The sequence below is a fragment of the Salvelinus alpinus genome, chromosome 38 (assembly GCF_045679555.1).
Source record: "Salvelinus alpinus chromosome 38, SLU_Salpinus.1, whole genome shotgun sequence".
Taxonomy (NCBI): Eukaryota; Metazoa; Chordata; class Actinopteri; order Salmoniformes; family Salmonidae; genus Salvelinus; species Salvelinus alpinus.
This window is the reverse complement of record NC_092123.1, coordinates 6350033-6483543: the sequence shown is the minus strand read 5'-3', so window position 1 is coordinate 6483543 and position 133511 is coordinate 6350033. Positions and strand designations below refer to the sequence as shown.

The 133511-nt window shown below is 43.9% G+C and overlaps 6 protein-coding genes across 7 annotated transcripts; 4 read left to right on the top strand and 2 right to left on the bottom strand.

Annotated features, from left to right (window-relative positions):
* Positions 1-28227: 28227 nt before the first annotated feature.
* On the top strand, positions 28228-31557 carry LOC139566309 (frizzled-7-A-like). Its single transcript, XM_071387419.1, has 2 exons — positions 28228-28612; positions 28937-31557. Exon 2 carries the CDS (start codon positions 28948-28950, stop codon positions 30625-30627), a length of 1680 nt encoding a protein of 559 aa, XP_071243520.1. The 5' UTR covers positions 28228-28612; positions 28937-28947; the 3' UTR covers positions 30628-31557.
* A 1977-nt stretch (positions 31558-33534) lies between these two features.
* On the bottom strand, positions 33535-36709 carry LOC139566217 (small ubiquitin-related modifier 1). Its single transcript, XM_071387259.1, has 5 exons — positions 36556-36709; positions 36055-36129; positions 35147-35224; positions 34955-35026; positions 33535-34680 (listed from the first exon to the last, which is right to left on the bottom strand). The coding sequence occupies exons 1-5, from the start codon at positions 36565-36567 to the stop codon at positions 34621-34623; spliced, it is 297 nt and encodes a 98-aa protein (XP_071243360.1). The 5' UTR covers positions 36568-36709; the 3' UTR covers positions 33535-34620.
* Positions 36710-39759: 3050 nt separating this feature from the next.
* LOC139566147 (mitogen-activated protein kinase kinase kinase 2-like) lies at positions 39760-56879 on the top strand. Its single transcript, XM_071387087.1, has 15 exons — positions 39760-40139; positions 44145-44223; positions 44409-44527; positions 44642-44782; positions 47766-47879; positions 48280-48376; positions 49027-49157; positions 49775-49854; positions 49976-50136; positions 50293-50499; positions 50670-50818; positions 50893-51024; positions 51210-51339; positions 51596-51773; positions 52662-56879. The coding sequence occupies exons 2-15, from the start codon at positions 44172-44174 to the stop codon at positions 52879-52881; spliced, it is 1911 nt and encodes a 636-aa protein (XP_071243188.1). The 5' UTR covers positions 39760-40139; positions 44145-44171; the 3' UTR covers positions 52882-56879.
* Positions 56880-59973: 3094 nt separating this feature from the next.
* Positions 59974-77685, top strand: LOC139566148 (sterol 26-hydroxylase, mitochondrial-like). Its single transcript, XM_071387088.1, has 9 exons — positions 59974-60273; positions 64898-65088; positions 70812-71011; positions 71233-71430; positions 71791-71954; positions 74045-74211; positions 76169-76250; positions 76419-76625; positions 76999-77685. The coding sequence occupies exons 1-9, from the start codon at positions 60007-60009 to the stop codon at positions 77113-77115; spliced, it is 1593 nt and encodes a 530-aa protein (XP_071243189.1). The 5' UTR covers positions 59974-60006; the 3' UTR covers positions 77116-77685.
* A 595-nt stretch (positions 77686-78280) lies between these two features.
* Positions 78281-103134, top strand: LOC139566248 (transmembrane protein 198-like). 2 transcript variants are annotated; one of them, XM_071387288.1, is made up of 5 exons: positions 78281-78710; positions 97904-98194; positions 98661-99245; positions 99973-100178; positions 100457-103134. In XM_071387288.1, the coding sequence occupies exons 2-5, from the start codon at positions 98029-98031 to the stop codon at positions 100619-100621; spliced, it is 1122 nt and encodes a 373-aa protein (XP_071243389.1). In that variant the 5' UTR covers positions 78281-78710; positions 97904-98028; the 3' UTR covers positions 100622-103134. The 2 variants fall into 2 exon arrangements, with proteins under 2 accessions (XP_071243389.1, XP_071243390.1); XM_071387289.1 differs by lacking the exon at positions 78281-78710 and adding an exon at positions 97299-97509.
* Positions 103135-103631: 497 nt separating this feature from the next.
* LOC139566249 (desmin-like) lies at positions 103632-109661 on the bottom strand. The gene is made up of 9 exons (XM_071387291.1): positions 108890-109661; positions 107583-107643; positions 107083-107178; positions 105998-106159; positions 105430-105555; positions 104972-105192; positions 104555-104598; positions 104112-104200; positions 103632-103750 (listed from the first exon to the last, which is right to left on the bottom strand). The coding sequence occupies exons 1-9, from the start codon at positions 109495-109497 to the stop codon at positions 103709-103711; spliced, it is 1449 nt and encodes a 482-aa protein (XP_071243392.1). The 5' UTR covers positions 109498-109661; the 3' UTR covers positions 103632-103708.
* Between the last annotated feature and the right edge of the window lie 23850 nt (positions 109662-133511).

Genomic DNA, 133511 nt, shown 5'->3' with positions numbered 1-133511 from the left:
ACATGCCTATCTTCCATCCCTGCCAGATGTCCATAAAATCACACAGAGTGTTACACAACTGGAGGCAGAGTGGTGGGAAGGGATTGGGGTGGGGTGGGGTGGGGTGGGGTGGGGTGGGGGGGAAGAGAGCAGAAATGTTTTTAGGAATTCCAGGAGGCGTAAAAATGTGAGATCAGATCTGCAGAGAGACAGAGAGCGCAGTATGAGGGAGGTAGAGAAGCAGAGTGCGGTATGAGATATCCAGGGAGGACAGGAAAGACAGGAAAGGAAGGCGCTGGAGAAGACAAGCGTTTTTACAGACACAGACAAAGGAGATAGAGGAGATAGAGCGTTTCCTTACAAACGCTGTCAGAGAATGGAAGGAAACTCAAGGCAGGAGTCGCTCTTCCATTTTGCACTCTGTTTCCCTGATGGAAAAAGACCATGGTTGCGTCTGAAATTGCACCCTGTTCCCTATGTAGTGCACACATTTTGACCAGAGCCCATAGCGTCAAAAGAAGTGGACAATAGGGTGCCTTTTAGAAAGCACACTAAAGTCTTACAATGATAACGTCAGGTATGCTCATTGCAATATAATAAACCCATTACAAAGCTTACCTTATTGTAAAGTGTTGCCTAACTGAGTTCTGTGTGATAATAATTAGGATCCTTTACAATAATTCATCCTATCATCTTTAAATGGGAGACATTTGTGGGGGGGGGGGGGGGGGGGGGGGGTGGGCTGGTCCAACTCAAGGTGTCCTAAAAGAAATCCCTCCCCAGCCCCAACATTAAAAATATTTTCACATGACCCTCCTCTTGTACTGTAAAATAAACTGAACCCCCCCCCCCCTCATAGAATTAACTCCAAATAATGTTTACAAAAATAACACTAATTGTAGCGACTCTGTGTTTATAAATGTGGATTTCGACTTTGCCACTTCAGCATGCTTTGTGGCACAAGAAGATTGAGTGTTCGCCGACCACCACAGACGAGCGCAATCTCTCTACCTGTTTCATTACACTACGATCAGAGCAATGATCAGCTAGGGGGAAATCCGATTTTCAACATTTTGATACCATATTTATAAATCTATAAAATATATCAAACTCATTTTCAACCAATAGGTTTCTGTGCCAATACACCACGAGACCAATACACAAAACATATCGACTTCAGGCACTTCAATATCATGGTTTGCGTTTTCAACACCACAATGAAAAGACTATGTCAATCTTGACAAAGAGAAAATACATCCCTCCCTACGTTGTAGACCTGCCCAGAATCAAAGGCTTGGCTTGACAATCTCCAAATGTCATTCAACTTTTTGGTGTTTTGTAACAGATGTCTCTTTCCATTCATCAATTGGCCGCTGCACAGTTTGTATTGATTGATTGATTTGATTTCTCAGTAAAAAAAATACATATGTACACAAAGATTTTTAAAAGTGACCAGAATTGCACAATAAAGTCGGGGACTTATTTCCATTGTGGTCCCTATTTTTTTTTAACATCAATACACATACATTACAGAGATAGAGACAAAAACATTCTCAACCTCCAGATGAGTATGAAAGGGGAGTTTAAGTACATTTCTTACAAGCTTGTTTGGCTGGAAGCTTATTCTTTAGATGTTTGGGGCTGCTAGCGAACCATGACGTGCAGGCAAAAATCAAAGTGACACTGGCCTAGCGCACTTGCCAGTCTTTAAGGGGTCTATAGCTAGGTTTCCATCCAACTGGCGACAGATTTTCATGTGAATATTCAAAAATCAAAATAATAATATGCCATTTCAGAGTTTCCTTTAGAAAAAGTCGGCGCTGGACAACGCGACAGGGAAGATTTTAATTTAGCGGACATTTGAGAAATTTTACGGGTATCCATATGCATTCAGATCCGACCTGGCGCAGCACGCTCCACTAATAAACGAGGGATATTGGCCAAATGAGCCACATTTACGTGTCTTTAAAAGATAAGCATTATATTGTTAGATTATAGGAGTAAGTCTGGTAGGCCTGAAACAGACTTCCTCACCTCAGGTTCAAATGTTGAGTCAGTTGGAGCGCCGGGGCGCACTGCCTTCATATCATAGACCTGCAGCAGCTAAAGCTTCATAATAGCCACACCATACCAAACCTTCACAAACGTTTCTAAACTTTATTAGGGTAATGTCAAAAGTAAGTCAAATCATTGTTTATAAGGAAAGTACGAGCAGAAGAACGAATGTAAAACATTCTGTGCCCAGTAAAAAAAACACCCAACCCTTCCCAAAGCAAAAATAAAAAGTTTGACAACCCTCCCTTTTTAAACTTTTTTTTAACCTTTATTTAACTAGGCAAACCAGATCATTCAGAACATATCAGAAAAAAATCTTATTTACAATGACGGCCTACCCCGGCCAAACCCGACCGGTGCTGGGCCAATTGTCCGCAGCCCTATGGGACTCCCAATCACGGCCGGTTGTGATACAGCCTGGAATCGATCCAGTGTCTGTAGTGACGCCTCTAGCACTGAGACGCAGTGCCTTAGACCGCTGCGCCACTCTTGAGCCCCCTTTTGGACCAACCCTCCCCCTGAGTAAATTTCGATCTGTCCCTAAGGAGGATCCAATGACAGCAGGTGTCAAATTGAGCCATTGAAAGCACAATGCATACCTCATTATTTTAATCCTATTCAAAACATTATCTCAGAGGAAACAGGCTATTATACGAACAGGAGGCCTCAGTGTTTTGTGATGCACACCTGCAGGGACTGGAGCTCTGGGGCTCTACATTACATTAGCATGTAAACAGTGCTCTCTTTGGCATAGAGATCCCATGGCCTGATAAGGGCTTAATTCAATTGTCTAGGGAAATGTCTATTGTTTTCTCTCTATCCATTTAAGAGATAGTGAGGGGGCAGGGAATGGTGCCAGGCACAACACCAAGTACCTGATTCAAATTTGAGCCAGGGTAAGATTTTATTTTGTAAAATCTTTAAAATTATTCCCTGTTTATTGCACATTTACTGGGCTTTCTGGAGACGGATAGAGGAGAGGTGGCATGGGGGGATGGTGTCACTCATTCACTCTCTCGTTCTCTCTCACAGAGCTAGAATGAACGGCCGGGTGGCTGTGGATGTTTGGCTGTGTTTGTCATTCACACTCAACGTCTACCTCTGTCACAGCAGATGGGAGCCGAAGGGGGAGGAGTACTTTGAGAAGGGGGACCAAAGGAATCTCATTCCCCACCAGTGTGTGTGTGTGTGTGTGTGTGTGTGTGTGTGTGTGTGTGTGTGTGTGTGTGTGTGTGTGTGTGTGTGTGTGTGTGTGTGTGTGTGTGTGTGTGTGTGTGTGTGTGTGTGTGTGTGTGTGTGTGTGTGTGTGTGTGTGTGTGTGACCACCCCCACGCACCACCACCCTTCCCCGCAGCTTCTCACCCCCCCTCCACCATTAGCATAACACCTCCAGAGAAGAACAAAACTCTAGCCTAGGCCTGGTGTTGGTCCTCCCCCCATGCGAGAACACACAGACACACACACACACACAACACACTAGCCACGAGGAGCCCCCACAGCAACAGATGTCAGTATCATCTGACTGAGAGACAGTAAATAAACACAACTAGATAAACAGGACTCTGTGGAGACGCCAGAGAAAGAGACAGAGAGAGATATAGACGAAAGAGAGCGGGCTAGACCACACAGACATGTTATAAATAAGAAGGCTACTCATTTTCCAACGCGGAGTTGAATGAGTTTTTGAAGACTGATTTCGATAAAACTGTAAGAAAACCTGCTGGCCTCGTCAGTCCAAGTGGAGCAGCAGCGTTCTCATTAGAATGCCAGGGATATTAGCTGATCATTTAGAGAGATTCACGGTTTCCCTGTCTCCTCTTTGGGACTGGTTATGATTGTTCTCAGCAGACAGAAAGTGAGTGAGTCCCAAATTGCTCTCTATATCCTTTTTAGTGCACTACTTTGCCATTTGGGACATTGCTAGTGCTATCCTTAGCCTATGGGGCTGAAAGCAACTGAGGCAGGGCAATATGGTCCATCCATATAGTGTCAGACCTCAGGCCACGGAAGGCTACTGTGCCAGCTGGGTTTTATATCAGCACAGGTGTCTGAGCCAGGCGTGAGATCATTGATATCAATGTTGCTTTCTCTTTCTTTCGTTCTCTCAATTCAATTCAAGGGCTTTATTGGCATGGGTAACATATGTTTACATTCACAAAGCAAGTGAAATAAATAATAAACAGAAGTGAAATAAACATTACACTCACAAAAGTTCCAAAGGATTAGAGACATTTCAAATGTCATATTATGGCTATGTACAGTGTTACAACAACGTGCAAATAGATGAAGTACAAAAGGGATAATAGATAAACATACATATGGGTTGTATTTACAATGGTATTTGTTCCTCATTGGTTGCCCTTTTCTTGTGGCAACAAATCTTGCTGCGCATTGTGGCATTTCACTCAATAGATATGGGAGTTTATCAAAAAGGGATTTGTTTAACAATTCCCCAACAACTACCTAAAACACACAAATCTAAATGGATGGAATAAGAATATGTATATATAAATATATGGATGAGTGATGGCTGAGCAGCATAGGCAAGGTGCAATATACAGTATATACATATGAGATGAGTAATGTTTGATATGTAAACATTATTAAAGTGGCATTGTTTAAAGTGACTAGTGATCCATTTATTAAAGTGGCCAATGATTTGAGTCTCTATGTAGGCAGCAGCCTCTCTGAGTTAGTGATTGCTGTTTAGCCCTTGTGGGGCCCCAGTGTTGAGGGTCAGCGAAGTGGAGATGTTGTTTCTTACCTTCACCATCTGAGGGCGGACCGCCAGAAATGCCACGACCAAATTGCACAGGGCGGTGTTGAGACCCATGGTCTCCAGCTTAATGATGAGCTTGGAGGGTACTATGGTGTTGAATGCTGAACTGTAGTCGATGAACAGCATTCTTACATAGGTATTCCTCTTGTCCAGATGGGATAGGGTTGTGTGCAGTGTGATGGCGATTGCATCGTCTGTGGACCTGTTGGGCGGTATGCAAACTGAAGTGGGTCTAGGGTGACAGGTAAGGTGGAGGTGATATGATCCTTGACTAGTCTCTCAAAGCACTTCATGATGACAAAAGTGAGTGCTACGGGGCGATAGTCATTTAGTTCAGTTATCATTGCCTTCTTTGGTACAGGAACAATGGTGGCCATCCTGAAGCATGTGGGAACAGCAGACTGGGATAGGGAGTGATTGAATATGTCCGTAAACACACCAGCCAGCTGGTCTGCGCATGCTCTGAGGACGCGGCTACGGATGCCGTCTGGGCCAGCAGCCTTATTAGGATTAACACGTTTAAATGTCTTACTCACACTGGCCACGGAGAAGGAGAGGGGGGAGCACAGTCCTTGGTAGCGGGCCGCGTCGGTGACACTGTATTATCCTCAAAGCGGGCGAAGAAGGTGTTTAGTTTGTCTGGAAGCAAGACGTCAGTGTCCGTGACGTGGCTGGTTTTCTTTTTGTAGTTCGGAATTGCCTGTAGACCCTGCCACATATGTCTTGTGTCTGAGCCGTTGAATTCCGACTCCACTTTGTCCATGTACCGGCATTTCGCTTGTTTGATTGCCTTGCGGAGGGAATAACTACACTGTTTATATTCGGCCATATTCCCAGTCCTCTTTCCATAGTTAAATGCGGTGGTTTGCGCTTTCAGTTTTGCGCGAATGCCGCCATCCATCCATGGTTTTTGGTTAGGGTATGTTTTGATAGTCACAGTGAGTACAACATCTCCAATGCACTTCCTTATAAACTCACTCACAGTCAGCATATAGATTGATGTTATTCTCTGAGGCTGCCTGGAACATTTCCCAGTCCGCGTGATCAAAACAATCTTGAAGCGATGATTCCGATTGGTCAGACCAGCATTGAATGGTTCTAGTCATGGGTACATCCTGTTTGAGTTTCTGCCTATAAGACGGTAGAAGCAAGATGGAGTCATGGTCGGATTTGCTGAAGGGAGGGCCTTGTATGCATCGCGGAAGTTAGAGTAGCAATGGTACAGTGTATTGCCCGCGCTGGTGCTGCAATCAATATGCTGCTAGAATTTAAAACCTTCTCGCTTCCTTTTATGTGCTTGTAATTTAACGTCTCTTTTCTGGATTTTGATAATTAGCGGGTGTCGGCCTAATTCTGCTCTGCAAGCATTATTTGGTGTTTTACGTTGTACAGTGAGGATATTTTTGCAGAATTCTGCTGCAGAGTCTCAATTTGGTGGTTGTCCCATTTTGTGAATTATTGATTTGTGAGCGGACCCCAGACCTCACAATCATAAAGGGCAATGGGTTCTACAACTGATTCAAATATTTTTAGCCAGATCCTAATTGGTATGTCAAATGTATGTTCCTTTTGATGGCATAGAAGGCCATACTTGCCTTTTCTCTCAACTCGTTCACAGCTTAGTGGAAGTTACCTGTGGCGCTGATGTTTAGGCCGAGGTATGTATAGTTATTTGTGTGCTCTAGGGCAACTGTGTCTAGATGTAATTTGTATTTGTGGTCCTGGCAGCTGGACCTTTTTTGGAACACCATTATTTTGGTCTTACTGAGATTACTGTCAGGGCCCAGGTCTGGCAGAATCTGTGCAGAAGATCTAGGTGCTGCTGTAGGCCCTCCTTGGTCAGGGACAGAAGCACCAGATCATCAACAAACAGTGGACATTTGACTTCAGATTCTAGTATGGTGAAGCCGGGTGCTGCAGACTGTTCGAGTGCCCTCACCAATTCGTTGATATGTATGTTGAAGAGGGTGGGGCTTAAGCTGCATCCCTGTCTCACCCCACTGCCCTGTGGAAAGAAATGTGTTTGTTTTTTGCCAATTTTACCCGCACACTTTTTGTTTGTGTACATGGATTTTATAATGGTGTTTGTTTTTCCCCCAACACCACTTTCCATCCCTTTGTATAGCAGACCCTCATGCCAAATTGAGTCAAAAGCTTTTTTGAAATCAACAAAGCATGAGAAGACTTTGCCTTTGTTTTGGTTTGTTTGTCCAATTAGGGTGTGCAGGGTGAATACGTAGTCTGTCGTAAGGTAATTTGGTAAAAAGGCAATTTGACAGTTGCTCTGTACATTGTTTTCACTGAGGAAATATACGAGTCTGCTGTTAATGATAATGCAGAGGATTTTACCATGGTTGCTGTTGACGCATATCCCACGGTATTGTACATTCAAGTAAATACAGTTGAAGTCAGAAGTTTACATACGTACACTTAGGTTGGAGTCATTAAAAGTCATTTTTCAACCACTCCACAAATTTCTTGTTAACAAACTATAGTTTTGGCAAGTCGGTTAGGATATCTACTTTGTGCATGACACAAGTAATTTTTCCAACAAATGTTTACAGACAGATTCCAGATTCCACAATTCCGGTGGAATTACATACACTAAGTAGACTGTGCCTTTAAACAGCTTGGAAAATTCCAGAAAATGTCATGGCTTTAGAAGCTTCTGGTAGGCTAATTGACATCATTTGAGTCAATTGGAGGTGTACCTGTGGATGATTTTCAAGGTCTATCATCAAGCTCAGTGCCTCTTTGATTAACATCATGGGAAAATCAAAAGAAATCAGCCAAGACTTCAGAAAAAAATTGTAGACCTCCACAGGTCTGGTTCATCCTTGGGATCATTTTCCAAATGCCTGAAGATACCACGTTCATCTGTACAAACAATAGTACGCAAGTATAAACACCATGGGACCACGTAGCCCACACCGCTCAGGAAGGAGACACGTTCTGTCTCCTAGAGATGAACGTACTTTGGTGCGAAAAGTGCAAATCAATCCCAGAACAACAGCAAAGGACCTTGTGAAGATGCTGGAGGCAACAGGTACAAAAGTATCTATATCCACAGTAAAATGAGTCCTATATCAACATAACCTGAAAGGCCGCTCAGCAAGGAAGAGGCCACTGCTCCAAAACCACCATATAAAAAGCCAGACTGCACATACGGACATAGATCGTACTTTTTGGAGATGTCCTCTGGTCTGATGAAACAAAAATAGAACTGTTTGGCCATAATGACCATCATTATGTTTGGAGGAAAAAGGGGGAGTCTTGCAAGCCGAAGAACACCATCCCAACGTGAAGCCCGGGTGTGGCTGCATCATGTTGTGGGGGTGTTTTGCTGCAAGAGGGACTGGTGCACTTCACAAAATATATGGCATCATGAGGAAGGAAAATGTGGATATATTGATGTGGATATATTGAAGCAACATCCCAAGACATCAGTCAAGAAGTTAAAGCTTGGTCGCAAATGGGTCTGACACCAAGCATACTTCCAAAGTTGTGGCAAAATGTCTTAAGGACAACAAAGTCAAGGTTTTGGAGAGGCCATCACACAGCCCTGACCTCAATCCTATAGAAAATGTGTGCCAGAACTGAAAAAGCATGTGCGAGCAAGGAGGTCTACAAACCTGATATCAGCTTTGTCAGGAGGAATGGGCCAAAATTCACCCAACTTATTGTGTGAAGCCTGTGTAAGGCTACCTGAAACATTTGACCCAAGTTAAACAATTTAAAGGCAATGCTACCAAATACTAATTGAGTGTATGCAAACTTCTGACCCACTGGGAATGTGATGAAAGAAATAAAAGCTGAAATAAGTCATTCTCTCTACTATTATTCTGACATGTCACATTCTTAAAATAAAGTTGTGACCTTTACTGACCTAAAACAGGGAATTTTTACTAGGATTAAATGTCAGGAAATGTGAAAAACTGAGTTTAAATGTATTTGGCAAAGGTGTATGTAAACTTCCGACTTCAACTGTATATGTGTAGGCTCTGGGCGTGATGTCCCATCCCGAGTGGCGCAGCGGTCTAAGGCACTGCATCTCAGTGCTAGAGGCGTCACTACAGACCCAGGTTTGATTCCATTCTGTATCACAACCGGCCGTGATTGGGAGTCCCATAGGGCGGCACACAGTTGGCCAGGTTAGGGTTTGGCCGGGGTAGGCCGTCATTGTAAATAATAATTGGTTCTTAACTGACTTTCCGTAGTTAAGTAAAGGTTAAATTCAAAAAAATAACTGAACACACACTAGGCTGATGCTGACACAGTCGAGGTATTTATGACCCCAGGGCTGTAAACGCCATGGCATCCCGTTCCAGCAGACTACTCTTCTCTCTTAGTGGAGCAGGAAGAACCTCCCATTGTCCTGGGGATCCACAATAGCTCCCTGGGAGAGAGGGCTAGAGGGAGGGATGGAAGGAGGGGGGAGGGAGACAGGGATGGAGGAAGGGAGAGAGGGATGTAGAGAGGAAGGATTGTAGAGAGGAAGGGGGAAGCCACACACTCCCTCCCTCTCTCTCTCTCTCTCACACACACATCTCGCTCTCTCTCACACACCTCTATCTCTCTCTCTATCTCCCTCTCTCCCTCTCCCGCTCTCCCTCTCCTGTGACCGGCAGTTGAACCTACTGTTTCTATACCCAGCACGTGTTGCCATAACACAGGAGCAAAGCCTTGATCTGCCTGTCAAGCTGACTAAATAAGAAGGTCTGGAGTCAAAGCTTTGCCGTTTAAAGGGTTTAATTCCATTAGGCCTTTCTTGTGTGAACTGTTGAATTCCAGGGTTTGTTGAGTATTAATTTAGAGCTCTATTCAATTCGAAATTCAGCGTTCCAGCTTGATTGAAATTTGAAGGCAACCTTCCCGTGTTAGTGGAGACTGCATTCACGGTAAACGCTGCAGATGTCGGCTCAATAGGAAATGACCCTTACATTTCTAGTGTATTTCTCACGCCTCAGCAATACAGATTGAATAGAGCCCTTACTGCTCCAGAGATCAAGCTGTTCAAAGCCTTTCACAGCCACAGTGAGGTGCCTCGAGTGAGTCTCTGAAATCACTCTGCTCAAACACGCTGACATGGAGCACACCGTTTAGAATGCAACCTCTGGTAAGAACAGGGGAGGTTATGTGTGTCTGCCTGACTGCCTGTCAGAAAAAAAGAGAGAGCGAGATCAACCAAAGATGCCATGCACAGATGATATCTTTATTGAAGCCTGCCTGGCAGTATCTCTGTGTGTCTTCTGCCCTAATCTCTAATCCCATCTCTAATCCCATCTCTGTCTTCTCTGAGTCTTGCTGGGGAATCCCAACCCCTGCAGCTCAGACGCCCAACACCCTGCAATCGGCCCTGTCTCATCCTCCAGACATCTTTCTCCACCTCCACCATGAAGGTAGTGATGGAGGGTATGGTAATCTCATTAGTAAAGGAATGAGCCAGTCATATTTCTTCTCTCAAGGGAATCACATCCCTGTATGACTTTCACACCAAATAAATGTCACTGCAGTATGTTTTATATAAGCGTATTGTGTGTCTGTGTGCAGACTAGTGATTTGGGAACAGTTGTTAGCCACATCCTATGCCAATAGGATGGCATTGTTAGCTGCTGTCATGTGCTCTTCTCTCTCTATTTCTAACCCCAACTAAAGACGAGTACTCATCGCCACAGATGTGTGCACTCATCATCACCGTGACAGTGCAGTGCAGAGATTTACAGCAGTGTTTAAGTTAGTTGACTCCGACCGGACACGTCCTCTACACCCACTGAGCTTTATCATGCCACTAATGACCATGTGGTCAAGTTGCTTGTATAGAAACAATTGGCCGTTTGAACTTCCTCCACACCCCCACACCCCTCTCTCCTCCCCCCAGCCAGAGGTCTATGTTTAGGTTGTTCTACCCCTTTGAGCCCCAAGCCTCTACCCCTCTGTGCCTGTGGGAGGGAGAGGGGAGAGGGGGAGAGGGGAGCGGGGGAAGAGGGGAGTGGGGAAGAGGGGAAGAGGGGGCAGCTAGTAATGAACCCAGGGCTATTCCTGGGAGGACAGCTCATGTGTTTTGCCTAATGGCGCGTTGCGTCTCCTTAGACTGTGATTGGCTGCACTCAGGGCTCCCTGGCACATTCCTCTGTCCATCCACCAGACAGACAGACAGGGAGAGGTTTAGGAGGGTCCTGAAACTGCCCCATAGCAATATGGGTTACAGTTAAACATAGAGCGAGACACAGATTATTTTGCAATGGCTTCTGAAACGTTAAAATGGATTCTCAATTCTTCCCTCCCTCTCTAAAACTCTAACCACTTATCTAATTCCTGCCCCCTCCTCCCCCTCTCCTCCTCTGGCATCTCTCTCTCTCTCTTGGTGTGCTGAGTGTGTTGCTCTGCTCTCTGCCTTCTCACACAGGGGCGTCTCAGTGCCATGATTAGACTCACACTGCGAGTGATCAGGCGTCAGGAAGCCTCTTCGTGTTCCCTCTCTACTCAGAGCTTAACCCAGTCACTCACACAGGAGGAGACTGTGCCTCCGGGAGTCGTAGAAACATACACGGCAGCCACACACTGATAAGCCGTCTAGGCACACATTTGTTTCAGATAGAAATGATTTGAATGTGTTACCTCCCAAGGACTAACTCCCTCCCAATAGAAAATACATACCGGTACACCAAGGCACCAAATTGAAAAAGAATAGGGATGGAAGAAGTAAAAACCAAGGCCTGAATTCAGTTGGAACATGAACCCTGTTCAACTGAGGAAGTGACAAAGATTTATTAAGAAGGGAGGACACATCTCCGATTTCAGAAGACGGAGGAGAACAGAGAAGAAAGAGAGAAGAAAGAGAAAAGGTCTGCTCTGCTCTCCCCCCAAAATGGCCACTGCACAATTCAGTCAAAGCCTCTACCCATGACCCTTTGACCCCCAGTGACCTCTGCGGGTCAGCAAATGATGCAAAAATCTAGAAGTGTTTTGTCGTGTATGAACTGTGGCCAAGGCCTCGGGGCAAACATCAACAAAGAAAACAGAGGGGGGAACGAGAGAGGAGGCGGAGAGAGAGAGCGAGTGAGAGAGGACGGGGGTTGGCTACAAAATTTGCCCGAATCTAAACTTCAGTAGGAGAGGGTGTTGACGGATAAATATTGATGAATTTGGGAACACTTGTGGTGTTGTGCAAGACTGAGGTTTGTTTGTGTAAGATGAGTCAGTAGGATAAGTGGAAGACTGAACAGAGGAAAAATACAATTAAAATCTCCATCATTTACATGAAACACTTTCCGGTGTCCTTATTACTATTACTAATTCATTACATACATTTCATTCAAGAGATATTAGCAATACTAGTTGTATTAGCAACTCTTGAAATCAAGTAAAGATTGTCTGTCATTTGAGGTTGTGTGTAAACAGTACACGTGAATGCATCCACAGTTTGACCAGTTGGCAACTTTCTCCATAGAACCGTAGTTTATATAACACAATCTCAGGGTCCTATAGCTCTAGATGCCTTTCAGACCACTTTTCAGTCTGCGTCTCTCCCTCAAGTTAGTCCGCCCACTCAAACTCCTCTTTTTTGTATCCCCTGCCTATTCTACACTTTCGCTTTGTCCTGCTCTACCCTTTTCCCTTACACCAGCCCTACTTCTTTCTCCCTCTTTCTCTCTTCTCTCTCTCTTCTTTTTTTTCTTCTCCTCTCTTCTTTTCTCTCCTCCTCCCTGTGACTGACCTGTGGGAGGAGCTCTATTGTCCGGGGTATCCCAGGGTGCACTGGGCCCCCCTTCAGGCAGCTTGTCATGTTAATGTGTGTGAATGGGATGGTAATGGGATGTTAATATCATGTGCTCTTTAACATACCATCAACAGTGCAGGAATCCCCAGTACCCTTCCTGCCCTTTTTACACAATATCTTTTATTTTATTTCAAAGACTTCATGGAATAAAAGGTGCTCTCTGAGAAAGTCTAGAGAGGGTGTTGGGTGGATGTTTGTAGCTGGGGGTGTTGTCACTCTTGTCACCCACGAGGCACTCTGTTTAATTCCTCAATATGTAAAGGTTAATGGAGCCAATGTGTGGATTGAAAGCAGAACTTTCTCCATATTCGTTGATCTTATAAAATCAGAGATCAATGATGAAAAAAGCCAGAAGAAAAAAGTCCCCTCTGTGATCGTATAAGTCATTATGAGATTGACTGATCTGTGATCGTGTCGCAGGGTCTTGTCTTTGATAATATTATCTTTGGTAATTGAACTCCTGTGATGTCATGTCAGTGTCACAATCTACTGGCTGTATTTCAGCTAGTTGCATCAGCTTCTCAGATAGGGCCAAGTGCCTCACACATTGTCTGTGACAGCAGTTGATTCTGTAAACACTACATTCCATATCCACTACACCATGGTCTGTATTACAACAGTCCAGTCAGATGACATCAGAGGGCCACAATCAGATACACCCTTTCCACCCTAATGACAACTGGATGTATAATTACCAGCAAGCAAGTAACTCCTTATTAGGGTGATTATCGGAATACGACCATGTCACTGCTACAGCCTTGTAGCAATGGTGGGGGTGAATAAAGTGGGTAAATGTATCAGAAAATAGAGATCTAGATTCTAGGGGATCATCCAAATCACACGTGACACTGATCATTCAGAAGCCTTGTTTAAGCCAGTTATAATATGGTTCATATCAGTGGATAAACCCATTTTTTAAAGACAAAGCTCTGACTTTAAGTGGTTGTTTGAAGTGGTGGTTATCAGATTTGAGACTTACTGCTGTTTCCTCCGAAGAGCAACTCTCCCATATCTAACCTCTCCTCCCGAAACGGTCTCCTGGGAACCTTCACAGAGCGGGCATCAAGGGGACGAGGGAAAGGGCTAAAGAGGAGATAAAGGTTGACTCGTTCTTTCACTTCATCCATCTGTCTGAGGCGGTCAACGGTATCAAGTGACAAAGCAAGACCTGTGGAACAGCAGGAAAACACATTATCAGCTCAGCCACACCGACACAGCCGGACGATAGAGCTGCTGTGCTGGGAAACCAGTCCATGGGTATATATCCACTTCTGCCATAGGTAAATCCTTCTCTGGTTATAGGAGACCTCTGGATCACTGCATTGCACTAGCAAATCCAAAGAGACGCTTGGTGACTTTTCCAGGATCTCTACCAAAAGCTAAGGTAGCTAAGTGGTCACTGAGTTTCTGATTTCACATAGGATGCTGTATCAGTCCTGAGTTACACAAGTCTTCTGGATGTGTATTTAATATCCTGACATTTCTGAAAGCTATAATCTATCTGGGATCTTTATGTTGGTTTATCTCTGGGATCTTTATGTCGGCTCATCTCTGGCTATCATTATGGGAATATTAGCTATGAAAGACCTTTGTGGCTCAGGGGCCCTTCGCTCTCACATCTGGCAAATGAATCAGAGAGACAATGGATAGCATACATCCCAGTCTGATATGTGATCCAGCAAAGGGAGCCTACAACTCCCATTAAATATATATATACTATAATATACTATTATAAACCGGGTAGTTTCGGTCCTGGGTTCTGAAACAGCATTCCAGCCGTGTGTATATCAGACAATATACCACGGGTATGACACAACTTGTTTACTGTTATATTCGATATATAATAGCAATAAGGCACCTAGTGGGTTTGTGATATATGGCCAACAAACCACTGCTAAGTGCTGTATCGAGGCACTCCGCTTCCGCTTTGCGTCATGCAAATAAACCACCCTTAGGTGTGGTATATTTAAGCAATAAGGCATGAGGGGGTGTTGTATATGGCCAATATACCACGGTTAACGACTGTTCTTATGCACGACGCAACAAGGAGTGCCTGGATACAGCCCTTAGCCGTGGTAAGTTAGTAATATATGACAGACCCCTGAGGTGCCTTATTGCTATTATAAACTGGTTACCAAGTTAATTAGAGAAGTAAAAATAAATGTTGTGTCATACGTGTGGTATATGGTCTGATATACCCCGGCTGTCAGCCAATCAGCATTCAGGGCTCAAACCCCCCAGTTTATAAATAAGTGATAACGCCCGAGAAGCCGGTGTTTGGAATATATATTGGCATGGTGTTGTTATATTGGCAAACTGTGACAATATATCCTCTAAACACCGGCTTCGAGGGCATTATCACTTTTATATTTAACGGGTTGCCAACATATTCAAATAATGATTTACATATTTTAATTAAAACAATGTAATTATTAATTTATTCATACTATTTCATCCTTCCACAAGATATAGTCTGGGCACAAATCTAGGGTTGCTACCCTAGCCGGCTGGTCGTTCGTTCTATCAGTTTAGTTGACAGAGACGCGACCCAGTTGTTAAGTCTTTTTGTTCTGTATCTATGGACGCGAACCAGTTGTTGGTTCTAAATGTTCCATTGCCATACTGGCTGGCAACGTTCTTATCCCTTCCTTGCTAGCTAGCCAACTACGGCTAACTTACAGTCACGTCAAACAGTGCATCCAGAATAACAGCGTAGTAGTTGCATTTGCGTTTGTTTAAGCTGTTTTCTAGTGACACTTATTTGGGTACATCCATAACAATGATCTAATGATGCACAATTTCGCCTGGCATAGAAAATGTGCTCTCTCGTCAGGCCACTTGTTCAGAGAAGCTAGCCAACAACACAGCAAACACAATCGCTTCAAACTTGTAATGGATACTCAGGAAGAAAAAACGTGTAGATTCCAGCGCGGAGCGCGGCAGTTGTTTATTAAGCCTTCACAGAAGGCAGGAATCGTGGTCGCAGGCAATGGTCAAACATAGGTAGGCAGTCAAAAACAAACAATACCTCACAACCATACAAACAGAAAGAACTGAACTAAAAAGGGAGCTGATGAGACCAGGTGAGAAACGAACGCAGATGAAATCAATGAACAAAAATGAAAGACAGGGCTACGTTCCAGAACACAAAGAAACAGGGCTACGTTCCAGAACACAAAGAAAAAGAACACAAGGTTGACTAAGAAAAGAAAAGCAGAACCTTACAAAACTGAAGCTGTAAAGACTGCAAACTAGCTGCATTTCGTTTAGTTTTACCTGTTTTCTATTGATAGTTATTTGTATATATCCATAAAAATGATGCTGATTCATGATTTCGACTGGCTGTCTGTCTGTCTCATCCTGATTCGCGACACGTTCATTACTATACGACAGCTGGAGACCGAATTTGAATATTGAAACAATGTTGCAAATGTCAGAGAGACAGAAAGCAAGGAAAACAATCTCCAATGTTGAAAATGAAATGTTAGTCTAAAAGAAATGTGAGATAATGTGTAGATGCTTTTTATAGTGCAGATTAAGTTTATAAATTGCCTGGCTGGGCTGATGACACAGTGGATTGCGCAGTAAAATGAAACAGAGTAAATAGGTATTTTAATGCATAGATTTAACCGGGGGTAACTTGCGGAATAGACACAGGCTGGAATGCGGTTTTAACCAATCAGCATTCAAGATTGTACCCACCCGTTGTATAATGGCCATTATAAACTGGGTGGTTCGAGCCCTGAATGCTGATTGGCTGACAGCCGTGGTATATCAGACTGTATATAATTACTTTGGTAACCAGTTTATAATAGCAATAAGGCACCTCAGGGGTTTGTGGTATATGACCAATATACCACGGCTAAGGGCTGTGTCCAGCCAGTCCACGTTGCGTCGTGCCTAACAGCCCTTAGCCGTGGTATATTGGCCATATACCATACCACCTCTGGCCTTATTGCTTAAATATAGCATCTATACAGATCCTATGTAATCTGTGAGGTTATGGTATCTCCGAGGTGGGCAATAGCATAGGCCCGATGCCCTCCAGTGTGTGTGTATGTGTATCAGAGGGAGGAGAAGGGGAGATGGATACACTGAGAGAGAAAGACGGCGAAAGAGAGAGAAAGTGAGGGAGAGGTAGAGAGAGGGATAGGGAGATAGAGAGATAGAGAAAGATCTGTTGGAGAGGAGAGGCCTGGTTTTTCTCAACACCACTTTCTCTGGAATTCGGATGATGGGAGGATAATGGAGTGGGGAGATGAAAAGATGGAAGGGAGAGAGAGAGAGTGAAAGAGTGAATGAGAAGGAGAGATATGCTTACTGGCAGGAGGATCGCAGGTTACAGGGGTCCAGTTTGTGGGAGTAAGAGAAGCACTAATTTGTTTAGTTGAAATAGTATCTGTCACTATGGCTGACTAGTAACAGGCTGATCCTACATGGCCATGGATTTGTGAATAAAACAAAAATGTAAATGGTGAATGTTATCAATGTGTGTGTGCATACGTATAAATACATGTGTGTGTGTGTGCCCGTAGGTGTGTGTGTGTTCATTTGTGCCTGTCAGTGTGTGTGTGTTAGGGAGGGAAGGGAGCTGGATAAATGAAACATGAGCCATGTGTGGGTGCTGGTGCTGCCTCGGAATATACATGTTTTTTCATTCGCTTTTATCTTCCACACTGAGAGTGGCGAGTAAGTAATCGCAAGACTCCTCTCTGGAGACTGACCCCCCTTAGCCCCCTCCCTCCACCTCCTCTTCCTCCCCCCGCCCATCGCCCATTCAGTCATTTAATCCCTGTTCTTTATCCTTGTCACTCCATCGCCCTTATAACATGTTTTAGCGCTCTCTTGCGGTTTCTTCTACTAGTATGTTTCACACGTACGTACACATACTGTACACGTGTGCATGGACACACACACACACACCACCTTGTTGCTAAACCCGAGGGGTGCGCTGAATTGATGTTCACAGGCGTTATCCCACAGACATACTGTACAGTACATCACAGTATGAGCTGGACAACACACATTTAACACAGACACACAATCTATCATCCCAGGTTAATGTAAGCTTAAATCCTCAGCTGTCTCAAGCGACCCTATGTTTATAAAATCCTCCATCCAGACCTGAGGCACAGCTAGTTTTAACAGAGCCAAGCTCAAGAACCTTAGTGGGGGTTTCTCTCTTCATTTTGTTGTGATGAGTCCAAGATGGCTGCCTAACATACCACTTAGTTTACACAAGGATTGTAAGACATCCAGTCATACCCACCCTCTCCCCGCACTCTGCACCTCACACCCACTTACATTTCCAGGGGGAAATATCACTCATTCTTTCAGCGTTTTTTGAAATTTATTTCATAAATGGGGATAGTGCATGGAGCATTGTGTGTGTAAATGGGGTTCGTGCATGGAGCATTGTGTGAATGTGGTGTGTGTGTGTAAATGGGGTTCGTGCATGGAGCATTGTGTGAATGTGGTGTGTGTGTGTAAATGGGGTTCGTGCATGGAGCATTGTGTGAATGTGGTGTGTGTGTGTAAATGGGGTTCGTGCATGGAGCATTGTGTGAATGTGGTGTGTGTGTGTAAATGGGGTTTGTGCATGGAGCAGCCATGCTTCATATCTGTAAGTAATACATCATTCTGTCATCACCACTTTTTCCCGGGCCCCTGGTTGTTCCCGAGTGGGTCCCAAATGCCACCCAATTCCTTATTTAGTCTACTACATTTGAGCAGGACCCATAGTGCTCTGGTCAAAAGTAGTGCACAATATAGGGAATAGGGTGCTATTTGGGATGCAACCCTGTGTTTTGGGAAGGAGATGTATACCCTTGCCCCTGTACTGCAGGGGCCCTGTACACTGTAGAGGGATTTGAGCCAGCTACACTGAACCCACCACTCTCTTCTACATTCTCAACTCAATCAATTCATCACTACCAATACTCTACTAACCAGTCCGATGAAGCATGTAGGTAGGTGTTTATGGTTTTGTCACTGTATATGTTTGAATGTATGTGTGTATGCTTGTATTGTATGCTGACATGTGTAAACTAGAGAAAAAGAGAGAGAGAAATTGAGAGAGAAACAGAAGGAGAGAGGGAGGGAAAGCTAGAGATAATAATTGAGGGAGAGATTGAGAGAGAGAGAGAGAGAGAGGTCGACAGATCCACACCAGCCTGCTGCCTCCATGCACTTGATGCTGCAGAGCCTTCCACAATGTTTTGCCTAAAAAGGTCCTTTGCAGTGTGGTGTGTTTGGGTTAGTGGCATGGTATGTTTACGTTCCCCGCACATCTCCAGCGGTGAAACAACGGCAGGGTTGTGAGATATCCAGGGTCAGACGTGTCCTGCCGACAGCTGGCCTCTTGAGTTAAGAAAACAACTGGAGAGAAAGAGAAAGAGCGAGAGGATAAAGAGAACTAGAGAGAGAGAGGGTGGGATAGAGAGAGAGAGAGGGTGAGGGAGAGAGAGAGAGAGAGGGAGAGGGAGAGAGCCTGGAGAGAGAGAGAGAGGGTGAGAGAGAGAGAGAGAGAGAGAGAGAGAGAGAGAGAGAGAGAGAGAGAGAGAGAGAGAGAGAGAGAGAGAGAGAGAGAGAGAGAGAGAGAGAGAGAGAGAGAGAGAGAGAGAGAGAGAGAGTGAGAGAGAGAGAGAGAGAGAGATAGAGAGAGAGAGAGGGAAAACCCCAATACAGCAACACAATTAAACAGAAACAAATTATGAGAAAGCTCAAATATAATAATTTGACACACTGAAAATAATTAACAAAAAAACAGAGCAAATTTGAACGCTATCTGTCCCCAAACAGAGAATACACAGTGGCAGAATACCTGACCACTATGACTGACCCAAAATCCTTGACTATGTACAGAGCATAGCTTTGCTATTAAGGGAGGCTGCCAATGGCAGACCTGGCTAATGAGAGAAGACAGGCTATGTGCACACTGCCCACAAAATTATGTGGAAACTGAGCTGCACTTCCTAACCTCCTGACAAATGTATGACCACATTAAAGACACATATTTCCCACAGATCACACAGACCCACAAATAATTTGAAAACAAATCAGACATTGATAAACTCCCATATCTGTTAGGCGAAATACCGCAGTGTGCCATCACAGCAGCAAGATTTGTGGCCCCGTTGCCATGAGAAAAGGATAACCAGTGGAGCACGAACAACAATGTAAATACCACCAATATTTTGTCTGTTTATTTTTCTTCCCCTACTATTCATAACACAACACAATGTCTTTATCTTTTTGAAACCTCCCCAATCCAATAAAACCCTGATGAATTTAATTGAGAGAGAGAGAGCAAGAGAGAGAGAGAGAGAGGAGTGCTATAAGTGAATCACAATATAAAGACTGATGGCATGACACCCCATGAAAAAATGTCCCATCCCATGTGGGATTTTTTCAGCTGCATACAAAGCAGTATTTGTGGACGTGTCATGAGTTAGATAAATAAAGCAGGAGGAGGAGGCAACATTTGTTCAAAACATTCCAGATGTCCATTCAAGAGCCCTGACCAGGTTATCAGTAGAGTGAGGGAAAAGTGTGACCCCTTGAACCTTCCATGAACTTACATACCCCAGATTCCCCCTGGCCACAGGTTGGATCTGAGAAGAGCCCTGCCACCGGTGAAATAAGAGTGGGAAGAGAGGGAGGATAGGGTGTTGTCTTAATTCACTAATTAAAGCCAGAGTTGAGTCCCTAACCCCCATCCTCCCACAAGGAGAAGCAGAGATACTCTCCCCCCACAGCGGACCCTCGGTAGCATTTGCATAGGGAAGTCTAATAGAGGAATATAATATTTAGGCCAGAGCGTCAATGATTGTGCTATGACACAGGCGGGAAGTGAATTATCAGTCAAAGAGCAATGGAATTTGTGAGCAAATCAAGGTCAAATGTTCTCTAGTATGCCTCAGTGTGATAACAATGTAACATACTGTGCCATGAAGACCATCAAATTGAATAGGAAGGGACTGTTTCACAGATCTCTTTCAGTGGGTCAGAGTCAGACACATAGCTGTCTTATGTATGAGACATTAGGGAGTCATCCTCCTCCTGAACAACTGCCAACTCCAAGCTCCAAGCTGCTCCTTCAGTTGAACCCTTGGTGACCCAACTCCGTGCAGTACTCTGTATGCAGTTCAGATACATCTATCAGGACCACTGGACACTAGTCAGTGTCTTATACCGTACATAGCTGCCCCACTGAAGCTTTGATCTCAGGAGGTATGCTATGCTTAACCTATTTGAACAATTACTGACAATTTTGACTTAAGCGCCACTCAAGGGCTGAGAGAAAACTGAGAGAAGCAAAGGCAAGAAAATGTAACTGGTAGAGAGAAAGAGAAATAGAGGCAAAAAGAAAGAGTCAGAGAGATGAGAGAGAAAGGGGGTGGGGGGAGGGAGAGAGAGAGAGAGAGAGAGAGAGAGAGAGAGAGAGAGAGAGAGAGGGAGAGATAGAGAGAGGACAGCGACACAATTAGACCCAAATTATGAGAAAGCAAAAAGATAACTATTTGACACACTGAAAAGAATCAACCAAAAAAACAGAGCAAAATGGAATGACTTCAAATGGCCATTCCCTGTTTGACCCTCTAGGCTCTGTATGATTGATGTTGGGAGCTCAGCGTGGAGTATACTCACCTCTCTCCGTCTCCAAATTTACACGGAGAACGCGAGCGTGCTGCTGCTATACTCTAACTATGATCTATTTTTTAAAACACACTCTAGAGGTAGGCCGGGAAAGGTTTTTAATTCATGAAATACTGTAAATTAATCAATAACCGAACAGCATCAGTCATTGATGATGAGCTCTAAGACATGATTAATTGATTGATGGGTTAGATTTGCGCAGATATCTTGCTGTGATGGAACCCTGCATGGTTTGAAGTGCAGATAGTGTTGCATACTTCCTTAACGAAGTCTCATCTCTGTGAAACTTCAGTTAGTGTCATCAGTTCTTCAGTTCAGCTAAACTTAATCTCTCCATTTCATCAGATCTCTTTTTCAGTTGACTTTTTTCATAACTAGACTACCGGTCAAAAGTTTTAGAACACCTACACATTCAAGGGTTTTCATTTCTATTTACTTTTTTCTACATTGTAGAATAATAGTGAAGATGTCAAAACTATGAAATAACACATATGGAATCATGTATTAACCAAAAAAATGTTAAACAAATCCAAATATATTTTATATTTGAGATTCTTCAAATAGCCAACCTTTGCCTCGATGACAGCTTTGCACACTCTTGGCATTCTCTCAACCAGCTTCACCTGGAATGCTTTTCCAACAGTCTTGAAGGAGTTCCCACATATGTTGAGCACTTGTTGGCTGCTTTTCCTTCACTCTACGGTCCGACTCATTCCAAACTATCTCATTTTGGTTGAGGTCGGGGGATTGTGGAGGCCAGGTCCTCTGATGCAGTACTCCATCACTCTCCTTCTTGGTAAAATATTCATTGCACAGCCTAGAGGTGTGTTGGCTCATTGTCCTGTTGAAAAACAAATGATAGTCCCACTAAGCGCAAACCAGATGGGATGGCGTATCGCTGTGGTTACCATGCTGGGTAAGTGTGCCTTGAATTCTAAATAAATCACAGACAGTGTCACCAGCAAGCACCCCCACACCATAACACCTCCTCATCCTCCATGCTTTACAGTGGGAAATACACATGCAGAGATCATCTGTTCACCAACACGCATCTCACGAAGACACAGTGGTTGGAACCAAAAATCTCCAATTTGGACTCAGACAAAAGGACAGATTTCCACCAGTCTAAAGTCCATTGCTTGTGTTTCTTGGCCCAAGCAAGTTTCTTCTTATTATTGGTGTCCTTTAGTAGTGGTTTCTTTGCATTAATTCGACCATGAAGGCCTGATTCACGCAGTCTCCTCTGAACAGTTGATGTTGAGATGTGTCTGTTACTTGAACTCTGTGAAGCATTTATTTGGGCTGCAATTTCTGAGGCTGGTAACTAATGAACTTATCCCCTGCAGCAGAGGTAACTCTGGGTCTTCAATTGCTGTGGCGGTCCTCATGAGAGCCAGTTTCATCATAGCGTTTGATGGCTTTTGCGACTGCATTTGAAGAAACGTTCAAAGTTCTTGAAATGTTCCATTTTGACTGAACTTCATGTCTGTTATTTCTCTTTGCTTATTTGAGGTGTTCTTGCCATAATACGGACTTGGTCTTTTACCAAATAGGGCTGTATACCACCCCTACCTTGCCACAACACAACTAATTGGCTCAAACGCATTAAGAAGGAAAGAAATTCCACAAATTCGATTTTAAGAAGGCACACCTGTTAATTGAAATGCATTCCAGGTGACTACCTCATGAAGTGTCGTCAAGGCAAAGTGTGGCTATTTGAAGAATCTCAAATATATATTTTGATTTGTTTAACACTTTTTTTGGTTACTACATGATTCCCTATGTGTTATTTCATAGTTTTGATGTCTTCACTATTATTCTACAATGTAGAAAATAGTAAAAAATAAAGAAAAACCCTTGAATGTGTAGGTGTTCTAAAACGTTTGACCAGTAGTGTACGTATTGTTGTGGTTGAATGAGCCGGTTGGAATTAAAATATACTGCTTGAACAGTGCACAAGAGAAACTATTGGCAAGCTCTGGCATACTCTACATTGTTCAATAGATGGAGAATAAGAGCACCTCTTCCTAGCTGCCCACTGCACTGAGGCTAGGAAACACTGTCACCACTGATAAATCTTCGATAATCGAGAATTTCAATAAGCATTTTTCTACGTCTGGCCATGCTTTCCACCTGGCTACCCCTACCCCGGTCAACAGCTCTGCACCCCCCACAGCAATTTGCCCAAGCCTCCCCCATTTCTCCTTCACCCAAATCCAGATAGCTGATGTTCTGAAAGAGCTGAAAAATCTGGACCCCTAGCTGGGCTAGACAATCTGGAACCTCTCTTTCTAAAAAGTATCTGTCGCAATTGTTGCAACCCCTATTACTAGCCTGTTCAACCTCTCTTTCGTATCATCTGAGATCCCTAAAGATTGGAAAGCTGCTGCGGTCATCCTCCTCTTCAAAGAGGGAGACACTCTAGACCCAAACTGTTACAGAACTATATCCATCCTACCCTGCCTTTCTAAAGTCTTTGAAAGCCAAGTTAACAAACTGATCACAGACCATTTCGAATCCCACCGTACCTTCTCCGCTATGCAATCTGGTTTCCGAACGGGTCATGGGTGCACCTCAGCCACGCTCAAGGTCCTAAACGATGTCATAACTGCCACCGATAAAAGACAATACTGTGCCACTGTCTTCGTCGACCTGGCCAAGGCTTTCGACTCTGTCAATCACTGCATTCTAATCGGCAGACTCAACAGCCTTCGTTTCTCAAATGACTGCCTCGCCTGGTTCACCAACTACTTCTCAGATAGAGTTCTGTGTGTCAAATTTGAGGGCCTGTTGTCCTGGACCTCTGGCAGTCTATATGGGGGTGCCACAGGGTTCAATTCAAGGGCTGACTCTTTTCTCTGTATACATCAATGATGTCGCTCTTGCTGCTGGTGATTCTCTAGTCCACCTCTACGCAGACGACACCATTCTGTATACTTCTGTCCCTTCTTTGGACACTGTGTTAACAAACCTCCAGACAAGCTTCAATGCAATACAACACTCCTTCCGTGGCCTCCAACTGCTCTTAAATGCAAGTAAAACTAAATGCATGCTCTTCAACCGATCGCTGCCCGCACCCGCCTACCTGACTAGCATCACTACTCTCGACGGTTCTGACTTAGAATATGTGGACAACTACAAATACCTAGGTGTCTGGCTAGACTGTAAACTCTCCTTCCAGACTCATATTAAGCATCTCTAATCCAAAATTAAATCTAGAATCTGCTTCCTATTTCGCAACAAAGCATCCTTCACTCATGCTGCCAAATATACCCTCGTAAAACTGACTATCCTACCAATCCTCGACTTTGGCGATGTCATTTACAAAATATCCTCCAACACTCTACTCAGCAAATTGGATGCAGTCTATCACAGTGCCATCCATTTTGTCACCAAAGCCTCATATACTACCCACCGCTGCGACCTGTATGCTCTCGTTGGTTGGCCCTTGCTACATATTCGTCGCCAGACCCACTGGCTCCAGGTCGTCTATAAGTCTTTGCTGGATAAAGCTCCGCCTTATCTCAGCTCACTGGTCACCATAACAACACCCACCCGTAGCACGCGCTCCAGCAGGTATATTTCACTGGTCATCCTCAAAGCCAACTCCTCCTTTGGCCGCCTTTCCTTCCAGTTCTCTGCTGCCAATGACTGGAACGAATTGCAAAAATCACTGAAGCTGGAGTCCTATATCTCCCTCACTAACTTTAAGCATCAGCTGTCAGAGCAGCTTACCGATCATTGCACCTGTACACAGCCCATCTGTAAATAGCCCACCCAACTGCCTAATCCCCATACTGTATTTATTATTATTTGTTGCTCCTTTGCACCCCGGTATCTCTACTTGTACATTCACCTTCTGCACATCTATCACTCCAGTGTTAAATTGCTAAATTGTAATTATTTCGCCACTATGGCTTATTTATTGCGTTACTTCCCTAATCTTACTACATTTGCACACACTGTATCTAGATTTTTCTATTGTGTTATTGACTGTACGTTTGTTTATCCCATGTGTAACTCTATGTTGTTTCTGTCGCACTGCTTTGCTTTATCTTGGCCAGGTCGCAGTGGTAAATGAGAACTTTTTCTCAACTGGCCTACCTGGTTAAATAAAGGTGAAATATATATATATATATATATTTATCTTTATTTAACTAGGCAAGTCAGTTAAGAACAAATTCTTATTTTCAATGATGGCCTAGGAACAGTGGGTTAACTGCCTTGTTCAGGGGCAGAACGACAGATTTTTACCTTGTCAGCTCAGGGATTTTATCTTGCAACCTTTCAGTTACTTGTCCAACGCTCTAACCACTAGGCTACCTGCCGCCCCAGCATAGAGACAAAGGCACTCTCACCAACATTTCCCATCAATGTTTGAAGATTTAACAGCGAGATATTCATTCTCACTCCCTGGTAATAATCAACAGACAGAGGATGGCAAAAAGGAGAGGCCACCTACTTAGGTTCTGTAGCAGCCACAGCATAGTGTTAAGTATAACACAATGTTGCCAGTAAAGCAGAGCAAAAATAGAGCTTTCTGAAGACACCCATCACCCAGACCTGGAGTCTGCATCACAAATATGCCCTGGTCAAAAGTAGTGCACTATATAGGGAATAGTGGTGTAGCAGTTAGATATCATTATAAGGACACACAGCATTAGATTATCTGGTGAATAAAACCCAATTAGATTGACCTTCCACTGCGTGAATCAGCATGCGTGTGTCCCTAGATACGGTGTTTTATGCAGGTCCCAAAGACTGTATCTGTATAGTCATTCACAACAGATTACAAAGACTGTATCTGTATAGTCATTCATAACAGATGGAGATTGGGGTTAAGGTCTATAATGTGTTCATATAGGAGAGGGAACAGTGGTAGTCTTCAGGCTAGTAGGGCCCATTGAGAAACTGCAGTGACAGTTGAGGTATAAACACACACACATGTCCGCCCACACACACACACACACACACACACACACACACACACACACACACACACACACACACACACACACACACACACACACACACACACACACACACACACACACACACACACACACACACACACACACACACACACAGAGCTCTCTCTTTTTCAACGCAGCTTGCTTTCAGCCCTGAGTCAAAAACATTCCCATATGGTTTGCTGCATAGATTCAGCGGGATGGTATAAATACATAGCTGTACTTGCGGACCCCGGGGGTTATGTTCTGCTGGTCTCTCTGAGGGGAATGGAGGGAGGAGGGGAGGGGTAGTACGGTATGGCTTTCTCTGCTCTGGGAGCCTTGATTGAAAAACAGAATGTATAGGAGAAAGAAAGAGAGAGAGAGAGAGCAACAGCAAATCCATATGCTGGATGGGAAACATCAAGGCATTTCCTCCCTATAAGCTCTCCCAACTCTGTGGACCACCATCTCTACAGAAAACAAACAGTCATTATATTACACACACATTACAAAAGAGCAAGCTTCATGAAAACCATGTAGGAAAGTAGGAAAAATCAATACCCACACTCTTAGATTTTTTTTTTGCTATCTAGAACTTAAACTGGTTCTTTGGATGTCCCCATCAGAGAACCCTTTGAAGAACCCTTTTTAGTTCCAGGTAGAACCCTTTCGGTTCCAGGTGGAAACCTTTAGGGTTATAGGGAACCCAAAGAGTTCTAGCTGGAAACAAAAAGGGTTCTCCTATGGGGACAGCTGAAGAACCCTTTTGAAACCCTTTTTTCTAAGAGTATAGACTACTACTATGTAACTACATAAATTATACATCATATAGGCTATGTGCTGCCATCTCATGATAATCACTATTGTGGGTGTGAAGATATCCAATCAATAGGAAAAGATGAAGAATGTTTAGGAATAAGGAGAGGCAAAAAATGGTATAAACATTAATACATTACCATACAATAGGGTACAATTGTCACGCCTGCTCCCGCTCCCCCTCCCTGGCGCTCGAAGGCGCCAGGCTCCCCAGCATTACGCACTCCTGCCACCATCATTACACACACCTGCCTTCCCCCCGTCACGCGCATCAGCGATCATTGGACTCAAGTGGATTCATTCACCTCTGTCATTGCCTCCCATATATCTGTCTGGTTCCCCGCTCTGTTCCCGGCTTCTGCATTAATTGTCATTTGTCGTTGTTTACCCGTGTGCTGACGCTGTTCCTGTTTTGTTACCTGTCTGTTCCTGAATAAATGTTGACTCCCCGTACCTGCTTCTCATCTCCAGCGTCGGTCATTACAACAATAGCAGCCCATTAGTTTGACTCTATCAGTGGCATGCAAGGCCATCTCTAACACCCTCCAAAAAAACGACCTGACATCCACCAAGAATGACATTATAAGGACATGTTTGTTTTGAAAAACTCAACAAACAAACAACTTAAAATTATATTTGATGAATGAGCCATGGGCAAAATTCTAAAACATACATAATGGAGATTCAAGTCATGAGTAAAATGTTCTTGGCTGCCTAACAGTTTTCGCAGTCCACATACCAAGATGATTTACCAGAAACTTTGGGCTCCACTCTGAAATAAACAATACCATAAATATTACAATTATTGCTCTACTTTGTCAGAGGCCTGGCTTACGAGTTTAACCCTGGACACTTTCCTGACAAACAGAACGAGATATAGGGCATGCAAAAGAACATAAATTACTTCATGTAGGTCTAAGAAGCTGTAAAGAGTAGGATAGGTGGTCTAATGTTATTTTTCAACTTGTAATGTTTGAATGTCTCCTAAATTATCTATAGCCCGCTCCCAACATAGAATATAAAAAATGTATATTCTAAAACATTTTTATATTTTAATTGAGAAACAAATCAGGTTTAAAAAAAAGCTCATCCACTGTATCGCTGAAGATAGCATAAAACTCCACCCTTTTCACTTCTCTCCAATCAATGACGAGATGGGAGAGAAAACAAATCGTTCAATTGGTGGAGAAAGTGTGGTTTCAAGGCGCCCCTGAAAATACGCATGTGTGGGCACCAAGAAACCGATCAAACTCTGTAGTGTGTGGGGAATCAATCGTGCAAGTTTCTCTAGAAGGCAGATCACGGTCTTAGCGTTGTGGGAAGAAATAGTTTGACGAGTAGTATACTTTTTGAAGAGATTTGTCTTTTACTACAGACTTTGAGCCGGGTTAATCGTAGAGCATAGCCTACCAATGCGCCTCGAGTTGAACATTGGCTGAGTTGTAAGGCGAGATGGAAAACCATGAGGTTTTGCAGACTTCAATGTTGCTTCAACCTATAATGTGATGTAAAGAAGATTGTGGGAATCTGGAAGAAATTAGTCAACGCATTCCATTTTCAAGTCATACGTTTGTTTTCAATACGAAGAACCAGGTCAGTAAGGAAACGAACTGCAAAAAAAACCTACTCTATTGTAATTTCACAGGTTTTCAGTGGTTTGATTGGAATAAATAAATCCCTCACCAGCAATCCTCCATTTTCTTGGAGAGTTCTGTGAACACTGGAATAAGGAATGTGGGGAGAGCGACCGAGGGCATTTTTCAAGCATTTAACTTTGTTTTAACTTTAGGCTCCTCTCCTTTTTTATATAGACGGGAGAAGAGAGGACATTTCAACCTTTTGTGGACTGAAATTGATTTGTGTTTTTTGCAGCTCCGGGGTAATATTCTTAGACACTTTTTTTTGTTCTGAACACAGGGGCTGCTATCATGGCGGTAAGGAGAACCTGTGAGTGGATTTGGATAACGGGGTGCGCGCTGGTGATTGTTTGCCTAATGCTGGAGCCGTGTACCGGTCAGTATCATGGCGAGAAAGGAATTTCTATACCAGAACACGGTTTTTGTCAGCAAATTTCCATCCCTCTCTGCACGGACATTGCCTATAATCAAACCATCATGCCGAATCTTTTGGGACACACAAGCCAGGAGGATGCTGGGCTGGAGGTCCATCAGTTTTACCCGCTCGTGAAGGTCCAGTGTTCCATGGACCTTAAGTTTTTCTTGTGTTCCATGTACGCACCGGTGTGCACAGTTCTAGAACAGGCCATCCCCCCATGCCGATCACTGTGCGAGCGCGCACGCCAGGGCTGCGAGGCGCTCATGAACAAGTTCGGGTTTCAATGGCCAGAGAGACTCCGTTGTGAGAACTTCCCCGTCCACGGCGCTGGGGAGATCTGTGTGGGTCAAAACACTTCAGACACGGATATCCCTACCTCGGACCCCACTCCCAACCTGCCTGAGCTCATGACCCTACCCCCAAACATCGGTCGCCCTGCTGCCCAGCCCTTCTCCTGTCCCCTACAACTTCAGGTCCCAACCTACCTCAACTACAAATTCCTGGGGGTGAAAGATTGTGGTGCCCCATGCGAGTCCACCAAGCCCAACGGACTAATGTATTTCCGCGAGGAGGAACTGAAATTCGGCAAACTCTGGGTGGGTATCTGGTCTATCTTGTGTTGTGTGAGTACACTGTTCACTGTGCTCACATACTTGGTAGACATGAGGAGGTTTCGCTACCCGGAGAGGCCCATCATCTTCCTCTCAGGCTGCTACTTCATGGTGGCGGTGGCCTATACAGCAGGCTTCTTCCTGGAGGATAAAGTGGTCTGCATAGACAAGTTTAAAGAGGACGGTTACAAGACAGTGGCCCAGGGCACCAAGAAAGAGGGCTGCACCATCCTGTTCATGATCCTCTACTTTTTTGGCATGGCTAGCTCCATATGGTGGGTCATCCTGTCCCTCACCTGGTTCCTGTCTGCTGGTATGAAGTGGGGTCACGAGGCCATTGAAGCCAACTCTCAATACTTCCACCTAGCGGCTTGGGCGGTACCGGCTGTCAAAACCATCACTATCCTGGCCATGGGGCAAGTGGATGGGGACCTTCTCACAGGGGTGTGCTACGTTGGCATCTACAGCGTGGATTCGTTACGAGGGTTCGTCCTGGCCCCTCTGTTCGTCTACCTCTTCATCGGAACCTCGTTCCTCCTGGCCGGGTTCGTGTCTCTGTTCCGCATCAGAACCATCATGAAGCACGACGGCACCAAGACGGAGAAACTAGAGAAGCTGATGGTGAGAATCGGCGTGTTCAGCGTCCTGTACACCGTCCCCGCCACCATCGTCATCGCCTGTTACTTCTACGAGCAGGCCTTCCGCGACCAATGGGAGAAGACCTGGCACATGCAAACGTGTAAGCGCTTCGCGGTGCCGTGCCCGGCCAACAACTTTGCCCCGATGACCCCGGACTTCACGGTGTTCATGATCAAGTACCTGATGACTATGATAGTGGGCATCACGTCCGGGTTCTGGATCTGGTCGGGGAAAACATTGCAGAGTTGGTGCAGGTTTTACAAACGGCTCAGTAAGCGCAACCAAGGAGAGACGACCGTATGAACTTTATAGAAGGTTAATGTGGAGGAGTTATGTGTTTAAAAAAAATATTTTTGATGAAACCGACTGAGCGTATCCCTTCCCATCTCCTATTGGACATTTGAACTCTGAAAAAAGTACTTTACTTTGAGAATGTCCCTCCTGACAACCTTATGAGCCATTGACTGAACATTTGTTCATTATTTGAGGGGTTTGAACTTTTCAGTAACCCCCATAACATTTTAAAACATTCTATAATCTCATTTAAACATGACTTTTAAACCAGAATGTGCCACCCAGTGACGTAACAGCAGCAACAAAGAACGTCTGTTTTGCCATGGCATTTCAATGTGTTTTCAACTGTTTTGTATTATGTAGTGAGTTTCTCATCCAAGGAGAAATGAGGGATACAGGGCTAATGTCTGACAAGACCAATGTCTGTTAAGTTTTGCAAGGAATTACAAAGGTTTTTGGAGTATGTGCATTTCGTTCCTTGCTTCTGTACTTTTAAATTGATGTACCTGTTTTTGTTCCGTGTGGCTGATGTTACTTTTACACTAACTTGCAGACATCTGAGAACATTCATCTTGGCACAGAGAGAAATGTCTAACACACAGTTTTTTTGTTGTTGTATTATGCTTGTGTGTAGTGTTTATGTCCCAAATGGCACCCTATTCCCTATATAGTGCACTGCTTTTGACCAGAGCCCTAGGGGACCTGGTCAAAAGTATTGAACTACATAGGGAATAGGGTGTCATTTGGGATGTAGTCTAGCTGTAAGTTGTCGCTATTAAATTGCCACGTTACAGGCCACATTTTGTAAATATTCACTCTTTTTCAAAAGAACATATGTATTTATACGAATTATAATCTTGCTGTTTCTACTTGATGTTTCTTAATGCAATATGGCTTGTATCTGTACAGTTTCACAGAATAAAATGACGACGTTTTTAACCTGCGGTCACTTGAACGTCATTGGTGTTCGTTTTGGATGTTTTTAAGCATACGTTTTGAGTCTAAAACAGATCCTTGAACGAGGCAATGTAAAACCAGCGAGATTGTGACGACTTCCTAAAATGAAGGTTATACTCTAAATGAAGGCCTAGAGATAGAGATTCTGTTTTAACATTGTTTGGAATATCAACAATTCCACACCTAACGTCCTCAATTACTTTTAACATCTGCTTGCACAATCCTCCCTATAAGACCGTCTGTAGTGTGGACACATTACCCTGTTACACAGCATGTTGCTATTTAGTTTCTCTGGTTGTCTCCTGTTCTATCCTCCAGGTCTAACTTCTACACACTCTGCTTGGCTGTGGAATAGTATCTCTCCAATGGTGTCAGGTCAATATATCAGAGCCATTGATAAAGATGGTATTTCTGTAGAAAAAGAACTAGCATGATGAGTTCAAGGGGGATTTGCCCCTAAAGCTTACGAACAGGAAATCAACACACAGCCTTAAGCGGATCTCCTCCTTTCCTGCTGAAATGTGAGATCTCCCTTTTTGTCTTCTCTTGTTTTGAGTTCCCCTCTCCCCCTTTTGTTTTGGTTGTGTGTCCTAGACAGGGCGGAGTGTAACAGAATATAATTTTTTAGACAACATTTTGTGTTATCTGTTCTGTATCTATTACGTGTAGTGTTCAACTGGAGTGTCAGTAGGCCTACGGTAATGACCTGAACGTGTATTGCACCGTATTACTGTTACACTTGTGCAACGGAAACAAGAGTACTTAATTCAACAAGCAGACATGATTTTGTTGAACAATATAAATATTTGGGGGAAAGATCTTATTTGCTCTAAAACTGTTGCAAAGACCAAAATGATATTGCAGTCCAATCAAGGACAGATGCCTGCAGTCAACGTAGTCTGATTGAAAGAGTATGGACTTTTTGCACGTTAACCTGACAAAACATCGAGCTAATTATAGGCCATCATCTCTTGCTGTGTTTCACATTTCTATAAGGTGATGTAACTGGTCAGGGTTGGGTGGGTCAGGATCCACACATATGAGCAACTTTCAGTGTTCTGCGAGCACAATGGCCAAAGCAAAAGGCTGTATGTGTAACTGAGTTGATATATAGCATTGAGACATGTTCTCTCTTCATATCGTGAGTTCACACACACCATCCCCTCCCCCTGTCTCCTGGCTGGCCCACATCTGGTAGTGTTTTGCCACTGTGAGGTATCCCAGGCTTAGAAACCAGATCTCCTCTAGGCAGTCTTAACCCAGGGCCTGATATATACACACACAGTTTACTGACCTGACCCTAAGTCGCTCTCTTTCTCCACTCTCTCTGCTGTTTCTCTTACCCTGTCACTGGTCAATGACTCTACTCCCCCTCCCTCAACCTCCACTCTTCCCCCACCTCTTCCTTTCCCCCCTTCAAACTCCACGCCATCCTCCCTTCCCTGGGCCTCCATGAAATCGGACGCTTTACAAATAAATATTCGCTCCGTCTGCAGCGCGGTGATGTACTCATGAGGAACCTCCCTCTCTACAGTTCCACACTTGCCTTTTCCCAGGTAAGATAATTGTGAGTAAACATATTAAAAATCGCATTGAGAAGCATCACTGCTACATATTGGAGTAAAAGTGACATTTCCAACCAACATTAAAAAAACTTTTATCACAGCCAACCCCACACTGGACAGTTATTTGAAGACTATCATTTTGCTTTTATATTGTCCAAGGCCTTGAATGGAGGATAGGAAGCAGGGTAAAAACCCTCTGCATGTGACTATGTACATGGCCAAAGTTGTTTTCATAATGTATCATGGAATGTGAGATGTCAAATAAATACTCAGTCATAAACATGACGAGAGCGCCCTCTGGTGGACAGGAATCCAACCTGCAGTCCTAATTCAGTACATCCTTGTTTGGTCTGCAATGGTATACACGTGTCAAAGTTGGAATCTATTAGTCCTGTTTTTGTTAAACATTTTATTCAAAAAAAGAAAAGATCTGCTTCAAACCATCCGGATCAAAGCCTCCATAAGGAGTCATTTGTTGCATTGACATTACTATGTGTGGCTACTGTTGTGGTTCAATACAGCAAGATTACCTTGATTTAAAAAAAGGAGACAAACAAGAAAAACATTTAAATCCAAGAAAAACATTTAAATCCAAGAAGAGGCCAGAGATTAAACAGAAACTTTAACCCCTTGAAATGATCTGAACATAATTCAAATAGAAATAAAAAGAACACCTAGGAAAGGCATCAACTAGATTCAGCCACGGGCTGATTTTATTTCTTGAAAGGGTGGTCAGGGTGCCAGAACATAATTACGAATAATTTGGAGACTGCAAATTGACCCCAAGAAGCCCAAACAGATATATTTGACTAAAACATAATTTCAAGCCTTGCTTACATGTGTATATGATCACATCTCTCTCTTTGAAACAGATATCCAAAATTAAAATCACTTGTAGCAGGTTCGCTGGTGTTTTTACAGTCTTATGTCCAACAATTAAAAATATTGTTTTTGGCCCGTGGGCCAAATTCGGCCTGCCAGTTGGGGAACCCTGACCACGGACAGACAATTATTACACACAAATACTGGATGCAAAAATATACATCATGATCATAAAAACATTTTAAATATCATTAGACCATATCAATCAGTGGTAGGAAACTGGGATTGTTAAACAGATTCAAAACAATGCTTTAGCATTCAGAGGTGGCATATTCCAACTTTAGGTGCGAAAGAGGCATGTGTAGCAGAGTCTAGAGAAAACCAGTCATTGTATGCGTGCCATCTCTCAATAGGGGACATTCAGCTATGACGCTGTCTGCACTACAATGTTACCTGCATTGTAAAGGAGGGAGAAGAAATGATTGTGCGAGGCGTTTTAAAAGGAGAAAGAACAGATCGTCTACCCATTCTAACAGTCGTTCTTTGTGCCCTCGCACATGGAAGCCCCAATAGAGTGTGTGATCCAGATGGCGCGAAGCACAAAAGCAAAATACATACAAAATTCAAAATGAGAAAAAATATAGCAAGTCTAATCATTCTAAAGTCCACCGGTCTGTTCCTGATACACTTCAATGACATCTTCATCTTCCATTCCAAGCTGGGGAGGGGGAGAAAACCAGACAAAGATGCAGGGGAAAGTTTATCTGCAAGCATGTTCAAGGTTCACAGAAAACAAAATTGAAATGTCACCTAAAAAAATGTAATAAATAAGAAAAATGTTATTTTAAGAGACAGTGGTGGTTGTATAACCTGGGTGCCAGTCTGCTCATGTTTGGAATGGTAATTCCATAAGGGTTTGCAAAGAGAAACAGCCTGGCACCCAGGCTAGTGGCTGTATGGATGATACAAGGGAAGAGGGATGAGTTGGGTACCTCTTTGGGGGTTTGGTTGTCTGAGATTCTCTGTCCTTCAAAAAGAAACCTTAGGGTGTTCATTGGTACACCCTGCAGGAAGGAATCACACATGGTTGCATCAGATACTGGGAACATGATGACATTCATTCTGAAGTTATGACCCACATTGTCAAAATGAGATGGGCCAATCGTTTGGCTTCATAACTCTACCTGTCTTTGACTGTAAGATTCCTTTAGCTTCTTTAGATGTGTTGTCATCTTCACTTTGAAGTGAATTTCGCTGTTGTCCTGAAAGTAAAGATAGAATTAGGCTTTTTTTTTGTTGCCTAACTGGTGAACAGAACTTAGTCGTGTGCCAGGCTTCTAGGGGTGCTTTCCCAGACTAGTCTAGGACTAAATAGCAAGATCAATGGAGAATTCCCATTTAAAAATGCTTTTTAGTCCAGGATATGGCCTTTTCTCAATTGGTTTTACTCAACTGCTGCATCCTCTCTCCTCCGTCCTCCTTTTGAAAAAGGTCAAAGGTAACCGAGGAGATGGAAAGTGGACGGAAATGCACTAGTATGAAATGAGACTCCTCCAATGGTGTGTCATCAGGCAAATGATGTTTACAGGGTGGCATCCCAAAATAAATGTATAAAGTGATAAAAACGAATTTAGCTAGTTGTGATATACATTTTATAGATAAAAGGATGAGTAGCATATGGTTTAAATGTTTGCATGCTTTTCTCCTTCGAGAAAACAGCTGATTCAAAGGGGGTGTGGCAGATTTCAAAACTTGTCCTAAGGACTCAGGTAGGATACACTTGTGCCACAGAAAGAACAATGAGCTAGTTATAAAAATATTTGCTTGCGCGTACTTACCAAAAGGAGGTTATCAAGGAAGGGGGAGGGAGGGAGGACCCTCTTCTATTTGCCTACAAACGAATTGACACTCTCCTCGACCACTTATCGGTTTCCAAGAGAGGGCGGAGGAGAGAGGGACAGACTTTTTCCCAAATGAGAAAAGGCCTATGGCTCCCCCAGTGTCCTTTCATATTAGCACGTATAGGAAAGGAAAAGAGGCAAGGAAGCGAACTCTCCTGTCTGAGATGCATCCACACTTCATATTATCTTACCTGACCGATCACCTTCAGTTTAATGTACTCTCCATCCTTCTTCTCACCTCCATCTCCACTTGAGGGTTTTGTCTCCTGGAATATACAGAAATTAACAACTTTTGACTCCTGTAATAAGTGTCCCATTGACATGTACATACAACATTCCATCAACATGGTCAGCCAGCCTATTGCACTGTCAACATGTCACGAATCACTCCATGGTTGCCAAACAGAATAAGTTGAATCGGTACGTAGTAGATCCAAAATGGAGAACCAGGTGACATAACTAGTTACAATCTTGTAAAAGTAAAACCTAATGTTATACCGTTCGTGCACAGTCAGTGGCACTATTTTCGATCTAGCTAACGTTACCTACAGTAGATTGCTTGTGTTAGCAAACACTACTCTTCTCGGCCCACATAGCGGATAACGTAGCTTGCTAGTTAGCATTGCTCAACCATTATTCTGTCTCTTCAACCAATTCAGACAAGCAAGACGTTAGTTAAACCGTACCCCTACCGTGTCTGACATGGTATTTTTCTTGTGATGTTTATTTTATTTCACAAAACGTTTAGTTCAAATTTTAAACACTGCCTCGGGATTCTTGCTGTTTTGAGAAGCAGGTACCATTAATAAACTGACCCGGAAAGTGAATAGTTCTGGTTCGTCTTCCGTCTGTGGTTTTTATATGGCGGCTGGGAACCAACTCTAAGGTGCATTACCGCCCCCAACTGGACTGGATTACTGGAGCAGAGATAAGGAAAGGGCTCAATCTTACCCATTATTCATCGTCTCCTTAATTAAGGGAACTAAGTACATAATTAAACACTACATCCTCTGAAGATTTTCTTAACAGCTCATTTAAGCTTGGCTCTTCAACACCATTACCCCTTAAATCTAAATACTCCCTTTCCCTCCCATGTTGCTGGCACTGAAATAGCATGTGTTCCACTGTCTCCATGTTTTCCTGACTGTGTTTACATCTCCCAGTTTGATGTTTTCCTACCAGTTTCAATGTTCAAGCCTTGTGTGTTCCAGTCTCAGCTTTGTGATTACACTTCCCCCCCCCCTCTTCTCAACCTGAGAACATCTCTGCCCCCACCATTTTCCTGGATCTTATACAGGTTTCTTCATTTTCCCTCCCTGTTCCACATTGCTTTCCATTTGTTTTTAACCACTGTTCTTATTAACCCCTTGGCTTCTGCTTTACTGATTGACATGTCCGTATCAACATTAGGATGTTTAAGAGCCTGCTTGGTGAGAACATCCACCTCCTCATTCCCCTCTACTCCCACATGAGCTGGTACCCAGAGGAACCTCACAAATACCCCCATCTGTCTCACCCTCAACAGGCACTGCACAATCTCATACAATACATCTTGTCTGCTTTGTGACAGAAATGAAGCTCATCAGTGCTGCACGAGTCAGAGCAGTTGACTATCCTATCTGGCCTCACCTCCTCCACCGACTCTGCAGCCAAGAGCATAGCCAGCGACTCCATTGCGTATACGGATAAATGGCCCGTTGCTCTTTTTGTCACTGCCACCTGAAACTCAGGAACACTAAAAGCTGCACCTGTCCTCCCTGTTTTAGGGTCCTTAGATCCATCAGTGAATACAGTATATTAAAGACAGCATACAAACAGTCCCACCTCTCTCACCATGCCCTTACCTAACCACCAAAAACTTGCATTCAGATCTCGTTTATGCTCCCAGGACTCGCGGGCCACCTTTTCTTCCAGGATGTGTGACTTTATGTCCTTGAAGATTTACCCAATATGCCATGGGTAGTTATTATCTTCTCAACTTTAATGGCATCTCTCAAATCAAATCAAATCAAATGTTATTGGTCACATACACATATTTAGCAGATGTTATTGCGTGTGTAGCGAAATGCGAGCAACGAGCAACGTGGCTGCCACCGGGAGAGGTCCTCACTGCTCCACAACATATTCTTAGAGCTTGAGCCTGGATTACGCCTAGCTTTTTTAAAGATGTCAGAGCTGCTGATCCATATGCTACACTACCATAGTCCAGTGATGACCTTGATAGTGCTATATATAACGTTTTTAACACCATTCTATCTGACCCCCCCCACTCCATTCCTGACACGCATCACATTCAGTATTTTATTTCCTTTGATAACTACTGTGTTAATATGTTCCGCCCATGTCATTCGAGTGTCAAATCAGACCTTCAGGAACCTAAACACTTCCACCGTCTCCACCTTCCTCCTGTAGAGCTTCAGGTATATTTCCTCCCGAACATTCCTTCTAGTAGGAAACCCAGTCTGTGTTTTCTCAACTGAGAACTTGAAGCCCCACCCGAGGGACCACTGCTCAACTTCTCTGATTGCTTCTTGAACTCTCTCGGCTGTATGGGGAATTTTTCTTCCTCTCTTCCACAGCGCCTGGTCATCCGCAAACAATCACCTCCCAATATCTGATCTCACCTGGAGAATAATTCAGCAATCATAATGGAGAACAACAAAAGACTAATCACACTTCCCTGGGTGGTACCATTATCTACCTCATAGCTTTCTGACATACAGCTCCCCACTCTCACTTGTATTGATCGTCCAAAAAGGAAGTCCTTTATCCAGTTAAAAACCCTTCCTCCAACCCCCATGCTATCCAGTTTGATACGCAGGCCCCCCTTCCCCATCATATCATAGGCCTTCTCTGAATCAAAGAAAATGGCTACCACCACCTCCTTATTTGACTGTGCCTTCCATATGACTGACTAGACCCAGTACAGGATGCATCGTTCCCCTGCCTTTCCTGAATCTGATGACATTAGGCCTCTGCTCTCCAGGAAGTACGTCAGCCTTTCTGTTATCCTCCTTTCCGTAAGTTTACAGACATGAGATGTCAACGCTATCGGTCTATAACTTGATGGATTAATAGGGTCTTTCCCTAGTTTCCGTATTCCGTCCTGCCACACCTTATTGTAAAGGTCCAATTATTTTCCCATGATGTAACACATCTCATCCTTCTCTCCTCTGACCCTCTCTTTCCAACGCAGTCCCTCTTCCGTTAGATTATTTGAGCTGTGCACCTTCACAAATGTCTGAGCTAACATCTCTGCCTTCTCCATGTCTCTCATTGCAACAGTCTACCCACTTTTCAGCACAGGGCGTCCCCGATCTCGTATGACCCCACTCATCCTCTTAATCATACCTCTCCCACAGAAGTAGTCCTGCCTATGTTTCCACAGAAAGTGAATAGTTTGTTTTTCTAAATAAGAGTCCTTTTAATTTTGTGCTTTGGCCATTGCATCACTAACTATTCGCCAGCAGGAGACTTAGTGGCACTAAAGAAGCAACCTGGAATTTGAAATGTTGGATTAAAAACAATTACATACAAAATCATACACATTTCACATGATTTATGTACTGTAGCTAAATTGTATTGCCCAAGTGTGAATACCAGGGTTAAATTGCAAAAACGTTGGAAGATTGAGATTGGAGGTGCATAGCAATGCATTCTGATCTATTATGAATCAAAACGGAATAATGTGAGATTTCTATAATTATTGTATGAATATTTAACTATGAAGTGCAGGACTAGGAGTGCAAGTTATTAACAAATATATTTATAACTATTTTTCTTTTTCTAGGTTACCCCTTCTGTCTGTGTTATTAATCTGACAGCCAAATCGAACGACCACATATTTTGATGACGAAACAAGATGCACACACACATTTCTCTGACATCAACAAACTTGTGTTGTGGTTGGACTCTTCCAACTAGGCTTGCTGTTATTATTGGGGGAAGATTGCAGCTGAGCTGTGTTGGTAGAACCGTTTTCATGTAGCTAGCTTTATAAATCAGACATAAGTGTGGATTAAGTTCTCGTCAACGGATAGATAATCAAATGCTTGTTTTAATTTGTGCACATCGCTATTGTCAGTTTTCACGTCGAAGAACATCTTGCACAATACAAGCGTTAGTGATATCTTGGCCTGAAACTCGGGGCCTTGGACTCAAGTAAAGTTCGAAGCGGACTCTAAACTTCTGCTTTCTCAAAGACCGTTATCCGCGGGGCCGGGGCTCTTGTCGCTGGCCCTGTGGATGAGGAAGTAAAGATACAGAATCCACCCAGGTAAATTAGAAACATTTTAGTTAACCGTTACAATTTACAGAAAGAAAGTACTTGACGAATTGATTTGCACGATGTGTGTGGCCCACGTCACGTACCTAACTAGCTACGTACCGGTAGCAAGCAAGTTAATCGATGAAAATATTAGCTAGCTAACGTTAACCAGCTAGCTCGACAACTTCCCTGTCAGGCGATGTTAGCCATCGTTTGCAAATTGTTGATTGTAATCAGATAATATCCGTTTGCTAACACAGATGCATGTCTACGTCGATAACCAACTAACACGTTAGCTAGCTGTCAACTTCTGTCATGAACCGACTAGTTAGCTGTGCAAGCTAGCAAATTAGGGTGTCTCATGTTGATTTGGATCGAAGTGTTTAGAGAGATAATGACCATAGCCATAGATCCGAATGTTATAGCTTGATAAGCTTGTATTGCTAAACTACCTTGAACGACAGCCTCACATGGGTTTGTTCCATTTGATTTCAATCACTTTTTGACCGCACCCCATTTGGTTTGAATGACACTTTAAATATTTGCCAATGGTAGAGGTGGTCAGAATGCTAAAACATTTAGTAGGTAGAGGGGTGCTCAAATTGAACCAATTTTGCACACGGGCAACTACAAGGTAACAGTGACACAGACTCAGATTTGTCAGACTCAGAAACGACTAACGTTAGCTACTTTTAACAATTTCTACTTAACATTTTACAGAAACACATTAACTTAAAGAACAATGCAGATGCAAAGTTTAGTAACAGAATGATGGCACAAACTGTCATTCTGTTACCAAAGTTTACACCTGCATTGTTCTTCAAGTAAATGTGTTTTTGTAAAATGTTAAGTGGAAATTAAAGTAGTCATTGTGCGTTAAGTTCTATGGTTTGTTTAGCTTTGCAATTATTATTTTTTGTTTGACATTTTAATGTGAAAAAGTCTCTGTCACACTGTTATCGTGGAATTGCACATACCCCACCCTACATTGCCTAATAAATCAGACTTTGATACCAATTATTGGTATACAGTCTGAAACAAAGTCTGATATTTTCCTTACAAGCCAGAATGTTGAATAAAATTATATTGCAACATTACCGGTTGTCTGTGCGGTTGGTCCTTCAGCTGCTCAACATTTTAGTTAAAATATCAAAGGGAAAGTATTGTTTACCTAACTTACTGAAGTATAATTTTCTATAACCTGCCACATGCAAAACCATGTAAAGACCTGTTATTATGAATGCGTGCATGTACTTCCATCTTCCATCTTCGGTCATAAGCAAACACATTTTGATTGCCACACACAGACCCACATTTTGATGTCTGTTTAATAATACTGTCGTGTGGATATTTTGACCAGCTGAAGGATCAAATATAATTTTATTCAACATTTGTTGGCAGAGAATGTAATGTTAATTTCTCTACCATAAGCCGCCTCCAACATTGATTTAGAGATTTGGCAGTATGTCCAACCGGCCTCACAACCTCAGACCATGTGTATGGTGTCGTGTGGGTGAGTGGTTTGCTGATGTCAACATGGTGGGGTTATGGTATGGGCAGGCATAAGCTACGAACAACGAACACAATTGCAATTGATCGATTGGCAATTTGAATGCACAAAAATATCACTACGAGATCCTGAGGCCCATTTCTTTTTTTTTTAAAGATAGGTCCACCCACTTGTTAGCCAGGCCCACCCAATCAGAATTAGACAGATACTCCCCAGTTTCATCAGCAAGTCCTGATGGCCGGTCTCAGACGATCCCGCAGTTGAAGAAGCTGGATGTGGAGGTCCTGGGCTGGCGTGATTACACATGGTGTGCGGTTGTGAGGCTGGTTGGACGTACTGCCAAATTCTCTAAAAATGACATTGGAGGTTGACATTCCTGCAGTTAGCATGCCAATTGCACGCTCCTTCAAATCTTGAGAAATCTGTGGCATTGTGTTGTGACATAACTGCTTGATATGCCACACTTGTCAGGTGGATGGATTATCTTGGCAAAGGAGAAATGCTCACTAACAAGGATGTAAACAAATTTGTGCACAACATTTGAGAGAAATGTTTTTTGTGCGAATGGAACAGTTCTGGGATCTTTTATTTCAGTTCATGAAACATGTAACCAACACTTTACATGTTGCGTTTTATATTTTTGTTCGGTATATGAGAGGGGTACCAATTGTTACACAGCATACTCTTGAATACAGGGTGGGTGTCATGTCAATCATAGATATACAGTGGGGCAAAAAAAGTATTTAGTCAGCCACCAATTGTGCAAGTTCTCCCACTTAAAAAGATGAGAGAGGCCTGTAATTTTCATCATAGGTACACTTCAACTATGACAGACAAAATTAGGAAAAAAATCCGGAAAATCACATTGTAGGATTTTTTATGAATTTATTTGCAAATTATGGTGGAAAATAAGTATTTGGTCAATAACAAAAGTTTATCTCAATACTTTGTTATATACCCTTTGTTGGCAATGACAGAGGTCAAACGTTTTCTGTAAGTCTTCACAAGGTTTTCACACACTGTTGCTGGTATTTTGGCCCATTTCTCCATGCAGATCTCCTCTAGAGCAGTGATGTTTTGGGGCTGTTGCTGGGCAACACGGACTTTCAACTCCCTCCAAAGATTTTCTATGGGGTTGAGATCTGGAGACTGGCTAGGCCACTCCAGGACATTGAAATGCTTCTTACGAAGCCACTCCTTCGTTGCCCGGGCGGTTTGTTTGGGATTATTGTTATGCTGAAAGACCCAGCCACGTTTCATCTTCAATGCCCTTGCTGATGGAAGGAGGTTTTCACTCAAAATCTCACGATACATGGCCCCATTCATTCTTTATTTTACACGGATCAGTCGTCCTGGTCCCTTTGCAGAAAAACAGCCCCAAAGCATGATGTTTCCACCCCCATGCTTCACAGTAGGTATGGTGTTCTTTGGATGCAACTCAGCATTCTTTGTCCTCCAAACACGACGAGTTGAGTTTTTACCAAAAAGTTCTATTTTGGTTTCATCTGACCATATGACATTCTCCCAATCTTCTTCTGGATCATCCAAATGCTCTCTAGCAAACTTCACACGGGCCTGGACATGTACTGGCTTAAGCAGGGGGACACGTCTGGCACTGCAGGATTTGAGTCCCTGGCGGCGTAGTGTGTTACTGATGGTAGGCTTTGTTACTTTGGTCCCAGCTCTCTGCAGGTCATTCACTAGGTCCCCCCGTGTGGTTCTGGGATTTTTGCTCACCGTTCTTGTGATCATTTTGACCCCACGGGGTGAGATCTTGCGTGGAGCCCCAGATCGAGGGAGATTATCAGGGGTCTTGTATGTCTTCGATTTCCTAATAATTGCTCCCACAGTTGATTTCTTCAAACCAAGCTGCTTACCTATTGCAGATTCAGTCTTCCCAGCCTGGTGCAGGTCTACAATTTTGTTTCTGGTGTCCTTTGACATCTCTTTGGTCTTGGCCATAGTGGAGTTTGGAGTGTGACTGTTTGAGGTTGTGGACAGGTGTCTTTTATACTGATGACAAGTTCAAACAGGTGCCATTAATACAGGTAACGAGTGGAGGACAGAGGAGCCTCTTAAAGAAGAAATTACAGGTCTGTGAGAGCCAGAAATCTTGCTTGTTTGTAGGTGACCAAATACTTATTTTCCACCATAATTTGCAAATAAATTCATAAAAAATCCTACAATGTGATTTTCTGGAATTTCTTTTCTCATTTTGTCTGTCATAGTTGAAGTGTACCTATGATGAAAATTACAGGCCTCTCTCATCTTTTTAAGTGGGAGAACTTGCACAATTGGTGGCTGACTAAATACTTTTTTGCCCCACTGTATATATATATGTGTGTATGTGTTTCATTCAAATGAAATAGGTGACGCGGTCAAAAAGTGAATGAAATTAAATGGCACGACCCAATGTAAACTATATTTAGCTAGCAATGCAGTATGATTCTTGGTTGAATCCGCTTGCTAGTGAGTGACTAATTCTGTTGGTGTGCAATACTCAGATTTTACAGGAGAAAGGAACCCCTTTGATGGGAGAATCCTCTATCCTGGACTCCTGGGTGAATCAACGTGTCAAGATGAGTATGTGTACATCCTCCCTCACACTTCCTCCCAACACATAGACACAGTTGTAATACATCTGAACTGTCATGACATTAGGCCATATCTGATCATCTAAGGTGCCCTGGGAATGCTTTGCAATACTCTCTGTTCTATGGCTTCTATTCTGTGTTTTCTGTTCTGAGCTTTCTATCTGCCCCAAACAGACGAACAGGAGGCGCTGAACTCTATAATGCAGGACCTGGCCGAACTGCACCGCTCTAGCCGCCCTGCCATGACCCTATCTGACCTGGGCAAACCCAAGGCCTCTTCACCCAAAAATCAGGTCTGTCCACTTGGCACTCATCAGCGAATAGTCTCAATACAATAAATGGCATTTCTCTTCCTCATCCCCTTTCCTCTCATGAATGCTGATCTCTCAGTGTGTGTGTTTATACAGAACAATGTGCGAGTGAAGTTTGAGTACAAAGGGGAGAAGAGGATCTTGCAGTTCTTTCGCCCAGTCAGGCTTGATGACCTGGGGAACAAAGCCAAAGTGGCCTTCGGTCAGGCCATGGACCTGCATTACACCAACAATGAGGTACATATCACGATAACATCATCACCAAGTCACAGTGGGGCTGGGCTGTATACCATATTTTACAATAGACCTGTATTGATGTACAGACTGATGTACAGATTGATGTACAGACTTTGGGTTTCAACTTGACCTTCTATAACGGTATTTGAATATTTGGTTTGTGATACGCCGTGTGTAACGTCCATTGAACATGGCAAAGATGTTCAAATGTTCATAGATGACCAGCAGGGTAAGATAATAATAATCACAGTGGTTGTAGAGGGTGCAACAGGTCAGTCCTGAAGCATGGTCCTTGGCCTCAGGGAGAGAGAGAGAGACTTAAATAAACACAGGCCACCGGATAAATACTCCAGATATAACAGACTGACCCTAGCCCCCCGACACATAAACGACGCATTGAGACAGGAGGGTTCGGGAGACACTGGCCCGTCCGACGTAACCCCCGGACAGGGCCAAACAGGCAGGATATAACCTCAACCACTTTGCCAAAGCATAGCCCCCACACCACTAGAAGGATCTCTTCAACCAGCAACTTACCATCCTGAGACAAGGTCGAGTATAGCCCACGAAGATCTCCCCCACGGCACAACCCAGGAGGGGGGCGGGGGCCAACCCGGACAGGAAGATCACGTTAGTGACGCACCCCTCCTAGGGACGGCATGGAAGAGCACCAGTAAGCCAGTGACTCAGTCCCTGTAATAGGTTTAGAGGCAGAGAATCCCAGTGTAGGTTAGCAGTAAAACCTTGAAATCAGCCCTTGCCTTAACAGGAAGCCAGTGTAGGGAGGCTAGCACTGGAGTAATATGATCAAATTTTTTGGTTCTAGTCAGGATTCTAGCAGCCGTATTTAGCACTAACTGAAGTTTATTTAGTGCTTTATCCGGGTAGCCGGAAAGTAGAGCATTGCAGTAGTCTAACCTAGAAGTGACAAAAGCATGGATACATTTTTCTGCATCATTTTTGGACAGAAAGTTTCAGATTTTTGCAATGTTACGTAGATGGAAAAAGCTGTCCTTGAAACAGTCTTGATATGTTCGTCAAAAGAGAGATCAGGGTCCAGAGTAACGCCGTGGTCCTTCAGTTTTATTTGAGACGACTGTATAACCATCAAGATTAATTGTCAGATTCAACAGAAGATCTCATTGTTTCTTGGGACCTAGAACTAGAACTAGCATCTCTGTTTTGTACGGGTTTAAAAGTAGAACATTTGCCGCCATCCACTTCCTTATGTCTGAAACACAGGCTTCCAGGGAGGGCAATTTTGGGGCTTCACCACGTTTCATCGAAATGTACAGCTGTGTGTCGTCCGCATAGCAGTGAAAGTTAACATTATGTTTCCGAATGACATCACCAAGAGGTAAAATATATAGTGAAAACAATAGTGGTACTAAAACGGAGCCTTGAGGAATACCGACATTTACCCTTGTTTTGTCAGAGGACAAACCATCCACAGAGACTAGGCCAGAACTTGTCCGTGTAGACCAATTTGGGTTTCTAATCTCTCCAAAAGAATGTGGTGATCGATGGTATCAAAAGCAGCACTTAGGTCTAGGCGCACGAGGACAGTTGCAGAGCCTCGGTCTGATGCCATTAAAAGGTAATTTACCACCTTCACAAGTGCAGTCTCAGTGCTGTGATGGGGTCTAAAACCAGACTGAAGCGTTTTGTATACATTGTTTTGTCTTCAGGAAGGCAGTGAGTTGCTGCGCAACAGCTTTTTCTAAACATGTTGATAGGAATGGGAGATTCGATATAGGCTGATAGTTTTTTATATTTTCTGGGTCAAGGTTTGGCTTTTTCAAGAGAGGCTTTATTACTGCCACTTTTAGTGAGTTTGGTACACATCCAGTGGATAGGGAGCTGTTTATTATGTTCAACATAGGAGGGTCAAGCGCAGGAAGCAGCTCTTTCAGTAGTTTAGTTGGATTAGGGTCCAGTATGTAGCTTGAAGGTTTAAGGGCCATGATTATTTTCATCAATGTGTCAGGAGATGGAGTATTAAAAAACGTGGGTGTCTCCCTTGATCCTAGGTCCTGGCAGAGTTGTGCAGACTCAGGACAACTGAGCTTTGGAGGAATACGCAGATTTAAAGAGGAGTCCGTAATTTGCTTTCTAATGATCATGATCTTTTCCTCAAAGAAGTTCAGGAATTTATCACTGCTGAAGTGAAAGCCATCCTCACTTGGGGAATGCTGCTTTTTAGTTAGCTTTGCGACAGTATCAAAAATACATTTTGGATTGTTCTTATTTTCCTCAATTAAGTTGGCAAAATAGGCTGATCGAGCAGCAGTGAGGGCTCTTCGATACTGCACGGTACTGTCTTTCCAAGCTAGTCGGAAGACTTCCAGTTTGGTGTGGCGCCATTTCCATTCCAATTTTCTGGAAGGTGCTTCAGAGCTCGGGTATTTTCTGTATACCAGGGAGCTAGTTTCTTATGAGAAATGTTTTTTGTTTTGCAACATTTGGTTAAAAATAAAGCCTAGATTGTTTGCCCATATTGTGCAGCCCTACGTGACAGTGGAGATCTCAAATGAGTGCAAGAAATACAGAAATGGATTAAAATGCAGGACATGATTTTTGGTTGAATTGAACACTAGAAAACCATCAGATTGGAGAAAGACACATTGAAATCACTTAGGATGTATGTGTTGCCACACTAGGGTCATAAAGCAAATGTAGAACTTATTATTCATAACATAAAATACCGTCCAATATTTTGTAAATACCGTGATATGATATTTGGTCCATATAGCCCAGCCCCTAGTCACAGTGTTGGTTTCTGGCAGTCAAATAAGCACCAAAAGCCAATCCTCAACATGTGTGTGAGCGAGATAATTAATTGTTCTGAGATAAACTACCAATACCTTTTCTTTTCTCTTTCACTTCCCTCTCTTCCTGCCGTTTTGCTCTCATTTCTTCCTCTTCTTCTAATCCAGTCTGTCTGTTTCCCCTCTCTGTGGTTCTCTCCCCTCCTCCCTCCCAGCTGGTGATTCCTCTGACCACTCAGGATGACCTTGACAAGGCCGTGGAGCTGCTGGATCGCAGCGTCCACATGAAGAGCCTGAAGATCCTCCTGGTGCTCCAGGCCTCCTCTCAGGTAAGGACCAGGCAGTTCACGGCCCATATTCACAAAGCATCACAGAGTTGGAGTGCTGATCTAGGATCAGTTTAGCCTTTTAGATAATAATGAATAAGATTACGTGGACAGATCCTAGATCATTACTTCTACTCTGAGATGCTTTGTGGATACGGGCCCAGATCATATCGCAGCACAGTGACTGTAGGGAATCGCACACAATCCATAGCATACTACTGTACTGGCTCATTGACCCATCAACAGCTCACTATGCTCAGCACACTTCCTGGAGTATTTACTTGAATGAATCATCATAAGACCTTTGTTTAAGCTGACATAACAGCATTGTTTTATTCTGTAAAAGAAACATTTGTATAGTAAAGCTGTTTTGATATGGATGGTGTTTAATTTCTCCTCTCAGACCTCCACGTCCAGCATGGACCTGCTGCCCCCACACGAAGACCTGGACAACACCCGCTTCAGGGCCACAGACAATAAAAGCATGCTGGCTTTGATAGGTGGGTCATCAACTCTGTGGTGTTTTCAATGACAACTACAGTAATCCCTCGTTTATCGCGGGGGTTACGTTCCGAAAATGACCCGCGATAAGTGAAATCCGCGAAATAGAAAACTTTTTTTTTTTTTACAATTAGCAACTATTACATGTATACAAATACAGTGACTCACGTGTAGGCCGTTTCGTCGACATTATGGGTTTAGGAGATGTTCGAAATTACAAGATAATTTGGCCAACTTAATGTAAATTTGCCAAGCTGTTTTATGTACGTACACATAACTGCACGAGACGACAAAATGATAGCACAATTCGTAGCATGTTTTGATACAAGAAGCGGGAGTGAGTTTTTAGCGAATCAGAATGCAGAGCACAATGCACCAAAAAAAAAAAAAAAATGCATTATGAAAATCCGCGAAATAGCGAATCCGCGATAAGTGAACCGCGAAGTGGCGAGGGATCACTGTATATCTGTGTGTGTGTAATTCATTAATTCATCTGCGAAATTGTCCTACTAGTAAATACTTTCCATTTCTTTCTTTCTCCAAATCCATTTGCTTCATGACATTAGACACATCCAAAACACATTGTCTTTCACCACCAGTCTGGTAGTAAGTCTTCAGCTAGAAATGTATGTAATTCTCTTTCATCCAGGGTCTCACTCCGGGGACCGCAGCTCCCCCCCTCCAGGCTACATTCCCGATGCCCTCCAGCAGGTGGCCAGAAACGGCTCCTTCACCAGCATTAACAGCGAGGGAGAGTTCATTCCAGAAAGCATGGACCAGGTAACCTCACCTATAGAGATGGATAGAGGACTCTCTATCCATCTAACCCGTTTTAGCATTGACATTGCCATTTAGGGCTTCCACCATTTTTAAAGTAGTCAACTGTTTGGGGATTCCTATGGGTTGGGAGCGATCAGCCAATCAGAGCGTCGTCGTCTTCAAATTGGGTTGCCTATGGTTTGCAAATGGCTTTTAAGCTACATCACTGCCATCTAGGGGCTGTAATAAATGAGTGACACACGATTTTGTCCAGGACTCCAGCACTGCAGGTGGTGGTAAATCACAAATATTAGCTTCACTCTTCTTCTTTTTTTTATACACAAAAGAAGAAAATGGACTACTTTAAAATGGAGATGGCCTCAATGGCGATGCCCATGCTCTCACAGACCTCATAATGGCACAGATACAAAGATGAGTCATCTATCTCTATGACCTCACCTCCGAGACTGGGGAAAGATGGAGACGGGCCCAGATTAGGAAAAGTTATACTAAGGCCTAGTCCCGACACTCTTGCCTACTCCTAACTGTCCTTCATTACCACTGTTATGAACATTTTTATTAACACGTTCAGAGTATGACAAATGACAGCAGAGACAAACTCAATCTCTCCGTTCTAGATGCTGGACCCTCTGTCAATGAGCAGTCCAGAGAACTCTGCATCGGGGAGTTGTCCCTCACTGGACAGCCCACTGGACAGGTGAGTCGTGAACATCCAGCTAAGAACCACATAGCCAGCATGCGTTGTGGTAACCTTCAACACTTCATCTTCTGAATCGAACTGTTTTTAAAGCATGTATTCCTCTTGTATTTCCTTGCAGTGATAACTATCCTAAGTCACGTATGCCCCGGGCACAGAGCTACCCAGACAACCACCAAGTTTACCCAGAGTATGATATCCCAGTGTTTGAGAAGTCGGGGAAAGGGGGCACTTACCCACGGCGATACCACATTTCCTTTGGCCTTCAGGACTACAGTGATGGTGAGGGAACAAACAAAAACAGACCCTCTCTAAAACAAAAGTCATATTCAATTCAACCTTAAATCCGGGTGTCCAGAGTCTGATTCTGTATTTTAGAGTATCACAGAAAACTATTGTTGTTTACCTTCATTCTCCCTCTCCCATCCTCCCCTGCAGGGCGTAAGACGTTCCCTCGAGCGCGGCGGACCCAGGTCCACGGTTTCCATTCCCCGGTCAGTTTCAGCCCCACAGAGCAGTCTCCCAGCACCAGCAGTGGCAGCAGCATATTCACCCCAGACCTGGAGGAGCCCGGGGGCCGCAGGGGCAGCGACATCGAGCCCAACCCCACCCTCTCCGTTATGGACATCAGCCCACCCAGCCGCTGTGAGTAGAGCTGGATGGAGGGAGAGAAAGGAGAGATTGAGAATGTAGAGAATACTTTGGTGGTCGAAGGATAGCTGGTCTGGCCAGGTAGCTGCTAAGCACTTTGCAACCAGCGTATATCTTATAAACGCACACAAATGACCTGATTGATTTCCCCCATGTCTGTCCAGCTCCACGTGCCCCTACGAACTGGCGGCTAGGTAAGCTGCTGGGTCAAGGTGCATTTGGCCGAGTCTTCCTGTGCTACGATGCAGACACTGGCAGAGAGCTGGCTGTTAAACAGGTCCAGTTTGACCCAGAGAGTCCCGAGACCAGCAAGGTGAGTGGAACAGAGATTGTGTGTGGTCGAGAGTTGTGTACACTGTGTACTCAACATATCTTGTCTATCTGCAGGAGGTCAGTGCCCTGGAGTGTGAGATCCAGTTACTGAAGAACTTGTGCCATGAACGGATCGTCCAGTACTACGGCTGTCTACGAGACTCCAACGAGAGAACTCTGTCCATCTTTATGGAGTACATGCCCGGGGTAAGTGTGTGTTTGTGTATACGGTTGATTAACTGGACTTAGACCAACTCAAACCTGTCTCCGTCCACCAGTGTGGCGATGTAGGCTGCGTTCCAGGTTGTGTTTGTTTCAGTGAAGTTTCACGGATGACCTGTAACGGACCCGCCGGTTGCTTTAACTCCCATATGGTCACCCTCTGTCCCCAGGGCTCCATCAAAGACCAGCTGAAGTCGTACGGGGCCTTGACGGAAAATGTGACGCGTCGGTACACCCATCAGATCCTGGAGGGAGTGTCCTACCTCCACAGCAACATGATCGTCCACAGAGACATCAAAGGTACGGAAGGAGAGGGGGATAAATGGATGGAATATTAGAGTAAAATGTTGCTGATTCCGATAGGAAGGACCATTATCATGACTCAGCGTTCTGGGCCCATGTTCTGGTTCATGTAGTGCTTATGACAGAATGTTGATGGGTATTGAGGGGAACATTGCTGTAACTCAAGCAGTGCCTTCTGGGTAATGTAGTTTCTTATGAGAGAATGTACCTGCACCACCTCCTTACCTCTTTCTGTCCTTCCCTCTTTTTCCAGGGGCCAACATTTTGCGGGACTCTGTGGGAAACGTGAAGCTGGGGGACTTTGGGGCGAGCAGGCGGCTACAGACCATCTGTCTGTCAGGAACAGGGATCAAGTCAGTGACTGGTACTCCCTACTGGATGAGCCCAGAGGTGATCAGTGGAGAGGGCTATGGCAGGAAGGCTGATATCTGGTAAGACTGATTATTACAAAGGCAGACTTACCAGCAAAATAGTTTTCACCTCCTTGTCTCCTCTTTCAAACCACGGGCTGAGACTTAATCACTGTATGGCTAAAAGTTAATGAAAATAACTCATAATTTTTTTTATAATGTATTTCACTGAGCGTCCCTTCGCCCTTGCTCTGTCTGATCGTGTGGGCGTTAGGGAACACACATTTGAAGATATTTGTATACACACCCCTGATTGGCTAATAGGATGGTATAGAGCCCACCCCCTTACCCAGATGACCAGTCATTGGTCTATTATAATCAGATCCCCTTGTCATGTGGGCCAAAAGTATCATCCCACCTGAACAGGCTGAAATTCCAGGCATTTTTTTCAAACAGCTCTTACACCAAAAGCTCATTATAATTTGTACAATTTCAGACTGTTATTTTGACCTCATAGTGTGGAAATATCATAACAGAACTGCACCTTTTAAGAGGTTTCATATGATTTTCAATGAAGTCTCTTTAAATTAGTGGTCAGAAAGGAGAGGGGATCTGGATAGGAGGCTATGGTAGACGAGTGTAACAGCCACTGAGAAAAAGTGTCTCCCTTTTTTTGTCATGTAAATCTTGGTGAGATGAGAACCAATAACGATCTTGATGTGTTGAGTGGGATGCTGTGGAGGCTGGTAGGAGGAGCTATAGGAGGACGAGCTCATTTTAATGTCTGGAATGGAATTAATGGAGCGGTGTATCAATATGTTTGGTACCATTCCATTGATTCCATTCCAGCCATTACAATGAGCCTGTCCTCCTATAGCTCCTCCCACCAGCCTCCTCTGGTGGGATGTCATGTCAACTGTTGATGATGAGAATGATGCTGTTGGCTAATGTCAGTGGTGTCCTCTCCAGGAGTGTGGGTTGTACGGTGGTAGAGATGCTGACCCAGCGGCCCCCCTGGGCCGAGTTCGAGGCCATGGCGGCCATCTTTAAGATCGCCACCCAGCCCACCAACCCCTCGCTGCCTGCCCACGTCTCCGACCATGGGCGCGACTTCCTCAAGCGCATCTTCGTGGAGACCAAGCTGAGGCCCTCGGCCGACGACCTTCTGAGGCACATCTTTGTTCACTAGCCCCTTCCCCCTAACCTCTGACCCCTGAACTGCCAGAGATGTCCTTAGATGATTCGCTGCCTCTGACTCCACCCTCCCAGCTCCAGACAGAAAGCTCCCATTGGACCAGAGAGGACTTGGTGGGAGGTATCCATCTGGTGATTGGATGAGGTGGGTAGCGGTGGGGACTACAACTCCTGCGTCTCTGTTTTTAGGAGACTGGCAAGCAGGAATTAATGATAGAACTCATTTAGAGAAAAAGTTGCACCTTAATTTCAGAAATAGGGTAAGTTGCTCAACCAAGATGACAAAATAACCTTTTTTGAAAATGTTTTTATGATTAATATCTCCTGCTTTTGATTGTGGAGTGGGACTCAGTCACTCTGCACTTAGCTCACTGAGTCAACGTCGGTGTTTCTGATCTGGACCTTAGTGGAGATTTGAGGTGATGATCATGATAATCTGGGCCACGTTTAGTAGGCAAGCGTTGTGGAACACATTGCAGATAGAAGTGGCATGACTGGAGCCGAAACGGTTCCTTATTCTACATGTCTTAGAGGAAGGTTTGTTCTACATGCTATATCGATCTGAGCGTTGCACAACGTTGTGTCCTGCTGAACGCACCCCTAGTGTGGTCCTGACTCGACCCAGAATGTACAGCTGAAAACCCATAGCACGCTGCTATCGAATCCACAACCAGAACACCGGGTGAGGAGAACACCCCCCCCCCACCCGCTTCCTGTCACACTGCTGCCTACGTTGCTCCCCCCTCACTTGCACATTCACAGTAGAAACACCCAGAACTCAACGATTCTTCTTACTTATACTGTAGACATTCTCTCGATGCTGAAAAAAATGCTTTTGTTGCTAGGATCCCTCGCTTTACTTCAGTCTGTCCCGCGACAATTGTGAGTGTCCGCCTGTCTTGTCTGCTGTGTCAGTCAGGTCGCCTGTCTGTCAGGGTCTGTTGTCAAATCCCCTCCCAGCCTTTTGTTCTTTGCCGTGTGCCTTTTTTTTTAGCCGTGTAGGAACATGTGTAGTTGAAACGTTTTCAGTATGCAGACGAGTACCAGCCTACTTACGGTTCGGATCATATCCAAGTGTTGTTGGCACATGTTCTCTGCCTTCTCTTCACCAGGGGTCATAGGTCTCTTACTGACCCCAGATCAGATACAATCGAGACACACCAAAGCAGAAACCTAGAGTGCTCATCATAATGGGTTTGGTGCTTCAGTTCTTAACAGAAATGTATCTGAACTCTGTGATTGGCCGTGTGGTACTATGCGGCCAGTTGATTGCCTAAAGTTTAGGCAGGCCTTAGTTGATTGGTCAAAGGTACATTATGGCGTTTTAAAACAGGAAGAGTGGAGAACCGCTAGCCAATTAGGATGCTTGTTACTCAGTTGTAGGCATACTGTATGTTATCAGGTACTGCTTTGTGCTGAAGCACTCTCTATGATAGCCAGTTTACATCTTGACTAAGATACTACTGCACTGAACAGTACTCAGCAAAAAGCTCTGCAATTATGCCAATATCAATACTCGACAGTACTGGTGAATACTCAGTTATACTCCACAGTGTTGGATACCATCTGGTACTATAATGCCCTCTTGCCCTACAATGCCTTACGAAATAAAGTACTGGTATGTTGTAGTAGTATATGCTGTGTCATGTCTCACACACTGCTCCTCTCAAACACTCCTTTAGCATGCGCACACACACCAGAGCAGTTTTCAGTATGTTTCAGTTGGGGGTGGGCTCGAGTACTCAATTCTAGATTTGCATTGGAAATTTGCAAATGCAACTATTTAGCAGGTTCAAATGACAACATTTCAAACTCTATGTGTTTTATTGTTTGGAGTGTGTCAAGTGCACTGAAAATATATCGTAAAAAAACATGAATTGAAGCAATCGATAGCATACCGCAAGATGGTTTCGCCAGCAGCCCTGTTTTGTGCTTGTACTCGTACCTGAAATAGTTTGCATGAGAATACTCAGACATTTCTTCCAGATGTCAATCCCTGGTTTCAGTGCTGTACTCAGCCACACCTCAACATTACTAACAAGTAGACTTATCTAAAATCACAGCAGTGCTAACTGTTTTGTGCTGCTTGGCACAGTGAATGTCAGATATGTTTTACCCTTATTTTCTAGATGCAGTAGGATAGGTATTGGATGACGATGTCATCCTTTTTTAAATTAGTGATGGAAGTGGCTGTCTATTTGACTCCAGGGGGTGTTGTTGTCATTGCCTGTAAGCTAACCCCTATGGTACCTATGTACTCACGGTATGGAAACACAAGCTCTTTTGTGTGAGGAGTTCAGGAAACCTACTGATCAACTAGCCTGAAATATGATCGAGCATTTCTCCTATCACCTAGGCATTAACTCCCCCTCAACCATAGGTACTAAATCCAGTCTCTCTCGCCCGCTGAAGGAGTGCTTGTTAAGCTGGTTAAGAAAAATAATTGTCATTGACTCCACTGTTCTGGACTCTGTTTGCTTTTAGTCTGAGAAGCAAAATAGCGACCGTGCGTGTTATCATCAGCTAAGCTGGTCCCCAAGAAGTTAGACTCCTTCCTTACCCTCCTGCATTGCCTGTAAAAATGAAACAGAACATTTCCATTGGCACTGGGACTCGCTGAGATCAACTGTCAACATAAATAATGACGCCATATGCACTATTTAAAACTGGTACATAATGCGTTCTCTACCGCTCGCTTCTTCAAGGTTACTCATTGGACGACGGACTTCTACTCTGTTGAGCATAGACTGTCTTGTGTTGTTTCTGTTAGCGATGACCTTTTTTGCACATTTTTTAAGACTTCAGATTTTTTACACTGATTGTAATACTTTTGCTTCTGTGTATGTGGGTGTGAGCGGATGTGTGTGCGTGTTGTATGTGAATGTCTGGTTGAGTTGCACAAGGATCTTAGTCAGGAATGTAATGTTTCATTCTCGCCACCAGGTGGCCTCATTCACCATTATGGATTAACACTCCCCTGTTGAAATGAGAAGTCTATTCAAACTGAACACAGACTGGGTGGCTGTCCTCCATTTGGTTTAATTTCACATCCCCACTCAGAGGGACTGTTAGTTAGTGATAGTAGTGAATGGTAGACGAGGCCTGAATCCCAAACCAATCAATCCCTGGCACCTGCTCTTTACTTGTGTAGATCTGAGAGGATTGGACAGGTGGGTTTGGGATTCGGGAAAGACTTAAAGTAATAGGCAGTGAACTGAAATACATATGATATTCCCCTGCTTCTTCTTGAAAAGCAACAAGATACAGACAGACTATACCAATATGGTCCAATATGTGCTTTTATAAGCAACTGCTACCACTCCAGGGTGCTGTAAGCACTTCAATCGTGTGTGTGTGTGTGTGTGTGTGTGCTTGACTGTGTGTACTGCAATTTGTGCTCAAAGGACACTGGGGGTGCCCAAAATGCCTTGCGCATTCGGACTGTAAAAAAATATAGTTGAAGAAGAAAAAAAATGTACAAATGTATACATTTGAAAAATGTGCCCCTTTTTTAAAAAGAAAGATTACACTTATATCCCTCACATTTGTTTTCTGTGTATTGTAAAAGAAGCCATGTTTATAATTCCATTTGGTTTGTGACCAATAAGCCTGTTTATATCAGAACTGTATATCAGTGGTATGCATACTTTTTTTAATATATATTTTTTATTTTTAAATGGAAGATTTTATGCATGGTTGGATCCTGAGAGAGGTACAATGGTGGTGGGAGGCCCATTGGTTTTAGCCTGAGTGCCAGTCTGTCTGTGCCATCATGCTAATCCCATGTCACTCATTGTTTGGCTTGTCAAATGACAGCAATGGAGTAAACAAGAATAGATCTGGGACCAGGCTAAGGCCTATTGACTCCTCTAAATGAATGCTGAAGAGAGGAGACATCTTGATGGAAAAGGGTTGGGAGACTGTCAGTCTGTTGGCACTTTGATGTGTTAATAATTATGATGACAATGAAAATAATAAAATATATTTATTTCACCTGTTTTTCTAAGATTTACTTTAAAAAAAATTTACCCAAAAAATGTATTTAACCTGTATTGAGATTTGTGAGCACAATATATTATTTTGTAAAGGCAGTGACAGGCCTACTACAGGTCTGATTGCATCATGCGAGCCTTTTAGGACACGCATGTTGTTGACAGGCAAGTATAAGCAGTTTTTCTGCTAATGGACAACCGTGAAACTTGATAATTTGCACTGTAATTTATCAAACTATTGTTGTCTTGTGATTTCTTGGCTCCATGTGAAGTGTATGAGCTATTAGCAGTGTTTCCCAAACTCCTGGGGACCTCAGGGGGTGCATGTTTTTTTTTTTTTGCCCTAGCACTACACAGCTGATTCAAATAATTAACTAATTTATGCTTTGATTATTTGAATCTGCTGTGTAGTGCTAGGGAAAAAAACAAAACGTGGAACCGAGTTTGTGAAACACATTTAGTGACAGGTGTTGGTGTGGTCCCGTGTGGCTCAGTTGGTAGAGCATGGCGCTTGCAACGCCAGGGTTGTGGGTTCATTCCCCACGGGGGGACCAGGATGAATATGTATGAACTTTCCAATTTGTAAGTCGCTCTGGATAAGAGCGTCTGCTAAATGACTTAAATGTAAATGTGTTGTGGCAATTTCCTGTATTACCAAATGAGGAGAGTTACAAACCACACACCAGTCAGAGTTATACTTAAACTTCATCTTTAATAATGGGACCTTTACAATAGCCCTTTGACTCTCAGATCAATTCAGTGTCTATAATGAATCCTGAGAGTCTCTACAGTAGAATACAAAGATATTTTATAGCCAAGATACACCCCTCTCAACTTACATGACGAACCACAAATCTTAGGAACAGTTCACAAAGAAAGACTTTTACTTGAGAGAGGAGTATCCCATAGCCAGATAGCATTCGCTATAAATTATCGTTCAGTTTGGTCTCTAAGACGAGGTTCTAATCTCGTTCCTGATACTTTATAGTACAAAAACACCAACTCATCCAATGGCATATATCAATTGTCAACTCTAGATACTCCCATCTCAAGTAAACCCCCTCTTGACCCCACTCCTGGACAAGCTCACTGAGGGGAGTGACTTGCGCACAGACATTGTAGAGACAAGTAATTGGTTCCTCCTTAATCACGCCATCCCTTCACATGGTTTAACAGATACATTCACATAAGAAGACAATGTTCCATCCTGTCCTCTTCCCTTTCTGATATTCTGCATAGCACCAGGGACATGTGAAAGACAAGCCTGACCCCCTCTTGACCCCACTCCTGGACAAGCTCACTGAGGGGAGTGACTTGCGCACAGACATTGTAGAGACAAGTAATTGGTTCCTCCTTAATCACGCCATCCCTTCACATGGTTTAACAGATACATTCACATAAGAAGACAATGTTCCATCCTGTCCTCTTCCCTTTCTGATATTCTGCATAGCACCAGGGACATGTGAAAGACAAGCCTGACCTCTCCCCTCTCTGGGCCCCAAGTGACTGAGCCCCAGCTTAGGGAAAAGTGCAACTGCCAACACTATAGTCCAAAAGGATACATTCTAATGACAAGTATCTCACATAAGCATATTATGTCAATAAAACATCTTATTTATCTAACTAATTCGGATTCATCCGCCACAAAGGTCTGTGAGTCTCACAATGCCCTGAGCCACATAGATAAGACCAATACCTATGGTGAGAATGCTGTTCATTGACTACAGCTCAGCGTTCAGCACCATTGTCCCTCTAAGCTCGTCACCAAGCTTAGGACCCTGAGACTGAACACCTCCCTCTGCAACTGGATCCTGGACTTCATGATGGGCTGACCCCAGGTGGTGAGGGTAGGCAACATCACCTCTGCCTTGCTGACCCTCAACACGGGGGGCCACACAGAGGTATGTGCTTAGTCCCCTCCTGTACTCCCTGTTCACCCACGACTAACACCAAGTTTGCGACACGACGGGGGTAAGCCTGATCACTGGCGACAATGAGACGGCCTACAAGGAGGAGGTCAGAGACCTGGCAGTGAGGGGCCGGAGCAACTTCTCCCTCAATGTCAGTAAGACCAAGAAGCTGATCGCGGACTACGGGACACGGAGGGGGGACGAGCACGCTCCCATCCACATCGACGGAACTGCAGTGGAGTGGGTCAAAAGCTTCAAGTTCCTCAGTGTCAACTTAAAATGGTCCGCGCACAGTCGCGAAGAAGGCACGTCAGCGCCTCTTGCCCTTCAGAAGGTTGAGAAGGTTTGTCATGGACACTCAAATCCTCAAAGCTCTACAGCTGTAACATTGAGAGCATCTTGACTAGCTGCATCACTGCTTGGTATGCCAATAGCACCGGCCTAGATTGCATGGTGCTACAGAGGGTAGTGCGGACAGCCTAGTACATCACACGGGCCATGCTCCCTGCCATCCAGGAACTCTATATCAGGCGGTGTGAAAGGAAGGCCCGGAAAATCATTCAAGACTCCAACCACCCAAGCCATAGACTATTTGTTCTCTCTGCTTACGCAAGGAAAGCAGTACCAGTGCATAAAGTCTGACATCAACAGGCTCCTGAACAGCTTCTATTCCCATGTCATAAGACCGCTAACTAAATGGCTACACAGACTGAGTTGAGTTGTCTCTGCACACTTACAGGGCCTTACACACAAACACTCACTCCATCATTTGCTCACAAACACATATGCACATACATTTATACGGACTCTAAACACACCCACATCACATCATCATATACCCTGCTGCTACTCTGTTTATTATATATCCTGATGGCTAGTCACCTTACCCCTATTCATATCTACCTCTATAGATCCAGTATCCCTCCACATTTTTAAATATGGCACTGGAACTGTATATATACTGTATATATTGTAGTATGCTTGCTTTATCGTGTTCTTGTTTTTATATCTCGTGTTTTGATTTAACGTTATTTTTAGTATTACATAGTTATTGACAACTGCATTGTTGGGTTTTGAGTTCGCAAGAAAGGCATTTCACTGTACTTGTGCATGTGACGTTGAAATGTGAAAGTTATGGGCGAGTCCCGATGTGCTGCAGGGCAAACTGTACTAAAAAGCCACAGATGGTAGAATTAACTTTTATGCGCTCCACTCAACATGTGTAGCCCTGCGGCGGTGACCAGGCCGCTCCGACTCACAGTTTACCACGGCCAGAAACTGTCAGTGGCGCTGGACGACTTTGTGTCTGGTGGACGGAGGTTCAAGTCCGGAGTCAGCAGACACTTAGGACAAAAATTGCAGACAACGATAGAAACAACTCCGGAGAAGTGCAAAACAATAGACGATTTACATGGACCTAGTTTGGCCACGACGGTGTATTGGCTGTTCGTGAAGGGATATGCAGATAAGAGCCATGCGATGCAGGTAAAAATTAATCCCACAGTGCCTCGCTTAATTTCTTCTACTCTTTCATCCAAGTATGGCTAGCTGCGTACGTGTAGTGAGTGCACGTTATCGAGCGAAATAAATTATATGGACGTCATTTTTAACGACGTAGACTAAGAAGCTAAATTCGATTTTCCATCACAATTATAATTAATGTGAGTTTAAGAATGTTGCAAGAGAAGAGCTAAATCGCTCTTATTAAACTATCCAGATCATTTCCCCTCAAATTATGTCGATGTAACTTGATTTGACGACTGCTATGATTAAACAATAATGCCCGAGGTGTGGTATATACCACAAACCCCCGAGGTGCCTTATTTCTATAAACTGGTGACCAACGTAATTCAAACATAATTATGTTTTTGGTCATTCAGGTGGTACATGGTCTGCCGTTATTTTGTGGCAGATGTTAAGACTACAAACCGTTATAAATGGCCTATTTGCGAGATTTATTTATTTCAATAGGCATAGGCTACTGACTAAAATCTGGGTTTATAATTGCAATTCAATTTTGACATGGTTTGCTGAGCTAGATGCAGGTAGGCCAACATCTAATTTCAGGGAAAAGTCCACAATGAAACGGACATTAAATGTGTAGAATGATACGTTTTCAATAGAGCTGTGACCATGATCACAATTGATAACTGCAGCACTCTCTCAACCAGTGCTCTCTTTTTCAGTCTCACCTGAATTTATACTATTGTTGCACAAAAATCTGGTATAAGAATACCTTTTACTCAATCAAAAAACAGTACATAAACACCAGTACCTGGTTTCCCTTACCTATTGAAATCAAGAAGAAGAAAATAACAATGGTGAAATAGACCAGTTTACTGCTGTGCAATGTCACATGTACAGTTGAAGTTAGAAGTTTACATACACCTTAGCCAAATACATTTAAACGCAGTTTTTCACAATTCCTGACATTTAATCAGAGTAAAAATTCCCTGTCTTAGTTAGGATCACCACTTTATTTTCAGAATGTGAAATGTCAGAATAATAGTAGAGAAAATTATTTATTTCAGCTTTTATTCCTTTCATCACATTCCCAGTTGGTCAGAAGTTTATATACACTCAATTAGTATTTGGTAGCGTTGCCTTTAAATTGTTTAACTTGGGTCAAACGTTTTGGGTAGACTTCCACAAGCTTCCCACAATAAGTTGGGTGAATTGTGGCCCATTCCTCCTGACAGAGCTGGTGTAACTGAGTCAGGTTTGTAGGCCTCCTTGCTCGCACACGCTTTTTCAGTTCTGCCCAGAAATTTCCCATAGGATTGAGGTCAGGGCTTTGTGATGGCCACTCCAATACTTTGACTGTGTTGTACTTAAGCCATTTTGCCACAACTTTGGAAGTATGCTTGGGGTCATTGTCCATTTGGAAGACCCATTTGCGACCAAGCTTTCACTTCCTGACTGATGTCTTGAGACGTTGCTTCAATATATCCACAATTTTCCTCCCTCATGATGCCATCTATTTTGTGAAGTGCACCAGTCCCTCCTGCAGCAAAGCACCCCTCTCAACACCCCTCTCAAGATACACCCCTCTCAACTTACATGACGAACCACATATCTTAGGAACTGTTCACAAAGAAAGACTTTTTCTTGAGGAAGGAGTATCCCATAGCCAGATAACATTCGCTATAAATTATCGTTCAGTTTGGTCCCGAGGTTCTAATCTCGTTCCTGGTACTTCATAGTACTATAACCGACTTGCCAAAACTATAGCTTGTTAACAAGACATTTGTGGAGTGGTTGAAAAATGAGTTTTAATGACTCCAACCTAAGTGTATGTAAACCGCCGACTTCAACTGTACCTGTATGTACAGTGGGGAGAACAAGTATTTGATACACTGCCGATTTTGCAGGTTTTCCTACTTACAAAGCATGTAGAGGTCTGTAATTTTTATCATAGGTACACTTCAACTGTGAGAGACGGAATCTAAAACAAAAATCCAGAAAATCACATTGTATGATTTTTAAATAATTAATTTGCATTTTATTGCATGACATAAGTATTTGATCACCTACCAACCAGTAAGAATTCCGGCTCTCACAGACCTGTTAGTTTTTCTTTAAGAAGCCCTCCTGTTCTCCACTCATTACCTGTATTAACTGCACCTGTTTGAACTCGTTACCTGTATAAAAGACACCTGTCCACACACTCAATCAAACAGACTCCAACCTCTCCACAATGGCCAAGACCAGAGAGCTGTGTAAGGACATCAGGGATAAAATTGTAGACCTGCACAAGGCTGGGATGGGCTACAGGACAATAGGCAAGCAGCTTGGTGAGAAGGAAACAACTGTTGGCGCAATTATTAGAAAATGGAAGAAGTTCAAGATGACGGTCAATCACCCTCGGTCTGGGGCTCCATGCAAGATTTCACCTCGTGGGGCATCAATGATCATGAGGAAGGTGAGGGATCAGCCCAGAACTACACGGCAGGACCTGGTCAATGACCTGAAGAGAGCTGGGACCACAGTCTCAAAGAAAACCATTAGTAACACACTACGCCGTCATGGATTAAAATCCTGCAGCGCACGCAAGGTCCCCCTGCTTAAGCCAGTGCATGTCCAGGCCTGTCTGAAGTTTGCCAATGACCATCTGGATGATCCAGAGGAGGAATGGGAGAAGGTCATGTGGTCTGATGAGACAAAAATATAGCTTTTTGGTCTAACTCCACTCACCGTGTTTGGAGGAAGAAGAAGTATGAGTACAACCCCAAGAACACCATCCCAACCGTGAAGCATGGAGGTGGAAACATCATTCTTTGGGGATGCTTTTCTGCAAAGGGGACAGGACGACTGCACCGTATTGAGGGGAGGATGGATTTGGCCATGTATCGCGAGATCTTGGCCAACAACCTCCTTCCCTCAGTAAGAGCATTGAAGATGGGTCGTGGCTGGGTCTTCCAGCATGACAACGACACGAAGCACACAGCCATGGCAACTAAGGAGTGGCTCCGTAAGAAGCATCTCAAGGTCCTGGAGTGGCCTAGCCAGTCTCCAGACCTGAACCCAATAGAAAATCTTTGGAGGGAGCTGAACGTCCGTATTGCCCAGCGACAGCCCCGAAACCTGAAGGATCTGGAGAAGATCTGTAGGGAGGAGTGGGCCAAAATCCCTGCTGCAGTGTGTGCAAACCTAGTCAAGAACTACAGGAAACGTATGATCTCTGTAATTGCAAACAAAGGTTTCTGTACCAAATATTAAGTTCTGCTTTTCTGATGTATCAAATACTTATGTCATGCAATAAAATGCAAATTAATTACTTAAAAATCATACAATGTGATTTTCTGGATTTTTGTTTTAGATTCCGTCTCTCACAGTTGAAGTGTACCTATGATAAAAATGACAGACCTCTACATGCTTTGTAAGTAGGAAAACCTGCAAAATCGGCAGTGTATCAAATACTTGTTCTCCCCACTGTATATCAATATAGACTAGGGTAGGCCAATTTATTTGTAGATTTTCTTAATTGAAATAAAAGATTAAGGTGGTTCTGGAAGTATTCTCAGGGTGATTATTAGGTTGTATAAACATGAGTGCTTTCCTCCCACAATGCCACAAATTATCAGTAATTTTGAGAAATAGGGCTCACATGCGAGATGTCACTTCGCAATAGAAACTTTCTCAATTTGGAAAATATCATTTTCTATAATTCTTATTTGTACTTATGAATTTACCAGGGGTGATCCAGTCATAACATTTGGAATTTAGTAGTACTGTGTAGAAAGCCAGTACCTAAGGTGGTTAAATCATTTCACATCCATCACATTTATCATAACATATTATTTAGGAGGTCAAATTGGCTCTGATATTGGTGGGGTCATGACCCCCAAAGTTATGCACCTGGATTCATGGTTTATTAAACTAGAGGTCGGTTTGACTAATTAGGTTAATAAGTAGTTTATATCTGTTATTTTTAGTAAATATACACTGTGTACAAAACATTAAGAGCACCTTCCTAATATTGAGTCCACCCCCTTTTCCCCTCAGAACAGCCTCAATTTGTCAGGGCATGGACTACAAGGTGTCAAAAGCATTCCACAGGGATGCTGGCCCACGTTGACTCCAATGATTCCCACAGTTAGGTCAAGTTGGCTGGATGTCCTTTGGGTGGTGGACCATTCTTGATACACACAGGAAACTGTTGAGAGTGAAAAACCCAGCAGCGTTGCAGTTCTTGACACGCTCAAACCGGTGCAACTGGCACCTACTACAATACCCCGTTCAAAGGCACTTAAGTCTTTTGTCTTGCCCATTCACCCTCTGAATGGCACACATACACAATCCATGTCTCAAGGCTTAAAAATCTGTCTTTAACTTACCATCTTCCCTTCATCTACACTGATTGTGTAGATAACATCAATAAGGCATCAATAAGGTAACATCAATAAGGGATCATAGCTTTCACCTGGACTTATCTGGTCAGTCTGTCATGGAAAGAGCAGGTGTTCCTAATGTTTTGTATACTCTGTGTATATTTTGTGAATCATTAATTCATATGAAATATAATTATATAGGACTGTCTCACTGTGCATTTCCAACATCTTTGTGTACATTTCCAGAATCAAATATCTTCTCTTTGCCCCCAACCCAGGTTGAACACAAGAAACTGTACGGGCCCATCTGGCGCTCGCGGTTCGGCCCGTTTGATGTGGTGAACGTGGCGTCTCCAGAGCTGATATCCCAGGTGATCCGTCAGGAGGGCCGCTACCCGGTCCGGACAGAGCTGCCACACTGGAAGGAGTACCGCGATATGAGGGGACAGGCCTATGGACTCCATGTGGAGTGAGTGGCCGATGAACCACATCAAGGACAACTCCTAGATTGGGTGTAGGAAAGGGAATGGATAATACTTACTTACACCCACTGTTCCCTCGTTTTTTGGGGGCACTGAGGAAATATTTGCTCGTGAGCGGAAACTTTAATGTTGTGAGAATTTAGTGCAACTTCCTGCACATGTTTACAGTAAACACTGCAGCTGTACCATTACAGTTTTAGACAGTAGCTAATAGGCTATTGTGGCTATTTGAGCATAATGTAGGCCTACCAACAAAACCAATGGCGCAAATCCCATAACATTTTCACATGGAAATAGCTTTTGATTTCTGTGATATAGCCTACAGTAACATATATGTGATGTTCAATGCAGGCCTATATTGCATTCAATTTTTAATAACGTTTTTACATTATGAAACGCTTGATATTAATAATGTTTTATTTGGTCTGTGACACCACGGTGACAGTACATTGTATTGTATGATGCAAGAAACCACTTTACAAAATACAATTTATTATTATTATTACCATACAGAGACTTAGACAATGTAGGATATGCAAGTGTGTCTCAAAATACAACACTGCCCCTTTAATTAAGATGTAAGCTTTTAAGCTGATTAGCTTTTCAAAGAGAGCTTGAAATGTGGCCTACACGTTTTGTGCTCTTGTCGGAAGCAGTAACTCCCCATTGCTGACCTATATTTAAGCAATAAGGCACCTCGGGGGTTGTGGTATATGGCCAATATACCACGGCTAAGGGATGTTATTTTTCACGACACAACGTGGAGTGCCTGGATACAGCCTTTAGTCGTGGTATATTGGCCATATATCACGGTAACCGGCGCCGAAAAGAGATGGCTGCCTCGCTTCGTGCTCCTTGGAAAATATGCAGTATTTTGTTTTTTTACGTGTTATTTCTTACATCGGTACCCCGGGTAATCTTAGGTTTCATTACATACAGTCGGGAGGAACTACTGAATATACGATTAACGTCAACTCATCGTTCCTACCAGGAATATGACTTTCCCGAAACGGATCCAGTGTCTTGCCTTCCACACAATACAATGGATCTGATCCCAGCCGGCGACCCTGTGCGACGCCGAAAAAGGGGAAAACGTGGCGGTCTCGTGGTCAGGCTTCGGAGACGGGCACATCGCGCTCCACTCCCTAGCATACTACTCGCCAATGTCCAGTCTCTTGACAATAAGGTTGATGAAATCCGAGCACGGGTAGCATTCCAGAGAGACATCAGGGATTGCAACGTGCTCTGCTTCACGGAAACATGGCTAACTCAAGGGACGCTAACGGAGTCGGTGCAGCCAGCTGGTTTCTCCATGCATCGCGCCGACAGAAACAAACATCTTTCCGGTAAGAAGAGGGGCGGGGGGGTATGCCTTATGATTAACGAGAAGTGGTGTGATCATCATAACAACACACAAGAACTCAAGTCGTTCTGTTCACCTGATCTAGAACTCCTCACAATCAAATGTCGACCGCATTATCTACCAAGGGAATTCTCGTCAATCATAATCACAGCCGTATACATTCCCCCCCAAGCAGACACATCGATGGCCCTGAACGAACTTTATCTGACTCTTTGTAAACTGGAAACCACACACCCTGAGGCTGCATTCATCGTAGCTGGGGATTTTAACAAGGCTAATCTAAAAACAAAACTCCCTAAATTCTATCAGCATATCGATTGTGCTACCAGGGCTGGAAAAACACTAGACCATTGTTACACTAATTTCCGCGACGCTTATAAGGCCCTCCCCCGCCCCCCTTTCGGAAAAGCTGACCACGACTCCATTTTGTTGATTCCAGCCTACAAACAAAAACTCAAACAACAAGCTCCCGCGCTCAGGTCTGTTCAACGCTGGTCCGACCAATCTGAATCCACGCTTCAAGACTGCTTCGATCACGCAGATTGGAATATGTTCCGCATCGCGTCCAACAACAATATTGACGAATATGCTGATTCGGTGAGCGAGTTCATTAGGAAGTGCATTGACGATGTCGTACCCACAGCAACGATAAAAACATTCCCAAACCAGAAACCGTGGATTGACGGCAGCATTCGCGTGAAACTGAAAGCGCGAACCACTGCTTTTAACCTGGGCAAGGTGACCGGAAGCATGACCGAATACAAACAGTGTAGCTATTCTCTCCGCAAGGCAATCAAACAGGCCAAGTCTCAGTACAGAGACAAAATCGAGTCGAAATTCAACAGCTCAGACACAAGAGGTATGTGGCAGGGTCTACAGTCAATCACGGATTACAAAAAGAAAACCAGCCCCGTCGAGGACCAGGATGTCTTGCTCCCAGACAGGCTAAACAACTTTTTTGCCCGCTTTGAGGACAATACAGTGCCACTGACACGGCCCCCTACCAAAACCTGCGGGCTCTCCTTCACTGCAGCCGAGGTGAGTAAAACATTTAAACGTGTTAACCCTCGCAAGGCTGCAGGCCCAGACGGCATTCCCAGCCGCGTCCTCAGAGCATGCGCAGACCAGCTGGCTGGTGTGTTTACGGACATATTCAATCAATCCTTATCCCAGTCTGCTGTTCCCACATGCTTCAAGAGGGCCACCATTGTTCCTGTTCCCAAGAAAGCTAAGGTAACTGAGCTAAACGACTACCGCCCCGTAGCACTCACTTCCGTCATCATGAAGTGCTTTGAGAGACTAGTCAAGGACCATATCACCTCCACCCTACCGGACACCCTAGACCCACTCCAATTTGCTTACCGACCCAATAGGTCCACAGACGACGCAATCGCAACCACACTGCACACTGCCCTAACCCATCTGGACAAGAGGAATACCCATGTGAGAATGCTGTTCATCGATTACAGCTCAGCATTTAACACCATAGTACCCTCCAAACTCGTCATCAAGCTCGAGACCCTGGGTCTCGACCCCGCCCTGTGCAACTGGGTCCTGGACTTCCTGACGGGCCGCCCCCAGGTGGTGAGGGTAGGTAACAACATCTCCACCCCGCTGATCCTCAACACTGGGGCCCCACAAGGGTGCGTTCTGAGCCCTCTCCTGTACTCCCTGTTCACCCACGACTGCGTGGCCATGCACGCCTCCAACTCAATCATCAAGTTTGCGGATGACACTACAGTGGTAGGCTTGATCACCAACAACGACGAGACGGCCTACAGGGAGGAGGTGAGGGCCCTCGGAGTGTGGTGTCAGGAAAATAACCTCATACTCAACGTCAACAAAACAAAGGAGATGATTGTGGACTTCAGGAAACAGCAGAGGGAGCACCCCCCTATCCACATCGACGGGTCAGTAGTGGAGAAGGTGGAAAGTTTTAAGTTCCTCGGTGTACACATCACGGACAAACTGAACTGGTCCACCCACACAGACAGCGTTGTGAAGAAGGCGCAGCAGCGCCTCTTCAACCTCAGGAGGCTGAAGAAATTCGGCTTGTCACCAAAAGCACTCACAAACTTCTACAGATGCACAATCGAGAGCATCCTGTCGGGCTGTATCACCGCCTGGTACGGCAACTGCTCCGCCCACAACCGTAAGGCTCTCCAGAGGGTAGTGAGGTCTGCAGAACGCATCACCAGGGGCAAACTACCTGCCCTCCAGGACACCTACACCACCCGATGTCACAGGAAGGCCATAAAGATCATCAAGGACAACAACCACCCAAGCCACTGCCTGTTCACCCCGCTATCATCCAGAAGGCGAGGTCAGTACAGGTGCATCAAAGCAGGGACCGAGAGACTGAAAAACAGCTTCTATCTCAAGGCCATCAGACTGTTAAACAGCCACCACTAACATTTAGCGGCCGCTGCCAACATACTGACTCAACTCCAGCCACTTTAAAAATGGGAATTGATGGAAATTATGTAAAAATGTACCACTAGCCACTTTAAGCAATGCCACTTAATACAATGTTTACATACCCTACATTACCCATCTCATATGTATATATACTGTACTCTATATCATCTACTGCATCTTGCCATCTTTATGCAATACATGTACCACTAGCCACTTTAAACTATGCCACTTTATGTTTACATACCCTACAGTACTCATCTCATATGTATATACCGTACTCTATACCATCTACTGCATCTGCCATGCCGTTCTGTACCACCACTCATCCATATATCTTTATGTACATATTCTTTATCCCTTACACTTGTGTGTGTGTAAGGTAGTAGTGTGGAATTGTTAGGTTAGATTACTGTTGGTTATTACTGCATTGTCGGAACTAGAAGCACAAGCATTTCGCTACACTCGCATTAACATCTGCTAACCATGTGTATGTGACTAATAAAATTTGATTTGATTTGATTTGATTTGATATACCACAACCTCTGAGGTGCCTTACTGCTATTATAAACTGGTTACCAACGTAATTAGAGCAGTAAAAATAAATGTTTTATCATACTCATGGTATACGGTCTGATATACCACGCCTGTCAGCCAATCAGAATTCAGTGCTCGAACCAGCCAGTTTATAATTATCAATAACCGGGCAAATAACTCGCTAACTAGCAAAGAATATCAACAAATGTGCACATGCGTGCTCTGAACTGAGCTGAAAAGCGCATTCAGCTCAGTGATTGAAAGGGTGATTGAAAGACCGCTCATGGGCTAACCCCACCAAAAGAATTATACTCTGCTGCACACTGGCTCTCCCTACAACTAAATCAGACTCAATCTTGCAAAGTTAGATTTGTTTTGTTGCATTTAAAAGGACCTGATATAGTTAAGCAATAAGGCACGAGGGGCTGTGGTATATGGACAATATACCACGGCTAAGGGCTGTTCTTGGGCACAACACAGAGTGCCTGGATACAGCCTTTAGCCATGGTATATTGGCCATATACCACAAACCCCTGAGGTGCCTTATTGCTATTATAAACTGGTTACCAACGTAATTATATACGGTCTGATATACCACGGTTGTCAGCCAATCAGCATTCAGGGTTCGAACCACCCAGTTTATAATTTTGATTCGATCACAGAAAAAAGTATTCTATATAGTGCAAACTAATGCGGCGAACTCAGTGAAGTTCAATCTCTTGCGTCTCTGCATGGCATTTCTTCTGCGCGGCATCCTGGAGGAGGTACGCAGCTTAGAGGGAACATTGCTTACACCCTATGCTTCAAAGATACACTATGACAGTTATTGGTAATAAATCATTGCCTTGGGTAAAAGCAATGTTGGTCTGGTTTGAGGAAACCCTAACTCGTACAGGTAAACTTGTTTCAGTAGTACCTCCACCTCCAACATTATCAATCTAACCTACAGGTAACTGCCAAAATAAAGGAAACGCCAACATAGCGTCTTAACGGGGCATTGGGCCACCACTAGTCGCCAGAAAAGCTTGAATGCGCCTTGGCATAGATTCTACAAGTGTCTGGAACTCTATTGGAGGGATTTGACACCATTATTCCATGAGAAATGTAATCATTTGGTGTTTTGTTGATGGTGGTGGAAACCGCCGTCTCAGGTGCTGCTCTATAATCTTCCATAAGTGTTCAATTGGGTTGAGATCTGGGATGTTCATTGCTTACTTAACTCAGGAACCACACCTATGTGGAAGCAGCTGCTTTTAATATACTTTGTATCCTTCATTTACTTAAGTTTTTCCTTTATTTTGGCCGTTACCTGTAGATATACCTCCACCCCTTTATTCTGAATAACTACTGTAGATTCACTGTCTGTCTCCTGTCCCCTCCTCTCCTCTCCTACAGTAAAGGCCCACAGTGGTACCGTATCCGTAGTGTCCTGAATCCAAAGATGCTGAAGCTAGCGGAGGTATCTGCGTACGCGCCTGTCATCCACCAGGTGGTAGGGGACCTGCTACAGCGTATTGAGAGGCTCCGCCTCCGCAGTCAGGACCACACCACCGTACCAGACCTCGCCGCAGAGCTCTACAAGTTTGGCTTTGAAGGTGTGATATCATTGGTTCATTCAGTATTTTTTAGGATTTTAACCCCTTCAGAAACACACACACACACAGTGGGGTTGGAAGCCAGAATCTGCCACAGTCAGCAGCTTAGGTAAAGTGCCTTGCTCAGGGGCACAACGGCAGGAGATGGCATCTCGGATACCGAGAATCCCACCAGCTCTGTGTAGTCCTCATTGTTCACTGTGTTCTCTCCGTCCCTGCAGGGATCTCTTCCATCCTGTTTGAGACGCGGCTGGGTTGTCTGCAGGAGGAGATCCCTAAGGACACGCTGAAGTTCATCGCTGCAGCCAACGACATGCTAACCCTGTCTGAGACCGTCCTCTTCCTCCCGCTCTGGACACGCAACGTCCTGCCCTTCTGGAAACGATTTATCCAAGCCTGGGACGACCTGGTGGCTGTAGGTATGTTTGTAAATAATGTCAGGGGCTCCTTCTATTGAGCGACAAGCGGACTTAAATGTGTCGGTGGAAAGTAGACATGGTAGGTTCCACCTCCACAATGCAAGTGCACAGTTATTATTTCTATTGCACAATAGCTTGCCCATGTCACTTGCACGTCAGCCACTGTCAGCCGCTAAGCACCGTTGAGAAGTGTCATAAATCGCAGACCTATGTGGGAACTTTGTTAATGTGGGTGGCAACCCGTCTGCCTAGGGAGACTAACTGTTGAGCTATGTTCACTATTGAGACTCATTTTGTGTGTGTTTGTGTGCGTCCCCTACATGAATGTGTGTGTTCAATGACTTCTACATAAACCCTCAGCTCAGCATCTCATTGACCATAAGTTGGCGCAGATGGATGCCCAGGTGCTGGCTGGGAAGCAGGTGGAGGGGATGTATCTCACCTACCTGCTGTCCTGTGATAAACTGACCCTGGGAGAGGTGTACATCAGCATCACAGAGCTGTTGCTGGGCGGAGTGGACACGGTGAGAGGAGAGGGTCATGGGAGGTCATACAGAGAGGAGGGTGGTGCCATACATAACAGCAGGGTCACGTTCAGTAGGGTACACCGTAAACAAACCTTTTGAAATGGAAAACGAACATGTGAATTTCTCATTGGCAAAATTATATTATTTCCTCTACATTTCAAAATGTTTTCTTCTGTTTTGTGCCTACTGGACATGTCTTAGGGAATGGGGGAAGTGATGGAGTCGGAAGCTTTTGTAGGGTGGAGGTGTATTTTGGCTTTAAGATTACACGATTCTCCCCAGGCCATAAATACTGAAACCATTTGCTTTAGTTTGTAGACATATATACTGTATTTGCGGTGTAACTTTGTATTTATTTTAGAGGGTACAAAATGCACTCACATAACCACAGACAGATACACAGTAACCATACAAACAAACACTACATGACCTGCCTGGCTGCATTCCCTGGTGCAGTCTGGTCTTGTTTTTGTCAAGCATCACTTCCTGCTGTCTGGGATCTCCAAAGTCATTTCCTGTGCTGATTTTATGATCAATAAATGTTTATGATCACTGATACAGCCTCCACCACTCCCTCAACTTTGAATCATTATTTTCTTTAGAAACATCAGCACTTTAATTGTCCAAGTCAAATTTCCCCTCAGGGACGATAAAGTATACTGAACAAAAATCTAAAATGCAACAATTTCAAAGATATTACAGAGTTACAGTTCATATAACTAAATAAATTAAATAAATAAATTAGGCCCGAATCTATGGATTTCACATGACTGATTTCACATGACTGGGAATACAGATATGCATCTGTTGGTAACAGATACCTTAAAAGAAAAAGTAGGGCCTCCCGAGTGGCGCAGAGGTCTAAGGCACTGCAGTGCTTGAGGCGTCACTACAGATCTGGGTTCGATCCCGGACTGTGACGCAGCCGGCTGCGTCCGGGAGACCCATGAGGCGATGCATAATTGTCCCAGCGTCGTCCGGGTTAGGGGAGGGTTTAACCAGCCAGAATGTCCTTGTCCCATCGCGCTCTAGCAACTCCTGTGTCTGGCTGGGCGCACGTACTCTGACACGGTCGCCAGTTGTACAGTGTTTCCTCCGACACATTGGTGCGGCTAAGCGAGCAGTGTGTCAAGAAGCAGTGCAGCTTGGTAGGGTCGTGTTTCGGAGGTGGTCCACCATTTGCCTCATGCAGCGCGACACATCTCTTTCACATAGAGTTGATCAGGCTGTGGAATGTTATCTGACTCCTCTTCAATTGCTGTGCTAAGTTGCTGGATATGGACGGGAACTGGAACACGGTCGTACACGTCGATTTAGATTAGCCCAAACATGCTCAATGGGTGAATGGTGTGAGTAAGCAAGCCATGGAAGAACTGGGACATGTTCAGCTTCCAGGAATTGTGTACAGATCCTTGCAACATGGGGCAGTGCATTATCATGCTGAAACATGAGGTGATGGCAGCGGATGAATGGCACGACAGTGGGCCTCAGGATCTCATCACTCTATCTCTGTGCATTCAAATTGCCATTGCTAAAATGCAGTTGTGTTCGTTGTCCGTAGCTTATGCCAGCATATACCATAACCCCACCGCCACCATGGGGCACTCTGTTTACAACGTCATCAAACCACTTATGGTAGAGTAATGAACATTCAATTCTCTGGCAACAGCGCTGGTGGACATTCCTGCAGTCAGCATACCAATTGCACGCTCCTTCAAAACTTGAGACATCTGTGGCATTGTAGTGTGACAAAACTGCACATTTTATAACAGACTTTTATTGTCCCCAGCACAAGGTGCACCTGTGTAATGACCGTGTTGTTTAATCAGCTTCTTGATATGCCACACCGGTCAGGTGGATGAATTATCTTGGCAAAGGAGAAATGCTCACTAGGGATGTAAACAAATTTGTGCACAACATTTGAGAGAAATAAGCTTTTTGTGAGTATGGCATCTTTTATTTCAACTCATGAAACATGGGACCAACACTTTACATGTTGCATTCAGATTTTTGTTCAGTATATATCATATCACTTCACTTTAAGTAAACCTCTCTTTCTTTCTATCGTCCTTCTCCTTTCGCCTCAGACATCCAACACCTTGTCGTGGGCATTGTACCAGTTGGCTCGCGACGCTGCGTCTCAGGACAGGCTGTACCGTGAGATCATGTCTGTGTGTCCGGGAAGACTGCAGCCCAGATCAGAGGACCTGAGCAGGATGCCCTACCTGAAGGCTGTCATCAAGGAGACTCTGAGGTGAACACACACACGCACGTAGGCACAGATGCATGTACATGTACACACACGCAGGTTCTGAGGTGAACACACGCACATGCACACACACACACACACACGCCAAGAACGGCTACCTGCAACTGGCCTCTTGTTTTGAGCATGCCTGGTCAAAGAGTATGTCTGCCTGTGTGCTTGCATTTTCCTTTCCCTAATTATACTGATGATGACTGATAAGTGAGATAACATGTTGGCATTTTATCCGGAGTGCAGAGAGTCAAGGTGGAGGCATGGGGCATGCTTTTTGGACAGTTTATGTAAGGAGGGAGGGTGGGGGCAGAAATGTCCTTATATAACCTGAATGGTGTGTTCAAATTTGAATTGTCACATGCTTCGTAAAGAACAGGTGTAAACTAACTGTGAAATGCTTACGGCCCTTCCCAACAATGCAGAATACTATATATATGTTTTAGTAATAAAAAACAAAAAACATTGTAACACGAGGAATATATATACACAATGAGTAATATTTACTTGGCTATGTACACGGGGTACCAATACTGAGTCAATGTGCAGGGGTATGAGGTAGAGATGTACATATCGGTAGGGGTAAAGTGACCAGGAAACAGGATAGATAAGACGGAAGCAATAGCGTATGTGATGTGTGTGTGTGTGTGGCAAATGTGTGCCTGTGTGTACATCTTATTTGTGGGTGAGTGTGTGTATGTGTTAGAGTAAGTATGTGTCAAAAAGGGTCAATGCAGATAGTCCAGATATGGTGAACTATTTAGCAGTCTTATGGCTTGGGGCTAGAAGCTGTTCAGGATCCTTTTGCTCCCAGACTTAACTCTCCATTACCGTTTGCTGTGCTGTAGCAGAGAGAACAGTTGATGACTTGGGTGGCTGGAGTCTTTTGACAATTTTTAGGGCCTTCCTTTGACACCGCCTGGTATAGAGGTCCTGGATGACAGGCTTATAGAAGGATATTGGCCCCCTCCACCTCTTCCTATATGGTCATAGCCATTTATCCTGTGGGTCCTTGATTTTCGAATGATTGAAATGCTCAATAACACCATCTAGGTCAGAATCACAACCTGCCATTGCCAACTCTCCGGTATTTAGGTGTATGAAAACTTTACCAATGCGACCAGACCTGCCAACATGCACGCATTTTGCATACCAACTACGCAATTCTCTGTCCGTGTATGCAGGTAATGAATAGGGCCTGATTTTTTTTTTTTTTACATTTTAATAAAAATAAATCCACTGACATCCCAATTCTCAAGCTGCAACACACAGACATGTACAAAGTTTGTGTCAACGGACATGGAGATGAATACATCATTATTGGACGTAGCTGCCCCGTGTCTGCCTCCTGTTTGTTGTGATGCTGAGTTTCCTGACTGTCAGCTGTACGTAAACACATGGACAAATCCCTTTTCGACTCGGTGTGTTGTGGGAAGGTAAATACTGATTGTTTCAAGCTAACGTTAGAGAACATAAGATGGACATTCAGTGGGCTCTAAAGTGCCAGCAGTTCACTCGCATTTGCTAGTGAAAGAAATTAAATGCAAATACGAAAAGTAACTGGTTGCAGTAACTGGAGTGTGATATACATTTACTTATGCGTCCCATTAGTTGTGTTTTCCACGTAACATGACGAGGATCACGCAACCTGATAGACTGTGATTATGATCCACGTCACAAAAAGCATTACAAAAGTATAATCACTAAATGGAGTGGGGAGTTTAGAAGACTGTGCGATGAAAAAAATAATGAGTGTCCGGTATTAGCTATAGAGGCAATGCTTCTAAAATGCCTTTGACCTAAATTTGCGAGTTGAATCTCCAATTTGCCGCGCGCTTCTGGTACTCTAAAGGGTTGGCAGGTCTGGTATACTGAACATTCCTAGCCACACAAAGGTTTATATAAGGCATTCCTACAGAGGCTCCCCATGTTGCTGAAGCTGTTCTCTCTGCAGGATGTACCCTGTAGTTCCAGGGAATGGCCGTCTAACCGTAGACAATGAAGTTGTTGTGGACAACTACTGGTTCCCAAAGAAGGTAGGGGCAGGCGATGAAGAGAAACATATCAACATCTCTCTCTTTCACCTTTGTCAATACTTAAGAAATCTCTATTTCTTTCCCCAAAGGATGAGATGTAATTTCCATGAAATTCTGTCAGTCGCTCTACTTCCTGTCTGTCTACTACTTCCTATTCCCCTCTCTCAGACCCAGTTCCATCTGTGTCACTATGCTGCCAGTCATGACGAGGGGGAGTTTGTGGATGCAGAGTGTTTCAGGCCTGAGCGTTGGCTGAGAGGGGATCCAGAGTCGTACCAACACCACCCCTACAGCTCTATACCCTTCGGGGTGGGCGTGAGAGCCTGTGTGGGCAAGAGAGTGGCAGAGCTAGAGATGTACTTTGCCCTCTCCAGGGTGAGTAAGAGAAGTATTTCATTGGGATTTCCAAGGAAGTGTTGAGTAATAAAAAGCCATCAGTGCCAAAATTATGTTACCACAGACTGTTGGAGGTGATTGTTGTTGGATTTCGTCCATCATCTGTGGTGATTCGCTAATGGTAAATCCCCAGAAGCAATCTAAGAGTGTGTGGGAACTTACAACAGGTGTGACAAACCCCATTTTTATGAGTGGGGCCATATTCTGCTTTTACTATCCCAGTTGCCATGGGATGTTATAGAGACTTAATGTTATGGTTGTAAACTGATTATCTGGCTAGAGAGACGTCAGACAACCAGGTGGCTCATTAACACTAAACCCTTGAACTTGAATTCTTGTCCCCCCTCTACAGCTGATGCAGCATTATGAGATCCAGCCAGAGGATGGGGCCCCGACCACAGAGCCCAAGACTAGAACACTGCTCATCCCGTCCAAACCCATCAACCTGCGCTTCCTACCCCGAGCCTGAGGAGGGTGCCAGGGAGTTATAGAAAGGGATTGACAGGAGGGTGTTGTGATGTGGTAACCTCCAGCCCCCTAGATCCCCTTAAACATAGCTGCAGGAGTAGTTTGGGTGGGGGGAGGGGATGCTGAAAAATAACGTTTGTTCGTGCTATAGACAGCTATATCTGTCTGCTAATACAGGACTAGTAAAGGCCCAGTGCACTACTATTGTGAAGAAATTATATTTTCAAAAATATCTATTTTTTTATTCTTTTTTTAATGCAGATTTGTCATGGGGTGCTGCAGCACTCCTATTTCCTGTGGCTATGCCCTGAAATCAAATCTGATTCATACCAGGTTATTCGGAGGTGTTTAACTGGGGCCTTTGCTCTGTTGACCTTTACTATGAAGCTAATACATATAGATTAATCTGCCCTGTAATAAATGCACATTGGTGTTAAGGAGAAATGTATCACAGAGTGTGTGTGAAGGGCATTATAATATAATATCATTAGTTGCTAATACACCTTGTATATTTGTCTAGGGTATTGGCCATTAACCTTTTACTTCATTAAAAGTCTTTATGAAATGTGAACTTGTGTGCCCACATTGTTTTTTATGTCCTACATTAGCATTTAACAAGTGCTGGCAACTCTGTGGTCCATACAAAGATTAAAAGATGGGTTATATTTACGTTAAATATTAGTTTGTATTTGTGTTATTTATTAGGTTTAACCAACGGGGAAAAGTCAGTTGAGTGTTAAAATAAAAACAGTAGGTTGCAACTTGAAATATAGGTTTGTTAATAATCAAATATAATCAAATATAACAGTTGGCGTTGAGTCATATATTTGGTTTCAACAAATGCAAAAAAAAATGTTTCAATTGAGAACTCATTTACTTGTAACTAGTTGAAGCCATTTTTTTTTTACAGTACATGTCACATAGCCACCAATGCTATCAGCAGATTTATGGATGATTAGGCCCACATTTTACCTCACATGTGGGCTATATTATAGGCCAATAGCCAGCCTAGACATATTTATCAAGTAGCCTATCGGACCACAGCCACTAAGGGCAACTCAGAACACTGGATGTATTTTGTTAAATATTCATGTTTATTTGATGTTGAGAATAGTTTTTAAAAATTCGATGCAGAACATCTCACATGGGTCGGGACCACTGTCCTCCATATTTTGTCCTAGAGCTCTTATCCTCGTCCATCCAGCCCTGCACTTTTCCCTAGAATGGTATGCCCCGGCACGAGCCTATTGAGCCTGCTGATGCGATACGTCTCCTCTACACCCTGGACGCTCATATTATTTTCGTCGGCACTCTGCAAAGCCTCGAATGTGGATTGGATGAAGATGTAGGATACAGCTCTAAAATGATGCTATACATAGATAGTGTATGTTCTATCATGTAGACTAGTCACTGTATATTTTTGAATTAGGCTACAGTTGTCTTGTGTCTGGCTACGTTGGATTACCTGGAGTAGCTAGAAACATCCGTCGCGCCTCAAAATGAGGGATGCTGAACGATTCGGATGAGTCGTTTTGGGGCAAGATGCGGACAGAATGGCTGGGGCAGTGCTTCGTAGGATGCTGAGGCTTTGTGATGGTGAGTTGACGCCGACGGTTCGCCTCTTTGTTTGTTCTTTATAGGAACCATTCGACTGGACATTCCATGCCTCGGGCATCCCAGGCAGAACCATTTTCCACAGGCCTAGCTACGATGACCATTGGTTCGCTAGGGTTCGGGCGCTAATGTCAAATGACAGTTGCCGTTGCATTATTTGATCCTACGGAATTGTTGTTTACATCTAATCAATTAGGTCCGACGGCACTATAGCATCAATGACATCATTTCATTTCTGCCTTGCAAAGCTATGTCCATGACGTCCACAAAGCGCAATGTGTGCAAAGATTCCATTCCAGTCAATGGTGCTTCTATCACGGGGTCAATGTCCGTTACATTACATTACATTACATTACATTACAATACAAATGTGGTGTAGACACTTTGGGTAGGCAACATAGCATCATGTATTATAAAGTGCACCCCAGGGAAATGCCACCGCCATACAGCCAGTCTAAATAGATGTGTAGGTGTGAGTGACTGACTGGGTTTCAGGCCAGGTCGGGGCACCTCAATGCTGTGGATTAGCCCACTGAGCTAAAGCCTAGGCTATTAGCTCAGGGAAACTAAGTCTTTAGGTCTCACTGGTGTGTTTTGGAAAGAAAGCATTCAGTTGTCATTGAGTCACAGGGTAAACACATTGAAGATAATACTACCTGCTCTGTCGCCTAACAGACAGGATATTTACATTTACATTTAAGTCATTTAGCAGACGCTCTTATCCAGAGCGACTTACAAATTGGTGCATTCACCTTATGATATCCAGTGGAACAACCACTTTACAATAGTGCATCTAACTCTTTTAAGGGGGGGGGGGTTAGAAGGATTACTTTATCCTATCCTAGGTATTCCTTAAAGAGGTGGGGTTTCAGGTGTCTCCGGAAGGTGGTGATTGACTCCGCTGACCTGGTGTCGTGAGGGAGTTTGTTCCACCATTGGGGTGCCAGAGCAGATATCACTGTATGGCTGTTTGTGTGTTATTGTTCTAGTGAGGCAGTCAATCTGTCAACCCTCACAGCCTTCATGCCGTGAGGGTTTCCTTGGCCTGTTGGTGGTGCACACTGGTTTGAATGATCCTAGAGGGAAAAACAAACAGACAACATCTTGAGCCTTGTCGACAACAATCTGGCGTCTGTGTCTCTCTCTTTTCATATTTCTCGCTCTTTCTTCCGATCTCGCTCTCTCTTTCTATGTCTCTCCATATTTCTCATGTTTAGTGTAGATTCTGTCTCCTAGTGTAAACATCTGCCTTCCAGAGAAATCGCAGGCTTTGATAACACACGGACATGTTTTCTTTCTCACGCACACTGAAAGGTGTGTGTGTGTGTGTGTGTGTGCGTGCGTACATGGTGTTTGTCAGTGGTGGAGATAAAGCAGCATGTTGCCCATCTGATTTCCATGGCAGCAGTGGAACAGCCATGCCCTGACACTGATCCAATTGGAAAGCTGAACCACCTAGGTTCCACTCCATTATCCTGACCTCTGACCTGTCCTGTTCCAACCTCTTCTCAGAACAGGCCAGGCAGCACCAGTCAATGGCAATAGACCTACATAGGAACACTGTGGCTGAGTGACCATCTACTTGTCTCTGTCCTCATCGTGACCCTTTATTGGCATCCTAACTGTCATGTGTTGTCATAACGACCAATGGAAGCATTGTTGTTTTAACAGCAAAAACAAGTCATTGATTTATCCCATTAATTCATCACTGTGTTGATTGAATTGCATGATAGCTCCATTGATGAGGGAGTTCATGAAGACTATTGATTGACTCATGACAGAGGTCGTTGCTGTGTTGTTATTTGACAGTGCTAGTTTAGAGGTCAGGGGTCATGGACGGGGGTCATATGACCGTGCAGCCTGAATTAAGGAACTGCAAAGCAAAAGTCCTTCCTCAACACACACACACACACATAGGAATGTTGTATTGCTTATCAGACAGGTGTTTTGTTGTACATTCTGAAATCCTTTGTTTACATGTGGGTGACCTTTTTTTTGTACACAGATTTATGTAGATTATGGAATTCGTTTTAATTATGGAGATGAGCGTAACTATGATGCTTTAATCCCTTGGATTATGATGATGGTTAAACAGTTATGCATCTAATCCCATGTCCTGATGAGCTGCTGAGATATTTTTTGCATTTAACGTTGCGTTAAATGAAATAACTTAATTCAGAGAGGGAGAGAGAGGGGGAGAGATATCTTGATTGCCTGCTATGTGTGGTTGAATGATGGCTAAGTGTCAGGCTGCCAGTAGTTTAAGTGCACGACTTCCTCTCATTCCCTTCCCATCATCGCCTCCGAATTCGAGGAACAAATCATTCAATCATTCATTTGGATCATTGCGAAGAAAAATGAAAAAAGAGACAAGGAAAGGAAACGCACATTTGAGAGTATAGAGGGATGAGGAGGTGGTGAGAAGAGAGGAGGTGAATCATTATGCAGCAAGATACAGTTCCTGAATGATCAAGAGTGGGATGTTTTGGGATATTATCGAACTCCTTCCTCAGGGTGTACAGGGAGAGAGTGTGTAGGGGTTCAGTGGGGGGGGGGGGGGGGGTTGTGAACACTGAGGGGCCTATACTGCAGGAGCATCTTAAAGATGCTGTGTAGCCCGAGCCTTTTGTTAGTCATCTGTCCCAGTTATGTAACAATGACAACGCTAAGTCAAGACTAATAACAGCGTTCACACTCAAAGGAGCGGGGACATGGGGGAAGAAGAGTAGAGAGAGATGGAGAATGGGATGTACATGTATGAAGGAATGATGGCAGAAGACGCCATATAACAGTTGTGGGATACAGAGAGAGATGGAGAGAGTGAATAAGGGAAAGGGATGTGAATTGAGGAGAGGTGAATCGTGTGTGCACGAGGAGTGTGAATGAGATGGATTGTAATAGAATTAATCCAGTCCTCTGCTGTCCTTCCTCCTGGCTACAGATACAGGTAGCAGGTCCCAATCTCATTATCTGTCTACGTGCAGAACACACACACACACACACACCAAGATTAACACCAGATCAGACTGACACAGACTGGGACTAACTGAATCGTAAGTATGAAGAGCATAAACCGTAATACGCTGAATTTAGTTTTACAACTGCTTAAGGTCTATCCTTTGTTTCTGGATCTCAATCATTTGTTCTAGTGAATAAATAAATACAGGTGAATCGATTCAATTATATTAGAAGAGTCAGTAGAGAGAGACTCTTTGTATGTGTAATAAACCACTGCAAGTCACCTCTAGGTTCACACACAGAAGGAATTTGACTCCCTTAGATTCCCACTAGACTGCCTGGGTCTCTTTGAGAGATGCGTTAAGTGGTCTGTTCAGTTCATTAACGACTCCAAAGGAACTCCATCCCAGAGAGAGTGTAGGAGCTGCAGCCTCCGCAGTCTGCTGGGGGAAACAATTGGTAACATTCATGGCCATGTCCGCTGACACACAAAGCTCTCATAGATAAACCCATCGTTCTCTCTCTATCTGCCCCCGGATCCACCCCACCATCACCACCACCCCCTTTTATGGGCAGAATGAAGAGATTTCTAGTCCATCCATTCTGATGGGCTAGCTGATCCATTGATGAGCGCCAACTGGGTTTACGTGACAGTTGCTGTCACTAGGCCATTATCTGCTATACCAGGCAGGATTTACCGAAGTAAGATCATTTTTATTTGCCCATTATGTGCCACCGACTGTCTAACCAGGTGATCCCCAGGCCAGACAACACATCCTCGTCTGCCCAGGTCCACACCACTCTGCCTGGGCCTCCACGAAGAAGCTCTGCCTGGGCCCTAGTATCACCACCAGAACCAGAGGGAGTAGAGGACAAATAACAGGCCAACAATTAGCCTGTAGCGGCCAAGTCTAACACCCTGTCTCCTCTCTTTGGTAGGATTTGACATTTAGTTGAATCGCTATCTATCGCCCCCCTCAAGGGTTTCTCATTGTCCCTATGGTGCCCCAACACAGCAGCCTGGCTCTCAACGGGACTGTGTGGGGAAACACGTGAGTCTGTTGACATACACACCGATGATCTGCCTGCCACCACAGTTGTCCTAGTTACCACGGTGACACAGCCTGTGATGTTTCCACAGCGGCCACAGCCAGTCACACATCAGTGATGGATATTGATCGACATGCGAGGCAGCTTTAGAGGTTAAGGGTTGAAATGAACAGCTATATTGATTGATAACTGCCACTGTTATCGCGCCAAACCCGTGTGTCCTTTCCACGAGTTATAGTTCTTCATCGGAAAGTGGCTCTGATAGGACTGTGTGATATAAGTCTGTGACCGCATGAGCTCGGTCTGTCACACACCTCACGGAATTCTCACAGTAGGTCATTGGCCTTCCTTCAGTTACGTGGGCATCATACTTTCATCCTAGCCTGGCTGGTCCCAGATCTGTTTATGCGCTCTTGCCAACTCCTTTTGCTGTCGTTGTCAAGCCAAACATGTTTGGCATAACAATTCCATAAAGACTTGGCAAGAGAGCAGAAACAGATCTGGGACCAGCCAGGCTACATTGATTTCAAATCGTTCTACATAACTGTAATATTCATATGTGTAAACATACTGAATTATAATTGGATGCATTTTACCGCCATATCATACTGTGCTATGATTGGTTAAGACCACCCAGATGGTTAGGTCATGGTCAGTTTTGATCCTGGTTGGCGATATGTGAACATGCCAGTTATAGCTAGCTAATAAAGAGCTACGTTAAGAAATATCCTGTAGTACTGCATTTTATTACTTTGTACAAAGTGTGCAAAACAACCTTGTTTCTGCACTAGGTGTTTCTTTTGGTTATGTTCTTGAAATTCAATTGGGGAGAGAACACGAGATAAGACTGGCGAACCCAAAGATATCTGCAACAAGCGATAGGGGAAGGAAGACGGAGGAACTGAGGAAATGAGAGAAAGAGAGAATGGAATGATGCAATCTTGCTTGATCAGACTACTGATTATGAAGTAGATGATGGAGGAGATAAGAAACAAAAAAGGAAAGGGACTGGCAACACAGCCACCATTTTGTATCTGTGTGACTGTGGGGTTGGACATGAAAAAATAATTACACCCAATAGAATAAATACAACTTGAAAATTTATATTTCCTGAAAAAAATGGGTGCGCTTGCTTCATTGTATTTTTTTTAAAAAGCACACTAATTGTCCTCCTAGCTCCAAAACAGTGAGAGAACATCTGGGGAACCCTATGAAGACATTTTGTAGCAGCGACAGCCCAGAGCAGCAGTAACACAGTGGAAAAACATCTGGGGAACACTATGAAGACATTTAGTAGCAGCGACAGCCCAGAAGCCCAGAGCAGCAGTAACACAGTGGGAAAACATCTGGGGAACACTATGAAGACATTTAGTAGCAGCGACAGCCCAGAAGCCCAGAGCAGCAGTAACACAGTGGGAAAACATCTGATGAAGTCTATAAAGACATTTAGTAGCAGCGACAGACCAGAAGCCCAGAGCAGCAGTAACAGTGGGAAAACATCTGGGGAACACTATGAAGACATTTAGTAGCAGCGACAGACTAAAGCCCACAGCAGCAGTAACACAGTGACATAGTGAGTAATGCATTATGAAGTGGTTACGTAAGCAAACACTGGGGAATGGGGAGCCCATTGGCAGATCTGGCCTATCTTTCGTCTTGCTTTCTTTCTTTATATTGTTCTCCTTTTTCACTCTTATTCACCCTTTCTTACCTTTCTTCTGTGTAGTCTCAGGTCTCATTCATTTAATTCACTTCCTGCTCTCACCCCATGTTCTTCTTCAACATATTCCTTTGAGATTGAGAAATGCGACAAAGGTATGCTGTGTTGGATTCGGGGTAAACTTTGAACATTGAGATACTAAAGACACTATAGATCAGAAGCATAGTATATAAAGGAGTGTAAGAGACTGGCTTTTAATGTCAAAAGTGAATGGTTCTCTGTATAAAGACAGATGGCTTTGGAATGTGTTGGGTGGACGGGAAGAAGTCACAGGATTGCTAACTGTGGATTAGGTGAAGGAGGGGTTGAGGTCAGGTCAGATCCCCCGATGGGAGAAATTATGGTTCACTATCCTATTACCCTCTTCCTGTGGAACCATAAGATGTGAGGATTGGAGAGAAGGAGGAGTGCCTACATTGGAGTATATTAAAGGTCGACCGATTATTATTTTTCAACGCCGATACCGATTATTGGAGGACCTGAAAAAGCCGATACCGATTAATCGGACGATTTTTATTTATATATATACAGTGGGGAGAACAAGTATTTGATACACTGCCGATTTTGCAGGTTTTCCTACTTACAAAGCATGTAGAGGTCTGTAATTTTTATCATAGGTACACTTCAACTGTGAGAGACGGAATCTAAAACAAAAATCCAGAAAATCACATTGTATGATTTTTAAGTAATTCATTTGCATTTTATTGCAAGACATAAGTATTTGATACATCAGAAAAGCAGAACTTAATATTTGGTACTGAATCCTTTGTTTGCAATTACAGAGATCATACGTTTCCTGTAGTTCTTGACCAGGTTTGCACACACTGCAGCAGGGATTTTGGCCCACTCCTCCATACAGACCTTCTCCAGATCCTTCAGGTTTCGGGGCTGTCGCTGGGCAATACGGACTTTCAGCTCCCTCCAAAGATTTTTTATTGGGTTCAGGTCTGGAGACTGGCTAGGCCACTCCAGGACCTTGAGATACTTCTTACGGAGCCACTCCTTAGTTGCCCTGGCTGTGTGTTTCGGGTCGTTGTCATGCTGGAAGACCCAGCCACGACCCATCATCAATGCTCTTACTGAGGGAAGGAGGTTGTTGGCTAAGATCTCGCAATACATGGCCCCATCCATCCTCCCCTCAATACGGTGCAGTCGTCCTGTCCCCTTTGCAGAAAAGCATCCCCAAAGAATGATGTTTCCACCTCCATGCTTCACGGTTGGGATGGTGTTCTTGGGGTTGTACTCATCCTTCTTCTTCCTCCAAACACGGCGAGTGGAGTTTAGACCAAAAAGCTCTATTTTTGAATCATCAGACCACATGACCTTCTCCCATTCCTCCTCTGGATCATCCAGATGGTCATTGGCAAACTTCAGACGGGCCTGGACATGCGCCTGCTTGAGCAGGGGGACCTTGTGTGCGCTGCAGGATTTTAATCCATGACGGCGTAGTGTGTTACTAATGGTTTTCTTTGAGACTGTGGTCCCAGCTCTCTTCAGGTCATTGACCAGGTCCTGCCGTGTAGTTCTGGGCTGATCCCTCACCTTCCTCATGATCATTGATGCCCCACGAGGTGAGATCTTGCATGGAGCCCCAGACCGAGGGTGATTGACCATCATCTTGAACTTCTTCTATTTTCTTCTATTTTCTAATAATTGCGCCAACAGTTGTTGCCTTCTCACCAAGCTGCTTGCCTATTGTCCTGTAGCCCATCCCAGCCTTGTGCAGGTCTACAATTTTATCCTTGATGTCCTTACACAGCTCTCTGGTCTTGGCCATTGTGGAGAGGTTGGAGTCTGTTTGATTGAGTGTGTGGACAGGTGTCTTTTATACAGGTAACGAGTTCAAACAGGTGCAGTTAATACAGGTAATGAGTGGAGAACAGGAGGGCTTCTTAAAGAAAAACTAACAGGTCTGTGAGAGCCGGAATTCTTACTGGTTTGTAGGTGATCAAATACTTATGTCATGCAATAAAATGCAAATGAATTACTTAAAAATCATACAATGTGATTTTCTGGATTTTTGTTTTAGATTCCGTCTCTCACAGTTGAAGTGTACCTATGATAAAAATTACAGACCTCTACATGCTTTGTAAGTAGGAAAACCTGCAAAATCGGCAGTGTATCAAATACTTGTTCTCCCCACTGTATATATATATATATATATATATATATATATATATATATATATATATATATATATATATAAAACTAAATATGCAGGTTTAAAAATATATACTTCTGTCTATTGATTTTAAGAAAGGCAAAAGATGTTTATGGTTAGGTACATTCGTGCAACGATTGTGCTTTTTTCGCAAATGCGCCTTTGTTAAATCATCACCCGTTTGGCGAAGTAGGCTGTGATTCGATGATAAATTAATAGGCACCGCATTGATTATATGCAATGCAGAACAAGCTAGTTAACCTAGTAATATCATCGACCACGGCGCACAATTGGCCCAGCGTCGTCCGGGTTTGGTCGTCATTGTAAATTATAATTTGTTCTTAACTGACTTGCCTAGTTAAATAAAGGTTGCATTGGAAGCCAAGCCTGTGCTGGGTATCACACGTGTTACAGCTATTGCTGATGCCCACTCACTACAGTGGGATGATCATACAAGGTGACATCCCTGCACATGTCCACTGGTGTTCTTCTCTGTGTCACTGTGACACAGAGGAGAGAAAAACCAAGAGGGACAGAGAGAGCGAGAGGGGAGCTGAGAAACAGACTGGCATCTGTAGTGACACATTTGTTTGTATTGAGAAGAACACGGCGATGACTAAATAGGTTAGTGCAATCTGCTAATGGAGTAATGGAGGCAGCCACACACACACACATACTCACACACTCATACACCAAGGTACATACTGTCCTTAAACATATATCAAAGGTCTCTGTGGAGCTGTAGGAGGATGAGTATTCTACTATGTGTGCGTACCAAATGGCACTCTATTCCCTATTTAGTGCACTGGGCTCAGGTCAAAAGTAGTGCAGTATATAGGGAATAGAGTGCCATTTGGGATGCAGACGATGACTTGCTGATTGTGTGTGTGTGTGGAGACTGGAGCGGGTCCAGTTCCTGTATGGTGGGTTGTGGGTAGTCACCAGTCAGCATGGTTACATCTTTGGTTACATCACCTCCAGACGGCATTGCCAGGCTGTAGCACGACAACAGCTTGCAGGAAGAGGCTTGAGTGGGCTGTGTGTGTGTGTGGGGTTCCTGACTGTGTCTCCAGTCATTCACTGGGCTACTTATTTGGTACACGCTTTGGCTAGGCGTCAGTCACGACGACTGTGGCGCAGACGCAGAAATATAGTCACCCACATACACCATTCAGTACTGATCATTGTTGTATCTAAATGAGACTGACGGAAGACTTTGTTAGAATTGTCAGCCACATAGTTAGTCAGCCATCTCCTTGAAGGCTTTGATGACATTTCTACAGAAGCACTGACATTTCCATCCTAAACATACAGTCAGTCACTACACTGTGGTGCCACACATAACTATGATATGTCAGCTAAGAGCAACTCTCTCAGAGAGTACTATAGAGATTGGTCCTGTTCGTGAATGAGGCTTATGAGCGTTGCAGACACACACACACATACAGTCAAACATATTCATCTCCATGTTGCTAAGAGCTGAGGCGCTCAGCAAGATGATCTGGGGCTGACTAAAGCCATGGCTTCCTGTCCCTCCTAGCCCCTCTTTCCCCTTTCTTCCCCACCCCACTAGAATCAATCAGAAATGACCACTCCTTTCACTGTCATCCCTCTGTACACACACACACACATATATATACAGTACCAGTTAAAAGTTTGGACACACCTACACATTCCAGGGTTTTTCTTTAATTTTACTATTTTCTACATTGTAGAATAAAAGTGAAGACATCAAAACTATGAAATAACACATGGAATCATGTAGTAACCAAAAAAGTATTAAACAAATGAAAATATATTTTAGATTCTTCAAAGTAGCCACCCTTTGCCTTGATGACAACTTTGCACACTCTTGGCATTCTGTCACCCAGCTTCACCTGGAATGCTTTTCCAACCATCTTGAAGGGGTTCCGACATATGCTGAGCACTTGTTGGCTGCTTTTCCTTCACTCTGTGGTCCAACTCATCCCAAACTATCTCAATTGGGTTGAGGTCGGGTGATTGTGGAGGCCAGGTCATCTGATGCAGCACTCCATCACTCTCCGTCTTGGTAAAATAGCCCTTACACAGCCTGGAGGTGTGTTGGGTCATTGTCCTGTTGAAAAACAAATGATAGTCCCACTAACCGCAAACCAGATGGGATGGCGTATCACTGCAGAATGCTGTGTCTATGCTGGTTAAGCGTGCCTTGAATTCGAAATAAATTAGACAGTGTCACCAGCAAAGCACCCCCACACCATCACACCTCCTCCTCCATGCTTCACGGTGGGAACTACACATGCGGAGATCATCCGTTCACCTACTCTGCGTCTCACAAAAACAAGGCAGTTGGAACCAAATGTCTACATTTGGACTCATCAGGCCAAAGGACAGATTTCCACTGGTCTAATGTCTATTGCTTGTGTTTCTTGGCCCAAACAAGTCTCTTCTTATTATTGGTGTCCTTTAGTAGTGGTTTCTTTGCAGCAATTCAACCATGAACCCTGATTCACGCAGTCTCCTCTGAATAGTTAATGTTGAGATGTGTCTGTTACTTGAACTGTGAAGCATTTATTTGGGCTGCAATTTCTGAGGCTGGTAACTCTAATGAACTTATCCTCTGCAGCAGAGGTAACTCTGGCTCTTCCTTTCCTGTGGCGGTCCACATGAGAGCCAGTTTCATCATAGAGCTTGATGGTTTTTGCGACTGTATGTCTGGTTTTTGCTTGGAATACCTATCTTCTGTATACCACCCCTACTTTGTCACAACACAACTGATTGGCTCAAACACATTAAGAAGGAAAGAAATTCCACAAATTAACTTTCAAAAAAGGCACACATGTTAATTGAAATTCATTCCAGGTGACTACCTCATGAAGCTGGTTGAGAGAATGCCAAGTGTGTGCAAAGCTGTCATCAAGGCAAAGGTTGGCTACTTTGAAGAATCTAAAATCTAAAATGCATTTTGATTTGTTTAACACTTTTTTTTGTTACTACATGATTCCATGTGTGTTATTTCATAGTTTTCATGTCTTTCACTATTATTCTACAATGTAGAAAATAGTAAACAATAAAGTAAAACCCTGGAATGAGTAGAGGGAGAGAGAGAGAGGGAGATCACAAACCCTCAGTCTGGAGGTGATTCTAGCCTGAGCACAAACCCTCATACTGGCTTTCCATGCCAATGAAGCCCTTTGAATTGAACTGAATTGAGAGCGAGAGAGAGGGAGCAGGTTTGACCAGAAGGAGAGGTCCAGCTGGGTGTGTATGTGTTTGTATGTGTGTGTATATGTACACTACCATTCAAAAGTTTGGGGTAACTTAGAAATGTCCTTGTTTTTGAAAGAAAAGCACAAAAAAATTGTCCATTAAAATAACATCAAATTGATCAGTGTCTGTGTTCTTTTGCCCATCTTAATCTTTTATTTTTATTGGCCAGTCTGAGATATGGCTTTTTCTTTGCAACTCTGCCTAGAAGGCCAGCATCCCAGAGTCGTCTCTTCACTGTTGACGTTGTGACTGCTGTTTTGCGGGTACTATTTAATGAAGCTGCCAGTTGAGGACTTGTGAGGCGTCTTTCTCAAACTAGACACCGGGGCCTCCCACTCCTCTTTCTATTCTGGTGAGAGACAGCTGTTCTGTGAAGGGAGTAGTACCCAGCGTTGTACGAGATCTTCAGTTCCTTGGCAATTTCTCGCATGGAAAAGCCTTTATTTCTCAGAACAAGAATAGACTGATGAGTTTCAGAAGATTTGTTTCTGGCCATTTTGAGCCTGTAATCGAACCCACAAATGCTGATGCTCCAGATACTCAACTAGTCTAAAGGCCAGTTTTATTGCTTCTTCAATCAGAAAAACAGTATTCAGCTGTGCTAATATAATTGAAAAAAGGTTTTCTAATGATCAATTAGCCTTTTAAAATGATAAACTTGGATTAGCTAACACAACGTGCCATTGGAACACAGGAGTGATGGTTGTTGATAATGGGCCTCTGTACACCTATGTAGATATTCCATAAAACAATCAGCCGTTTCCAGCTACAATAGTAATTTACAACATTAACAATGTCTACACTCTATTTCTGATCAATTTGGTGTAATTTTAATGGACAAAAAATGTGCTTTTCTTTCAAAAACAAGGACATTTCTAAGTGACCCCAAACTTTTGAACGGTAGTATATACAGTGGGGAGAACAAGTATTTGATACACTGCCAATTTTGCAGGTTTTCCTACTTACAAAGCATGTAGAGGTCTGTAATTCTTATCATAGGTACACTTCAACTGTGGAAGACGGAATCTAAAACAAAAATCCAGAAAATCACATTGTATGATTTTTAAGTAATTAATTTGCATTTTATTGCATGACATAAGTATTTGATCACCTACCAACCAGTAAGAATTCCGGCTCTCACAGACCTGTTAGTTTTTCTTTAAGAAGCCCTCCTGTTCTCCACTCATTACCTGTATTAACTGCACCTGTTTGAACTCGTTACCTGTATAAAAGACACCTGTCCACACACTCAATCAAACAGACTCCAACCTCTCCACAATGGCCAAGACCAGAGAGCTGTGTAAGGACATCAGAGATAAAATTGTAGACCTGCACAAGGCTGGGATGGGCTACAGGACAATAGGCAAGCAGCTTGGTGAAAAGGCAACAACTGTTGGCGCAATTATTAGAAAATGGAAGAAGTTCAAGATGACGGTCAATCACCCTCGGTCTGGGGCTCCATGCAAGATCTCACCTCGTGGGGCATCAATGTTCATGAGGAAGGTGAGGGATCAGCCCAGAACTACACGGCAGGACCTGGTCAATGACCTGAAGAGAGCTGGGACCACAGTCTCAAAGAAAACCATTAGTAACACACTACGCCGTCATGGATTAAAATCCTGCAGCGCACGCAAGGTCCCCCTGCTCAAGCCAGCGCATGTCCAGGCCCGTCTGAAGTTTGCCAATGACCATCTGGATGATCCAGAGGAGGAATGGGAGAATGTGGTCTGATGAGACAAATAGAGCTTTTTGGTCTAAACTCCACTCGCCGTGTTTGGAGGAAGAAGAAGGATGAGTACAACCCCAAGAACACCATCCCAACCGTGAAGCATGGAGGTGGAAACATCATTCTTTGGGGATGCTTTTCTGCAAAGGGGACAGGACGACTGCACCGTATTGAGGGGAGGATGGATGGGGCCATGTATCGCGAGATCTTGGCCAACAACCTCCTTCCCTCAGTAAGAGCATTGAAGATGGGTCGTGGCTGGGTCTTCCAGCATGACAACGACCCGAAACACACAGCCAGGGCAACTAAGGAGTGGCTCCGTAAGAAGCATCTCAAGGTCCTGGAGTGGCCTAGCCAGTCTCCAGACCTGAACCCAATAGAAAATCTTTGGAGGGAGCTGAAAGTCCGTATTGCCCAGCGACAGCCCCGAAACCTGAAGGATCCGGAGAAGGTCTGTATGGAGGAGTGGGCCAAAATCCCTGCTGCAGTGTGTGCAAACCTGGTCAAGAACTACAGGAAACGTATGATCTCTGTAATTGCAAACAAAGGTTTCTGTACCAAATATTAAGTTCTGCTTTTCTGATGTATCAAATACTTATGTCATGCAATAAAATGCAAATTAATTACTTAAAAATCATACAATGTGATTTTCTGGATTTTTGTTTTAGATTCCGTCTCTCACAGTTGAAGTGTACCTATAATAAAAATGACAGACCTCTACATGCTTTGTAAGTAGGAAAACCTGCAAAATCGTCAGTGTATCAAATACTTGTTCTCCCCACTGTATATGTACACACACACAAACACACACACACACACAAACACATACAGTGGGGAGAACAAGTATTTGATACACTGCCGATTTTGCAGGTTTTCCTACTTACAACGCATGTAGAGGTCTGTAATTTTTATCATAGGTACACTTCAACTGTGAGAGAAGGAATCTAAAACAAAAATCCAGAAAATCACATTGTATGATTTTTAAGTAATTAATTTGCATTTTATTGCATGACATAAGTATTTGATACATCAGAAAAGCAGAACTGAATATTTGGTACAGAAACCTTAGTTTGCAATTACAGAGATCATACGTTTCCTGTAGTTCTTGACCAGGTTTGCACACACTGCAGCAGGGATTTTGGCCCACTCCTCCATACAGACCTTCTCCAGATCCTTCAGGTTTCGGGGCTGTCGCTGGGCAATACGGACTTTCGGCTCCCTCCAAAGATTTTCTATTGGGTTCAGGTCTGGAGACTGGCTAGGCCACTCCAGGACCTTGAGATGCTTCTTACGGAGCCACTCCTTAGTTGCCCTGGCTGTGTGTTTCGGGTCGTTGTCATGCTGGAAGACCCAGCCACGACCCATCTTCAATGCTCTTACTGAGGGAAGGAGGTTGTTGGTCAAGATCTCGCGATACATGGCCCCATCCATCCTCCCCTCAATACGGTGCAGTCGTCCTGTCCCCTTTGCAGAAAAGCATCCCCAAAGAATGATGTTTCCACCTCCATGCTTCACGGTTGGGATGGTGTTCTTGGGGTTGTACTCATCCTTCTATTCCTCCAAACACGGCGAGTGGAGTTTAGAGCAAAAAGCTCTATTTTTGTCTCATCAGATCACATGACTTTCTCCCATTCCTCCTCTGGATCATCCAGATGGTCATTGGCAAACTTCAGACGGGCCTGGACATGCGCTGGCTTGAGCAGGGGGACCTTGCGTGCGCTGCAGGATTTTAATCCATGACGGCGTAGTGTGTTACTAATGGTTTTCTTTGAGACTGTGGTCCCAGCTCTCTTCAGGTCATTGACCAGGTCCTGCCGTGTAGTTCTGGGCTGATCCCTCACATTCCTCATGATCATTGATGCCCCACGAGGTGAGATCTTGCATGGAGCCCCAGACCGAGGGTGATTGACCGTCATCTTGAACTTCTTCCATTTTCTAATAATTGTGCCAACAGTTGTTGCCTTCTCACCAAGCTGCTTGGCTATTGTCCTGTAGCCCATCCCAGCCTTGTACAGGTCTACAATTTATCCCTGATGTCCTTACACAGCTCTCTGGTCTTGGCCATTGTGGAGAGGTTGGAGTCTGTTTGATTGAGTGTGTGGACAGGTGTCTTTTATACAGGTAACGAGTTCAAACAGGTGCAGTTAATACAGGTAATGAGTGGAGAACAGGAGGGCTTCTTAAAGAAAAACTAACAGGTCTGTGAGAGCCGGAATTCTTACTGGTTGGTAGGTGATCAAATACTTATGTCATGCAATAAAATGCAAATTAATTACTTAAAAATCATACAATGTGATTTTCTGGATTTTTGTTTTAGATTCCGTCTCTCACAGTTGAAGTGTACCTATGATAAAAATGACAGACCTCTACATGCTTTGTAAGTAGGAAAACCTGCAAAATCGGCAGTGTATCAAATACTTGTTCTCCCCACTGTACATACACACCCAGCTGCACCTCTCCCTCTGGTTAAACCTGCTCTCTCTCAATTCAGTTCAGTACAATTTATGAAAAGTAAAATGTGCTTTTTGGTCTTAATTTAAGATTAGGGTTAGCAGTGTGGTTAAGGTTAGGTTTAAAATGTCATAACTTTGTGGCTTTTCCCGCTAGTGACCACTCTGCAGAGCTGCCTCTGCATAATGAAAAACGCTGCAGAAAGTAGTGGAGTAAGTAGGAGTAAGAAATGCCTCAACATGTATTTATATAGGGCCTTTTGAACATAAAAAGGGGCGTCATAGCAGCTATATTAACGCTGTCTGTTAACACATGGCTGAGTAGATTTGAGCATCTGTCAGATGAGATGATGTCAGCAAGTACAGCTGTCTGCTATGGTTGCCCCACTGGCCAAGGGGAAGTCATAGACCGTACAAACACACACAGGCCCGTTGGGGAATAACACAGCTGGATGTCTGCTAGACTAGAACATGATGCCGCTGGGAAACGGACAGACTCCACCCATCTCACAGGATAGCCTGCTACACTTCACAGCACCTACAGTATATACCATGGTATCATCCACACCACTTTGCCCTCTATCATATGATATTCTTAGATCCTGAGTTTGTCCTGAACCTGTGACCTGACCTGGAAAAATGCCAGTTACTAGATTGATTCTGTTCTAAAAAGATGTGACGTGGAAAGCCATTCAATGAGTGTGTTTGCAGTTTCCGCCCTGTCCAGATAATCACCAGTGTATAGACGCTCCATATGGATCTTAAAATGTCTGGGACTAAATTTAGGATCTAACGCTATTGTGTTGACATTTTATCTCTCACACCACTTGTCCCTTCCCACCCCCTCATTGTCTTTTTCTGTTCTGTGCTTTCCTCCCTCTGTCCTTGGATCTGCCCGCTCAAACACTGTAAAGACCAAATCACACGAGAAGTGTTTTTTTTTTAACGCTCACGCTGGAATGAGAATGCATGTGAGGGAATGAGAGAGCAGACGAGCCGCGGACGTCAACTGCGTCACATTAGAATGATATATATCACGTTGTCAGTGTCATTTCTTGGCAGTACCGTTAGGCTGTCACGGTTGTAGCTTACAGCCGATTTGATTAATAAAATTCAAACGAAGTATATGGTTAGTAAGTGCCTTGGTTCAAATTAATCAAATTTGGTCTAAGGATGGAGTGGGTCGTTTGTAGAAAAATAATTAAGAAGAATTATGATCTTCCCTGTGCTAAGTAGACAAAACATGTATATGTAGGCCCGAAAGCTAAGGTTGATCAATATCAGTGAAACATTTGCAGCCTACCTGTGTTGATATCGATCATAGCTAGGCATATAGCCTTGGCAGTCTACGGCTGGATAACTTGAGGAACTCGGATTTCAAGAGAGAATACTGCTATGTAGAAAGAACGAGACTTGGCTAGTTCTTTATAAACGGCTCGGGTTTACAAGCTACAACTCTCCTCACGTTCGTGAGCTAGCATAACAACTGTTTAGCCCAGGTACGGTGGCTCCGTAGGACATATAAGTTGATTCACAACAATAACTCACAGGGGCTAGCCTACACATCGAACATAACAAAAATAACTATTTATAATGGGTTTTCATGACAATTACGTTAGCATACGCTACGCAGTGTTTGTGAATTGATGCTCGCTTCTCTCACGCACCACTTTCACGCCGTTGACGGACATCTCCCCGTGTGATTTGGGCTCACACAGTCACACGCACTCTAGTCTTTTGTCACAACTAGCTGAATGTGAGGCAAAAGAAACCAGCAAGGCCACTGTGTGTGTGTTCTGTATCTTGAGTCATTGCTTACATCTGACATGAGGGGTGACTTGCCAAAGGGAGAGAGCTGAAAAGCTGTGAACCAGGAGAGGAGGGAGATACTTACCAACAGAGGAACAGCCAGACGGGCACTGATTGGCTCTCTGACTGTTGCTATGGTGGTTTAGGCAGCTCTTCCATTGGTCAGACAAGCAACTTGGACCAGGACATGCTCGGAATCCAAACATCCTCTTGTCGTCATGACAACAGACAGGAAGTGGGAAGTTGTTATTGTGAAAGATTGCCAAGCTTGTGTTCAACTGAACTGTGTTTTACAACAGATGAACTCTTGTGAACATAGAAACTCTCTATTCTAACCCTGGATCTGCTTCTAGAACAGCTTAGTGGCGCTCCATTCCGCTCTCGGGTGTTCAGCAGAGATGGAGTAATCCTCACGGAAAGATGATTATTATTATAACATGTTTGGATGAGAGGAGAGCAGCTAGGGGCTAGATGTGATTTATGGGTTTGGAAGGATTTAGTCCGTGTCAGAAGAAGACAGAAATATCCTATTGTCCCTTGTCCACTTCCATCTAAAATAGCAATCCTACTGGACATGTTTCTTAATGCAATAACGTATTAGCTAATCATGTAGGTATACACCTACCCCATACATAGAGTCCTGTCCAATCCTGTTTTAGCGCAGTACATGTTGGCGTAGTGCAAAAGAGAAGGCCTCCAACCCAATTCTATTTTTAATCCATACCTCAGGGAGGATTTCATGAATCCCAGTTGATACTGTAGAGTCAGCCAGGGATCAGGTTTTCACTAGGTTCTCCTCTGAGCTCTCCATTACGCCTCAGGTCTCTGTAGGATACAGCCTTTATCGTCCTCTATTACAGCTTCAGTTCATTCATATCAATGTGTTTACTCTCCCTCACAACCTCTCCCTTCAGGTGGATGATGCATCACTTCAGACACACAGTTTCATGCTGGGCCATTGATCAGGCCTGACATGGGCACTGAGCCACACAGAGAAACACACACACACCTGGCTTTCTGGTTGTTGCATATGCAGAGGCCTTGGTAAATGCTGACATGCTAATACTTTCTACCCAAGCAGCACCTTCACTTCTATGATGTTAAATGGTGTGAAACCTGTTTGCAGTAACCCCATAGCTGTCAGAGCCACACCTTCTGGGAGAGGAATAATGAAACCTGCCATGGGAAAGGGAGAGAAAAGGAGACGGAAGGGGAGAGAAATGGGAGGAGAGAGAGAGAGGAAAGAAAGGAAGGCGAGAGAAAGGGGAGGAGAGAGTGGAAAGGAAGGAGGGGGAGAGAGAGAGAGAGGAAAGGAAGGAAGGAGAGAGAAAGGGGAGGAGAAAGAGAGGAAAGGAAGGAAGGAGAGAGCAAGAGAGAGAGAGACGCAAGAAGGGGTGGAGTGATGTTCAGGTGAGGAAGAGCGACAGCGAGGATGCGGGGAGGTAAAGTGATGCATGCTGGGAACAATATGGAGCTCATGAATATCTCACCAGCAACAGCTCCAGTGAGAGTCAGACTAGCTCACTAACACACACTGGGCTCCTTATGTAACCCAACATCTGACCCAGAAACCTCCTCGCACGGAAGGCTGGAGAGACAGAGAGACGGGGAGAGAGAGAACAAAGGAGGAGTGGGAATGAGGGGAACGAGGTCGTTGGGTGAGAGCTTTAGCGAAGCATATGTCAGTGTCTTTGTGTGGGAGAGAGTCCGTCACTGTTCAAATAGAAGAACACGCGTGTAGAGCAATCAGACTGTGTCTTTGATGTTTGTTCCAACATGTTGAGAGATGGTATTCATACTGAAATGCCTGATCCAAACACGACGGAGTCTGTCCCCTGTAACTTTTGATCACTGCTCTACTTACACACCTGTGTGTGTGTGTGGGTGGAGGTTTTTGCAACAGCTATAGTAAATGCAAACATGTCTAACGTTGACCTTCTCTCTCTCTTTCGCTCTCTCTCTCTTTCACTCTCTCTTTCGCTCTCTCTCTCTCTCTTTCAATCTCTCTTTCTCTCTTTCACTCTCTCTTTCACTCTCTCTCTCTCTCTACAGGTGGATTCTTGTGGATGGGAAATGCTCCCTGATCTTCCCTGCCCTACTCCTCACTCTCCTGAAAACCCCAATCCCTCCATCTCTCGTTCTCACTTTCTCCATCACTCCATCACTCTCTGGTCTCCATGACGTCCACGCTGCAAACGCTGGCGCTCAAGCTGGCCCCGCCCCCTCAGGACCTTAACCCTGAGCGGTTGGACGGCTGCGAGGAGACGGGCCGGCGGTACAAAGTGGTTCCCTCCATCGTGTGCTCCATGTGTTGCCTCTTCGGCATCATCTACTGCTTCTTCGGTGAGCAAAAAGGGATTCTTTGTAGCGGTTGTAAGGCCATAGCTCCTTCCTCCTTGGAAACTGAGGGGTGATTCACTAGTCTGTCACAGCAGCAGAACCTCTCTGACACTATGCTTAACAGTTATTACAGGTGAAGCACAGTGATGAGATTATGTAAGCAACACTGAGCTGATATTCTGGAGAATTTAGCCGCTCCGGGGGTATGCATAGGATAATCATCTCAATTCTCTCTCTCTCTCTCTTCCTCTCCCTCTCTCTTTCTCTTTCTCTCTCTCTCTCTGCCTCTTCTCTGAATCCAATTTAATTGAATAAACTATTGACTTGGTACATTTATGTACATTGCCACGGTAAACATATAACAGAGATGGTCAAACAAGACAATCTCAAGACCGCAGAATTAAATAGAACACCACTATAGTGGATCTCTATGCTCAAGACAAAACTCCCTGTCTCTCTCTCTCCTCAGGGTACCGTTGTTTCAAAGCGGTGATGTTCCTGACGGGCCTGATGTTCGGCTCCATCGTCATCTTCATGTTGTGTTATAAGGAGCACGTCCTGGACACCCAGCTCAGTGTTGAGGCCTCTGTGGGCATCAGCCTGGGCATCGGCACCCTCTGCGGCCTGGTCACCATGCTGGTTCGCTCCGTGGGTCTCTTCATGGTGGGTCTCCTCCTGGGCCTCTTGGTGGCTGTGGCTACCCTGGTGGGCATGGAGGAGCTGTCGAACAGCCCCCCGCGGTCGGTCTGGGTCCCCCTGGGGGTGCTGCTCGGCCTGGGCATGCTGTTCGCCGTTCTCACCCTCCAATGGCAGCGTTTCTTCACCACCGTGTCCACGGCCGTGTTCGGGGCGGCGGTGATCACCGTGGCGCTGGACTACTTTGTGGAGCTGTTTGCCCTGGTGCTGTACCTGTATGAGAGGGTGAAAGCGGCGCCCAGAGGGAGACCCGTCTGCTGGATTACCTGGGTGGTGCTGGGGGTGTGGCCTGCTCTGGCGCTCCTGGGGGTGCTAATACAGTGGAAGGTGACAGCAGAGGGATACTCCCACACCAAGGGTGAGTCTGAGATCTGGGGCTGGAGGGGTTACAGTGACGTCAATGCTGAAGTTTGTGGACTTTTTATTTTGAGACTGACAGAGCTATTTATATGCGAGAGAGAGGTGCTTGAAAGGAAAGGGGGATACCTAGTCAGTTATTCAACTGAAATATGTCTTCCGCATTTAACCCAACCCCTCTGAATCAGAGAGGTGCAGGGGGCTGCCTTAATCGACATCCACGTCTTCGGCGCCCGGGGAACAGTGGGTTAACCGCCTTGTTCAGGGGCAGAACGACAGATTTGTACCTTGTCAGCTCGGGGATTCGATCCAGCAACCTTTCGGTTACTGGCCGACCGCTCTAACCACTAGGCTACCTGCCACCCGAATGTAAACAAAGATGAGAATAAGAGTGAGAAACAAAGAGAAAAAGAGAGGGAGGGGGAGAGACAAAGAGCAGGTAGCTTTAGGGGAGGAGAGAGAGAGAGAGAGAAGCAGATTATTGCTGGGTGAACTCCCTGGCTGCCAGATGGTGCCTGGCTCTGCTTGTCTAGTCTAAATAAAAAGATGAACAAAATCAGAACACAATCATGTGGAGCAGGGCAAAGGTCAAAGGGCGCGTTGGGTCGTTCTTGTGTGCCTGTTTTAAAACATCTGTTGCTAGCTGCGCAATGTCGTTGCGTGTGTATGTGTGATCTTTGAGTGTGTGTGTGTATATCTGAACCCCGTCTTCCATCTCCCTCTCTCAGTGATAATCAGTCGTCAGCAGCGGCGGGTCCAGCTGATGCGTATCCGTCAAAAGGAGGAGCGGAGGGACCGCAGCAAGAAGAGGAAGAATAAGCAACAGAGAGACTCCACCCACAGCTCTCACCCTCCCAAACCCCTGCACCCCGAGCCCGCCTATCGCAGGAAACCCAACCCTATACGACGATTTGACGGGGACGTCCTATCGCCTGTGAGTGTACAAGTGTACTCCCTGTCTCTTTCTCTCTCTCTCGTTGGCTTTCGCTTCCACTGTCCATTCTCCTCATCTCTTCTTACTCAGTGTCTTCATCAGCATTCATCAAAAAAAATTGTCTCTCTTTTCCTCTCTCTTGCGGTCTCTCTCTCACTTTATCTCTCATCACTGATCTAACATGCAATATTTATCTCTTTCTTTCTTTCTTTCTTTCTTTCTTTCTTTCTTTCTTTCTTTCTTTCTTTCTTTCTTTCTTTCTTTCTTTCTTTCTACAGAGTTACATCCAGAGTTTCCGGGACAGGCAGGTGGAGGCCAGGCCGTATCCTGGAGGGGGCAGACTGATGGGGGGAGGAGGGGCTCACACCAATGTGGATGTGGACTATGACTGTGGCTCCACCACGCCCCTCACTGCAGCTGCAGGCCCGTTACTACGAGTCTGAACACTCCCCCAACCACTGGTCCAACCACACCCCCAATGATCTGGCAGCCACATCACACCCCCAAAAGGTGTGACCATACCCACAACCCACCTGGGCTGCAGTATGGATCTGACCACACCCCTAAATGGTGTGACCACACCCCCAAAGGCCTGTATTGCAGTATAGGTCTGACTGACCACTCCCCCACCACAATGCTGGAGCCAATCAGAGTATGTGAATAGTAAAGGCCTGAACTCCTTTTTCTGTTTCACACACACACCAGCCACATGCATGAAAATACTGTACACACATCCACACACACTGCAGTGGAACTGGATCTGGTGAAAAGAGAGAGAAATACAGGGCCTCTAACTGGATGGATAGATGTTACCTGAGGCTTCTCTCTCCATCCAGCCTCCAGCCAGTCTCCATCAGGACACAGTTTAAAGAAGCATGGCTCAGGTTTCAAACGAGGCATCGTTTTACCACGGACACCGGAATACAATCCTCTCTCTTCAGGATTTTGAAAGATTCAACTTAAAGTCTGTCTACTACTTGGCAGTCTTCATTCCTCAAATCATTCTCTGTCGTCAACAGGCAGTTCCTTTTGTACTGCATTTCTACGGTTCCATCCTTCTATGGAGTTGGGACCTTCTGATGAGAACTGACTAGTAATAAACCCCCCTGCTCTGTGCCATGCCAGCCCGACAACAGATCACCTCCTGGGAAGAAGAATACGTGTCTTTTTAAGAGGAAGCATTATGCATTCTTGGTGCTGGACGATATCCTTCTTTGGAAAGCAGTTTGAACTCCCCCTTCTTTAAATGAAGTTGGGAGATCCGGTTGATTTATGGGTGCCTTGTGACTGCCCTTACTTGGACTGTACCACTCAGCAGTGGGATAGGGGTTATTGGCAGTGGTCACTGACTGAGAGATGTGAGCGACTATATGATAACATGCTATATTATTATAGTGACAGACAACAAAGTTGTTGCGATAGGAATGAGGGTAGGCCTATGTCTAGCAGAGGAGCAACAGTGACCCAATCAGGGAGCAAGCAAGGAAACAGTGGATGGTGATTGGTCTAACCTGCCCTGGGCTCTATCAAAAGGAACCCTACAGGAAGTCAGCACAGGGTCAGCAAGAGGAAAATAAAGAGTACAAAACAGAAAGGGGTCAGAATAAACGATCGACCAATACAACGAGAGTATTGACCACTCCCCATCCACTCTACAGAGAGGACCGTTCAGGTCACAGAGGATCGCCTACATATAGATAGACCCCTACATAATGTGCATTGGCTTTTCAATATGGTTCATAACATTCTGTCTATCGTGTATCAGTAAATGACATGACATCTATGGTTTATTGTTGTCTTTGACTCAGACTGTGAAAGGGACTGTGAGTGTGAAACACAACACGTGATAATATAATACAGGCGTGATGTTATTATTATTAATATTATTATTATTGCCCCATTGGGCTGTGGGTCGGGACAGGGTATGAGAATCAAAGTTATTTTCCCAGAATCTTCCAGGGGAAACCTACCTGGCTGCATGACTCAGTGGTTCCTTCCTGTTCCTGTCCCCCTCTCTTATCTGTCTCCCGTGGCTTTGTCCTCCTCACCTCACCAGACAGTGGTTCCTATCCCCTCTAGTCTGGTCACCCCACATCTAACAACCACGTGCAGAGTTCGTTAAACACTTCTCATGAATAGCTTCTTAATAATGCATTATAAGCACATGTATAATGCCTTATGAGCTATGTATAATGCACTATAATGCATAGAGATTAAATTGATATTCATGAGCACTTATTATGCGCTTATTTTACATTATGAAGAGCATATTCATAGGAAGTGTTAGCAAATTAGCCTGAGTGCCAGTCTTGTTTAATCCATCATTTCAACTCCTTGCCATGACAATGAGTTGGCATGGTAGCACAAACAGATCTGGGACCAGGCTATCACAGAGTTGTCCATACAGCACAAACAGATGTGAAACTCCCCACTAGTGTGTATTCTTCTGATCTTCTGTTTTGTACATAAACAACACTCTATTTTTTACAATTTATCTGTATTTGATTGTTTATTTTTTCTTATGGATTTATTTTAGGATATTTGATTTTATTTATATGAAATTAACCTTTTATTTAACTAGGCAAGTCAGTTAAGAACAAATTCTTATTTACAATGACAGCTTACTGTTGTTCAGGGGCAGAACAACAGATTTTTACCTTGTCAGCTCGGGGATTCGATCCAGCAACCTTTCGTTTACTAGTCCAACGCTCTAACCACTAGGCTACCTGCCGCCCCAATAACATGTCCTTTCTGAAGTACTGTATGTAGATTTATTTATCAGGTAATTTATTGACATTATATTATTGACATCTTTTGACTTCAAGAGTGCAGCCTCATAAATGTAGGCCGGTGATATTCCATGCTTCTTATTACAAATATAATTATTAATACTATTATTATTATTATTAAAGCATGTGTTTTTATGGGCCTGTATATGATAAACAAAGTGATTCTACAATGTCTTTGGCTGTAATTTCAACACGCACGCACACACACACAGAGAGAACATGATAGACAGGTACAGAGACTGGCAGACTGGTGACCGTGTGTCGCTGTTTGTTGTATTTGTTAACCAACCTATAGGCCCACCATTCAGAACAGGATAAGCGATTGTCAGCCTCACTCTCATTCCATGTTCCCCCTTTCCATTTTTCATTTTGTCTCACCTGTTTCACCCCCCCCCGTCTCCTTTTCCCTAACACATCTCTCCTCTGTCTCTCTGTCCATTGAGAACCCTCCTCATACTAACGTCAGCCTTGTGATAGAACGTACAGTATCATATATAGTAATAAATAAAGGCAAACGGTGCACATAGCTGTAGTAGGAAATTACAAACAGGTCGGCTCGTACTTGAAGTCACCCAGCCTTTTGACTATTTCACTTGAGGGAATGACCTTTGTGTCTTTAAAGACTTAACGTCTTTGAAATAAGAACAACTAAGAGTCACCAGGGTGAGTTGTTAAAGTCCTTTTTGTTTTTATTTAGTCTTTTTGTCTTCCCTCAGTCTTCATCTTCTCTGCTGCTGTCTGTTACATGATATCCTGCTGGTGCTGTGTTGACTCAGAGACCACCTATAGGGGGAGACAAAGGAGACATTTACTCTAACGTGAGGAGGAGAAAGCAGTGTTGGTGTGTATTAGAAGTGAAATAACAAGCCTATTATACTATTGGGAACGATACAGGTGTAAAGTAAAGTTGCAATGTGTGTTGGTAGGGAAGTATGGCTTGTGAGAACTTGACTCAGGTGGAAGGAAAACCTTCGGTGGATTATATTATTGTCAGCGAGGGGAGAGGAATTTGAGATATTATCTCAAATACAAGTCAGTGCATAAACAAGTCTGTGGGTGTGTTTGTGAGCTATCTCTGGTTCACTCTACAAACAGAGGGGTATCTTTATGTCAGGGTGTGTGTGCTTGTGTGTGTGTGTGTTACCTCTCCGTCACGGGTCTCAATGGTCTTGATAAGGACACTTTTCTTTGAGTGTGACTCAGCAACGCGGTGATGATGCTCTGGGCTCGTTTCTGTCCAGACAGACAACCGTGGAATTAATACTCTTCTTCTACATCTCATCTCTCACTTTTTTTAACATCTCTGTTCACCTTCTTAATTTCGTGTCACCCCTTAAAATCTATCAATGAATGGTTCTATTTATGCGTCAGCAGTGAGGGGTCAAGTGAGAATCATTTGAAGTTCAACCCTGTCACTTTTGATTTACTGCGAGGTAAACAGCACTGCAAAAGATGTAGCTACTTGTATCAATTGTGCCCTCTTATGGCGCGATGCTGTAACTCATCATATTTTGCAGCAGCGTTTGACAAAAAAGAGCGTGTGTGTGCATGTGCGCGTGCGTTTGTGTGTGTGTGTGTTGTTCTTACCACGGAAAGTCATGGTGGAATAGTTCTGTATGGGCAGGGAAATCCTACAGATAGAGAGAAAAGGGGGATGTCAGTTTTCAGCAGTGATACCAAATACTATCGTCATACAAGATAATTCATCACCTCCCTGTCCTCAACCCTCTCCTCCTTTCCCCTCACTCTATTCCTTCACCCCCCTGCTGTTGTCTTCTCTTTCTTCCCCCTCTCTCCTGCCCTCCTCTATCTCTCATCTCTCCTGCCCTCCTCTCTCTCCATCTCCCATGCCCTCTATCCCTTCCTCTCTCCTTCCCCTGCTTCTCTATCTCCTGCCTCCCTCCTCCTGCTTCTCTGTCACCTACCCACACTCCTCCTCCCCCATTTAACCTGCTCTCCTCCTCCTCCTTCCTCTCTCTCATCTCCTCTTCTCCCTCCTCATACCTGCTCTCCTCTCCCTCCAGCAGTTTCCTGTAGGTTGCTATCTCTACGTCCAGGGCCATCTTGACATTGAGCAGGTCCTGGTACTCTCTCAGGTGCCTGGCCATCTCATCCTTCATGTTGGCGATCTCAGCCTCCAGACGGGAGATGGTGTCCTGGAACCCGCCCGCCTCCCGCCCGTGGCGCTCCTCCATCTCTCTCATCTGCCTCATCAGAGACTCGTTCTGCAGGGAGGGAGAGGGGGGTTAGGGGGGAGGAGAGAGGGCGTGAGGGAGGTGGAGAGAAATTAGAGAAAGAGATTGACATGTTTCTTGGAAGTGAACTTGCAGACCAGGGAAGGGAAAAAATTAGAAGGAGAGGAATGAAAGCGTAGTGGTATGAATTATGAAAGTACAGAAGGATATGTGGAGGAATAAAGGGTGTCGTTAGAAGAGGAAAATAGTATTCAGACAGATACTTACGGTGCCTTTAAGTGAGTCAATCTCACAGGTGTAGGACTGGAGCTGTTGTCTGAACTCCATGGTCTCCATCTTGGCCTCCTTCAGAGCCTCATTGTTCTTGTTCACCGCCTGGTTCAGGTCTGTCACCTATAGGTCAGCAGGGGTCAGAGGTCAACAGGAAGAACATCACTTTGTCTGACATCACAATAACTGCACCCCCCAGAGTGCCAGAGACATTTTCTAGTAAATTGAAGAATTTGACTGATCTGATCTCTCTCTTTCTCTCTCGTTCTATATCTCTCTCTCTCTCTTTCTCTCACTCTTGTTCTCTATCTCTCTCTTTCTCTCTTGTTCTATATCTCTCCCTCTCTCTCTCTCTTTCTCTTTCATTCTATATCTCTCTCTCTCTTTCTCTCTCATTCTATATCTCTCCCTCTCTCTTTCTCTCTCGTTCTATATCTCTCCCTCTCTCTCTCTCTTTCTCTCTCTTTCTCTCACTCTTGTTCTCTATCTCTCTCTCTCCCCGCTCTCTCTCCGTCTCTCTCTCTTGTTCTCTATCTATCTCCCCCTTCTCTCTCCCCCCCATCACCTTAGACTTGTACCACTCCTCTGCCTCCGAGATGTTCTTGGCGGCGATGCCCTCGTACTGAGCCCTGATGTCCCTGAGGGCAGCTGTCAGGTCCGGCTTGGACATGTCCATCTGGATCTGCACCTGGGTCTCCTGCATCTGGGACTGCATCTCACGGATCTCCTGCAGGTGAGGTGGGGAGGGAGGGGGGAGGTGGGAAGAGGGAGGGGGGAGGTGGGAAGAGGGAGGGAGGGAGGGGTGAGGTGGGAAGGGGGAGGTGGGGAGAGGTGGGGAGGGAGGGGTGAGGTGGGAAGAGGGAGGTGGGGAGAGGTGGGGAGGGAGGGGGAGGTGGGGAGAGGGAGGGTGGGGAGGGAGGGGGAGGTGGGGAGAGAGGGAGGGAGGGGTGAGGTGGGGAGGGAGGGGGAGGTGGGAGGAGGGAGGGAGGGGTGAGGTGGGGAGGGGGAGGTGGAGGTGGAGAGGGGTGAGGTGGGGAGAGGGTCAATAGGTTTAAAGTAGAAGAAAGCAGAGGAGGAGAAGAAGGGTGGGGAGGGAGGGAAGGGGAGGTGGGGAGAGAGGGGGAGGTGGGGAGAGGGAGGTGGGGAGAGGGAGGGAGGGAGGGGTGAGGTGGGGAGGGAGGGGGAGGTGGGGAGAGGGAGGGAGGGGTGAGGTGGAGGGGGAGGTGGGGAGAGGTAGAGAGGAGGGACGGGTGAGGTGGGGAGGGGGAGGGGGAGGTGGAGAGGGAGGGAGGGAGGGGTGAGGTGAGGTGGGGGGAGGGTCAATAGGTTTAAAGTAGAAGAAAGCAGAGGAGGAGAAGGAGGAGGAGGAGAGATAGTTGGAGAAGGAGAGAGAGTAGGAGAGGTCAATAGGTTAAGGTTTCTACAGCTTTCTCTTCTCCATTGTCTGTTATGAAGCATACACACACACAAATAGTGTTTGTGTGTCTGTGTGTGTTTGTGTGTGTGTGTGTGTGTCTTTGTTCATTCCTACCACAGAGAGACAGACAGATGGAATGACCAATGACTAGATACATTGACAGATAGCCAGACAGACAGACAGACCAACTGTAGTAACACATAGCACATTAAAATACAGACTGAGTAACGTACCTCCTCGTGAATCTTCTTGAGGAAGGCGATCTCCTCCTGTAAGGTCTCGATGCGTCTCTCCAAGTCTAGACGGGCCAGAGTGGCAGCATCAACATCCTAGAACAGACGTTAGAGTAGATGAATTCAACAGGCATCTGACTGGGCAAAAACTGATTGAATCAAAAAAAAATCCACGTCATTTCAACCCCCAAAATCAATGTGATGACATTGAATCAACGTGGGAAACTAATTGGATTTCGTCTTTTTTTCACCCAACTTTTAACCTAAATCCAATGGTATGGTGATTTTGTTGTTGTTGTTGATTTAACGTTAAATTCACATCAGCTGACAACTCAAAAGAAAACTTGACGTTGAACTGACTGACGTCGGTGCCCAGCTGTGTGGCAATTCAAACGACTATCCAGCCTACATTCAGATTAAAAGCAGGGAAAATACTAGTAGTGAGACATGAAAATGTTATCATATTCATAATCTGTGTTGATTAATAGTGTTCAACTCACAGCTCTGAAAGCAGCCAGGTTGTTCTCTGCGTCCTCCCTCTGAAGGATCTCTTCCTGCAGTCTGGATACACAGTTGACCAAAGAGATGGAGTGAGACCCGATCACAATTGTGTCTTTTACGTGTCCGCACTTTTTATCAAACATTTTGATTGAACCTTTCTTTAACTAGGCATGTCACCTGTCTAATAACAAGTGATTTGTCACCCAGGAATTGTTTGAAAGGGACTTTAAGACTGCTGTGTGGATCTAATGTGCAAATGTGGTCTTAATCCAATCCCAGGTCCTCATTTTGAATACCAGCTCTAGACGTCAGGAGGCCATACTGACAGATAGAGAGATCTGGATTGTATCTGTCTGAATACAGATGTTTTCATTCCTGGCCTTTTATAGAGTCGGACCGTGGCGCCAGTAAACGACGGTAAGGACCTGCCTCTGTAAGGGCTAGAGGCTTAGACCATACCCTAATGTGAGAAGGAGGCTGGGTCTAGTCCTTCAGAAGGAGGCTGGGTCTAGTCCTTCAGGGGTGGAGGATGGATATTTGTTGACTTAATTAAAGGTCCACTGGAGTTGGAACAAGACTATCCCACTCTGCACTTGTGTGCATCTTTCTTTCTTCGCCAGTCTTTATTAATCACTAGTGCTTCTCTCCTATTTCACGGGGCTGAATGAGAATGTCATGGAAGATTCTGTGCTGTCACTCAAGCCCACACGTACACTGCGTATTTAATATGTCATCTATGTCACTTCAACGGCAGAGGAGGCATGCTGATCTCGCAGCTACGCAAACGGCAGTAAGACTATCACCCGCTTGAAAAACCTGAGGCAGAAACACTTCCTATTTTACTTACAGTAAGAATCCAAATATACAACGTCTGCAACAGCACCTCACAATCAGTCCACTTGCAGTGAGTGATGTGACCAAGTTTAAAAATACTTGCTGTGACCACAACAAACAAACCAGCTAAACCACAACAGCTAATCGAGAGGCGCTGACTGAAATCCCAGGGGACTGTATGCATGAACCAGCCGTGATACCAGCGCTGTTTTTGGTGGCTGAAATCTCTTGCTTACATTATAATAGGATCTTCACTTCTAGAGTTCACCTCTCTCTAATCTTACCCATGATCCTCTCCTTCATCCACTTATCCACCAATCAGAAACTACACCCCTGCAGTCTTTTACAGTAACTTCTAGTTACCATATTTCTACCCTACTCTTCCTCCTTCTCCTCCTACCTTCTTCTCTTCCTCTCCCCCCTCACCCTGCTCCTCTCGCTTCTCTTTCTCCCTCCTCCCCCTCTTTCCTACCTGAGTTTGAGTTTGTCCAAGTCTTCGCCCAGGTTGTCCCTCTCCACCTCGACGCGGCTCCTCTGATTGGTCAAGGCCTCCACCTGGCGACGCAGGTCCCTCATCTCCTCTTCGTACAGGTCGGCGATGCGTGTGGGTTCACGCCCCCGCAGCCTCTCAATCTCCACCACCAATGTAGCGCTCTGCTGCTCCAGGAAGCGAACTTTCTCGATGTAGCTGGCGAAGCGGTCGTTCAGGTGCTGCAGCTCGACCTTCTCGTTGGTGCGCGTGTGGAGGAACTCCTGGTTCAGCGCGTCGGCCAGGCTGAAGTCCAGCGTCTCCCCCATCCCCGCATAGGACCGCGAACCGTGTGCGGTCGATGACATCACAGGTCCGCCGAAGTGAGACGAGGTGCGGTAGCCGGAGTAAGAGGGCGAGGCGGAAGTCTTGGTGACTTCGTAGACCCGGGAGGAGATGTGGCCGGAGCCGCCATGTCCGAGCCCCCCGCCCGAGCCCCGGCTGCTGTAGAGGGAATGGGACATGGCAGGGCTGTACCCTGCGCCAAAGGTGCGGCGGTAGGAGGAGGAGCCAGACTGGGCCGACTGAGCAGAGGAGCGGTAGGAGCTCATGGTGGAGTGCAGAAGGGTCTGGGCTGAAGCAGGAGAATGTTCTGGGCTGAAGCAGGAGAATGTTCTGGGCTGGAGAAGGAAAGGGGTCTGGGCTGGAACAGGAGAAGGGTCTGGGATGGCTGCTGGAGTGGACTGGAGCAGGGAGGCTGACTGAGGGACACACAGGACTCACTCTGGCTATTTGTAGTACCTACCCCCTCATATCCCCTCCCTCAAATCCTCTATATACCCTCCCCTCTTTCCGTCTCTACCCCTCTCTTCCCTTCTCTGTCTGTGTCTCTATCTCTCCGTCTCTCATCCCCCCCTTCCTCCCTCTCCAGAATGGGCTGTCACAGGTCCTGGTGTGGGGTCTGGTATTTGGTTCAGATTGTGTTCCAGAGTGAGAGGAGAGGGTTCTGGGAGGCTGTGTCCACCCTGACCGTCACAGCAGCATGACTGAGCTCACAATGGCCAGCTAGACCTCAGCTCAGCAATTGGACAGCTTCATGTCCACACCCCAGCTCAACCCTAACCTTAGCCTCAATTACAACACTAACCCTAGCTTCATGTCCACACCCAGCTCAACCCTTACCTTAGCCTCAACTACAACCCTAACCCTAGCTTCATGTCCACACCCCGGTTCAACCCTTACCCTTGGGTTAGGAAGGGGTCTATACTACATCACTCAAAGCAAAGCTAGGATGATATCAATGCCACTCTTTTGCTCTTTCATTTCTAAATGGGTTTGTAGAATATCATTTGTTGTATTGTTGCTCTGTCTGTTGTAGTTTGATGGAGCTGATTGGTTGACTCAGACATGCTCCAATGACTCATGTTCTTCAGAACATTATATTAAAGGTTTACTGGATAGCTAAATACGAAAGCATAGTCATTCATTGACAGCATGTAGTACACAATACATCATATTAGTACACCATACATCATTTTAAGTGCTTCCGCAGGGAAGACCTGGCTTCACTGACTTCATGACAGAACAATTTAAAGATGGGTTTAAATGCTGCATCATCCACACATGGTTAGGCAGCGTGTTCTTCTCAGTGGGGGAGGTTAGGCCAACCTGCCTTAAAAAGGAAAAGCATCCCAAAGAGGAGAGAGGTATGTGCCTGGCCTGCCCTCTCTCCTCCAAGAAAAGAGCAAGAGAGCCATCATCGTTCCTAAGCAAAGCGTGGCCTAAACAAAAGGGTGCCATTAATGACGATGTCATCGTAAACATCTGTCACAGCTCACACTGGCTGACGGAAGGGGGCTTTAACTTTCTAAGGACATCGTATGGACTATGGATGCCATGATGGGATGAGAGGAAAAAATACATTTCTCAGGAGACCTCATCCTCTCAGATTACCCCAGACTCGAATGACTTTTATTGAGAATTGTATGTATTGGTGAAGTCAGAAGACGTTACAATCCTACTTATGCAAGACGCTTTGGGTTTAGCCCTTGAGGCTCACATTGTTCCTAGGGGCTGAGTGTGTTAAGCCACTATCTACCTAGAGAGCAGAGTGGTACTATACCACTATAGAATTATCACTGAATTATCACAGTGAATTATTGTAATGTTTGTTTATTTGTCAATTAATCCCATAAGGGATGGGTTGCCAATTGGATATTTGACACGAAAATTAAATATAATTAATTAATTTGTCATTCATTCATTCACCAGTAGTATCACATAGACACAAAAACCTACCCCAGAGGCCATCACTGTTGGGCCCAATGAGTGAGTGAGGTGTGCAGTGATGGCTCCTCCCCTACCCAGGCCTGGTGGTGTCAGAACTATAGCTACAGTTGAAGTCGGAAGTTTACATCCACTTAGGTTGGAGTCATTAAAACTCGTTTTTCAACCACTCCACACATTTCTTGTTAACAAACTATAGTTTTGGCAAGTCGGTTAGGACATCTACTGTGTGCATGACACAAGTAATTTTTCCAGCAATTGTTTACAGACAGATTATTTCACTTACAATTAATTCACTGTATCACAATTCCAGTGGGTCAGACGTTTACATACACTAAATTGTCTGTGCCTTTAAACAGCTAGGAAAATTCCAGAAAATGATGTCATGGCTTTAGAAGCTTCTGATAGGCTAATTGACATCATTTAAGTCAATTGGAGGTGTACCTGTGGATGTATTTCAAGGACTACCTTCAAACTCAGTGCCTCTTTGCTTGACATCATGAGAAAATCAAAAGAAATCAGCCAAGATCTCAGAAACAAAAATTGTAGACCTCCACAAGTCTGGTTCATCCTTGGGAGCATTTTCCAAATGCCTGAAGGCACCACGTTCATCTGTACAAACAATAGTACGCAAGTATAAACAACACCATGGGACCAGGCAGCCGTCATACCGCTCAGGAAGGAGACGTGTTCTGTCTCCTAGAGATGAACGTACTTTGGTGCGAAAAGTGCAAATCAATCCTAGAACAACAGCAAAGGACCTTGTGAAGATGCTGGAGGAAACAGGTACAAAAGTATCTATATCCACAGTAAAACGAGTCCTATATCGACATAACCTGAAAGGCCGCTCAGCAAGCAAGAAGCCACTGCTCCAAAACCGCCATAAAAAAGCCAGACTACGGTTTGCAACTGCACATGGGGACAAAGATCGTACTTTTTGGAGAAATGTTCTCTGGTCTGATGAAACAAAAATAGAACTGTGTTGCCATAATGACCATCGTTATGTTTTGAGGAAAAAGGGGGATGCTTGCAAGCCGAAGAACACCTTCCCAACCGTGAAGCACGGGGGTGACAGCATCATGTTGTGGGGGTGCTTTGCTGCAGGAGGGACTGCTGCACTTCACAAAATAGATGGCATCATGAGGTAGGAAAATGATGTGGATTTATTGAAGCAACATCTCAAGACATCAGTCAGGAAGTTAAAGCTTGATCGCAAATGGGTCTTCCAAATGGACAATGACCCCAAGCATACTTCCAAAGTTGTGGCAAAATGGCTTAAGGACAACAAAGTCAAGGTATTTGAGTGGCCATCACAAAGCCCAGACCTCAATCCTATACAAAATTTGTGGGCGGAACTGAAAAAGCGTGTGCGAGCAAGGAGGCCTACAAACCTGACTCAGGTTTACATCAGGAGGAATGGGCCAAAATTCATCCAACTTATTGTGGGAACCTTGTGGAAGGCTACCAGAAACGTTTGACCCAAGTTAAACAATTTAAAGGCAATGCTACCAAATACTAATTGAGTGTATGTAAACTTCTGACCTGCTGGGAACGTGATGAAAGAAATAAAAGCTGAAATAAATAATTCTCTCTACTATTACTCTGACATTTCACATTCTTAAAATAAAGTGGTGATCCTAACTGACCGAAGACAAGGAATTTTTACTAGGATTAAATGTCAGGAATTGTGAAAAACTGAGTTTAAATGTATTTGGCTAAGGTGTATGTAAACCTCCGATTTCAACTGTAGATCTACCAGACTGAATACTGTGTTCACAGTGGAACAGACCCAAGCAGAGACCCAAGCAGAGCAGTCTCTCTGGGCTTCCTCAACACTTAGCAGAGAGACAGTCAAGACATGTAAACAAAGAGCAAAGTGCTACCTCCCTTTCCCCTTCCTTTCTTTCAACTCTCCTCCTCGTCTTCCAACCCCCTCTCTCTCTCTCTCTCTCTCTCTCTCTTTCTCCCCCTCCCCCCCTATCTCTCTCTCTCTCCCTCCCCCCTATCGCTCTCTCTCTCTCCCCCTCTCCCCCTCCCCCCCATCGCTCTCTCAATTCAATTCAATTCAAGGGGCTTTATTGGCATGGGAAACATGTGTTAACATTGCCAAAGCAAGTGAGGTAGATATTATACAAAAGTGAAATAAACAATACAAATTAACAGTAAACATTACACATACAGAAGTTTCAAAACAATAAAGACATTACAAATGTTATATTATATATATACAGTGTTGTAACAATGTACAAATGGTTAAAGCACACAAGTTAAAATAAATAAGCATAAATATGGGTTGTATTTACAATGGTGTTTGTTCTTCACTGGTTGCCCTTTTCTTGTGGCAACAGGTCACAAATCTTGCTGCTGTGATGGCACACTGTGGAAATTCTCCCAGTAGATATGGGAGTTTATCAAAATTCAAAATTCTTTGTGGATCTGTGTAATCTGAGGGAAATATGTCTCTCTTATATGGTCATACATTGGGCAGGAGGTTAGGAAGTGCAGCTCAGTTTCCACCTCATTTTGTGGGCAGTGAGCACATAGCCTGTCTTCTCTTGAGAGCCATGTCTGCCTACGGCGGCCTTTCTCAATAGCAAGGCTATGCTCACTGAGTCTGTACATAGTCAAAGCTTTCCTTAAGTTTGGGTCAGTCACAGTGGTCAGGTATTCTGCCACTGTGTACTCTCTGTTTAGGGCCAAATAGCAATCTAGTTTGCTCTGTTTTTTTGTTAATTCTTTCCAATGTGTCAAGTAATTATCTTTTTGTTTTCTCATGATTTGGTTGGGTCTAATTGTGCTGTTGTCCTGGGGCTCTGTGGGGTGTGTTTGTGTTTGTGAACAGAGCCCCAGGACCAGCTTGCTTAGGGGACTCTTCTCCAGGTTCATCTCTCTGTAGGTGATGGCTTTGTTATGGAAGGTTTGGGAATCGCTTCCTTTTAGGTGGTTGTAGAATTTAACGGCTCTTTTCTCTCTCTCTCCATCCTTCTCATACTCTCTCTGACAAGGCATATAAACAAAGACCTGTGCTTCGTCCTTTGTTTTCTTTCTACTCTCCTCCTCTTCCATTCCTGTCTCTCTCTCTATCGTCCTCTGCTCTGTGCGTCCCAGCACTATATACGGCCGGGTGCTGCTGGGTCTGATGCTGGTGGTGTTTAAAGACCAGCATGAAGACCAGCAGATGGAGACTAATATGAATGAGAAGCAGAGCAGGGCAAGACCATGTTTATGATCTCTGTGTGCTTTGTTAAGATGACCTCAGAACAGAATGATGGGCTAGTTTTCATTCCAAATGTTCAGATGTTTCCACTGTATTGGTTATTTGAACTTGTTTGGAACCTGTTTGACACTTCAAACCATCAAGTGGCAGACAAAGGAGATGGACTGAGCCAGAGAAAGTGCATGGACTGCTGGATCAAGACGATCTGATCGTCCTTCCAGTTATTATCCTGATTTTGGTTGCAAGGCCAGGCCAAAGGGACAGGACATAAGCACAGATGGCCGTCACCAAGTAGGTTTATCTCCCTTTTAAAGGCCTTTGGACTGTGACGACCCTCCCACTCTGTCTGCCGTATTCTCTCTTTGTTCTTGTTTCCTTATTAGGATGCCGGTGGGCGGAGTTGGGAGGGTCGTCAGCTACATGGGAAACACCTGAGCCCAGTGTGTCCCAGGATAAATACACCACTTCCCCATTCATGGAGGAGACTCTCTCCAGTCAGACACAGACAGATTTTGGTTGTGGCCTGGTTGTGGTTATTTGGTTTGTTTGTATTGGCACCCTTCAACACCCCTACTTATCCCATGTATACACGCAACCACTCACCTACACTACTGACTACACACACAGCATTGTTAATTGTATTTACTTTACCTTAGTTAATAAATATAGTTTGTTATTCCTTATCTCCATGTGGTCTCCCTTTTGTTACGGACTTTGAGCCGGTTCGTGACAGGACTGATACTATGTGAAACATCCTACTTTTATTGAGATGGTTGAATCGATTTTTGCTATTCCAAACGTTACAGAGAGTAGCATGATTTTTTTTTATACCGCTGTTAGATGTTCGTTTACCATACTATTTGTATTTGTATTTATTGAGGATCCCCCATTAGCTGTTGCCATGGCAGCAGCTATTCTTCCTGGGGTCCAGCAACATTAAGTCAGTTATATACAATAAAAAGTATTACATGACATTACATTTCCTAACACTTTTCACAACACATTAAGTGTGTGCCCTCAGTTCACTACTCTACTACCACATATCTACAATACAAAATCCCTGTGTAGAGTGTGTGTCTTATCATGTGTATGTGTGTCTGTGCCTGTGTGTGTGTCTCTTCACTGTTCCATAAGGTGTAAATACTGAGGAGTATTTCTGTCTGTAATAAAGCCCTTTTGTGGGGAAAGACTCATTCTGATTGGCTGGGCCTGGCTACCCAGTGGGTGAGCCATTTTCCCACGGTGGTGGGCCCCTGCCCAGTCATGTGAAATCTATAGATTAGGGCCTAATTCATTTATGAACTGTAACTCAGTCAAATTGTTTAAATTGTTGCATGTTACGTTCATAATTTTGTTCAGTATACTTCTCTTCCCTGTTTAAGTGTTCTATGTCTCCATTTTGTCCCTTTAACCTGTGTGCACCTTTGTTATATCTCCCGCTCCCTCTTCAGGTGACACCATTGTGCTTTACGTTGCCGGGCGACAGGATCCCTGTTCTCTCACACTCTAAAATAAACACACAGCAGAATGGGAACAAAAGCCCTCAAACGCTTCCAGGCAGCAGGCATTCCAGTCAGGCTGCGTCAGGGGGGAGCAAGTCCCTGGTAGGTCTACTGTACACTGAGTGAACAAAACATTAGGAACATCTTGCTGATATTGAGTTGCACCCTCTTTTGCCCTCAGAACAGCCTCAATTCATCGAGGCATGGACTCTACATGGTGTCAAAGGTGTTCCACAGGGATGCTGGCCCGTGTTGACTCCAATACTTCTTCCAGTTGTGTAAAGTTGGCTGGATGTTCTTTGGGTGGTGGACCATTCTTGATACACACAGGAACTGTTGAACTTGAAAAACCCAGCAGCGTTGCAGTTCTTGACACACTCAAACTGGTGCGCCGGACACCTACTACCATACCCCGTTCAAAGGCACTTAAATCTTTTATCTTGCCTATTCTCCCTCTGAATGGCACACATACACAATCCATGTCTCAAGTATCTCAAGGCTTAAAAATCCTTATTTACTCCCCCATCCACACTGATTGAAGTGGATTTAACAAGTGACATCAATAAGGGATCATAGCTTTCACCGGGATTCACCTGGTCAGTCTATATCATGGAAAGAGGATAATATTCATATTGTTTTGTACATTCAGTGTAACCAGGTGAAAGCTATAATCCTTTGTTGATGTCCCTTTAAATCCACTTCAATCAGTGTAGATGAAGGGGAGGAGACAGGTTAAAGAAGGATTTCTAAGCCTTGAAACGATTGAGATGTGGATTGTGTATGTGTGTGTCGTGTAAGTGATATGACATGCTATTCTATAAAATCCTTTCTCTGTAATTAATAGTACCTGATTGAGCTAATCATGTAAATGTAATTAACTAGAAAGTCGGGGCACCACGGAAGAGTGTTTAAAGAGCTGTTATCTTCCGAATAAACTATTAAAGACCTAGTAATATTTTACATCAATAGCAGTCAATTATTTTTCAGTCTCATCTGAAAGTTGTAAATTCTTGGTTATCTTCACAAACCCTGGCTATCAAGTTGAATCAGCAATACAAAATTGGGTTTAATTATTTATTTACTAAATACCTAACTAATCACACAGAATTACATATACACAAAATGCAAATTATGTCATACAGAAAACGTCCCTGGTGGACAGAGCCGACATGACGGCTGGTTACACAAAGGAAAGGGGGTTGGGTTTGAGTGAAAGAGCGGGAAGACTGAGGAACAAAGGGAGAAGCCATGCTATCGTAAATACAGTATCTTATGCATTCTAAATTACCGGCCATTTGGAAAAGGAAAATGCAATAAATATTTACTCTGAGCTGCGCTTCGGTAGGTTGGTCGTAGATGTTGGCCAACAGAGATCTTCCTGTCCTCGGAAGAATGTCTCTGGTGGTAAACTGGATACGTTGTAGTATAGTCGTTGTGTGTTAGACTGGATACGTCGTCGTCCGTCCTTTCCTAGCCCACATTTACAGAGGTCGCTGCTAACTCAACGGCAGGGAGGTATCACTTCTGTAGTGAATAAGAGTTCAAAGTTCATACCATTCGCAACCAACTGAGGCTGAGGTTGGCTTTGTTCTGTAGTTATTATCTAAATCCTTCTGACATCGGACCGTCGCCCTGATGTACCCGGAACAGGAGGTTACATTTTCGTCAAGGGCTTATATAGTGGAGGGAGAGAAGGGTGTGTTTCATAGTTTATAACCCATGTCTCTTCACAGGGGCGGGCCACTGATTGAGCAGAGTTCTAACCTTATGAAAACCCAATTCTCTCATTTGGAAGCTAAAATTACATTTCATCTTTTCACAAATAGTTTCATATTTAAACATTTAAATTGCACAACAATTCAATGTGAATCTGATAACTAGAATGTGTAGACTTTCCCAGATACAGTTTATGTCGTCCTGTCATCAGTCATAATGTCTCAGATGACAACCGAACTGACATCATATTCATTAAGTACCAACGCATATTTTCCACTGGTTGGATTACCGAAATATGGTTCCTTTCCCCCCACCGTTTGATGTTCCCAGACTCTCTATGTTTAACAAAGGCTGTTCAAGAGTCCTTCAGTAGAGTCAAGAGAGAGAGGAGAGAAAGGTATTTATGGGGTGGTCATAAACCTTAACCACAGGCCAACGTCATGACATGTGCCATTCAGAAGGTGAATGGATAAGACAATATATTGGTAGTAGGTGCCAGGCGCACCGGTTTGTATCAAGAACTGCAACACTTTCCTCGCCCAACAGTTTCCCACGTGTATCAAGAATGGTCCACCACCCAAAGGACATCCATCCAACTTCACACAACTGTGGGAAGCACTGTGGGAACATGGGCCAACATCCCTGTGGAATGCTTTCGATACCTTGTATAGTCCATGCCCTGACAAATTGAGGCTGTTCTGGGGGCAAAGGGGGGTGCAACTCAATATTAGGAGGGTGTTCTTATTGTTTTGGACACTCAGTGTACGTCTCCCTCTAATGTTTTAACTGTGCACCAGGGTTGGGGAAGCTACTCTGAAAATCTAATTTACCAAGCTAAAGCTATCCTTAAGAAAAATATAGTTGACTTAAAACCTTCTACTGCAGTGGGCTAAATCAGGGTCACACATAGTGGTTCTTGGTAGTCTTAAACAAATCTACTTAGAAACAAAATTATAAACCTCACACACATGGTTATGGGCTTAAAACCCTATACCATGTCAGATATAGTTGAAATGTATTACATTTTGAGTTTGCATCCCAATATTACACTTTATATACATCACAGAAGACTCAAATATAACAAAACTGTTTGACATAGAAACACCGGATTTTCACCATTAAAAAAAAGTTGAAGAATTATGAAATTATGAAAAATATGAATAACATTCCACCCGTGAGGCCACGAGCTCATTTGCCTGCATTTTTCTTATTTCACCTTTATTTAAACAGGTAGGCCAGTTGAGAACAAGTTCTCATTTGCAACTGTGACCTGGCCAAGATAAAGCATAGCAATTCGACACATACAACAACACAGAGTTACACATGGAATAAGATAGGTCTGTTGCCCATATTTTCACCCATATTTTATTTTCTTGCAAAAAGTAGTGTGTAGTTCCAGTAGTTAGCTACACCTCTACACTGCAAAAAAACACAACCTAGATTTGAATTGAGTTCATCTACCACCAAGCTCCTACAAAATACAGTTAAATTACTAGTTGAACTACATCTAGTTCACTACTTCCCAACACTGTTGAGCACTACACTATACTGTTGATTACTTGCTCTAAAATGTATTGCAAGTACATCTCAACCAGTAGATGTCAGTCATGTAACACGTGTGAATGTGGTCTTCATTCATGTTTCTTCCATCAATCAACACACCCCATTGCATTGATTAAAAATGAACAAAAGAGATTTCATGAACATTTCAGGAAAAAATTCTTGGTCTTAGATATCTAAAGACCACATGATTATTTATGATAGTCCACCAGAGAAGTGCTACAGGGACTCCTATATAGGATATAGGACCCACAGCACCGACCACCACAGATCTCTCCAACCCCTGTTGAACCCCAGAGAGGTTCAGTTTCCATGTTTTTCTCCAATCTGTCATAGTACATTTCATTAACCCCCGAGGAGCACCAGGCCCTTTCAGGGGGGTCATCTAAAACCCGCAGCTCAAACAGAGCCACTCTGACCTTCAACCTACTTCCCCATCCTGCAACAAAATGAAACAGGCTCCCTGTCGTGCTGAAACTCTCATCCTCCATTTGGGGTCTCTGAACTCTCTGTCTGAGGGACGGGAGAAGAAGTGTGTGTGTGCGTGTGTGCGTGTGTGTGTGTGTGTGTGTGTGTGCCTGCGCACGTGCTTGTGGGCATGCGTATGTGAACGAGTTTAACTATACTTGTGGGGACACAAAGTCTCTACGAGAATGGTTAAACAAAGTCAAATTTGACCAACTGGGGACATTTTGTTAGTCCCCACAAGGAAAAAAGCTATTTCTAGGAGGTTTAGGGTTAAGGTTAGAATTTGAGAGACAGAGCTGGTCCTGGACCAAGGTAAGGTTGCTGTCTCCCTGGGTACATGTGCATCCAACACAGTCCTTAAATGCTGATTTCTCACATAGATGCACACATTCAATCAGGTTAAAGACCATGTAACTAGGAATAGGACCGTGTATGCTATAGTAGTTATGGGTTTTGTGTGTGTGACAGATTGTGAAATCGTTCCAAATCCTCCCTGACTCTCTTGGCTTCGTTTCACAGTGAGCATAATGGGAGTTTTTCAGGCACATATACTAATAACATCCACATGTGACGTAAAGCTGTAATTTCTATATTTATATTCCATAGTAAACAATACCTATTGTGATTTTGTTTCAGCCGTAATGAGACACTGCTTCCCCCCTTCAGAGTTTCAGATGAGTCTATACCCTGAGATTGTATTACTCACACGCCATGACTCACTTATTGTGATAAGACTTTTTGTACCAAATAGTATGGCGTAAACCATAATAATTCCCAGTATTAGGCATCAATTTCCATGTTCGTGTCATTGACTACCAAGAACTTTGTTTCCATGGTATTATGTTAAATACATTTCTAAGAACAGCAGCCTTGTCTCTAGAAAGGGGAAGAAGGATGAAAGGTATTTTCCTGGTGAAATTTGACACTTGAACTCAATGCACTGTATGGCAGGAAGTGGTATCCATATAAGGAGCATACGATGCTTTCCTGTTACAGTTTTGTTCAATCATGGCTAATGTTTCAAAAGTCTAAGCGCATTTGAAATTTACTGAGTAAAACAAACAAATTCATTGCACCAAATTACTCTTTCTATTTGATACATATTCAATGTAAGTATCTGCTTTTCAAAATGCAATATGCACTTTACTTGATATGATTTTCTTGTCATTTTCTAATGATACCATTTTTTTTATCGCTTTGGTGCAATTTTCACAAGTATGTGGTACATTTCCACTACTCTTAGTAAAAAAACTCAAAACAGATCATCAAAAAGGCAGTTTGTTTCAAAACTCTAAGCACATTTTCAATTGACTAAGTGCAACACACAACATCATACAGTCACTTTTTCACCAGACTTAATCAGTGTTTCATCTAGAAATACATGTTTCATATTGCAATACATTTTCATTTAAAGTAATTGCATTTTACAATGCAATGCTCACAATACTTTTGATATGATTCTCTTCTATTTTGTTAAAATACTTAATCTGACTGGTCTCAATTGATGACCACTTAAATGTTTGGTAACCTATAGATTTTACATGTCAACTGGTTTGTCTACTGCAGACTATGAGAACTACATAATGAAAATGTCTGTGAAGTAAAAACATAAAAAGTATGATATATATATATACTACTATGATGTACTACTATGATGATGACTATTCTGATTTGACTTCACAGTAAACAAATAAGAAATCTGATAGTGACAAGATCAGATATATGAAACAAATAAATTAAAATCAAAGTTTATTGGTTGCGTAAACAGGTTAGCAGATGTTACAGCAGGTGCAGCGAAATGCTTGTGTTATGTGTTTCTAGCTCCTACAGTGCAGTAATACAATAGCAATACAATGCAATACTAATATACAAATAATCCAGAAAGTCCAAAACAAGAATGAATGCATCCCCATACAAAATTAAGTTGCTGGGGTCTGACAGGCTTGATGCAAACCAGTGCCGGCTAAAACACTGTTTCTTTCCATTATCCATTATCTACAACATTCGCAGAGTACGACCCTGCCTCACACAGGAAGCGGCGCAGGTCCTAATCCAGGCACTTGTCATCTCCCGTCTGGATTACTGCAACTCGCTGTTGGCTGGGCTCCCTGCCTGTGCCATTAAACCCCTACAACTCATCCAGAACGCCGCAGCCCGTCTGGTGTTCAACCTTCCCAAGTTCTCTCATGTCACCCCGCTCCTCCGCTCTCTCCACTGGCTTCCAGTTGAAGCTCGCATCCGCTACAAGACCATGGTGCTTGCCTACGGAGCTGTGAGGGGAACGGCACCTCCGTACCTTCAGGCTCTGATCAGGCCCTACACCCAAACAAGGGCACTGCGTTCATCCACCTCTGGCCTGCTCGCCTCCCTACCTCTGAGGAAGTACAGTTCCCGCTCAGCCCAGTCAAAACTGTTCGCTGCTCTGGCACCCCAATGGTGGAACAAACTCCCTCACGACGCCAGGTCAGCGGAGTCAATCACCACCTTCCGGAGACACCTGAAACCCCACCTCTTTAAGGAATACCTAGGATAGGATAAAGTAATCCTTCTAACCCCCCCCCCCCCCCCTTAAAAGAGTTAGATGCACTATTGTAAAGTGGTTGTTCCACTGGATATCATAAGGTGAATGCACCAATTTGTAAGTCGCTCTAGATAAGAGCGTCTGCTAAATGACTTAAATGTAAATGTAAATGTAATTATTTCATTTGATTAAGTTGTAAAAGATGTCTTCAATGATCACACCTTCAATCACAAAATTATGGAATTATGTGTTACGTTCCACAGTTTCTGTGTTGTGGGTTCATATGTGTGTGTATTTCAGGAAATGGCTTCCTGGAATCCTAAAGCAGCTGATTGCTCGGCTCTATGGCTGATTGGCGCTCTGACCCCTCCCTCTCGCCAGGGGAAACAGCTGCCTCTTCAATTACCAACTCCTTCTCCAGCTTGATAAAAGACAGTGTTCCTTCTTCAGGGAGGAGAGCTTCTTTGTATGTCCTGTGTTGGTTATTGGTCAGTGAACGTTTTGTTGATATGATTTTGTAGCTGCTCCTTCAGCGGTATGTGTATGCCAATAGGACTTAGTCTTTTTTGGTTATTGAAATTGTTCACTTAAAGTATCGGTAAATTATTCTGTTTCATTTGTTCCCAGGGGGGGAAGGGGAACGCACTTTGGGAGTGTTTAGGCAAGAGGCCTTCGGGCATACATAATCCGTAGTATTGAATCTGTCTATGCACAGTGGGTAAAACCTGGGTGGATCACCCCCTGTATTTTGGTTAGTGCTCCAGTTGGTGCTAAAGGTTAGGTAAGAAGTGGGAAGGCAGGTAAGGTAGGAGAGGAGACTCTACTTTTTACTTTCTTTGGTTACGTCCAGCCCCTTTTCCCCACATGACCGTTTTAAGGAATAATAAATAACCTGTAAACGGTATTTTTCTCTGCCTCCGTCCTTCCCAACACCTACGATCACATACTTTTTCACTCCATGGGGAGTTGAGATGTAGCGGCGTGTTGCGTTCCCTCATCCAAGAGGCGTACGTAACATGGAATTCAATTACTACATTTTGACTGCTTCAATAAACATATAAGTGAATTTGTCCAAATACTTTTGGTCCCCTAAAATAGGAGGGGGGACTATGTACAAAAAGTGCTGTAATTTCTAAACCGTTCACCCGATATGGATGGAAATACCCTCAAATTAAGCTGACAGTCTGCACTTCAACGTCATAGCTCACTGTATATAGTTTGATAGCTGCTGAACACTGTACATCTCTATATTTTTACATCAAATGTATCAATTTGACATCAGTTAATGTTGGAAGGTGAAACTAAATCATATATGGACGTGGCAGTAAATACTACATTATCCTCCAGTCTGCTTCAATTGGATAAAGTGGAACGAGTCGCTCTCATGTGCTGCCATTTTGGAATTGTAATGTAGTATCCAATGCACTGCTGAAATACCTGGGTTGTATATAACAATACATTCCACTCGTTATCTGAATTTCCTTGATACACTGTTAGCTGATGAATTTTGTCAAGCAGAGAGGCAGGCGATACGGTACCAGTTGACAAGTCACGTAGAAAAGGTGATCTTGTACATTGTTACATGGGGCAAAACACAACACCGAGCTACGTTCTTTCAGTAGCCAACCGCTTTACAATACCTCTATTTCTGACGATTTGTCCTGATATGTACTGTATAAGGATAATGAACATGTAAAACTGGATTGAAACGTGCATGTCAAGTTATAGTCAAGTACTGTAGGGGAAATTATATTTACCATCTACTATTCTTTCTATTCAGCACTTCAAAAATAACAGTTTTCAAATCTGTATCTTGTATTTTTTGCTATAGGATTAAATGGTAGTTAAAATAACAAATGGCGAGCCTATCATTATCTGATGTCTTGGTGACTAAACAAAATATGCTGATGGTATTTCACAGAACGTGTAGATGTTGCTTGAATGACTCAGGGGTGAAAGATGTGTGAACCCACAATGAATGCTCAATCAAAGGTTCTGAACATAAAATAAGGGCCATTACAAGTGTTATCAGTTTAGAGTTTTGACTCACTAAACACAAATGCTTTGTTTGTAAATGATGTCTGGGTGTTGGAGAGTGCCTCTGGCTATCTTAAAAAAAACAATATGGTGCCATCTGGTTTGCTTGAAATAAGGGATTTGAAATGATTTATACTTTTACTTTTGATACTTGTTGTATTTTTTAGCAATTACATTTACTTTTGATACTTAAGTATATTTAAAACCAAATACTTTTAGATTTTTTTCTCAAGTAGTATTTTACTGGGTGACTTTCACTTTTACTTGAGTCATTTTCTATTAAGATATCTTTACTTTTACTCAAGTATGACAATTGGGTACTTCTTACACCTCTGTATACCACTTACTGTACATCAGAAAAATGTGTCAGTGATTGAAAGAAACAGAAACTGGATGGCTTGTATAACAATATTCTGCACCACAATGTGGGTGTGTGGTTTAGTTAAGTTTCATTTATTAGGATCCCCATTAGCTACTACACATGCAGCAGCTACACTTCCTGGGGTACACATAAAACGTACAAATACAAAGTACAAAAATAAGAGTTATACACTGAGTATACAAATAATTAATATTTCCATGACATAAACTGACCAGGTGAAAGCTATGATCCCTTATTGATGTCACTTGTTAAATCCACTTCGATCACTCTAGATAAAGGGGAGACAGGTTAAAGAAGGATTTTTAAGCCTTGAGACCATTGAGACGTGGATTGTGTATATATGCTATTCAGAGGGTGAATGGATAAGACAACATGGTAAGTGCCTTTGAACCGCGTATGGTAGTAGGTGCACCGTTTTGTGTCAAGAACTACAACACTGTGTTTTTCCTCACACAACAGTTTCCCGTGTATACATGGTCCAGCACCCAAAGGACATCCAGCCAACTTAACACAACTGTGGGAAGCATTGGAGTCAACCATGGGCCAGCATCCCTGTGGAACGCTTTCCAAATCAAATCACATTTTATTTGTCACATGCACATGGTTAGCAGATGTTAATGCGAGTGTAGCGAAATGCTTGTGCTTCTAGTTCCGACCATGCAGTAATGTCTAACAAGTAATCTAACAATTTCACAGCAACTACCTTATACACATAAGTCTAAAGGAATAAATAAGAATATGTACATAAAAATATATATGGATGAGCGATGGCCGAACGGCATAGGCAAAATGCAGTAGATGGTATAGAGTACAGTATATACATATGAGATGAGTAGTGTAGGGTATGTAAACATTATATAAAGTGGCATAGTTTAAAGTGACTGGTGATACATTTATTACATCCAATTTTTTATTATTAAAGTGGCTAGAGATTGAGTCAGTATGTTGGCAGCAGCCACTCAATGTTAGTGATGGCTGTTTAACAGTCTGATGGCCTTGAGATAGAAGCTGTTTTTCAGTCTCTCGGTCCACGCTTTGATGTACCTGTACTGACCTCGCCTTCTGGATGATAGCGGGTTGAACAGGCAGTGGTTCGGGTGGTTGTTGTCCTTGATGATCTTTTTGGCCTTCCTGTGACATCGGGTGGTGTGGGTGTCCTGGAGAGCAGGTAGTTTGCCCCCGGTGATGCGTTGTGCAGACCTCACTACCCTCTGGAGAGCCTTACGGTTGTGGGCGGAGCAGTTGCCGTACCAGGCGGTGATACAGCCAGACAGGATGCTCTCGATTGTGGATCTGTAAAAGTTTGAGTGTTTTTGGTGACAAGCCGAATTTCTTCAGCCTCCTGAGATTGAAGAGGCGCTGTTGCGCCTTCTTCACCACACTGTCTGTATGGGTGGACCATTTCAGTTTGTCCGTGATGTGTACGCCGAGGAACTTAAAACTTTCCACCTTCTCCACTACTGTCCCGTCGATGTGGATAGGGGGGTGCTCCCTCTGCTGTTTCCTGAAGTCCACGATCATCTCCTTTGTTTTGTTGACGTTGAGTGTGAGGTTATTTTCCTGACACCACACTCCGAGGGCCCTCACCTCCTCCCTGTAGGCCGTCTCGTCGTTGTTGGTAATCAAGCCTACCACTGTAGTGTCGTCTGCAAACTTGATGAATGAGTTGGAGGCGTGCATGGCCACGCAGTCATGGGTGAACAGGGAGTACAGTAGAGGACTGAGAACGCAGCCTTGTGGGGCCCCAGTGTTGAGGATCAGCGTGGTGGAGATTGTTTCTTACCCTCACCACCTGGGGGCGGCCCGTCAGGAAGTCCAGGACCCTGTTGCACAGAGCGGGGTCTCGAGCTTAATGACAAGTTTGGAGGGTACTATGGTGTTAAATGCTGAGCTGTAGTCGATGAACAGCATTCTTACATAGGTAGTCCTCTTGTCCAGATGGGTTAGGGCAGTGTGCAGTGTGATTGCGATTGTGTCATCTGTGGACCTATTGGGGTGGTAAGCAAATTGGAGTGGGTCTAGAGTGTCAGGTAGGGTGGAGGTGATATGATCCTTGACTAGTCTCTCAAAGCACTTCATGATGACGGAGGTGAGTGCTACAGGGCGATAGTCGTTTAGCTCAGTTACCTTAGCTTTCTTGCGAACTGGAACAATGGTGGCCCTCTTGAAGCATGTGGGAACAGCAGACTGGGATAAGGATTGATTGAATATGTCCGTAAACACACCAGCCAGCTGGTCTGCGCATGCTCTGAGGACGCGGCTAGGGATGCCGTCTGGGCCGGCAGCCTTGCGAGGGTTAACACGTTTAAATGCTTTACTCACGTTGGCTGCGGTGAAGGAGAGCCTGCAGGTTTTGGTAGCGGATCTTGTCGTTGGCACTGTATTGTCCTCAAAGCGAGCAAAGAAGTTGTTTAGTTTGTCTGGGAGCAGGACATCGTGGTCCGTGACGGGGCTGGTTCTCTTTTTGTAGTCTGTGATTGACTGTAGACCCTGCCACATACCTCTCGTGTCTGAGCCATTGAATTGCGACTCTACTTTGTCTCTATACTGACGCTTAGCTTGTTTGATTGCCTTACGGAGGGAATAGCTACACTGTTTGTATTCGGTCATGTTTCCGGTCGCCTTGCCATGATTAAAAGCAGTGGTTCGCACTTTCAGTTTTGCACGAATGCTGCCATCAATCCACAGTTTCTGGTAGGGGAAGGTTTTAATAGTTGCTGTGGGTACAACATCACTGATGCACTTGCTAATAAACTCGCTCACCGAATCAGCGTATTCATCAATGTTATTGTCCGACACTATGCGGAACATATCCCAGTCCACGTGATCGAAGCAATCTTGAAGCGTGGAATCAGATTGGTCGGACCAGCGATGAACAGACCTGAGCACAGGCGTTTCCTGTTTTAGTTTCTGTCTATAGGCTGGGAGTAGCAAAATGGAGTCGTGGTCAGATTTTCCGAAAGGAGGGCGGGGCAGTGCTTTGTATGCGTCGCGGAAGTTAGAGTAACAATGGTCCAGGATTTTTCCCGTCCGGGTAGCGCATTCGATATGCTGATAAAATTTAGGGAGTCTTGTTTTCAGATTAGCCTTGTTAAAATCCAGCTAAAATGAATATATGTGGTTTCCAGTTTACATAGAGTCCAATGAAGTTCATTCAGGGCCATCGATGTGTCTGCTTGGGGGGGATATATACGGCTGTGATTATAATCGAAGAGAATTCTCTTGGTAGATAATGCGGTCGACATTTGATTGTAAGGAATTCTAGGTCAGGTGAGCAAAAGGACTTGAGTTCCTGTATGTTGTTATGATCACACCACGTCTCGTTAATCATAAGGCATACCCCCCCCCCCCCCCCCACCCTTCTTCTTACCAGAGAGATTATTGTTTCTGTCGGCGCGATGCGTGAAGAAACCAGGTGGCTGTACCGACTCCGATAGTGTGTAGAGTCCATGCCCTGACAAATTGAGGCTGTTCTGAGGGCAAAAGGGGGTACAACTCAATATTAGGAAGGTGTTCTTAATATTTTGTACACTCAGTGTATATAAGAAAGACACCAAGAGACAACAAAAATACTAATTACACACTATTCAAATATACATATTACTATTCTTATATACAGTAAAGTTACGTTTCATCTTTACAAAGAGGTGAGGAGCTGTGATGCTTTTTCCTGAGTAACCTCTGGTGGCAGAGCATTCCACCATGACATGGCTCTATACATAACTGAGTAACTTCTGGTGGCAGAGCATTCCACCATGACATGGCTCTATACATAACTGAGTAACTTCTGGTGGCAGAGCATTCCACCATGACATGGCTCTATACATAACTGAGTAACTTCTGGTGGCAGAGCATTCCACCATGACATGGCTCTATACATAACTGAGTAACTTCTGGTGGCAGAGCATTCCACCATGACATGGCTCTATACATAACTGAGTGACGTATTACATCTGTTTTTGGTTTGGGTACAGTGAAGAGACCCATAGTTGCGTGTCTGGTGGGGTATGTATGTCTGTTTGAAGGGTATGCAAATAGACTATACAATTGGTTAAGCATTTTCTTGAGCAGGATAAAAGAGAAGTAGACAATTTCTCCTCAACCCTCAACCACGAAAGACTAGCATGCATGTTGTTGATGTGTGGGGATGCCTGTGCGTGTGTACGTACGTACATCTGTGTGGGATTTTCCAAGCATTTCTCAGCATTCCATTTGAAGGACTCACCACCACAGAACTGAGTCAGTGCAGTCCCATATCCTAACCGATAGACGGAGAAGCCTAAAAAGACTGAAAGCTCTACATACCGTAGAACATCAATGCCATGGCACTACTTCTTCATATATGGGTCAGTGAATTAATGAGATTGATGGATGAATAGTTGGCAAACGATCAATATGTGCACCTAAATGGCCTGTAGATATTTCAATATCTCTTGCTATACATGAGAGCAAAGTAACATTCAAACTCAAAGACCTGTTGATGGATAGCCGTTATTGTTAACTACCAATAAATAAGCAGGATTTAACTACTAAGTATAAAAACAGACTTTTTTTCATTGTGGCAGCCGTAGATTACACTTTAACCAGATGAGATTGAACCTTTCACTTGCTTGGACACATTAGTAGAGGCTGTTTTGTAACCCGATCTGACCGTGAAACCCTAACACAGGCTGCAGAGGAAACGAGGAGGAAATCTGATGCCGTAAGAGCCTCTGAGTAGCTCTGTCCTAAATGGATTTGGGCCTGGCTAGCTGCTATAGTCCTCCTAAAGGAGAAACACACAGGCCACCATAATCTGTAGTATATATGGATGGTAATAAAAACACTTTGAAGAATAACAGATATTTGTATATACCAGTGATGCATTTCAAACTTTGTTACATGGGCTATGTCTGTTTGGTGTTCTATTGCATAGTTAAGTGCTACAACAATGAGACATTCTTCTGTTATTCATTTTCATATTCATTTTTAATGGTTTAAAGACGGCTGACCCTCATGTGCTCAGGTAAATTGAGTTACATCTATTTATTTCCTCCTACTGACGTTTGTTCCCTGACCACACTATCATCTTTTAGTTTCTCTTAAGAGGTCCTTGAGTTTGTTGCATGGACTGGTCTGTTCCCTTTGTCCTGTGACAAACGTCTTGGTAAAAAACTCTGATACTATGAATAAAATGCTCCGTTGTCTCTGGTAGGTCTACAACCGGATGGACGTAGAGTTTCCTTAGCTGTGTTCTCTGCGGTATGTGAGTAATGCAAACTCCCCTCTTTCCTGCAGCTAGAATGCTGGCTATGCCAGACGCCAGACCCACCAGACCTACCACCGTCTCCACACCCCACCAGGCCCCCAGCCCACCCAACCCTGCCTACACACCATGATCATACACACCAGATGTAGCAGTGGGTAAACCCGGAGTGTCGTGGGTAAATAGGTAGGTAAATTCTTGTGCAAAAACACTTCTCTGACTTAATATGTGGGTTACCGTAATTCACCAAATTAAAAGGTGGTCGTTTACTTTCGTTGACTTGAGTATAGCCCCCCTCCTCTATATCACTGATTCACAGCCCAGGATCAATGGCCAAAAGCCAGCAAAGCCCCTCTCAAACAGAAAACGGGGTAAGTGAATGTGCGTTCTCGTGTTGCTTTGCAGTAACCTTCTCCTTTTGTATGATCCTAATACTGTAATAACATTTTAAGAACATACATGCATGGACTTAGTTGCAGTATTGTCAGGTAAGTCTAGGGGGAACTGGGAAGTGGGAAGTCAGAACATAAGGAAGAGATCTACAGATCACATTCCAGAGATCCTGGGCCAACTATCTCAGGAATTATAATTGGCAACAAAAACAAGATAGGAAGGAAATTCTTCCTCGATACATCCAAACTCATTCTGACTAGGAATATGGATCGGAGATGGTTTGATTTAAAAAATATTAAGAGTTATGGAACATAGTTGAACTCCTTCTCCCCTCTCCCTGATGTACAATGACTGACTGCTTGCCCTACAGTACAGAAACATAATTTACTTTAAGTGAACTAAATTGAAGTGACTCAAGTTAACTTAGTGAATGTAATTTAGCTGCTGAGACTTAGAAGAGAGAACATAATGTGCCAATCAGAATTCTATTCACACCAAAAAGGCAGAGGTTTAAAGAACTACTACTGTTGTGTAGTGTGGATTTACATTGGATACTACGTACGTACTAAATTGTATGTTCTATCAGAATCTTTCACTTTGTCAGCTCTATTGTTGATCAGGTATTCTGGTACAAGGAATGTTGCTACCAACACAAAGTAGGAAACACAGATTGAGCGAGTGGCTGGTTCCTATCAGAAGACAGCTGCTAATGAAATCCAAGCGGCACATGATAGTGTTGTTGTTATGTTTGAGGGGGTGGACTAGGAAAGGAGGGGGGTTTCCACTGGCAGGGCCTTACAAGGTCAACTGTACATGTACAATCCATGAATAACACACACACACATATATACAGTATATATATTTACCAAAAAATATATGGGGGATTGGAAATTATGCAGACAATTACATTGATAGAAGCCACAATCTGCAAGAGTAAAGCTGATCTATCCCCCCCCAAAAAGTGTTTTATTATATATATATACTATATGCCACACCTGTCAGGTGGATGGATTATTTTAGGTTATTGTCCTATTGAAAGGTCAATTCACCGCCCAGTGTCTGGTGGAAAACAGACTGAACCAGGTTTTCCTCTAGGATTTTGCCTGTGTTTTGCTCCATTCCGTGTCTTTTTTATCCTGAAAAACTCCCCAGTCCTTAACGATTACAAGCATACCCATAACATGATGCAGCCAACACTATGCTTGAAAATATGGAGAGTGGTACTCAGTAATGTTTTGTATTGGATTTTCCCCAAACATAACACTTTGTATTCAGGACAAAAAGTGAATTGCTTTGCCACATTTTTTGCAGTATGACTTTAGTGCCTTGTTGCAAACAGGATGCATGTTTTGGAATATTTGTATTCTGTACTGGCTTCCTTCTTTTCACTCTGTCAATTAGGTTAGTATTGTGGAGTAACTACAATGTTGTTGATCCATCAGTCTTCCCCTATCACAGCCATTAGTTAAACTCTGTAACTGTTTTAAAGTCTCCATTGGCCTCATGGTGAAATCTCTGAGCGATTTCCTTTCTCTCCGGCAACTGAGTTAGGAAGGACGCATGTATCTTTGTAGTGACTGGGTCTATTGCTGCACCATCCAATGTGTAATTAATAACTTCAACATACTGAAAGGGATGTTCATTGTCTGCTTTTTGTTTTTTACCCATCTCCCTGGTCTTTGTGGTTGAATCTGTTTGAAATGCACTGCTCAACTGAGGGACCTTACAGATGATTGTATTTGTGGGGTACACATACGAGGTAGTCATTCACAAATCATGTTAAACTATATTATTGCACACAGAGTGAGTCCATGAACTGAACTGCAATTTATTATGTTACTTGTTAAGCAAATGTTTAGTCCTGAACTTATTTAGGCTTGCCATAACAAAGGGTTTGAATACTTATTGCAGCATTTCCCAAACTCAGTCCTGGGGACCTCAAGGGGTGCATGTTTAGTTTTTTGCCTTAACACTACACAGCTGATTCAAATTATCAAAGCTTGATGATTAGTTGATTATTTGAATCAGCTGTGTAGTGCTAGGGCAAAAACCAAAACGTGCACCCTTTGAGGTCCCGAGGACTGAGTTTGGGAAACCCTGACATATTGACTGAAGACATTTCAGCTTTTTGTTTTTAATTAATCTGTCATAATTTCAAAAAATATAATTCCACTTTGCCATTATGGTGTATTGTGTGTAGGACAGTGACACAAAACTCTGTATTTAATCCATTTTAAATTCAGCCTGTAACACAACAAAATGTGGAAAAAGTAAAGGGGTATGAATACTTTTTGAAGGCAATGTATGCGTGTGTATATATATATATACACACGCATATATATATATACTGTATATACACATTTTAACATACATGAATAGGACTGTCTACAACAAAAGACCACTGAATGGTACAGATATTTTTGTATATTCAAAGATGCAGTGGTGTAAAGTAACTATAGTAATGTTGAAGTACTACTTAAGTAGTGTTTGAGTGGTATCTGTACTGTACTGTATGTTTTACATTTTGGACAACTTTTACTTTTACTGGACTTAATTCCTAAGGAAAATATGTACTTTTTCCTTCCTTACATTTTCCCTGAGTTGTTACATTTCAGATGCTTAGAAGGACAGGAAAATTGTCCAATTCACGCACTCATCAAGAGAACACATGGTCATCCCTACTGCCTCTGATCTGGTGGACTCACTAAACAAACACATTTTTTGTCAATTATGCCTGAGTGTTGGAGTGTTGGAGTGTTGGAGTGTTGGAGTGTTGGAGTGTTGGAGTGTTGTAGTGTGCCCCTGGCTATCTGTAAATAAAAAATTACAAGAAAATCGTGCCTTCTGATTTATAGTGTTTACTTTTAGTTTGATACTTAAGTATATTTAAAACCAGATACTTTTAACATTTACTCAAGTAGTATTTTACTGGGTGACTTTTACTTGAGTCTATTAAGGTCCCTCAAGTATGACAATTGGGTACTTTTTCCTCCACTGCAAAGACGCTTATTCTTGATAAATATCAGGTGCATTTGTAATGGTTTCCTCTAACCTACTAAATCATTCAAGATGGTCTGAGCGCAGTGAGATCTGAGGTGGATATACCCTCCCATTACAGATTGAACTTTTAGAGTGTACTTTTTAATTGATCATAGATCAGTCTATATTTAGTTTCTACTCCCACCGTCCTTAGGTCTACATCATCACAGGAGCTGGAGGAAATAGCCTACAATAGATCCCTATATCTAAGCTATATCCTTCCTATCTTTGTCCCTGTCCCTTTTAAAAACAACACAGA

What these genes read in the sequence shown, in the direction of transcription:
- LOC139566147 (XM_071387087.1), top strand. Translation starts at nt 44,172, where the DNA reads ATGGGAGAATCCTCTATCCTGGACTCCTGGGTGAATCAACGTGTCAAG. An exon ending in TGCTCCAGGCCTCCTCTCAG is followed by an intron (nt 47,880 to 48,279) that starts GTAAGGACCAGG and finishes TTCTCCTCTCAG; the next exon opens with ACCTCCACGTCCAGCATGGA. An exon ending in CGTCCACAGAGACATCAAAG is followed by an intron (nt 51,340 to 51,595) that starts GTACGGAAGGAG and finishes CTCTTTTTCCAG; the next exon opens with GGGCCAACATTTTGCGGGAC.
- LOC139566248 (XM_071387288.1), top strand. Translation starts at nt 98,029, where the DNA reads ATGACGTCCACGCTGCAAACGCTGGCGCTCAAGCTGGCCCCGCCCCCT. An exon ending in CATCATCTACTGCTTCTTCG is followed by an intron (nt 98,195 to 98,660) that starts GTGAGCAAAAAG and finishes CTCTCTCCTCAG; the next exon opens with GGTACCGTTGTTTCAAAGCG. An exon ending in ACGGGGACGTCCTATCGCCT is followed by an intron (nt 100,179 to 100,456) that starts GTGAGTGTACAA and finishes TTCTTTCTACAG; the next exon opens with AGTTACATCCAGAGTTTCCG.
- LOC139566309 (XM_071387419.1), top strand. Translation starts at nt 28,948, where the DNA reads ATGGCGGTAAGGAGAACCTGTGAGTGGATTTGGATAACGGGGTGCGCG.
- LOC139566148 (XM_071387088.1), top strand. Translation starts at nt 60,007, where the DNA reads ATGTGTAGCCCTGCGGCGGTGACCAGGCCGCTCCGACTCACAGTTTAC. An exon ending in TGCTGGGCGGAGTGGACACG is followed by an intron (nt 71,955 to 74,044) that starts GTGAGAGGAGAG and finishes CTTTCGCCTCAG; the next exon opens with ACATCCAACACCTTGTCGTG. An exon ending in TGTACTTTGCCCTCTCCAGG is followed by an intron (nt 76,626 to 76,998) that starts GTGAGTAAGAGA and finishes CCCCCTCTACAG; the next exon opens with CTGATGCAGCATTATGAGAT.
- LOC139566217 (XM_071387259.1), bottom strand. An exon ending in AATCTTACAGTCAAAGACAG is followed by an intron (nt 35,027 to 35,146) that starts GTAGAGTTATGA and finishes TCCTTCCTGCAG; the next exon opens with GGTGTACCAATGAACACCCT. An exon ending in ACAACCAAACCCCCAAAGAG is followed by an intron (nt 34,681 to 34,954) that starts GTACCCAACTCA and finishes CCCCCTCCCCAG; the next exon opens with CTTGGAATGGAAGATGAAGA.
- LOC139566249 (XM_071387291.1), bottom strand. Translation starts at nt 109,497, where the DNA reads ATGAGCTCCTACCGCTCCTCTGCTCAGTCGGCCCAGTCTGGCTCCTCC. An exon ending in TTGACTCACTTAAAGGCACC is followed by an intron (nt 105,193 to 105,429) that starts GTAAGTATCTGT and finishes CCCTCCCTGCAG; the next exon opens with AACGAGTCTCTGATGAGGCA. An exon ending in CTGGAGGGAGAGGAGAGCAG is followed by an intron (nt 104,599 to 104,971) that starts GTATGAGGAGGG and finishes CTCTATCTGTAG; the next exon opens with GATTTCCCTGCCCATACAGA.